Source organism: Ochlerotatus camptorhynchus, unplaced genomic scaffold (assembly GCF_037179485.1).
Source record: "Ochlerotatus camptorhynchus isolate MF236.1 unplaced genomic scaffold, CSIRO-AGI_Acam_v1.1 ptg000344l, whole genome shotgun sequence".
Taxonomy (NCBI): Eukaryota; Metazoa; Arthropoda; class Insecta; order Diptera; family Culicidae; genus Ochlerotatus; species Ochlerotatus camptorhynchus.
Window position 1 is genome coordinate 507,254 of NW_027040832.1, and position 144,179 is coordinate 651,432.

The window sequence follows — 144,179 nt, forward strand, 5'->3', positions numbered from 1 at the left end:
TGGAAGCCAACTTTTCCAGCGTTGTGCTGTAAAGTAGCTGAAAAGAAGCTGCAGATACAGCTACAAGCAAAAGCTAGCAAAATAGTTTTGGAGAGCGTTAACTCAACTTTCTCACAACCATTATTCAATTTGTCAGTCGCACTGAATAACATCAGCCAATAAACGCTAATGTCACTTCTCACGGAACCGAATTTTGTTCATTTAAATCAAAAATATAAATGTTCATTCTATAAACATATGATTAATTCAAAATAAATTAAAAACATGTTTGCAACAAAAATATATATGTTTGAATTAAAGTCAAAAGCATGTTTATTTCAACAATATAGAATTTGGGTAAACGATTTTTAGCGTGCCCTGCCTTTTTTTTCCTTCTTGTTTTCATTCGGAAAAAAATGCCCCAATCAACTGAAAACGGCCCGCAACAAAACCGAAATCATGGATTCGGAAACCCACCTAGGTAAGTGTCTTAATAAAGTTCCGGCTCGATAAAACCGGAGGAACCCCAGCGGTATCGACGTCGCTCTCTCGTTTCTGATGCCGATCCTTTATCATCCTCCTCCACAACTGATGTTGAAAGAAAAACGAAAATCCTAAATAGATTTTGAATCTATTCCGGATCCTCCAGTCCCCCCTCCTTGAACACCGAACGTAGAAAGAGGCCGGCATGAGGACCAGCGTTAGAAACGACAAAACGACGCTGATATCACAAAGTTTCACTGGTTTTACTGAACTGAAACTTCCGGACACTCACCCCGACGGCCCCCCGGATCCAAACATCCACAGACTTTCCATAATCGCAGGAATTTCCATTAATTTGCTATCCATTTTATTTTGATTTATTCAGCATTCAAATGCTAAAATAATTTCAAAATATGTTTGTTTATTTTAAACATGAAAAGCATGTTTAAAATAAACATATTAATTTTTGATTGCATATAGTTTTCAAATAAATCAAAAATATTCACGTTTATTTTCAACACGAATATTTTTAAAATAAACGTAACATTATTTTTGTTTTAAACATTATTATCAATGGATTCAAACGTAGAATACGTTTGAAATCAACCTAGTTTATGTTTGTGGCCAGAACAAACTGAATTTACGTTTAAATTTACCTCAAATATTTTTGTTTCGACGGTAATTTTTTCTGCGTGTAGAATGAACATTTATATTTTTGATTTAAATGAACAAAATTCGGTTCCGTGTATTTTATATTTTATTGCAATACCTTCGTGGACCTTTCATAGCATCGTAATGTTTGTTTACTTTGCACGATAGGTAGCCGGTTTGACTGTTCAATAGGTAGACTTGGCTTCACTCTTGGCGTGACTCATTATACACCGACTCTAGGTAGTCCCAGTTTCCCTCGAAAATGCGAACTTTGTAGTAATTATTGGGTATTTTGCGGTTACCGTGTATAAGCAATACGGACAAAAATCACGGTAAAATCACAAACGATTTTCGCAACACGCCTGTCCTCAACACAAACATCCTCGGGGCAAAAACATCGCCGTCAATTTTTTTGACATTTAGGTTGTTCCTCTTCTTTCTTCTTGGTCGGGGAGAAAAAGAGTTACTTCGCCAGCAGCGGAGGAAAAAGTCTCGCGGAAAAAACGCGACGAAATCTGTGCAAATTGTGTTAAAAAGTTCCAAATTCGGACTCAATTCGTTGAGCTTTGTATTGCGGAACATTAGTGAGTAGAAATAGTGATAAAAATCGCGGAAGCGTGAAAATCAACGTTTAGGAACAGCGTTAACTGGAAAGATGCAAAACGTGGAACTCGTAGTGGAGCGAAGGCTTCGGCCAATCTTTGGTGAGTGGGAAATCGGTGATAATAGTTTTTTTTTGTGAATGAGAACAGTGCAGGTTGGTCAAGTTTGAGGTCTAGAAATCCGGATAGGATAAGGTATTCCCGGAGTTTTTTTTTTTATTTCGGAAGGACCATTGAGTTTTCTGGTCTTTTTTTTTGCTAATTATCGTGCGATGATTTTTTGTTGGTCTGAAAAGTATTGGAAGAAGGGAAAGGGGATGCAAAATAGTGAGGTTATTGTTTTTCTCAATCACTCACCGGCGGCTTTTGGATGGGGAGCGAGAAAGAGAGAAAGGATTGAGATAGGGTTGTCAGCCTGATGATGGTTTGTTTTGTTTTAGAATCGATCGAGATCGGCAACTACAAAAAGGCCCTGCAGGATGTAGAGAAGGTGTTGAAGAAGAATCCAACCATCCAGTGTGGTCGGGCGCTGAAGGCCTGGGCCTTCATCCGACTAGGACGAGATGAAGAAAGTGCCTCCCTGATCCGGGCTCTAGAGCAGGAAACTCCAACGGAATCTACAACGCTGCATGTAATGACCCTGTGCTACAAAGAAACGGATCAGTTGGATAAGATTTGTCAGCTTTTTACCAGTGCCTCGAAGCAACTGCCAGGCAACGAGGAGTTGCTTTCGCAATTGTTTATCGCCCATATGAGAGTGAACGATTTTAAAGCGCAGCAAATGGTAGCCTTGCAGCTGTATAAGCTTAAACCTAGGAATCCGTTCTATTTCTGGGCTGTGATGAGTGTAGTTCTGCAGGCTTTGCGTGGACCCGATGCCAAGGATCAGCAGAAGTCCAGTCTTTTGCTGTCGTTAGCCCAGCGGATGGTCGATAAGTTGATTGCGGAAAATAAGCTCGAAGCTTCGCAGGAAGTACAGTTGTATTTGCAAATTTTGCAGCATCAGGAGAAGTATCAGGAGATGTTGACTTTCCTGGAGGGACCAGTGTGCACTAAGCTGTACCCTGGAGCACCGGCGTCGATTAAAATTGATCTGCTGAAAAAGCTGGGAAAATGGGCCGATTTGAATCAACTAATGAAGCAGTTGCTCGCGGAGGAGTAAGTAGCATTGATGGGATAATCGGAAAAATGACGCAAGAAATGAATTTGGAAACTATTTTGCAGCTTCGATCGGTGGGATTATTTCCAGGAATACATCCAATCAACAATGGAACTGATCAAGAGTAAGAATGAGTCACCGGATACGGATCATACGGTCGATTTGTGCCACGAGTTTATTGCTGGAGTATGATATTGATTTTTTATAATATCTGAACCCATTTTAATCTTTCTATTTCGAATGGCAGATTATTGAAACCCAGCCACGTAAGAATCGGGGTCCCTATTTGGCTCGGCTGGAGCTGTCTCGGCTGATGGTGGAACACAAATTCGAAAAAGAGCAGCTATTTGGTGAGCTGACAGATCTACTGTTGGATTATTTCCGCATGTTTGGGGATAAAACGTGTTGCGCCAACGATTTGAAACTATTTCTGGAATACGTGGAACCGGCGAAACGGCCCGGCTTTGCTGCCCAGTTAATGCAGGAATGTCGAATCAATCCCGTCACGCTGCCAAGTAGTGTAAGTTCTAATGGGATTTATATCGGATGAATTGGTGTTTAGGTAACTGTTCTCCGATTTCCAGAAAGAACATATGCAACGACACATTTGTTCGCTACAAATTGCGCGCTTCTGTGGAGCCCATGCGGCACTAAGCGAAGAACATTTGTCGGCTCTTTATACGGCATTAAGTTTGCACTACGAGCACGGTTATAACACGTTCGGACAAGGACTGCTTCCTACGGATATGGGGCCCTCAGATCCCTATGCTCTGTTGGCAGGTAGGCATAGTTTCCTTCAACTCAGATTGCTCTTTAGTGTTTCCTTATTTGCTTTTAGTCAACATCATGTACGACCGAGCCTGGAAGCTGCAGAGATCGGAACCGCTGGTTGAAGCTCTCTGCTTATTGAATCATCTGCTCTCGAACAGCATCAACAACTTCCACGGCAAACTGCTCAACCTTCAGCTGTATCATCGGTTAGGTTTGGTAGAGGCTGGCCACCGAGCGTACGAATCACTTGACGTCAAACACATTCAGTTGGATTCGCTCGGCTATCTACACTGCAGTCATCTTTGCAATGGAGGATTCCCCGTCTTGGCCAAGCAAATCTTCGATCAAACGCTCAACTTCTTCATCAACGATCACCAGAACAGTGTCGAGTTTCTGAAGACGTCGTACAACTTTGGTTCGTTCTCGAAGCTGATTGAGTTCCTCGACTTTAGGGATCGTCTCTCGAATAGCCTGCATTTCACGCTTATTTCCGTCGAGGCTTTGCTGTTGGAAATGGTATGCTTCAGTGGTACGTTGACCCAGAATCTCTCCGCCTACCGACTGATGCGGGTAAAACCGCACGAAGACCGGATCAAGTGGGACGAACTGAGTGACAATCGTGATTTGACGATATTTGTCCATTGGGATCCGGTGGTGGACTATTCGAAGGTGCTCCCGCCGGAAGGTGCCGAATCCGTACTGAAAAATAACGAGAACTATGCCATTGTGCTGGAGTCGAAAAGCGTTGAACAGCTGCGCCAGGAATGCCAAAAGGAGAGCTATGTGCAAGAGGTAGAACTACTGCAGCTGCGGTCTGGCATGTTGAGGCTGGTTTCCTCATTCGTTGAGCTGTTTACCAAGGGATCGGACGAAGAGTACCAAACGGCGGTGGATTTGTGCCGCCACTGGGAGGAGCTGTTCGCTACGGTACGCTCCAAGAACCGACTGCCTGCATGCGAAAGATTTCTAGTCAATTTACTACCGTCACGACTGCATTCAGTGCTGGAGATGCCGTACGAAAGCGTATTCGTGAACCTGGGTCGGTTCTTGCTGGCGCTGTGGAAGGGCGAAAAGCACGATCTAATACGGTCCGGAGCGGAAGAGTGCGTGAAAAACGTTAACGAACTGTTTGCGTTGATTGCGAGCTCCATCAAAAGCTACAACGGTTCCGACGATTTGCTGTGGAATCGAAAGAAAGTGCATGACACGGTTAATGCATGCATTGAGGTAACCATTGGTCCCCCCTCCCCAATTGAAACATTCTCTAAACTAACCGATCTTCCCGCAGACTGCCTCGCTGGTGCTATTCGTGTTGACTGTGTGCTACGATAAATACTCGCAAGCGCCGGCTCCGCAGCCAACGCGGAAGGCCAAAAAGAAGGACTCCGATTTGAACAATCACGAGCCGACGGTTGTTCTGATGGTGGATAAAAATCGACTCCTGCTGGTGACGGATGTGCTGCGGGCTCTCAAAACCAACCTGACGGAGTGTGAAGCTGTGCTTTGTAAGTATATGGTACTTGACCATGGTTTCTCGTTGGGAAATCATATCATTTGAAATGAGCTATTCTCTATCGAACGAGCGTTGGTCCGCATAAGTTTCTTATCTTACGCTTTCACGGAGTCAGATGATACGTTTCAGGTGCGAGCTGGTAAACGCAAGGCACTACAATTAACAGAAGTTCAAACATGTCAACCAGGAAAAGCTTTCTGTTGATCATAGACGTAAAGCTGGATATTCCCGCTTGCGAGTTGCTGCTAAAAAAAAGCGACTTTCTCAATTTTCAAAATGTCTCTATTGCAAATTTCACGAATGTGCAACTGTTGCTATGATAGTGTAAATTATCACAGATTGTATACGAAAAGCGCTTTCCCTAACACAGATTTCAAAATCGAATTCGGTCTCGCCGAGCCAGTTCAATCACCGCGTGTAGTGAGTGGTGATGTCCGGTTGTCATCAGCAGCAGCAGCAGCAGTGCTTTCGGCGCGTGGCGTTGTAAGTACACAACGAAAGGCTCCTCGCAAGCAGCGAGCTATCAAAGCTGCCCTCAAGAACTCTCGATTCACCGAAGAAGGAGGAAGAAGCCGCACCGCTACTGATCGGATTTAGTTGCTCGTCGTGAGCCGCTGTGGGCTATCTGTACCAAGCGTCTCACCCTCGTTCCAAACAATTTACAGCTCGCCAGACTTATCGGTGTTGAACACCCTAATAGCCACCGGTGGAAACTAACGATTTTAAATTGGCTCACTACTTAACTAGCCTATTGGTCCCAAGTACACCATTCTAGTCGAAATTCTAGCACTACACTATGTTTGTTTTGATTCGCTATGAAAGTTTAACCGATAAAATGAGGGGTTCGTGGATTTTTCTATGTTTCGAGGGGTGCATCGATTAGTTTGCGACCGAAGAGAGTACCAGAGCTGAGCCAAAAAGTTTAGCACGTTTCTTCGGGACCTTTTAGTCTTAGAGTTACCTCTATGGTACATCGTAGTACTATTGCAAGCTTGTACCTCAAATTGTATTAGCTACTCTTACTTGCTGCAAAAAAATTATTTCTCGAATACTTTTTCGAAGGGACGTATCTGCTTTTGTAAACAATGCATTTGATCGTCGATTTGGTGTAACTAGTTGCTCGCCCACGCTTACCCATACCTGATAGTGGTGTTAGTATGCGTGGGCAAGCATCTAGTTATGCCAAATCGATGATCAAATGCATTGTTTACAAAAGCAGATACGTCCCTTTGAAAAAGTAATCGAGATTTCTTTGTTTATCATCGACGATAATATAGACGTTGAAAACACCCAAAGTATCCTTGCTCAATGCTCATTTGTATGGATTAATTCTATGAGACACACAACATGTGTGTTCAACCGAGTAGCGTCGATGTTCGATTTCCACTTGACACGGAATATGCTTCGCCGAAGATTCTCTGCCGAAGGCGCTTGATACCCAACAGCTAAGTGTAAAATTTAAGACTTATAAATTTTTAGTAACTTGACAATGCTTTCCAAGTTATTTTCGTTTGTAACTGTAGTAACTGTAGTATATGTATGTCGTCTGTATGATCTGTACTTTTTTACAACACATCATTGGGACTATTTCTAGTCTGTTGATGCAACCATAACAAATAAACAAATAAACATAATACAAACGAGGCTACACAAAATAATGTTTCATAAACTGATTATGTATTGTAAACAAAATCGACTGAAAATCAAAACAACATTTCTCGGTAAAATTACTAAACTTCCTTTGTATGAGATGAATTATAAACTTGCATTTTATTTAATATACATCATTTCCGCATTCGCTCTATTCAGATAACACTTCTGAAATTTGTGAGTTTGACCAAGGAGTTTGACAGAACGACCAGCACCAAATTATCCGGGTACACTTGCAATATACACAGGCCTATTCTGCGCGGCGTGTGAGGTGAGGTGACACGCTCTCACTTGTGAAGTGACAATTGTCACCTCGGGTGAGGTGACTCTCCGTGCAAATCAAATGGAGAGTCACCTCACCCGAGGTGACAATTGTCACTTCACTGTCACTTCACCTCACACGCCGCGCAGAATAGCCCTGACAGGAGTTGTTAAGTTGCCCCCGGGTTGGTGAAACCGCATGGTTTTAAATCTGTGTTAGGAAAAGCCCTTTTCGTAGTCAATCGGTGATAATTGTCATTATTATAGCAACAGTTGCACATTCAATAGTGACCTTTTGAAAATTGATAAAGTGTTCATTTTAGCAGATTCGTAGATGATATTCCAATCGATTGGCTTGTTTAGAATAAATATCCATCCGCTATTCCCCCTATTCTGCGAGTCACGTGACTCTCTCTCACCGGTGAGGTGACAATAGTCACCTCGTGTGAGGTGACTCTCCATTTGATTTGCATGGAGAGTCACCTCACACGAGGTGACAATTGTCACCTCACCGGTGAGAGAGAGTCACGTGACTCGCAGAATAAGGGGGATTGATAGAGTTATAAGTGGTCAAAACCTGACCACTTTTCGTAACTTGGTCGATTTTGGTTTTTTTTTTTAATTGCACCCGCAATATGTTGCCGAAAGACGTAATCCTATAGGATACGTATACGTCAAAAATACTCTAAAGAGCGAAGAGACATCGAATAATTTCACCAAAAGAAAGTTAAAAGTATTCTGGAGGTTGCGCTAAGTTCTTTCTAAAAGGCGATTTGTTGTTTGCTTCTGTTCCGTGCCGGCAACTCTCTTATTTCTTCAGTCTGTTGTTATTTCCCCAACGCCAGCCGCTTGGCCTTCTCTTTTTTCTCAAATTATGTTGCATGCTCAGCTTTTTTTAAATTTCAACATAAATCTACATCTACCATTCACAGCGTCCTGGGAGCTTCCTCTGCTGTCGGATTCGCTTGCAGCCGCCCTCGAACAGATGTCGCTCGGTGCCAAGAGCGAAAGTGCCGTCCGGTTGAAACTGATGGACACCCACCTGGGTGAGATTAAGGAACTGAAAAAGTTGTTAAAAGACAAGTTGAAGTTGATCAATAAATCGATTTAATGGTAGTAAAACGACAACGGACAAACTAGTAAGCCAGTAACCAATAAATGACCAGGTAAGGGTAACAATTTACACAAGCCTAGAAGTGGACTGCTCAAGAGCCACCGGGAATGTTTTTCGTTCGATTGATTGATATTTGTGAGACTTCAGTCGTTGTAAGCGCAAAAGATAACGTCGACTGGTAGTTTAGAGTGTAAGAAGAGCTGTCCGTGTCCTGTGACAGTCAGTTTTCATCATCGCCACAGCTATTATTGCACTTTCTCCCATTGCAAACCCTCACACCGAAGATGGCCTCTGTAGAAACGCACTGCGTAGAGTTTAAGATCACAAGTTACAATGCGCATTTTCCTTTCGAGCAATGACTTATTTATTTTCCTTTGATTTTAAACGAAATCGCGCAAAAGTAGGATTGTTGTAAATTAGTTGATGGATGTTTTTTTTTACCGGAATAGCTAGATTTTGTTCACTAATCCCGAAGTATAATGGCGAGCATGCAGCAATCAAAACTGTTAAGCGCTTGAGATTTGAAATTGCATTTTTTGTACTACCCATAATCGCGTAACAGTCCCATATGAACACATGCAAAGATGGAACTGATATGCAATTATGGGCAATTTGGTTGTGTGACTTCCCCCGAAAAACCATTTAGTTACGCGGAATCAGTTTCGTTGATAGTTTTTTTTCCTCGAATCGACCGTTTCTCTGAATTGCAAAACATGTAAGAACGAGCAGCGACTTCAATTTTCTTTCGCTCGTGTTTTGTTATGAATAGTTCGATGAAACGTTCCATTCGGGGAAGAGTCGTACAGTCGTTTTTTTTTTGTTGTTGTTGCGGAACTCTCCTCCTCTGGTACACATCCCAGTGCAGTTGCAGTTTACCTATACCGTAAGAAAGACGTAAAAAAACCTACTAGAATTACGATCTACTATTATTATATGAACAGTTTTATATAAGTTGAACTATTTCTAAGAGGTGCAGCACATGTGAGAAAATCGATTTGCGTAAGAAACTCAAAAAGATTAAAATTAAACTTGTCCTCGAATGAAAATAAAAAGCGATGATTTTTATTCTTGATCAGTTTTGAAGAACCAAATCACTCATGGTTGAGTTGCTAGGTCGCTTGGATGGGTCAAGTTTGTCTGCTCTCGACTGCTCTTTCGATCAATATTAAGGTCCCAAATAACTGTGCCGAATTTGAACAAGTTTGCTTATGCTCTGAATTCCGCGGAATTTTAAAGTTAGTATGGGAAAATGTATGGGTAACTGGACGAAACTACTAAATTTTGACCAAACCTGAGATTTAAATTCGAAAAACTATACAGAACATTTTTCAGCAAATCGATCCGACTTCTGTGCATGAGCATGGATCGCACGCGATCGAGGTCATCCCGCCGTAGCAGAAGGGAATCAATATAATTAATAATAAATGTATTAGAATATTTTAACTACAACGAACTCTCCAAATCAATCAAAGAAAGATGTCCAATGATGCGGATTTATACACTATGAATTCAAACTACAGCATCTTTGAATTTCCAGAAATGAATAAAATAAAAACAATAATTTCTAACTCTTTAAACGCATCTCGAAACGAAAGACATTTTGTACGAACGCTTGTATGAAAAAGTTTTTCGTTTCATGATGCGCAATGTGGCCCCAGGCTGGCTTTGTGAACTTTGTGAAACATGTTCAAATGACCTGGAATCCACCCACTACAAAACATTTAGCTCAACAGGTTTTTTCTATTCATTCTGCCTTCAGCCAATCCGAACAACAGTACAATAGTTATGTTTATTTTATTTTTTTGCGGCAGGCGTTTTCATCATTAGCGCCCGGTCATTCACTCCAATCAGCCAAGTAATAAGCCATCGCATTGCGCTTTCCATCACGATCACACCATCATGTGTTTCATAAACGCACCACTGCCGTGCAAACAAAAGCCTGGCTCATCATCATCAAATGCGATTGATCGGATTGATAAACCAACACAAACCGGCGCTTACCAAAATACCAACTTTTGTGAAATGGGTATTCAAATTTTTCGAAAACCAGAGATCGAAAATATCAGTGAGAAGAGATTTTTTTTAACGTAGGACTTACGTCTTTAATTTCTATGCTGGGGGTCACATAAAAAAACCAAAATTCAGACATAGGGTAGAGCACTACTTCGTCGTAATCGCCCATTTTCGTTCTATCGACCAGAAAAGATCAATAATCTCAATGATTTCACCGTGAACAAATCAAAAATAGGTTTGTTCCGATGCGTTAGTTCATTAGCTACAACACTCGCTACAACATAAATCCTATTAGAGCGCATTGTATGAATATTTACGCTCATTGTTCTCAAAACAAAAGAAGCACTCCTAGCGAATCCCCTTTTTCTACGTTTATCCGTAGGACGAAGAAAATCTAATGGCGTTTCAATGCGTTAGGATGGAATTGAAACTCGTAAGACGAATTTAGAAGCAAGAAGCAGTGTTAATTTTAAACAATATCTCAACAATTTGTCACTCTTTATCAAATACAACGATACGTATGGAAAGGTGAATAAATTTAGAAGTCATCTTTGATAGAAATATTCCATTTTTTGTTCAAACCCGTTCAGAAAAGAGAGGTAAAGTGCGGGTTGTGCTTAGTAGGACGGAAATTAGATCAAAAACCCTATAACGAAAAATCCCAAATACGGAAGTAACAATAGAGTGCAAATCGAACACACGACACATTGTGCAGGCTCACATGAGAAAGCTCACCGCTCGGTTGACCGTTCACCATTTCACCAATGAATGGAAGGGAGGAGAAAGGCAGCGGTAGTAAAAATACTTGCCAAATCGTTTTCTTCGTCATTTACTTTCGAGCAACGGACGGATAATCGTCGGACACAACGTATGCACCCACATCGACAAAAAAAATACTCCAAAGGGAGTAGTTCGCTATTCTGCAAGTATAAAACAGACTGTAATTCAGTGAACGTGATCAGTTGCAATTCGAAATGAAGAGCATTACCAACGACAACATCCTTCGAACGTTACACAGCTGAGTTTGACTACAATGATCACCTGCGTAATGCTGCTGCCAGGAAATCCAATTGAGCACGCTGTCTCTGGAGATACCCAAGTACACCAGTTTGTTCGCTTCGATCCAAAATGGCAGTTTCATTTGCGACGGAGATGGTTTGGTAGGACCCTGAAGGTCGTGGACATCGGAGGCTCTCACTATCAGCCAGTGTTGGGAAAATATCAAAACATCAAATCTCACCAACGCCCAAGATCACGCTTGATTTTCGTAGACAAAAATCAACAAGCAAACTACTGCGGTTGATTTTGCAAGCTGTGATATCGCAGCTCGGAATATCAAGCTAACAAAACTCACCAACTGCAAATCTCACCAAACTGTGGTGAGATTGTGTTTAATGATTTTTGCTTTATACCCGAATGCAACCGAAACTTCCATAACGGCTTGCAGCAGTCCCTTCGCGTCTGCCATCGGTGAAGATTAAAAAGAGATAGCAAACTATGCTTTCTCTTTCTAAAAAAACGATGTGCAATGGAATCATTTTTGTGTCAAGTCAACTCTCAGCTTGATTTTTGCACATTGTGAATAGTCTCGCAATATCAAAGGAGCTTGTAAAATTAACATCAAGCATGATATTTTGTTCCAAAATCACGCGTGATATTGCGAGCGCATGAGAGCGGAAAAATATCAATTGATTTCTGATTTTGCCAACACTGCTATCAGCTTTGGGTCATTGAGTCTCTGTGAAAGAATAAACTTACGTAAATCATCCAGCTCTAAACCTTCTCGATGACGTCAATTGGTAGCACGCTTATGCATTTCGTGTTAGTTCTCCATCCATTGAAGCAAATACAACAGCAATATCAAACAAATAGCACCAAAAGGCAACAGCGATTAGTACCTATTCGTTCCAAGAACTTCCAACTCCAACAACGCTTTCGATGGACACCAGGAAAAAAACAGCAAACGGTCCTTTTCAGGGCCACCATTTGAAAAACAAAAGGCCCTGTTCAGGACAAACAACCAACAAACAAACGGCCACCAATTCAAATATAGGAGTTAAGATAATAGATTTTCAAATTATTAAAAGAATTAAGAACAAACACGTTTGTTCCGACCACTCACGGCCTTTGCGCTACATATTCCAGATCTTAGATGTGAAGTATTCATCACCTATTTCTCTTACCATCGGCCTATACTTACTGATATAGGTAAGTAGTAATATCATCCTTCAGAATTTAATGTCACAAACAAACTTTTAAAATTACAGGTATCATAATCACTATTTTTCATCAGCTAAACGGTAGCCGTCCCAAACGATCCAAGACACCAGAAAAAAAAAAACAAATAACGGCCCTTCTCACGGCCACCATTCGACAAACAACCGGCCCTTTTCAGGAAAGAATTAAAATAATAGATTATCGATCAATTAAAAGAACTAAAGGCTCAACATATTTGTTCCGTTCACTAGCGGTCCTACGTCAAGCTTCCGTTCGTGCCCCTAGGCACATACCATTGTACTTTTTTTCTTCCTTGATTTGTTTTCCGTGCTGAGCATCAATGCTACCAACGCCAGGGAGGCAGCTCCCACACCTTGACCCTACCTATCGACTCATCAACCCATGAACCAAGGACCAACGGCTTTACTTCCCTTGGAAGGAAGCGTGATCAGAGGCGCGGTGCCGATTGGGATTAAATCCAGGCCTGCTGGGGTGAGAGATTATCACGCTTACCACTACACCACCGGCGCCGCTGAATAGAAACTTTGTTCGAGGAAAGAAATTCTATTGAGAAAAGCTACCATGATAGTTGTCGGAATCCAAGCGACATATACAATACACAGCAAAAAAAAATGTAATATCGATCAATGTAATTCAAGCTGATGTATAAAATAATTATGTAATAGCAAAAAGCAGTTACAATATTACATCAATGGATGTAATTTTGTTTGCAAAATCGATGTACATCGTACAACGTTATATTACACAACCGATGGATTGACCTGGTTGCAGCAGTTTGGATGTAATATTCAACAACTTTTTTTCTGCGTAGCACTGCACTTGGGTGAAGGTGGAAGCAGCGCATAGAAATATGAGCAAATACACAAACCTTTCTTCTGAGGTTGTAATATTTGCTATCAAATTCGTTCGAAGCGTTTACTTTTGAGCAGACAATTGTTCCTGTCTCATAGCGATCGTATGAGAAAATGGAAAAGTTGCCAGTCTGCTTGATATGATGTCTTCGATTTTAGTCACTTGAAGGTGTCACCTGGGACGAGCTAAGATATAATTGTTGAAGCAAGATAGACCGTTAGGTATCGAATGAACGTTGAGCGACCAAATAGGTTCCTCATTATCAGTGGGCTATATTGGTTCCACTAGAATGCATACACGTTATCAGTCCCTTACGTTCTCACTATCGCACAGATGGAGTGACCGTGTGCGAATAGTCTTTTTTCTCCGATCGACTCCCGATAGATCAAATGGTCAACCATAAACAGAATCAGCTGTAGGAGATTAGAGTAAAATAAACCGTTGCGCTTTACACATTGTCAGAGCGCGTTTGATTATCCGCAATAAATTTTCGTTGTAGTGTTCGCGTTAGGAATAAAGTGTTTTATATTCTTATTAAAATACTGTGTTCTGTGTTGTAAATGCGAATTTAAGTGTTGTGTCCGAAAAGTCAGTTTTACGCGCGAACACATCTTAAGGATATAGGTCAAAGTCCCGTGTCCTTAGTTTAGTGCATGTCGTATTACTCCATCCCGCATAAACAATAACCATTAGAGGAGCCTAACCACCAATTCGGGATATCATCTCAACTTTATGTGGTATGGTCGTACCATCTATGACGTTGTTAGTGTATGGTACCCGTTTATTAGGGATCACTATTGAGGTTTTGATACAGTTGTCATTCTTGCCTTCATCGCAAGGAATCGATTCTAATTAAAAGGTCCCGCTATTTATACCCTTCGAAGAGTTAGAGCACCCTCCAAAGGCCCCTTTGTCAGTCAAAATTGGAATCTTTAACGACAAAATTAAGCAATGACACTGATAATGATCATGCATCAGAACCTTAGCCTTAACCATTTCAAACTAGGGAACAACAAATGGAAGATTAGGAATCACATAGATGAAGACTAACTAACTCATTTTTTCCTTCAAAATCATCCTCGGTGAACAAAGTCGAGTCTTGTCACTATCAACAAGGCATAAAAATTAACAAGGACTAAGATGTGTTTTTTTGATTACTGAAAAATCCTGTTCCCCTAGTTTGAAGTAGTCAGAACTAGGAATCGGTGGTAGATCTTAGATCCCGTAACGTACCCCGAAAAGGTGATCTGCCCACGCTACGGGGCAAAATGACAAGTTTAAAAGACACATCTCTGAATTTTTGGCAGCTGACTCAGCATACATTTATCAATTATTGTCTCAGTATTAGGCAAATTTGGTTGATTTTACAAAAAGTTAAAGTAATTTAAGGAGAACCCGTCGAAAAACCTTATTTTCTTGAAATAAAATGATCATAACTTCCTGAAATTTTGCTCATTTTTAGTCGCAGTAAGGATCATTCATATGCCACTAATTTTACTAAAATTCGTCCACATGGTAAAAAGTTGAAAATCGAGCGTTTTACTAAAATAAATCTATCTTCATACAGGCTCTTCCAATAAACATCAAAACTATAGGAATGAATCAATAAACATCTGTTCAACCCTCGGTTCAACCACCAGCCGCGAAAAAGTATGTCTATTCACCATGTATAAAAAAAAAATGTCCGCTAGAGTGTACGATCAGTTTTGAGATACAAAGTATATCATAACAATTAAGGCTGGTAAGTTACTGTAGTAGATGGAGCACCTAGGTAAAATTTAAATGTAATTTATTTTTAATTTGGAACAAATAATGTTTTCGGTCAACTTTACGTGGAATATATCGTGAATTGGTAATCATTAATTTACATGCCACCTATTCGCGATATACTCCACGTAACGTTGACCGACAATACAAAACCATCCATGGACCTTACTGACTACCGTAACCATTACCATTAAAATTCTCAAACCATAAGTAAAAAGGTTCTAATATAGATTCTTTCCGAAAATCTATGGAGAAAACAAGAATTTTGAATGGTAATGGTTCTTAACAACCCATTGTTTGTAGGGTTCACTTCTAAAACAACATAATACATAAGGTTAAAACTTTATCACACAAACGTTCATGTAAAGTTCCATAACCATTTCAGTTAAAGTTTAGCAGGGATTATAAACAATTTTTAACCATTTTCGGTAAGGTCAATTTATGGTTCGCGTTTATGCGGGCCACCAACTAGCTGCTGATAGCTTTCGCCATCCAGGACATAACGTAGCTGCTCAATTTTCACTAATTTTAGATTCACTGCGCAAAAGTCTTCAAAGTGCGCCTTGAACGTACCCAGTTTCTGGCAGATTCCACTCATCAGAGGAAAACCAGTTTACACATTCTTTGACAACTCCATATACAGCATGCAAAAATGTGCTATCTACCCAGTCACTGAGTAGCCTCAAAAAAGCGTAATAGCCGAAATTTCCCGAACTCAATATACCCCCCGGTTGTCGTAATCAGTCATAATCTGTCAGTCAGTCGCTCACCTCATCAAACGGAAACAAACACAATCAAAAACTGCACTCATTTTCTCACTTTTTTCCTCGGTCATCGATGTGCCTTGGTAGTAGAGTGCGTGTGAGTGACCTGTTTAAAGATCCGCGAAACTGATCCGTCGATGTTGAGCGAATCATTTTCAGTTCTTCGAGACGTTCGGTTCTATCCGGTAGTTCCTGGTGTGGTTAGCGATCGTTGTGCCGTGCCGTCGTGTGTTCTTTCCACGGGAAAAAGCAAAAAAAGTCATCCATCCTTCAGTAGCAGCAATTTTTGCTTCGTTCCGTGTAGAGGAGATTACTCAGCAGCCAAGCCAGCCAACTTCACAAAAATCTCGACGTCGTCCTTCGTTCTGTGTCGGGTCAGTCAGCAGTTCCGTGTGTCGTCGCGGCGGGTCAAGAAAATTTCTCCTTCAAATTTTCCAGCGTTTGCTCTATCTCGTCAAGCCGCGCGACGCCCATGTGCAATTTTTGGTGACCTTTTGCCAAACAGGAAAAATAAATAGCCCCGATTGCTTCAATTCGTGGCAATTTTGTCGTGGCGGGTGGCGTTAATTTAATATTGCGATAGTGCGACAAAGTAGCACTACTAACCAGAAAGAAGGAGGAATCCTGTGTGCGTGCGTGTGTCCACTGGTGCATTGATTGGGCAGAGAAGAGAGAAGCCTTGTGTAATCCTTTCCTGCTGATAATAGTGCGCTGGGTCGTTTGTGAAAGATCCGAATCGTTGGCAAGTGGGTCGACCTCGGAGGAAACAAATCAGTTTCGGTGACTCATTGCTGCTTGCGGTGTTCCAGTTCCGGTTTGGCAGCTAAGTCTACTGGCCAGCGAAAATGTTGATTAAGGAGTTGTAAGTAAATTGCTAACTTTTGTTTGTTTGTTGAAGGATATTTTGTCCGTGGGTCACTCATAAAATTGCTACTAAATTTCTGCAATCGTGTATTAGCATTGTTAATGGGTTTTAGCTGTAAAACTGATTTTCAGGAAATTTTGATGCTTGAGGTGCCCTGGTTGAAAGTGCAAAAAATTGATTTTTCATCCTCTTCTACCCTACCGAGAGAAAAATGCTAGCCAAATCGTTCTGAATGCTCGATTTGCCAGTGCTGCCAAACCAGCTGGTGCAGTTCCACTGCATGGAAATTCTGTCATTCGCATTACAATTTCATAGATTCAACGATGTTGGTTGATCGGTTATCTTCATTTAAGAGACTTTCAACTAAAGATTGGGTAATTCGTGCTTTGTCCGTGGATGAGATTTGAACTCGTGACTTTGGCGTGCATGCATGTTAACCCCTCCAAGAGAATTGTTATAAGATAGATCCAAAGGAATTATATGGAGATGATTATTTTTTTACTGCAGGGAAATCACGTCAGAGTTTCCTAGGTATGAGTTGAATTCCAAAATAGTCATAACTCAGAACTTCTGCGTAGAGTTCTATGGGGATTATTTAGTGGCCATGAACCCATCATCGGCTGAAAATCACTTTAATAAAGTTGAAAAAAAAATTTTTTATGGGGATTGTGAGGAGAATTCCAACATCATTTTGAGAGAAAAATCAGATTTAAAAAAAAAACAACGGAACTTCGAGCAGAATAATATTGAAACTCCTAAAAAAATTCAGATGATAATCCCATAATTTTGTGGACAATTTCAAGAGATTTTTGAGATATTAGCTTAGAATTTTTTAGAATATATCAATAAATTTCTAGAAGCAATCAGACGAAGTTTTGTGGAGAATTTCAAGGGATTTTTGGAAGAATACTTAGGGAAGGTACAGGAAAATTCTGAGAACAGTTTCAAGATAATTAGGAACAGAATTCTACACTGATAAAATTTCAGAGATTGTTTTTATGTGTCCCACACATGAACCTTTGAATTGTGATGAACAAATTATATTTATTAGCGGTGCCGGTGGTGTAGTGGTAAGCGTGATTACCTCTCACCCCAGCAGGCCTGGGTTCAATCCCAGTCGGCGCCGCCGGGAGGTTCTGAGGCATAACATCTCTGATCACGCCTTCCTTCGGAAGGGAAGTAAAGCCGTTGGTCCCGGGTTCATGAGTTGATGGGTCGATAAGTAGGATCCAGGTGTGGGAGCTGCCTTCCTGGCGTCGGTAGCATTGGTGCTCAGGAAGGGAAACCAGATCAAGGAAAAAAAAATTATATTTATGTGTCGGACACATACTTAATATGTGTACACATAAAAGCCATGTGCAACCACACATACTATTCATTTGACTCATAAATTTCATGTGTGCTTCTGGGTGGATTCTGTTTATGTGTAGCCACATGAAAATCATGTGGAATTTCACATGGAAATTCGTCAATAAAAATGTGTGGAATTTTATTAGTGTAAGATAATTTTGAGGATTATTATAAGAGATTATTAAAACGAATTATAAATCCAAGCCGAGTACTTGCGAGAATGATTAGCAATTGGAAGAGAGTTGTTCCTGTTGTTCCTGCAGCTCCCGGGCTGGCCAAAACCATGTGACACCTAGAAACATTAACAACTCCACAACAAGTTGAATGGTAGTCTGATCGAGTACATCAAAACATGTCCCAGGAAAGGCATCCAAGTCTCACTCAATTCTGGAAGCTCTTAAGGATGTGGCCACACTTGAACATGTGCCCTGTGATGAAGTGGTAATCTTCTTCTGGTGCCCTCGAGGAAGTGGTAATTTTCTTACTTGGGCCAATACTCATCATGTGACACGTCAATTCACATGACAATCAAAATAATCAAAATCATTGTATGTCCTGGATCATATTTGCTGTATCCGGACATGTCCAGTAGATTGTTCCACTTGTTCGCAATGTTCTCAGATGTTCGCTCCCTGTGAAAAAATGGGGTTGTCTTTGCTAATAATCAGCTCATTTTCTTGACGCAGGGCTTTTGTGAATAAATTGCTTTTTGGCACATTTTTCGCTTTAATCATTCGTAAATCATTCCGTATACACTACCGCAAACATATTTAACATAGCTTCCGTAGGATCTCAAAAATAAGTTCTCTTGAGGTACTACATGGCTATAATTCTTAAATTTACAAGCATGCACCAAAACTCACGTGCATTTTCCAGAGTGCACCCGCAGAAGTTTCTATTTACCCCCCCCCAGTTACATAAGAATTCAAGATGAAGATCAATTGAATTGCAAGATAGGTATCAAAATCATCGGTGATCAAATTGAGTATCATACTGGTTACAGCTGAAAATGCTTGAGTACCTCCGAAATATCCAGAATGTGATGTGAGCCAAAACAAAATTTCTCGATTTCCCTGGGCATAGACTATGGTTGTACTTGCCACACAATTATACATATGCAAAAATGGTACAGGCATCGAAAGCTCTCAATTAATAACCGTGGAAGTGCATCTAGAACACTAAGTTGAGAGCACGCAATAAGCTAATATGCGATAAGCAATAAGCTGCACGCAGAGAAATGATTTTTAAATTCAAATTGATATATTTTTGGCTCAGGGCCTAATATATGTTTGGTATTGATTCAAATATATTATTCGGTTTATTCAAAGAAAAATATTTTTGAATCAACAAACCGGTTGTAGAGTCAAAAATCTGTTTGTTGATTCTAAAAACCATTTTGTTGATTCTAAAATATGTTTTGTTGAAATAGTGGAACTATATGTTTGAATCAATAACAAAATACATTAGGCCCTGAAACAAAAATCCATTTTTCTGCGTGTGGAAATGCGAGGAAGAAGAAAGAAGAAGGATCCACGATTGGTTGTGTTGGTCACACTCGGACATTATACGGGGTCTCCTGAGTAGTAGGTAGAATATGGTAAGAAATTTAGCATGACATACCACATTGGCCAGACCACGGGTGCCCCGAGGATGGGCCAGACGCGGATGTATGATTGTACCCATCATGTTATCCATAAAATGATGAGAATTCTTGAACAAGGTGGTTACATCTGGTGCCCTCGGAGTAGTGGTCAGAATATGACGTGAGTAAAAGTAAATCATGTAACATATCAAATCAAATTCTTCACTATTGATTTAAGGATTCTGGAATTTAAATTCATAAGAAGGGTTGGATCTCACTATAGATGAATAAATCCAAGCTTTTTTTTTTTAAATTAAAAAAACAGATAATGATGCATGCCTTATGAAGTTGCGGATTAATCAACATTTATGTACACCCTATTTTTCTTCATCAAAAGTTATAACATACTAGCTGAGTGTGCCCGGCCTTGCTCGGGATTCAATATTAGCTTGAGTTTATGCGCCAATTAAAAAAAAAGAAGCATTCCCCCCCCCCTCTTCTTATCTAAGAGGCTACCCCCTATCACCTCAACATGCCAAATTTGGTTCCATTTGCTTGATTAGTACAGAGAGGGGAGGGGTCTCGAACCATCATAAGAACCTTTTCGTGCCCCAAAAACTCCTGCATACAAATTTTCACGCCGATCGGTTCAGTAGTTTCCAAGTCTATAAGGGTCAGACAGACAGACAGACAGAAATTCATTTTTTATATAGATACTAGCTGAGTGTGCCCGGTCTTGCTCGGGATTCAATATTAGCTTGAGTTTATGCGCCGATTTAAAAAAAAAAGCATGCTATATTGTACGTAGCCCCCCCCCCCCCCTATTATCTAAGGGGCTACCCCCTATGATTATTTCCTTATACCCCCCCACTCGCCCCCACATGCCTAATTTGGTTCCATTTGCTTGATTAGTTATGCAGAAATTTCTGTTTCATTTGTTTGGGAGCCCCCCCTTACAGAAGGGGGAGGGGTCTCGAACCATCATAAGAACCTTCCACGGCCCCAAAAACCCCTGTATACAAATTTTCACGCCAATCGGTTCAGTAGTTTCCGAGTCTATAAGGGTCAGACAGACAGACAGAAATTCATTTTTATATATATAGATATACTACCCATAATCGCATATCAGTCCCATCTTTGCTTGATTTCCTATCCATATGGGACTGATATGCGATTATGAGCAGTATAGATATAGCCTATCATGATAAAAATTTTCTTGTCGATAAATATTATAACATGTTATAACTCTGCCGTTTGAACTAGGTATGACATTCTTAAATCTTCAGTTGGAGGAAATTGTTAGCGCATTTTACATCGGGAAGTTTTGGCTCTTTAAAGTCGTAACCTATTTTTTAAGCACCCACATTAAAATCATTTTCTCGTGACTTCTGTTAAATCTAAACGATGTCGCATAATTGAAATTCGAATACTGTAGAACCCCGTTAGGTTGAAAAGCTAAAATTGCAAGCCGTTTAGCTCACTTAAATTTGTTTAACTGATACCCCTACACAGGTACGTAGTGTCATTGTCACCTATGTAATGGTACCAGATAAACAAATTATAAATGAGCGCCGTTTAAATGCAATTTTAGCTATTAGATTCCATTGGAATTATTATCCATGTTTCGTTGCAGTTCTCATCAGAATTTCTCTTTGATTAATCGATTGATGAATAATTAAGATATATTCAGCCGTAGGTGATCGTTAGGTGTAGTTTCAGTATTGCAGTCATAGGATAGAGCGCAGTTTTGTCGTAATCGCCCATTTCCGCCCATTTTCTATCAATCATCAATCAGAAACGATCAATAATGTCAATGCTTCACCGTGCTCAAATCAATAATAGGTTTATTCTGATGCGTTTGATCATTAGCTATAACATAAATCCTATTAGAGCGCATTGTATGAATATTTACGCTCATTGTTCTCAAAATAAAAGAAGCGCTCCTTGCGAATTTCCATTTTCTACGTTTATCCGTAGGACGAAGAAAATCTAATGGCGTTTCAATGCGTTAGGACGGAATTGAAACTCGCAGGACGTATTTAGAATCATGAAGCAGTATTAGGTTTTAAACAATATATCAACAATTTGTGATTCTTTATCAAATCCAACGGTACGTATCGAAAGGTGAATAAATTTAGAAGTCATCTTTGACAGATATTCCATTTTTTGTTCAAACCCGTTCAGAAAAGAAAGGTAAAGCGCGGGTTGTGCATAGTTGGACGAAAATTAGATCAAAAACCTTATCATCATTAAGTTTTCCTCATGGTTAATTCACTTTGCATGCTTTTTCGAATGCTTCTTGAAATTCCTTCCAATTTGTTTTTGAGTTCCTTTGAATACTACTAATAATATCCATAAAAGTCTCTTCAGATCTGAACGCCTGAAGTGTTTCAGTCAAATCAATGCTGAGTAGGGTTTCACTTTTTAATATTTAAAAAAAATACATTAACACTTCTTTATAAAATGGGTAAATGGTACTCAAAACTAAGAAAATGTTTATTTATTAAAATTTTACCTATTGTTTGAGAAAAATTAGCTCTACCAAAAATTTGAAAAATAATACTCTATTTTAATTTTAGTTTTTCTGACCCCACTAATATGTGTTCGTTTTCTTTGACTTCGATCTCAGATAAGTTTATCTCAAGTTGAGAATAAAAAAAAGTATTTCGCTTTTCGACACGAAGCTTAAATTAAATTTAAAGCTCGCTCCATGCACTAAGGCCATAGAGGTAACTCTAAGACCACTGGGTCCCGAAGAAAATCATTATTATTTTTGGCTCACTCAGTACCAGAACAACGGTCCCAAGCAGTCCCAAGCTATTTCACTCACCCCTGCATGTTCTGCATGAATCCACACACCCCTGATGTTATCTGTCAAACTTTCGTAGCGAATCAAAATAAACATAGTGTAGTAATAGAATTTCAACTAGAATAGGGTGCGTTAATCGTTTTCTTGGGACCAATAGGCTACTAAAGTGGTGAGCCCATTTAAAATCGTTAGTTTCGTATTGATTGTTGCTAAGGCCGCTAGCACAAGAAGCATAAGAAAGAATAATAATCCTTTTAAATCTTTTGTCAGCTTGGCTTCTCGCATTCAATGTGATGTAAATGAGATGTCGACGGAGTATGACGTCAAATTCCGTCATCAATTTAAACAACGGAGGAACGAAAGAGACGACAAATTCAGTGGGCCTAATTTCAATAATTTCATTTAACCGTAATTCCAAATCTTTCTCACTCATCTTTAAGATGGAAGTTTATGGTATACTTTGGTGCAATAAGACCATTGTAAAAGCGCATGGGTTTCGTAGAACATAAGCAAATATTTTCAAAAAGGGGACTGACAACGTTGGGTCATTTCTGTATAATATCATACGAGAAAGGCACTTATCATCTGTAGGTGGATTCATCACAGTTTATTTTCTATTTTTGTCCTGAATTTGCTCAACACGAATGATATTGACGATGAGATTACCAATACGATTATTGTCAGTTTATTGATTGAGCTACATATTGTAATAAAAAATATGATGCAGTTTGAATGCGTCCCAGCAAATTTGTAAATAATTCCTAATGTTTTGGCATCGCTGCAATGAGTTGATTCCGAGAAAAAAATGACATTACACGATGACGGCCGACCAGCTCACGCGATGACAGATCGCATGATTTTTCACCGTTTCTTCTTACTTTTTTTCTTATTTTCTGTCAACCGCGCCGCACCGCACCGATCCGGCCTTGAATTCAGCGAAGCAAATCGGAGCTGTCAAAGTCAAATTACACTCTCGGTAACTCGTGCATGTGTGTGAGTCTTCTGATGCGAGAGGATAGTCATTGTGTTTCGCGAATAGACGTGAGTCCCAGGACGTGAGTGACCCAGCCGTACGGGAGTGTTTGTACACCCGCGCTTGCATAACGGTAGTATGTGTGGCCGATGAATGAACACAAGTAAAGTTGTTGTGTGGGTAGGAATGGAAAGAACGTATCCGCCAAACCACTCGTATTCAAAGGATAACAGTGCGAAGCAAGGCAGCAAAAAAAAAAACATGAATGGAACGATCGCATGAGATTGCGAAAAGGATGAATATTATTTGATTGCGATGGAGCCGTTCTTGATTGGGAATCGCTGCCGTTGGTCATGTTGATGTAGGATTCGTATTGATGTCGGCAGTGTGCTTTGGGATTTTCTAAACCTGCTTCGTTTGCTCAGCGTGTTTTTGAGCTTCGCGAGATTTAAGGACTCAGCTTTACTCTAGCTTTCGAATAGAGCGAGAGCATAACTATTACATAATGCTGACTTTAGGATGTTGTAGGTGTTGGTGATTATTATAGGCAAAAAGAGATGCCCAAACGAGCAGATCGATTAGTATGTGGAACGCAGTAACGAAAACTATGCTTTTATGCAATTTGGAACGAATTCGGTAGCTGCCTGTTTTATTCAGTTTGTTCAGCACTGGACTTTATTTTTAGCGTGATTGAATGGATCTTGCTATTCAAAAACAGTTATAATTGCAATTGAAAAAAAAAAAAATAAAAAACAAATTTAATATCCCATCACTCAGCGTGATGTATCGGTCAAAAATTGGAATATGTACATATGCACATGCACAAAACCGTTTTTTCTCCTTTGGATGCAAATTGATTTTCGAAAGAAACAAAAATGCATTTCAGGGGACCGTGGTGTTGTCGACAAAGCGATCATAGTGGAAGGAGAATCACATCTATCTATGAATAACAGTGCATATGCAAGCCGTGTATTGCAATGGCATATGGAGGTAGATGCGGGGTACAATCAACCGAAAACATTAGCGAAAGGACAGGCGACAACGGAAACAAACAAAAAATATCCCCAAAGAAGCGCAAATGTTGACCTTGACCTGGAAATGTATGCATGTATTTTTTTTTTATAATTGATGTCAATTAATGTAACATGCCGTCTCCTGGGTTGCGGTTGCATGATTGAGAAATTAGTCGGAAATGATTTAGGGTGGAAAAAGTCTGTCGATCGGTTTTGATAGCAAATGCAAACCTTATCTGGGTCAATCGAAATCCGTTTAGTCAGCGAATTTTTGATGGTGGATGTACTGCATGGCAACAGAGAGCCGGTTAGGCAGCCGAGTTGTTGAATGAAGCTTCTGAACTCCACCCCGGTTGATGCCTATTAGATTAGATAATGTAGGTGGGCTTTCAGTGGTATAATACATCATTTACATTGCGTTGAACAATTCTCGCGTCACTTTTCAAATAGACCAATGTAACATATCCACCATTTTGAGAAAATTGAAGTTGAAGTTCGACAAATTATTATTTTAACTGTTTAGAAACAATACATTTTGCAATACCATTTTTAATGTAGTCAGTGAATAATAACGTTGAAAATTCATTAGAAACGGTAAAATCACAGTTTTACTTTGAATTTCATGCTACAATATAAAAAAAGCCACATAGGACGTTTTGACTAGTTAAGTTGCACATCGGACATGTTACATTGGACGATTTTTCTCAATGACATAATCAATTAGTGTTACATTGAACGATTTGTTCTACATGATACTAGATTCCCTTTCACAGATGTCAAAGTAGAGTACCTATCTTTAGATTGGCCCCGCCTTTAGAAAAGGAGCACCAATCATGTTAGGCAGTCCGAATGACCGAAGTAACAAACGTGTACCCATCATTTCGAACTGTACATTGGAAAATTTTTGACCTATGATTATCTTGAATAAATGAAAGTAAATTTGTATGGATCTTTTTGTATCACATACAATGCTAGAAGAGCAATAGTTTGTATCGCTTGACTCATTTTGTTTACATTTGTTACATTGGTCTATTTGAAAAGTGACGCGAGAATTAGTATGTGTACCTGAAAGAATGGGTGCGTTAGGTTAATTACTAAGCTGACCTTGACTGATGAGTTAATTTATTAGTTTGCTTGCACTAAATACCCAAGAGCTGATTGGATTTCGGCTCCGGTTCTATTGTGAACAAACGTAGGTTTGGCTGATCAATTTCTGGCTAGCGTTCTTGTGATACGCGTTGCAAGATAAGATGCTAACTTCCTCGTATTTATCGTGCTTTAAGGTATTTTTAAAATTTACCATCACGGGGATTTCATGAAAAAAAAGCTCGCAACGGCTTCCTCTATCCTGATATGGATCACTCTGTCATCCATTCCAATGCTTCGCTTCTTCTACACAATTACAGCTCAGCCACTCTTTCTCAAATCGATCATGTTATTAGCCAGAACAACCGCAGTTTGGACCTTTGTTTTGTAAGCGCCCAGGACATAGCTCCTTTCTTATGCGAGGCACCCACTCCTCTGGTGAGACTGGATCGAGTCGTAGTATCGCCGAGTTACTCTCCAGTTTAGATTGGGACGACTTATTGGACACCGTTGACATTGAGTCCGCCGCTCAAACTATTTCCAATGTCTTGGCATGTGTCATTGACAGACATGTTCCACCATGGCATACGAGCGAATTTCGTCGACTGAAATCCAGAAAGAGAGCCGCTCTTCACCATGCACCGCACGCTATCCCTTCAACGTCACTATGTCAGGATCAATCACGAATACAAACGAGTTGCGAAACGGTGCTTTCTTCAGTATTGACGTGGATTGCAGAGAAAGCTTAAATCCCGTCTCAAGCAGTTTTGAAAGTTTGTCAACGAAAAACGTCATGAAGCTGGTCTGCCGTCGGTTATGATACATAATGGTAACGTGGCCTCATCTACGCAAGATATTTGTCAGCTGTTCTCTGAAAAATTTGCTACTGTCTTCACGGACGGGAGACTGAGTGACGACCATGCCCGACTGGCTGCCAGTTACGTACCACTCTTTGGCCAAACCATGAGCAGAATTAACATCAATCCCGAGATGTTTTCCAGGGCTTCCTCGAAACTCAATTCGGGTCCTGACGGAATTCCATCGGTTCCACAAAACGCAGTTGGACAGCTTGTTGTCTCCACTGCTGCACGTTTATCAACGGTCCGTGGTTGTCGGCGTTTTGCTTTCCAGTTGAAAGCTAGCGCACATGTTTCCAGTACACAAGAAGTGCAAAAAACAGGACGTTGGCAATTACCGTGGCATCACTTCGCTTAGTGCTGTTGCTAAATTGTTCGAACTCGTTGTTTCATGTCTAATAGCTCCACTGCCACTAACTTGCTGTGCCTTACTTGCTACATATCCAATAGTATGTCGGATCGTGCTCAGACGGATGTCATTTATACTGACTGATCTGCTACCTTCGATAAAAAAAAAACCGCAAAACTGGACAGGCTTGGTATCCACGGCCGCCTTTTGCAATGGTTTCAGTCGTACCTCACCGATCGCTAACTTACTGTTGGTGATCACCAGTCCCGTAAGTTCGCTGCTACGTCCGGCATACCCCAGGGTAGTCACTTGGGACCGCTGATTTTCCTGATTTACTTCAACGGCGTGAATCTGGTAATTGAGGGACCTCGATTATCTTACGACGCAGATGACCTTAAACTCTTCCTTCTAATTCACTCAATTGAAGACTCAGCTGAATGCTTTTGCTGATTGGTGTATTCTGAATCATATGCTCGGTTATCTCTTTTTCGCGCAAGAGACTATTATGTTCAAGTTTATTTTGTTAGGCACTGACACAAGGGTTTATCTTCAGGATTGCCAAATGCTTCACGGATATCTACTGCCTTAAATCATTGTACTGCTCCTTGTCTCGCTCCATATTAGAAAACTGCTCGGTTGTCTGGACTCCCCACTACAACAACGGTATCGAAAGAGTTGAGCCTGCTCAGCGACGGTAACTGAGATATGCTCTAGGTAAACTGCCGTGGACGGATCTCTTCCGGTTGCCTAGCTACGAAAGTCGTTTGCAACTGATCCATCTGGAGCCCCTGACGGACCGAAGAGATACACCAAGGGCATTGCTAATTGTGGATATTTGGCAAGGACACACCGATTGCCCTGTTCTCCTCAAGCAAATTGACATCAATGTTCAATCCAGAGTCCTACGGAATAATTCAATGCTGCGCCTGCCCATACAGCGAACTAATTATAGCTAGTTCGGCGCAATCGGTGGTTTACAGAGACTCTTCAATAGGGCCTCCGCACTGTTTGACTTTGACCTGACTCGCCAGCTTCTTCGCCAGAGGTTTAGTTCGCTTTTTTTTCTCTAGACCAGTTTAGTTTGTCTAGTAATGTTTCTATTTTACGAGATGATATCTATGTACTTATTTATGTTTAGTTTTGGTACTTGGCTTGTTTAGTTAAGGTTACATCATTGGGGTCCATAACGCCTGTTGATGTTTAGTCATAAATAAATAAATAAATAAAATGACAAAAACCCACCAGTGTTTCCATTTCCTCGCCGTGTTTGGCTACTCAGAAATCGAGAAACAGCTAGCGGATCATCTTGGCAATTCTTGGGAATTGAGAAATACTTTTGTGTTTTATGTCACCAAAAAGGTCCACCAGAATGATATTTTTTAACTTTCTGAAGTTTATTTAATCTATCCTTAGACGTTTTTTAAAACTTTCCCGTGGAATTTTCTTCCACCTTAGTTCGTAAATTATTTTCCAATTATTCCCGGTAAGTTCTTTCGATTTTCCTCGGGAGCTTCTTCTGTCTTCGCTCGAAAGTTTTTTTTCGTCTTCTCCCGCCAGTTTTTTCCAACTTCTCCCGGAATATTGTGCTAACTTTCCCTTGAATATACTACCGATTTTCACCGGTAATTTCTTTCTTCCGGAATTTTTATCATAACTTCTCTTAGAAGTTTCTTTAGACTGTTCCGGAAACCTTCTAGCTTTCGCCGGAAGAAGCTTCCGACTTCCTTCAGAAGTTTTTATAAAACTTCCTCAAGGAGTTTTTTTTCCAGCGTCTCCAGGAAGTATCTTCCATCTTTTCCAGGAAATCCCTTTAAATTTCTACCGGAAGCATCATCGAATTCTCCCAGAAGTTTATGTCGTCTTCCGTTTCTCCATAAGCTTTTTCCGGAGGTTTTTTCCGACTTATGTTGGATGGTTTTTCCAAGCTTTCCCTGGAAATGGCCACTCCTGAAATTTTCATCCAATTTCCGAAACCTTTCTGGCTTCCTCTGGATATGGCATCCGATTTTTCAGAAAGTTTCTTTGAATTTTTCCGAGAAGTTTCTCATTATTTTTCTAGGAAGTTCCCCGGATATTCTTCCGACTTTTCTTAGAACTTTTCTTAAAATTCCTCCCGAAGAGCTTTTTTCTTCTTTCTCTGGAAGTGATTTCGGCTTCATTCAGAAGTTAATTCAAACATTCCACGGAAATTTCTTCCGATTTTCCTGGAAAGGTCGCTCTTTAAAAAAATCATTGTGTGCATTTGTGCATTTTTACTGAATATTTCAGCTGATTTCATGGTACTTATTAACCTTTCTACAGCAGCTTTTCCGATGATATATGGTACAATTACACTTCAAAATTGTGCAAAGCGGTGCATACTAAGGAGCATTTTCAAATGCTTAATGTACAGTTTTCTCTATTTTAGGGAGCGTACTTTAAATATTTAGTTACTGAGCATTTTAAGATTTTTAACGTATCTTGATCAATCATTTAAGGAGCAACCCGATCTATTTTAAGGAGATTTTTTTTACTTATTAAGGAACATCGTCATTGTTTAATGATTCATTTACCTTTTTACCATTATCATTTGTGTTACAGGTCATGATCATATGAAATAACGATAATCTCCGATCATCATCATCAACTGTCGTCACTGAAAATTCTCCATATAAGACAGGAAAAACAAATACCTTATAATATGGGAATTTTCGGAACGGGGATGACGTATAGAGATCGAAAATCGATATCCATCGACATTTGGAAATCCAAGATATGGCGGCCATCGATTTCAGAAAAACTGCCAAATACCTTACAATATTGATATTTTTAGAACTGGAATGACGTGGAGACGTTGAAAAATAAATTTCAGACTCCAAGATGGCGGCCATTGGTTTTTGAAAATACTGTACCTTACAATAATAGGTATTATTGGCACGGGGATGAAATGTAGACGTCGAAAATCGATGTCCGCTGCCATGTTGAAATTCAAGATGACAGCCTTGATGTCATAAAAACTGTCAATTACCCTACAATTTGGCTATGTATGGATCTGAAATGACGTGTAGATGTCGAAATCGATGTCCGCTACCATTTTACTCACTAGGGCAACAATCAAACATTTCGTCGTTGCCCACATCAATGTGATGAATATAGGGGTTAGGATGATTGCAACAGACTCTCGAACGAACTTCTCTTTCTAGCATTCACCACTGCGATGCAAGTGTGAAAGAGTTTGCTGTTTAGTTCTGTTGTACCTCCGTCCGTTTTACCGCTGTCAGTATGCCTAAAAGTGTAAAATTGTCCAAAAATGTCAAAATCATGTGACCTACAGTGCATCTATATGTAGTTGACAGTGATAGAGCCCCCTGCTTTGACATGTTTATTTGAGCTTTTTTTAAACCAATGGTTGCCATATTGGATTCCAAAATAGCGCCGGATATTGATTTTCGACATCTATATAGCAAAAAATAAATTTTAATATTACATCCAAGAAAATCTGAAGTGATGTTTATGGCCACAAACATAAACAAATGCAGTAAAAGCAGCGTAATGTCAGTTCATGCACTGTATTAACGTGAATTTTATCCTTTTTAGCAAGTTTTTCCACACCATATTTTCGACACGATTGAAGTGCATCCACTTTTTGAATTATTTTTTTTTGCTGTGTACACGTCATCCCGGTTCCATAAATACCCGTATTGTAGGGTATTTGACAGTTTTTTGTAACCAATGGCTGCCATATTAAATTTCGCAATAGCGCCGGACATTAATTTTCGACACCTACATGTCATCCCCGTTCCAAAAATATCCATATTGTAGGGTATTTGACCTCCAGAACAACTTTGCCGAAGACAGCAAGTTCCTAGTTTTCAAAATATATTACACAGTGATTGTCATCAGATGAGTGGATTATCGTTTTTCTTGCTGATCATGATGTGTAACACAAATGATAATCCATGATCTCAGGTGTACACTGACCACGATTCCGTTTACTAGTGTTCTTATCGTCGGTAAGCATCGAAAGATAGGATCTATTTTGATTGATTGATAGGATTGAATGACAATACGTCAGAACGATGGGTGACGCCGATAATCGCCCGACCACGAAGCCCATAGAATGGTATGGCATAGTTTTGGAATTGATCATCTGGTTCCGAAGCCGAAGCCCATAGAATGGTATGGAATAGTTTTGGAATTGATCATCTGGTTCCGGAGATATGGCCAGAATAAGATCAGAAAACACGGATTTTGGGAACTAAGTCTTGTTTCTCGGCAACCATTGAACCAAATTTGAACAACCTTCAAATGAAAGGTATCTTGGTCCCATAGATCGTTATTGTATAATTTTGGAATCGTTCATCCGGCTCCGCAGGTATGACCGGAATAAGTTCTGGTGAAGTACAGATTTTTGGAAATAAGTCGTGTTTCTCGGCGTCCACTTGGGTCCATTATTGGACGTTGGGTTAATTGGACGCAAAAATTATCAAATAATAGGTTCTATGGTCCCATATAGTTGGATGGCTTTGGACCCGGTCATCCGATTCCGGAGATATGGCCAAATATGTTCCGGGTTGTATATGCCCTGATATTTTTTTTTCTTTACATCTCAGAAACAGGGCATGTTACCTCATCATTTGACTCATTAAATTACATGAGAATTCAATAACTAGTTCAATGGTAGTCATTTGAAGTGCCCAGGACCACAATAGCCACATTCGGGTGACCGTTTTCTTTTTGGTTTTAAAGAGCACCCGTTCACTTTATTCGGACCACCACCATACTCTGTATCAGTAGCTGATTTTCGAGAAGCTGTTTCTGGTCCGCCACTTCAAGGTTTTCGCAAAGTTGCCAAAACGAATACACGTTCCAAACTGCTCGGTTTCTCCTTCACTAGGTGGTAATGTAGCAGCTGTTCCGGATGACCATAAAGTTGTAGCAGTTTTCCAATTTTTTCAACAAATCATAACTTGAAAACGTCACTTCCAATCGAAATGGAGTCTGACATAACGTTGTAGAAAAAATCATTACTTAAACTACAAATTTTGGATAAATTTGTGAACTTTTTAGGTTAATTAATTTATGTGAAATTTTGCCCACGAAACCCTGTTTTAGAATTTCAAAATCGTTTCCTGTGCAAAATCACAAAAAGAGTTTTTTTTAACAAAAAGTTTAAAAATTTGACCAAAATTTGTTATTGTATGATTTTTGTTAATATTTAACTGTCCAACAGGTAATATTCCACATGAAGTTTTTCATTAGCTCTTAATGAAAAATATTAAACTATATTGAAGAGGGTCCTTTTTATTATTTAAGTTAGCAGCTTACTTAAATGAAAAGCAATTATTTTTCTCAAAAACTTTGTGTCAGACGTTATGTCGATTGGAAGCGACGTTTTCGAGTTATAATTTGCTAAAAATATCGAATGCGCCATTTGAAGTTGCGTTTTTTGCGAGATTCAAAATGGGCGAATTTTAGCTCAATTATGCAAAGTTTCATACAAATCGGAGAAGGCCGAGTCTGAAATTATTTTTTTTTGCCATTTGGCCTGGAAATGCTTATAAGTACGATCATTTTGACATAACAACCTTTGTTTATTATTGCGTACCTGCATTCGGTTAGTCATGTCGGTTGTCTCATAATTTCGCGATAGTACATTCCCAATGTCGAAGTTGATCTAGTACCTGACGTCGAATGAGCTGTTGGGTGGGTGAAGTAACACCGTAACACAGTGACTCATATTTTTCTTCTAGTCAATCCCGAATCATTGCCGTTTCGACTATTACCTGTACTCTGTGCCTTCGGTCGCAAAGCAGACGATTGCATCATGAATGATTTTGCAACCGGGAAATATTGGCTTCGTTTTGGTTTGACCGAACTCGATTCAACAAGTTTTATTGCATGCACTTACTGCAGTATGATTATTGGAATGTATATTTTGTCACACAATCTATAATAAAAAGATAAAAGCAAAATAAGACGTGCCATATCGTCACAACTTCCACTTTGCACTACTGACGCTGCATTATAGAAATATTGCCTTTGTGGATTGTCGTTTTCTTTGGTGTCTTTGTCGAACTCAACATCTCTCATAATTAGATGGCACTTGTCGATGTTACTCATACCCATGACTGTTGATTACCTACCTAACCATGGAGTGCAGTAGCTGGCGAGATGGGGATTATTGCGGTTAGCCCAATCCGACAGCTCTATGATTTGACTTACATTTCAATGTTTGACAAACAATGCCAAGCATTGAAATGTAATCCGTGGTTGGTTTGGCAAACGTGAGATCCCAAGTAACAAAGCAAGTTTTATCAAGGTTTTAAAGCATTAAATGCTCATGTCATGTAATACTATGTTATACCACAGACAAACATGCTTAACTCTTAGAAGGAAATTCTTCAAAAAATATCGTCAAGCGCATTTTGCATGCAAACATTACTTTGCAACCGGAGCATCCCTCGTTCATGCATTTCTTTCACTAGTTGCTTTTCCCTCGTTCTGTCAACGCGTCAGCTGTGTTGAATAAAAACAAAACAGATGGAAGTGAGTGAAATTTTCCGTCGATCCACTATAGAATTGATTGAATTTTGCAGAAATACGGATCCGTTGAAGAAATTCACAGATGCTCAGTCTTTTTTAGGAATTTGTTTTGATTGTTTAGTGTGATTTTCCTTTTGCTGGTAACAAGTTTTTAAACGTAAAACAGCAAAAAAGGGTTACTTCCATTTAATTCCACTTAAATAATTTTGGTATCCATGACAGATATACGTATTTCGACTACAATGTGCAGTCTTCATCAGTGTCATTCCCACTAAAGACTTATCAAAAACCTAACCTAACCTAAGTCTTTAGTAGGAATGACACTGATGAAGACTGCACATTGTAGTCGAAATACGTGTCTGTCATGGATACCAAAATTATTTAAGTGGAATTAAATGGAAATAACCCTTTTTGCTGTTTTATTTAAGCATTCCGCTAACAACCCAATTTCATAACTTCATGTTTAAACGTGGTAATGCTTCACTAATGGGTGCCCTTTCTACCACCGCTCATCACTTTAATGTGTACATAGCAAACAATATGTATCAATCAATGTTATTCATGATGTATAGAACATAATTTCATAAAATCGTTATTCCAAATCATTCTAATGCATCTTCAAGAAAGAAATTCACTGGATAAGCGCATGCGTTTCGAAGAACATTAGAAAAAGATTTTCAAAAAGGGGGCTGACAAAATCGGGTCATTGCTGTATATGTCTCCAGTGGGATGCCTTGGTCCCCTTATCATTTTCAAGAGCTGACATCTACTAAATTGACCTAAAAACAACTGGCATCACTGATAAGTTCGAAATGTAGTGGCTTGCTTAACGCTTCAGTGGCGCCACCATGATAAATGCGAGCACATTCCCAATTAAAACCTTATTTGCGAAGAATGTGATTTTGAGTGTTATGCCTGTTTGTCTGTGGTAATACTATCAAGCAGGGCCCTAATGATAACAATAATTTAGCCTAAATTACACAAATCGTATGAATGCAGTCACCAATTTATCCTTCAACGTTTCACGAAAAAAAAACAGAAATCAAAAATACATGCTACTCTATTAAAAACTCACACAGATTTCATTAAGTGGCAGCTCAAAGCGATTGCGCCATGGTAGGTGACGCAGGGCCCAGCGAAGAAACCAGTGTTGAATGCTTTCTATCCTGTCGGATCCATTTTGGTAGAAAGGATTCCAAAACGCTGATCCATATTCCAGTTCCGATCACTCATTTGAGCTAACAGTCGTCCATGGCAACAGGTAAACCATGCCAATTGTCAGTGACGAACATGTACAGTAAAAAAGTTAAGATAAGTTAAATTTGAAACGAAATTAAATGACTTGGGCAAAACAATTGCATGTAACCGTTAAAGTGAACATGCATCTACGTCCTGAACTGCTTGAATAACAATAATGTGACTCGGAATGTACGAAATTACACTTTTTGTTACCAAGTGAATCTTTGTTATTGACAAAAAAAAAGGAATGAGATTTTTCTGAATTCTGTCAATGGCAATGACAATTCTCAGTACGGGTACACAGTATAGTAATTTCAAACAGTACACGTAACTTCTTCACGTCTTTAAACATCTAACACGTAACACGTCTTTAAAATCTTTGGCTACGCGGAAAAGCAGTCGTAGGTTTCTCGAAACTTTATCCGTTATATAAGAGACGTGTCTACTAAACGTCATTTTGGAACCCAAGATCACCAGGCTCTCTTTACTAATACGAACACCCGACAGATAATAGTCGTAGATATGTGGACTCTGGTTTCTTGTGAATGAAATTACAGCGCTCTTATTCGAGTTCAGCACCATTATGTTCAAGTCGAATATATGCAGCTGCTTTTGCAAGAAATTCATATCGTATGGTTTAGCTAGGGGAAATGTCGGCAATACCTTACCTTATTATCGTCAGCTGGTAAATAAAGTCCTAGAGCACTAAAATTTGGGCAATAGATGCTCTGAAACACAACGTATCAACATGCCAAAATTGAGCTCACAAGGACGAACGAATTACCCCCTGACGATAATAAAATAAGGGTTTCCCACATCAAATTGCATCACGGAAACAAACGCTGAAGAAAATTACCCATTGGTTATTTTCTCTTGAACATTTGGCTAGAAGTAGTTTAGAGTATATTGTTTACAATATATTTTTATCGCTGTCATTTTTTCGAAAGTTAGAAAAAATGGCGTCACCCGAAAAGCAACGTCGCGAATTGATTTTGCCCAAGAACCTGGAAAATCCACAACTCTCTCATTGTGACATCGAAAAACAACTCGGAATCGTGCAGTCAACGATGAGTCGTGTGATTAAACGTTACTATAAAACTCTGAGCATCAAACGGAAGGAGAAATGAGGTCAGAATGGATGTTCTATTAGTGAAAGCGTTCTTCACCGCCCAGCACAAGTTTGAGGTTCTGGAGGAAGTAAGGAAGCAGAAACTTTCAAAGTTTACCAAGAAATACATGATTGTAGTGCGCCGTTCGTGACTACCGGGACTGTAAACGGGGAGATCTACCTGTTGAAGCAACACAAGGGCCCTACGATCTACTTACCGGATCTAGCTTCGTGCCACTATTCAAATGTTGTCCTGGAGTGGTACGAAGCCAACGGGTCACTTTCGTACCCAACGCATCGGAACTAAGGCCCATCGAAAAATACTAGGCTATTATGAAGCAGACACTACGGAATAAGCATCCGAAGGAGGTCAAATCTGAGGAAGACGTGGAGAAAAAGTGAGTTTCCGTACATAAGAAGCTGTAGCCAGATGTTGTACAGAACCTAATGAGTGTAGCTAAGGATAAGGTGCGAGCGCACGGTTATGGTATTGAAGTTGAATGAAATAAATATGGCAAAAGCTTACTAATGGGTTATATTTAATTGGCTGAAAGTTTGAAAAAGATCGGTCAACTAGGTAATTTTCTACAACGTTTTTTTCCGTGATGCAATTTGATGTGGGAATTGCCGAAACCGTCATTTACCCTATTAAATTTTTTAAAATCGTCGATATATGGTAAACGAGGTCCTTCCAGTAAAATATTGATGTCATTCAGGTACAATAGGAAAACTAACGGGCCCAGATGGCTGCCTTGAGGAACTCCAGAAGAGGCAGAGAAGGCGTTAGAGAGGCAGCCTCCAATCTTGACGTTCAGTCGCCGACCGGTCAAGTAAGATTGAAACCAATCAAGAAGACAGCTGGTGAAACCAAACCTTTCGAAATAATAGCAACAGCAATTTCGTGGTTGATTTTGTCCAAAGCGAATGGCAAATCTGTGTAGATTGCGTTGGTCTGCGGTCCTTCAGACATTCCGTCATCAATGTAGGGTAGTGAAGCAGAGGAGATTCGTAGTAGTTGATTTTTTCGGCCTAAAACCATGCTGATCTTCGGAGATGAGCTGCTTGTCACATTTGTTGTGGACAGGGAACATATAAGCTGCCTTCCATATCGATGGAAAAATGCCGGTACGTAGTGTGAGTTGAAAGATGTGACGTACAAGTGTGAGTAAATTATCGATGAACTTCTTCACCATAATAGCAGGAATTCCATCATGCCACAAGTCTAAATCATGGTCCACAGAACCATCTTAAACCAAAAATTGTTACTTGGATAAGTCCTCCGGCAAGCTATATATCCTTAAAGTTCAACGATGATACATGCTTGTACTAGCATCTTCTTCCTATTTGGGTTTTATGTCTCAACTAGAAGTTGACGTGTTCTTTAAGTACTTCCACAGTTGTTAGTGGAAAGCTTTCTAAGTCTGTACCATTGCTGATTTCGAGTACAATTATGGTAGGACGTCTCAGGGAAGTCTATAAATTTCCTTTAACCAAACCGAGAATCGAACCCGCCTCCTCCGGCATGGTATGACATGTCTTTACTGAGAAGGTTATCTAGACGCTGAGTGATATTTCAACGTGCTTCCTTAGCACGTAAAATATCATTCAGCCAATTTCGTTGACCAACCGGAGCCGGATAGTTGAAACCAATTCGATCCTTTATGACCGTCAATTGTGCATATTCAAAGCTCTACTCTAGGGTCGATTATAATCTATACTGATAGATACCACACAGTCGTGCTACTACTAAACGAGAGGCTCATATCAAATGATGTCTGCTGTCAGAATGACCAGATGACCGACCAACCATCCGTTACAGTTGTAGTGTGAGCCTGTAGACGTATATGTTGATGGATTCTATCCTAGTAACGACATCACCAGGACCGCAGCACGAATGCGATGCCTTTTTGTGTGTGACGTGAAATTGTAATGGTTTGCCTTTTAGCTCACTCTCTTACATCATACCCATCTGCTACAGCATCCACGTGGATGCCTGCTGCTGAAGGATATTCTGTTTCTTTTTTTCTCAGAATTTTGCTATTACGTTAGGACCTGTTGCTACGGTTGTTAATTCGCTTATGTAAAGTTATTCCACTGCTGCCAGCTCAGTCTTTCTTCGTGCCGAGTACTTGCAAATCCCGTATGTCATTTCACATGACCGGGGGATCGTTAACTAGCGTTCGTTAAACTAAAAGTTTATCTGCTGAGGACTTTGCTCTATTACTGAATCATTTTTTCTGCATTAATATTGAGACGACAAGTATAAGAGTTGCTGTTTACGTAGTCACACTATTAGATAATCCAAGTATCACCCTCATTCGTTCGCCACTTAATGACACCAACTTTAGTTTTCCACTGTATGAGATGTTAGAGAGTCCTTATTTTCCGAACAACATGTCGAACCTCCTGCCATTCGGTCTGAAAGTAGGTCAGTGTTTGCATTGATTGCAGAAGTTCCCAATAGAATGACACCCATTTCCTGCACCCCGAGTCCGGTTTCAGTAGCAGTGTGTATCCTTTTTTCTCTTTCTTGCACTCCACGCAATGACACGAGACGGGACAGTGTCCCGTGGGGAGTAAAGCGGGATGCATGGGTGTGGATACACCATTTAGGAAGGCTTCGTTCCGTGCCAAGCTTGCTCTGCTACCGAATTCGCTGCCTAAAGTGGAGAGTAGTCTGTCAAGAAGGCGGTTTGCTGAGTGCTACCCGTCCCATAATAGTGTGTCATTCTGTCATTTATCATAAAACTATGCCAGAGTTGTGTTTTGCTGAAACCTTGAAGCTAAGAGGTTCGTGTGCCGCAAATCATCAATCCCATTTCAGAGAATTAATTGATACTGGCAAAAAAGATGTGCGATTTAATTAAACATGACACGAAAGAAGCTGTTGCATTAGAAAAAGGGTACGATACTGCTTTAAAGTTAATGTTTCTCTGCGTAACAAAAAATATAGGACACACTAAAACTACCGCTAATGCAAGCGATAGTCACCATTTGTGCAACCTTTTTTTTCAGGGAAGGAATTGCCGTTTTTAAATTTCACAAAATAGAACAAGCGGTATTTATTTCCGTTATGTTTTACTTTTGAGCTAATCCATGCCAACTGACGAATCGCTTTTATTTTACCCTCCGAATTCCATGAAACTTCAAATATCTGTTCATTAGGAGAAGTGAATCAATTTTTTTTTCTGGAATTTGGCCATTTTTGACCTGGTTAATTTTTTTTTTTTGAAAATGGCATATTCGATATATTTCAGGCTTTTTTACACAACATACAAAAAATCAGCGAGTATTTTCGTTTTTGAGTTATGGATATTTATAAGTTGTCAAATTTTGGGTTTTCGCTCAATACTCCTATGCGACTAGACAACCATTCGCCTGCAATGATTTATAGCGACTGTAACATGGTCACCACGCATGGTACACTGAAAAAAGTTTTTATATAGTTTCTATTAGGAACACACATAATATTTTTCCAATAATAAAACTAATGATTTTTATCTGAATATCACATAGCATAATAAATGCTATGTGAATAATCATATAGATTTCATTGGACACATAAGGTTCATGTGATTTAGTGGTGCAATTTTCAATTATGGGTTCAGTGGGATTTTCTGCTGGATATGTGATTTATTTTATGAGTGTAGTTTAGTCGTATAGGAGCACTGAACGAAAACCCAAACCCCAATAAATGTTTATTTAGACAAAATCCCAATTTTTATCATCACTATATTTTTCGTAAAAAAAAATATCTTTCATTTGATATTTTGATCTTGGTTCAAAAGTTATGAATTTTTAATTCGACAACAATTTAAGGATGAATTTTATCGTTTTTTTTTGTTGAATGGATCTGCATATCATTTCTAGACTGTTATAAATATTTTTTTTAGGGACTCCCAGAGAGATTCAATCTTATTTTAGAAGAATTCTGAAATTAACTCTGGGAAAAGATTCAAAAAGAAATGTTTTGAGTAAATTTTCAAGGTAGGTAAAATATAGAAAAATCTTTGAAGAATTCGAACACAGTTCCGAATTCGACCCAGGAAAAATGCTGATGTCTTGGTATTGACCCATTCAACCTAGTGATCCTTTTGGCTTTCGGTTTCATGCTTAATATGTATGCACACTAAGAATATTTCACAGATATCTGTGCATTTTTACCGAAATCTCAACAGCTGAACGTTTAGTGAACAGTTCTGTTATTTTTCACAGTTTTCACTGGTATTCGGTAAAATTTCACAGAAATCTGTAAAATAATCTAAGTGTGTGTATATCGCACAACCGGAAAAAAATTCTAAAATCACGGGAAAACATCGGAAAATAAACGGAGAAATTGCTAATCGGAATTCACTGAGGTCTAGAATCCTTTTAAAGGTCCAAAATCCCAGAATTAGGAGAAAGAAGTATCAAGGTACTTGAAAAATCACGTTTGCTTATCTTCTCCTTAATCTCCCGCTCCATGCCAGAATATTTAATTTTAAAGAATACATCCTGAACATTGAAGATTTTTCTAAATCCAGGATCATAATTTTCTAAGCATGAAATCTTACAAAATCTAAGCTTAAGATTTTTTTCCCTATTCCATGAATCTTGACATTTTTCTGTGTCCAATTGTGGAAAAATGGAATTCTCCATAATAATCTTGAATATCTTCCTCGTTATTAAAAATTCAAGAAATTTCTTGACAATTAGTATTCTCCTGAGCATGGGAGCATGGATTAAAGGGGGAGTCAATAAGTATTGCGACACTTTAGATTGATTGTTAAATCGGCTATTGTTATCGAAGTGAAACCAAATTTGTTACAGTAGTTCAGTATATGTATTTATTTCAGCTTACATACGTCGGTTAAATTTTAGGATGAGTTTTACTAAAATGCTCGACATTTGCCATCAGAATCTGTACAGTCGTTTTGGTAGAGTTTTCTCAGTTTTGTTCCACTTCCTCATCATTTCCTTTTAGTCCTTCGCATCTCTTTTGGTCTTCCAAAGTTCGCTAAATTTCTTACCTCTGAAATATTCCTATCCCCTTCTTCTTCCTCGCATTTCAAGCTTATTGCGTATGGCATATTAGCTTATTGCGTGCTCTCAACTTAGTGTTTTAGATGCACTTCCACAGTTATTAATTGAGAGCTTTCGATGCCTGTACCATTTTTGCATTAGTATAATTGTGTGGCAAGTACAATCATACTCTATGCCCAGGGAAGTCGAGGAATTTTCCAACCCGAAAAATTCCTAGACCGGACCGGGAATCGAACCCAGCCACCTCCAGCATGGTCTTGCTTTGTAGCTGTGCCTTTACCGACTGAACTAAGGGAGGTCCCAATATTCCTATCCCCGCAACTGCTTAAAATCCGCTTTGATGAACGTCTCACCATCATTGACGCAGCTCCGGTATTTCGTTAGAAGCTTCGTGTAGAGTTTTCAGGCGCTCGTTTTGGCAACACTTTGCTGGTGCTCGTCCCGATTTGAGAAGTTTTCCCTTTTATTTCTGCACAGAACTTCCATTAATTCTTTGGAATGCTCTTCGTAATTTCCTTAGAAATCTTTAATAAATTTTCTTAAAATTATCACAGGAGTATCCTTGGAATACTCTTCAGAATTCCTTAGAAATTTTCCTCAAAATTTAGTTTGAACTATCCTCGGAATTCAGAATTCAGTTTCCTTGGAATTTTCGTTGGAATTACCTTAAAATTTTCCTTAAATGTATTGCATGATAACGGGGTAGTGGTAATAATATAGATGGACAGGATCAAAGCAACTGATTTTTGGGTTTTGATAAATTGATATCGATTCAGCAAGTTCTATTCTATAAAATACAAGCCTAGTTTTTCAAAGATGGGAACCAACATTCAGTTCGGCAAAAGAAAAATCAATTATCTATGAAAATACCTACTTTTGTCAATTCTAACCAGGTTCGTCCTTCACGTATGGATTCGGCAAATTCTATTCTATAAAATCCAAGCACAAATTTCAGAACCGAAATCCAGCCTGGCTTCAAAAAAAAATCTACTATCACGTAGGAACTCACAAAGGTCTACTCTATAAAATCCAATCCTGTTTTTCAAAGGACTCAAAATCCAACTTGGCTGATCAAGAAACCAAAATTTCTATAAACAAAAGTAGAAAGGTCTGTGTCTAGGGGCACGAACGGAAGTTTGACGTAGGACCGCTAGTGGACGGAACAAATATGTTGAGCCTTTAGTTCTTTTAATTGATCGATAATCTATTATCTTAACTCTTTCCGTTTTTGAATTGGTGGCCCTGGAAAGGACCGGTTGTTTTTCAAATGGTAGCCCTGAGAAGGGCTGTTATTTGTTTTTTCTTGTGTCCTTTTGATCTTTTGGGACGGCAACCGTGTAGCTGATGAAAAAATAGTGATTATTGATACCTGTAATTTTAAAAGTTTGTGGTGACCATCTCCGTCGCAAATGAAACTGCCATTTAGGATCCAAGCGAACAAACTGGAGTACTTGGGTATCTCCAGTGACAGCGTGCTCAGTTGGCTTTCCTGGAAGCAGCATTACGCAGGTGATCAGTGTAGTCAAACTTAGCTGTGTAACGTTCGAAGGATGTCGTTGCCGTCGGTAATGCTTGTTATTCCGATGTCTGCGTCTACTTTCTGGGTCTTTCAAATTAGTTATGACAAGTGTCCCCACAACTAATGGAATTTCAACTGATCACGTTGGTGATATTGGTGAGATTGGTTTGTTTTGATTTGAAAAAAGGAGACTACTTACAACTACTATTTATAACTACAACTAACATACAACTTTAGGTGTATATTAATCTAGGTAATATATACAAATTGCTTATCAAAGCATGATGTATTACATTTCTGCACAAACCTAGTCTTCTGAAATTCTTGTGTCAATGGGACGATCAAGGATCATCCTAAGCACTCTGTTCTGAGCGACTTGGATTTTGTTTCTGTGAGTCTGTGCACATGATTCCCACACCGGAGCTGCGTAGAGGATCGCAGGTGCTATATATTTTTTTGTAGACAGCCAGTTTGTTCACCCTTGAGTGGCGGGATCTACGGCAAATCTGCGGATACAGACACCTAACCAAGGCGGAAAACTTTATTACGGTTTTCTCCACATAGGAGCTTTTCGTCAAACAACATCCCGAGATAGGTTACTTCGGCGGACCACTCAACCCTTGATCACGTTCACTGAATTACAGTCTGTTTTATACTTGCAAAATAGCTAACTAGGCCATTCCCTTTTGGAGTATTTTTCGTCAGAGCGTTCCTAGTTGCAAGAATATGGCAGCATTCACACCAGACCAAGACGTGCTCCGACCAGCATTGAATTGAATTGTTGTGAAAGAACAACTAGCGCTACTTGACTCTTTCACACCAGTGCAAGTCGATGCCGACCGGATGATGGCGGCCCAGTCATGCTGCCTATTGCGGGATGCCTTTTCTCCTGTCGATGTGGGTGCATTCGTCGTCGTATTCGTATTGGTGCGATGCGTGCTGTTCCACTCATACGTCGTGTCCGACGCTTATCAGTCCGTTGCTTGAAATTAAATGTCGAAGAAAACGATTTGGCAAGCATTTTTTCTTACCACTGCTTTTCTCCTCCATTCCATTCATTGGTGAAATGATGAGCGGTCAACCGAGCGGTGAGCTCGCTCATGCGCATTGTGTCGTGTGTTCGATTTGCCCTCTGTCGTTACGTCCGTGTTTGGGATTACATGTTTGAATTTTGATTTTTTTTAAATGTAACCCCCAGTATAGAAATTAAAGACGTAGGCCTACGTCAAAAAGTAAAGCCTTGACAATTTTAAAAAGGATTGAATAATTTTGATTCGAAAGATTGAACTCACTTCAAAAAAGTTCTGACTCAGTTTTGAATCTGCTCGTTAAAGTGTCACCTCAATTGAGAATTTCCCGAATCGTTTCTGATTTGGTCACATCAATGTTTAAACCAATTTTGAAAAGGTTGGATTTAGCTCGGAAATTGCTGAATCACTGTAGAAAATAATTGAATGATTAAGTAGCATTGTAGCAGGTTTGTAAGTTATGAAATTTAGATCGAATGAGAAAATCGGGCGACTATGGTGGGCTGGGCACATCGTAACAATGTCGGATAACAACCAATGAAAATGGTTTTTTTTTTGCTTATTAATTTATTTGATAAGGCTCAACCGAATTAACTTTACAGAGCCGAGGATTCTTGGTCACTATACAATACATCTTAAAACTATAGTCAAAAGGTACAACACAATAAACACTTTATCTTCCGCTATCCAAAAAGCCTCCTCCATCAGAACTGGAGCCGCTTCCAGTAGGTTCATTGTATGGCAAATTGTTGTACGCCAACGAGGGTCAAAGTGCGTCCATTGCAGCAATGGACGCAAAACGTGGTCAGCACTCACACACTCATCACGAAACGGTTGCTTTCCAAAGTCGACGACGCATCGACCGAAAGAACTGCTGATGAAGAACAATGAGGAGGACCACACAATGGTTGCTGCCGAGAAAACAGACGATCGCGTAGCACACATCGAGAGTGGCCTGCTTTTGTCGACAGCCGAGTGAACACTAATGAAAATGGTTCTTGGTAGCGACCTGACTGGAATAAGACGAAGATGTGCGCAGCGAACAAGGGGGATCGATCAGATTGAAGGCCAGGGTGGCCAGTAAACGGGAATTTGAAAAGTAACCCGGGAATTCGGCGAGAGAACCGGGAAAAATAAATTAAGCATACCATAGGAACAAATTGTTACACCAGAATTTTAGAATAAACCATTAAAACAGAGTGATGCTATACCAAATGAATGTCTTGCTCTATTTGCTGCATAATTTTCTTGAGTTTCCCGTCTTATTGTGTTTAGAATTTAATCAATCAGCAATTTTACAAATTTATTTTTGTCGTTTCAATTTTAGATGTAAAGTGCATGGTCCTTAAAAGAATATATTGAGGATGCTGGACTTTGAAAACAAATATTTGTAAAAACCGAAGCTGAATTATTCTTTTCCGGGGTTTTAATTTTTCGTTGTTCAAAATTCTCATGATATGAATTCCAGAATTAACTTGAAATTCGGCTCTGAATTATCTTGAAACTGTTCTGAAATAAACCAGAAAACACTCCGCGTAATAATTACCATTGAATTATTTTTGGAATTTCCTTGCAACCCCTTCTAAGAATTTAATTGGAATCCTTCTTAGAATTCCCTTGAGCCTATCCGGAGACTTTGATTCCTTTGATAATCTTTTCAAAAATTTATTTTAACTCTATTCAATACAGCAGAAATCTTTCGAAATTTTATTTAGAAACCCTCTGAAGTATTTGAAAGAATTTCTTCTACCAGCAAATTTTTTGCAATCAATTTTGTTGGAGTTCTGTGATGAATCTTTCTCCAGTAAAATCCTTTCAGCAAGTTCTTAAAAATGCGTTCAGTTTCGTTTCTTTTTTTTTTTTTTGTTGAATATTAATAATCGGGAATTTTTAAAGATTTGAACCGGGAAAACCGGGAAAAACCAGGAATTTCAAAATGAAAATTCACTGGCCACCCTGGAAAGCGGCCAAACAAGATTAGGAATGATGTTCGATGAAATCCGTTTTTAACAACTGAAACCGGTTGATCCGATTTCAAGGATCTGGCATGTCGTACCGGTCTAATACCAATTTATGTAAACATTCTGGAAAATAACAAGGTGATATTCTACAACATAATAAAATCTAGGAAATCGAGTATCCATACCCAAATGAATTAGTGATATTCAAGAACAAAGGAACGATCCTGTTCTTTTGATCATCTGATCCGTTTCCTAGACGTGTGTATCAATGGGAAGCCAAATCGGAACAGCTCTAGTGATGTTCCGTGATGTTGTCATACGACGCTTTTCGAACGCGAATATTGTTCTACGCGACTTGGTTACAAGTAAAAGTTTGTAAACAAAAACTTGAGATTAGTGCTGGCCTTATCTGTAGGGACTTTTTGTAGTTTTATAAAGAAATTTTGAGACATAATTTCATTCTTATTTATACATCTGTGAGGGAAAATGATTCTAAATTAAATGCGTTAGAATATTAAAATAAAATATTAACTACCTACTTCTTTTGTGAATAACTCAAATTTGTACCTCTTATGCATGATGAACCAGATGCGAACAGAAGCCACCATTGTTTTTCAGTGAATATAAATTACATTCAATGAAAAATTATAACAAGGTTTGTCCGCTCTGGTTCGTCGTGCACAAGAGATACGGACTTGAGTTAGTGACAAAAGTTTTGGCTAATATCAAAACCTACAAAAGTTTCATATATCATTTTACGGAATTCTGTGGATGGAAAAAGTTAGAGGCAAATGAATGTAAATGATTTCCCATGCCTACACTATACTACAAACATGTTCTAATCTCGTCGAGCTGGGGTGATTTGTATATGACACTCTTATCACGATATTTCCGGGTTAATCATATCGTTATGGAACTGATTTATACTAATTTGTTCATGCAATAACCTACAATACAATGAACGAGTTCCAGATCCTCCAACTTTCATTTGTGCTTCATGTTACGTGGGAAAATATTAAAAATAGTACAAATTATCATAACAACAGATTTCCCACCCGACATTCGTCGTCAAACACACCGGCTAAGCGAAACTTTCCAACCCGACCCAACGTTGATCTGGTTGATAGTGCGGTAAATACGCGCGGGTTCATCATCTACCATTATGCCAACTAGGTATAGGTATGTAAACAACGGGTGTAAAAAAAAGCAACACCTACCTAGAAGCACGCAGCAGACCGGCGGCCGCGTGCGAGGAAAGACCAAGAGTAATAGGTTTTTATTACATCATAACAGATTGGAGCAATCACACAAGTCAACGAGCAAGAGTCTCCTTTTATGTAGGGTAGATGTGCCCAATGTCATCATTTGAGTCCTTAATAAACAGCATGTCCTTTATACTTTCTAAACCGGCAAGTGTTTGCAGTCTGTTTTAGATAGGTCCAAGTTAGGAGCACTTGTGCCATAATTAGGAACCGTTCCCCCATGATTAGAACGTATTCGAAACCTGCCTGCGAAATTGATAACGTGGCATATGGAGGATGTATTCTGTTAGATCTATATGATAGCTGTTTACTGTATTTATAGTATCGTAAAGGGGCTATACTTTTGATGGAGGCAAAAGTAAAGTTCAGCTGTTGCAAATGTTTGTCTTTTGTGGTTTTGGAAATTTTAATCAACACTAAATGTTGCTAAGCCGCGCAAAAGCTTGCACAATCCTAAAAAACATAGGCCCCTCGAAAAAATGTGTACACGTGTATCAGTACTAGAAACATATCCGTGCAATTAGTTAAAAAAAAAACTCCTGAGATTGTGAGAACGGACAACAATTCACCCCCCTACTGCTGAGTTGGAGCTAGATATACTCACTTTGATGGCCAAGGTGGTTCGGCAGCCTACCAGCTGAGGTAGATTGTATGCAAAGCAGCACAAATTTCGTTGTGTCAGGTGGTGGCAGTTTTGTGAACCGCAAAACCATCACATAGAAGACGTACGCAGATTTGAAGCACTTGGTGAGACTGGTGGCTGCCGGGTGAGAATGATGAATAGCTTACATTTGCAACTGCTTACTTGGCACTATTTTGTCATTGACCTTCGGCTGTGCTGCTAGATATACGGACCGAGTCGATCCGCTGGAAATCTGGAGTCATCGTGTGACGCGCATGACTTTGAAGTAGCGAGGAACTACATTGAAGGTTGATGATGATCGCTCTGAAGTTTATGATCGTTAAACAAAAATCAGAAATAGCTGCTGTTAATTAGCTAACTCTCAAATGCAAGCATACCGGTGCTACCCAAACAATCTAATATTACTCGTATGACAAACAAAAGCAGTGTATCAATCCAATTGTAAACAGTATGATAACACCCGCATGTTAGTTCCAAGCTAAGGAAAGCATGCACTATATGAAATCGACGTTATCATTAGTTAAACGTTCGTTCTTTCTCTATGCCTGTTTCACACAGACTACAGTTTCCACAATCGGACATTTAGCCTTTGTGAACTACGACATAGGTATAGAGGTATTTTCCGGACAGGAGGGACAAAAGCTTCGTCGTTCAAGTGATTCCAATGTTCTTTCCTCGCTATTATTACCCTGATAATAATAGTAGCAATGGGGAGGTATACGTTTCGCTATTGCACCTCGTTCAACGGGATTTCAAAATAAATATTTCCGTCAACGCAATGCCCACCTTTTCCATTTTCCCTGCAGTAGTCCTAATACCTTTAACCCTTACTCGAATAGTAAAAACAAACGAAGAAATTTCTGTATCAGACAGGACAATCAGAGCACCCGACATCGACTATGTATACATTGTAATTAATTATTAAACTCTGGTAAAGTTTCTCAAACGATGTTTTTCTTTCTTTTCTCTCGTTGCAGTCGAGTAACGTTACCCCTGACGGTGGAAGAGGTAAGTTTTTGCGCGCCAAATGCGACCGCACGACTCTCTAGTTACAGAGCATGAACGTCGTATAGTGGGACACGGGTATACGACGTTCTACAAATATGCTTTCGGGCTGTCCATGAACTACGTAGATACTATTTGATGATATTAACGGCCTTCTCACACAGATAAAATTTCAAAAAGTGCACTGAAATTGATACGAAGAGTCAACTCCTAACCTCTAAAGTGACTACGTGATTGCTCTTTTCCTTATATGAGAACTACACAGCAACGTTGTTCATCGTTGCATTCACACTGCCGTAATAAACTGCATTTTAGTGTTAAGTTTCGTTGGATAGGATTGAGTTTTGCTTTGCAGCTAGTACAATTAATCAGCACAGTCAAGTTTTCATTTAAAACATAAAATTGAGTGCTTCGGGTGAACCTCCATGGTAAGCCCAACTGATGTGCAGAGCAAGCCGTATGACAAAAAGAACCTTAAGGTTCTACAAACGGTATTACTTCTTCTTTTTGAAATATTCTTCGATCAACATTTTCTAAATGTATTGGTAAAATTCATTGGAAGTGCATGTCACCCTCACCATGCCAAAACGGTCCATGTTTCATAAATACAGGGCTGTACCAACAGGCGCGGATTTCGCGATTTTCGCGGATTTGAACTTTCAGTCGCAAAAATCCCTTCGCGATTTTCAAGACATCATTTAATGTTTCCGCGATTTTCGCGACTGAAAGTTCAAATCCGTGAAATCCGCGCCTGTTGTGCTGTCACAAAAATTGTGGAATTAATTGTAACCTTTCCGTCCCGTATTATTTTGCTGTCATCAATTTTGTAGTTCATTTGTCTCTCAATTTTTACCGGTTCAAACCAAACACCCTGCAAATAATCGAGAAATTATCTCAATTCCATAAGTCACACCGGATTTACACGGAAATTCCCTGAGGTCTGTCCAATGTGAGACATTTTCATGTTTTTTTTATTTCCAATATGAACATAGCATTTTTCGTTGCCAAATCATAAACGAATCGTATATATGTGAGTAATTGTCATGTATATTCTAGGTTCTCCAAATCGTCCTGGAGTTCAGTTGGTTTGTTCTACTATATTAACCAAGACTGCAATAATGTCTGCACTATCGAAATATGTCCAAACAGATTCAAAGTGTGTATGTGGATCATGCATGATCTATTTCCGAGTAGTCCAGATGTTCAAGGTTCTTCAAATCGTCCTGCAGTTCTGATAAGTTGAAAATTTGGAAAACCTATAAAACGCACAAGATCCACAAAGTCACATATATACGATTCGGTTATGATTTGACCACAGCTTTCTAATATGCTAGGTTCATATTAGAAATAAAAAAAAATGTTATGAAAATGTCTCACCATTGGACAGACCCCGAGGAATATCCGTGTAAATACAGAACCGCGACTTGTTGGTCACGTCTGATAAATGTGACTGATGAAAATCTGGTAATTTCTCGATTATGTGCAGGGTGTTTGGTTTGAATCTGTAGAAAATTGAGAAAACTAGAGCCAAATTAACTAGAACATTTAGGACAGCAAAATATGTCAGAGAAGCAAAAGGTTAATTTTCAAGAAAATTTGCATTTCAAATTAAAATGCGAATGGAAGTAAATTAGACGCGTTTAAGTTTTTCCGGAAACGTAGAACACCCGAGCATTTTGAAGCGTACTCGGCTCTTGAACGCGAACTCAAGAGCCTCATCAAAGCCAAGAAACGCGGATACTGGCGGCAATTCGTGGACGGATTATCGCGCGAACCGTCGATGAATACGCTTTGGAACGCGGCGCGAAGGATGCGTAACTGGTCTTCGAACAACGAGAGCGAGGAGTACTCAGATCGTTGGATTCTCAAGTTCACGCGAAAAGTATGTCCTGATTCCGTGCCGGCACGGATGATTCCTCGCGAAACGACGAATTCGGTAGACGAGATCAGCCAGCCTTTTTCAATGCTGGAGCTCTCACTCGCACTCCTTTCGTGTGGCAATTCGGCTCCGGGGGCTGATAGAATCAAGTTCAACTTGTTGAAGAACCTCCCAGACGTCGCTAAGAGGCGCATGTTGAACTTGTTTTGTCAGTTCCTAGAGCTCAATATTGTTCCGGATGATTGGAGGCAAGTGAGAGTTATAGCCATTAAAAAGCCTGGAAAACCCGCGTCAAATCATAACTCGTATCGTCCCATCGCGATGTTATCGTGCATTCGAAAATTGTTGGAGAAAATTATCCTTTTTCGCTTGGACAAATGGGTTGAGACGAACCACCTACTCTCAGATACTCAATTTGGTTTCCGTAGGGGCAAGGGAACGAACGACTGTCTCGCGTTGCTTTCCACAGAAATTCAGTTGGCTTTTGCTAAAAAAGAGCAAATGACTTCTGTGTTCTTGGATATTAAGGGGGCTTTTGATTCAGTATCGGTTGAAGTCCTTTCAGACAAACCCCATTAATTAATAACTTTTTGTACAATTTGCTGTCAGAGAAACATATGAGCTTTTCTCATGGAAACTCTACAGCTTCTCGATTTAGTTACATGGGTCTCCCCCAGGGCTCATGTTTAAGCCCCCTTTTGTATAATTTCTACGTCAGAGAAATTGACAATTGTACAAGTGACAACTGCACGCTGAGACAACTTGCAAATGACGAAGTAGTGTCTATGACAGGGCCCAGAGAGGCCGACCTGCAAGGACCCTTACAGGATACCTTAGACAATTTGTCTACTTGGGCTATTCAGCTAGGTATCGAATTATCCACGGAGAAAACTGAGTTGATCGTTTTTTTCTAGGAAGCATAGCCCAGCACAACCGAAGCTTCAACTTTTGGGAAGGCCGATCACTCATTCCATGTCTTTCAAATATCTTGGGGTCTGGTTCGGATTCCAAATGCACCTGGAGATCCCACATTGAGTATCTGAGACGAAAATGCCAACAAAGGATCAATTTTCTTCGAACAATTACCGGAACGTGGTGGGGAGCAAGATCTTCTAACGTTGTACAGGACAACGATACGGTAGTTTTTGCTTCCAGTCGGCGGCTAAAACGCACATCATTAAACTGGAACGGATCCAGTATCGCTGTCTTCGTATCGCGTTAGGATGCATGCACTCGACTCATACGATGAGTCTCGAAGTGTTAGCGGGCATGTTGCCAATCTCTGATCGGTTTTCGGAATTATCCCTCAGGCTCCTCACCCGTTGTGAAATTATGAACCCACTGGTGATTGCAAACTTTGAGAAGCTTCTTGAGCTAAACCCTCAAACTCGTTTTATGACATTGTACTACGTGTACATAACACAGGATGTCAGCCCTTCACAGAATAATCCTCATCATGTATGCTTCTCCGACTTCGGCAATTCAGTTAGTTTTGATTTATCTATGACGCGGGAGATTCGTGGGATCCCAGAACATCATCGTTCCATGGTTGTTCCGTCAATTTACGCTGCAATTACCCAGTTGTGGTGTTTTATAAGTAAATTTAATTTTTTCGAAGGGACTTACCAGCGTTTGTAAGCTGCATTTGATCAACGGTTTGGCGTAACTGGTAGCTCGCCCACGCATACTAACTCCACTATCATGTAGGGGGAACCCATCTGATTGTAGTGTCAGCATGCGTGGGCGAGCTGCCAGTTACGCCAAATCGACGATCAAATGCATTGTTTACAAAAGCTGATACGTCCCTTCGAAAAAGTAATCGATAAGTGGTTCAATAATATGTATATCTAAAAAAAAAGACTAAAATATATACGTACCCTAATTAACAAAGCACAAGCAATAAAAAACCTCAAATTGGCCACTAATTACTACAGGGGTGCACCAATAAACAAAAAACAAGTTGCAATAGAAATGAAGAAAAAGACAATAAACAAATAAAAAGCTTCTTTTAATAATTTGAATGTGAGCGGTGAAAATGGCAAAAAGGGCAATAGTAAATAGAATACGCTCAATTAAATAAGGATGAATGTCCACTAAATTAGGAAATTTGAGCACTAAATAACTCACTTTCGTCACCTGCAGTTGAACATATTTTCCCATAAAAGTGGCAAAATGAGCAATGTCATATTGAATAACCGCAATAAATAAATCTAAAATGTCCCACACAAAGCGCACAGTTATCACTGTTTAAATCCAATTATGCTGTAAAATCGTGATTATTTTCCAAAAGAAAAAAAATGAAAATATCTTTTGAAAACTGCAAATGTTCCAGGAACCAGGAGATAAATGTATGCTTGAACATGAGGATGAGCCATCGTAAAATATGAATCGTTCTTAAAGAAAAGAAAATAATTCATGCTGGAAAGTAAAAATGAGCAATTAAAAACGAACACTGCGCAATATAAAATAAAACAAAATTCCAATGATATTCAGGAAATATTCCTTTAAATTGAGAGATTATGAGCCAATAACCCAGATCAATTTCCATATGGTATTTTCAAGACAGTGATAAGTAGTGATACTGTGTCTTGGCTAACAAAGTCAATGTCGATAAAGAAGATTAACGAATGTGGGTCTCATTGAAAAAGGTACCATTAAACAAAATCAAAAGAGCACTAAAAACAGCTGTTTGAGCAATATATACGTCACAAAAGAGCACTAGAAAATGCCATTTGAGCAATATAAAGGTAAAAAAAGACACAAAAGCACAGTGAATGTCTCAGGGAAAATTTCAAAAACGCTCAACAAAAAATAAGAAACGAGCAAGAAACGTATAAAATTAGCACCCTGAAAAATAAATTAAGCATTTTATAAAAAAAAATCAGATTGACCGCCCACGGTTGCTGCTCTGTTATTACCAGATCAGCTGCAATTACACAGAGAACCAACAGATGATGTTTGGGACTAACATTCATCCTCAATGTGTAAGAACTGGAGATCTAATATTTAGCAATACCAGCGCCGGCCGTGTCCGAATGCAGGTCAACTAGGGAATGGGAAGGAATGTGTTGACGTGGTACTCGCTGTGAAGGAAACCGAGAAATCCTCTGCGCTTCCACGAGAAATCACTGGGATGTTGGATGTGGGGAAAGGTTGCACGCACACGCAGGGATCGTTTTTGGTAGAGCGATTATAATATTTCCTGAATATCATTGGAATTTTGTTTTATTTTATATTGCGCAGTGTTCGTTTTTAATTGCTCATTTTTACTTTCCAGCATGAATTATTTTCTTTTCTTTAAGAACGATTCATATTTTACGATGGCTCATCCTCATGTTCAAGCAGACATTTATCTCCTGGTTCCTGGAACTTTTGCAGTTTTCAAAAGATATTTTCATTTTTTTTCTTTTGGGAAATAATCACGATTTTACAGCATAATTGGATTTAAACAGTGATAACTGTGCGCTTTTTGTGGGACATTTTAGATTTATTTATTGCGGTTATTCAATATGACATTGCTCATTTTGCCACTTTTATGGGAAAATATGTTCAACTGCTAGTGACGTAGGTGAGTTATTTAGTGCTCAAATTTCCTAGTTTAGTGGAGATTCATCCTTATTTAATTGAGCGTATTCTATTTACTATTGCCCTTTTTGCCATTTTCACCACTCACATTGAAATTATTAAAAGAAGCTTTTTATTTGTTTATTGCTTTTTTTTCCATTTCTATTGCAACTTTTGTTTTGTTTATTGGTGCACCCCTGTAGTATTTAGTGGCCAATTTGAGATTTTGTATTGCTCATTTCACTTTTTTTATTGATGATTAATTGTACTGCCAAAAAAAAAAACTGTACCATTATTATAAATATGTCATTCATATCGTCAATTTCGGCAATGTTCCAGTCCACCACTTTCTCACCATCAGTGCACCTGACCTACCCTGAAACCAATAGTTCTATCAATATTCTTCTGAAAGTCGACGATTAGCAAATGTTCCAATTGACGTAGCACACACCCAACATTAAAAATTCTTCCGATAATACGCGACAGACGTTCAAATCTCAAAGTTTTCCAGATTTGTTAACAAAAATGAAGGTTACGATCATCAAAACAACAACAATCATTACATGTTGTATGTGTCCCACTCAGTTTTGATGTCTCATCATCTAGTCACTCAGTCGGCACTCAGGTTCCGAATGTCAGATATGAACGTCACTCTTTCGAAGGATTGTCAGAAAACTCAACAAGTCAGTCGGCGTTGGGTGTGGTGAGCGTCAACGGTGAGATTCTTTTCATTATGTTTTGGTCTTTTCCTTTCAGTACGTACACTCTTTTGACAATCGTGAGATTTTACAACTCAGATTTCTATAACTAAAAAGTTTCAAAATATGAAAGCTCCAGGTGATGATGAAATTTAATTTAATAATCTTCCAAAAAATTGTAATTTTATATCAAAATGCAAAAATCGGAAAAACTTACATACTTCTGCTGATAGCCTTTATTATTCAAAATACACAATATTTTTCTAGTAAGCTTGTATTCAGTAGAGGCTTCAATCCTACTCATAATCATTGGTCCATTATTTCCTTTACCTGCCTTTCGAACCAGTGCGTACGAAGTTCTGAAGATGATTTTGAAGTTGCCTCCCTGGTACAGTACTACCAAGGTACATGGAATTTTGAAAAATTCAGAACCACTTTCCTACAAAATAATTTATAATTTCAGTCATAAATCATATAGTTAGATAAGATTTAGTTTTAGTTTTTAGTTTTAAGATGTCATTTGTTATACTGACATGCATGTTTAGAAAACCTGTTTAAAATACTGAATTGCCAAGGCAGGAACAATGTAAAAACGCTTAGTTTTATATCATAACAATAAATGCTACTTATTGTAGCTACTGGAGCACCTAGATTGAAATCAAATGTAATGTAATTTAAAACAAACGAAGACTAAAAAAACGTTGTAGGGTAATTTTTAAATAAGAAAAAGAGTACTTTGACTATATGTTTTAGTATTATTTCTACGTGAAGTCAACGATTTACATAGTTGAAGATGCTAATTTCAAATAACAGACTGTAGTGGTAATTTGTATACGATAGATGGAGTAGATGAAAGCATAGAGTTGATAGTTCCGTTAGAGTACGGCAGTGTGAAGATTGTATATAGATATTAGACAAGCGAGCTAGGACAACTTTTAAGGAAGGTACAAATCGGTTTTTTCATCTCTCTTTACCAAACTCCTCTTTTGGAGAGGGATGGTGAGGGGTGTCCCCCCCCCCCCCCGTGGTGGCGGGGAGTTTGGTAAAGAGAGATGAAAAAACCGATTTGTACCTTCCTTCAAAGTTGTCCTAGCTCTCTATTCTAATATCTATATGCAATCTTCACACTGCCGTACTCTAACGGAACAATCAACTCTATGCTTTCATCTACTCCATCTATCGTATAAAAATTACCACTACAGTCTGTTATTTAAAATTAGCATCTTCAACTAAGAAAAAGAGCCTTACATAAATCAAGTAGCCACTTCAGAGAATAGATATGTTTTTTAGATGTTCCGTATGAAGCGAACAATCACGCCTTTACATGCAGTGTATCTCAAAATTAAACATACAGCTGTCCGTACATTTCAGTACATTACATTTCAGAAACAGCAAAACGAGCACAACTTAAAAAGATAGATTTCTAAATTTGTGGCTGCTGGCTCATCAACCATTTATTGTTTATCGGTATAGTATTCGGCTTATTTGGATTTTTTTCCCTTGATTTGTTTTCCGTCGATCTTGTTTTCCGTGCTGAGCACCAATGCTACCGACGCCAGAGAGGCAGCACCCACACCTGGATCCTACCTATGAACCGGGGACCAACGGCTTTACTTCCCTTCCGAAGGAAGGCGTGATCAGAGATGTTATGCCTCAGAACATCCCGGCGGCACCGACTGAGATTGAACCCAGGACGCTTACCACTACACCACCGGCGCCGCTGGCTTATTTTGATGAGTGTATAAGAAGTTAGAGCTATTTTTTAAAAACTATATTTCTTGAAATACAATGAGCCAAACATATTGAAAGCTTGCTAATCTGTAGTCACAATAAAGATCTTTAAAATGCCACTAATTTTACTAAAATCCGCCTACTATGAAAATAGTTGAAAATCGACCGTTTTACTGAAATAACTCAAACTTCATACATACTCTGCCAATAAAGTCCAAAGCTTTCACCTTCCCTTTGGCTAGTTTTTTAACCTGGACGTTGGTGGGCGGGCCTAATCTTATGCTTCATAGTGGAGCGTTGGAGACGGTTGGTTTAGTTCCGGCATCGTTGGCTCAGGCCGTGACAGAATAGCGTCATGAACATGCGATGAGGATTACTGAGCTTCCCCTCTCTGATGAACCATTGCATAAGAGAACCAAAGTTCTAGCCTGAAGTGATAGTATCACATTTGTTACTCCTTTATTTAAAAGCCGCGTTGTAGTACGCTTACGTATAGGCACTGACGTTGGGTGCGATACTGGTGGGTTTTGCCGCAAATCACTCTTATTTTATTAATTTTTACGCAGATAGATTTATTGGGGTTTTGCAAGGGAATTATACTATTGAAATATTTTAGAAAGTGCCCAACAGTGCTCCTTCTACTTGCGTGACAAGCTTTCGTTGTTGTTTTCATTGAAGTATTACTCAGGAAACAATGTTAAACACCATTTTTGTACATGGTATTGCAACTAATGTTATATGAGCTTCATTTTGATTTGGGATAAGTGTTTGAACTATGGCTCGGGATTTCCACTGTGGCGTGCTTCTATTGTGACATAACCATACGTATTTTTGTGGTGCGACATAGTGGAAACGTGTGAGCGTAGTTGAAACATATACCCTATGTAATTTAAAATCAGCTAGGAAACTTACTTCAAAGTGAAGCATTTTAGTCACTTGAAGGTGTCACCTGGGACGAACTAATATATATAAATATAGGTCAAAGTCAAAAACAACTTCAAACACGTTAAATTTTAGATTACATTCACAAGTGCAGGTACTTAATAAAGCATGGTAGGTAGATTAAAGATTTCAATTATTTATTAAATTAGACTAGAGATATCATAATCATCAAACGAACTTAAATAAGAAAATTTAGACAGCCTAGTAGCATTCAGTGGATTAACAGAAGAGTTAGGATGCGGAGGGTCCGCTTAGGGAGGCAACTAGCCTTTAAAGCAACTGCCAACTAGCCTTTTCATGTATTGTCTGTTTATTTGGATTATTGCTTTAAGATATCAATTTGGTATATAGGGTAAATGTTGGCTTCGGCACCCATTGACTGTTTTCGGCAACCAAAATTTAAACGTTAATTTCACTATGTTTTCCCATCAACGCACTTCCCTGAATGTGTCCAAACGATTGTTTAGCCTTTCAGCTTCAATCTGTTTATATTTGAACGATCGAGCAATCCAGTAATGCTACATTTTTCTTCAAATAAAGCATACGCACTACAAAATGAGGTTGATTTCGAGTTGCCGATAATAGAACAGCTGGTTAACACGCAGTTCTAATGGGAAGGTTGCCGAAGAAAAAGAGACTGCCGACAATAGTCAAACTCACCTGAGAAGTTTGGAGCGTTGTAAAAACGCTTTCAAAACGTTTTGAAAAATTCTGTCGATTGGAATGGATAGAGAAGCAAGCAGCAGATGAATGTAAACAAACAAACACATCATATATGTGCGTGACGCTGAGAAAATGCTAGTAGAAGTGCAGACGCTGCTTAGATTGACGAGAATACGTAAATTCCCCTATGTGAAAGGATGAATCAGTGGGAGATGGATTTTCGGTTTCTTTACATTTAGCATCACTATGTGTCATTTCCTCAAAACCCCCCCAATAACCGGTCTCTTCAATCCCTTCCTTTTCCCATGGCGTTCAAGTGGTCCTCATAGACTATTCAGCCATTACCCGTCCTTTATCCTCGGCTTTGGATTGACTTGCGCTCCCATTGCCCCACCAAACGCTGCAAAATGAAAATGAAAATAAAGTCCAAAGCTTTCAAAAATCTATCTACTCACAGTCTTTCAAAAAAAATGCCCATTCAGGTGTACGCTCAATTTTGAGATACAGTGTATACAAGTTAGAAGTCTTATGGATCAAGTACAAATGAGTTGTAGGTCTTACTCGCATCTGGACCAATTTCAAAGGAATTTTAGAACAATTTCAGTGAATTTACATGTCAATTCTATAGGAATTCTGGACCAACCCAAGAAGTGGTGTACGAGCGGTGGTGGGTGAATTCCAGAGGACTTGTATTTAAAAGTAACTCTTTGCAAGTAATTACTTGCAGGTTTTAGCCCTGAAGATATATGAATCTACTCCAGTGAACTTGTGCTTCAACGAATACAAAACTGGTAGGGTTAACAACTGTGAAAGTGCTCAAAGAATTTTAAAGGTGCAAAGTTCCAGCTCGGACGTACTATCCAAAGAAGAAGTAGATTAGATCCTGATTTAAAAAATCGTGTGGAGCAAAATTGATAATTTGAACCATCGCACTGAGCACCTAGCGAAGACTTCAACCGCAAATAAAGCCAAATATTTATCATAAAGCTTATCGCACCTAATCTAATTTCATGAGAATTCAGCAGCTCGCAGTTTCTAAATTTGAAGATAAATGGATGTTCGTAATTGAACTACCAGTCTCTATATAGACCTAGTGATATAGGGGCTGTTCATAAACCACGTACACACTTTAGGGGGGGTTTGGCGGTTGTCTACAGTTCATACACATTTCCATTGTATGGACGCAGGGGAGGAAGGGACTAATTCTCTCATAAACGGTCTACGTAGTTTATGAACAGCCCCATAGTCACGTCAGTGCTTTTACCTATCAGTGTGTTGTCGAGTCGCGCGCGTTCGCTAATTGAAATATGCCTCGCCGGCGTACAGTTCCCGCTTGGAATTGAACTTCCTATGTATTCATATAATATTCCCACAGTGTGTCCTCCGATAGCATGCAAGCGGTTAGGGTCGTTCTAATTGGGACCGAAAAACCATTGTTCGAATCGATAAATTTCTGCTAGCGAGTGTGAATGAAATTATCGATTATTCAAATCGCAGCCGACAACAACTGGAACAACTTCAAGCAACGACATCTAATAAAATTCAGCCACAACATGCCCCCTGAGGGCATGAATTTCAATTATGTCATAATTAGGGTTATCGATAAAGCTATTCCTTATTGCGGGCAACTCTTAATACGAGGCTGATTGCTGACATGAGCTTATTCTGGTACACATCAGAGATTGCCACCGACCGCACAGATGACAAAGCGTCTGATATTCTAGACTAGCACCAGCAGCAAAGATAATAATCAACGGCGATGACTGTGTTTGCCGGTATGTATCTGTGACATCAGTATGGCCACCAACACCAACGCTGCCGGGACCATAATCGTGCGTTATCTTATCGAGCAAAAAATGTATCTTTTGAAACAGCAACGCACCTGGATCGCTTGAAGCAACATTGATGTAGAAGCTTGTCAATAATTAGGTTCTCTGATTGATTATCGCTTCGAATTTCGGCTTATCGCTGAGCAATTATAGGGTATTTCGGTTACATAATATGGCTACGGAAATGAGGGATGGGTTTTTGAGAAGTGGGAGCTTGTTGTGTCGCAATAATGGCATAACATTTTCCAGATCGTTTCCTCCTGCCTCCAGGATGGTGACCTGTCATTCAATTTCCCATTAATTCGAGTGTATTTTGGTCAGATGAATTACATCTGGGAAATATTATACAACCAACTTTTCCTAGCTGTACCAATGTAAGCATATCGAAAAACTAAATATCTGCTTTCATATCACACTGTCTAGATATTGCTGATCACATTTCTTTGTTGCAGCTAAGTTGCCAATGGAACTGCAAACCATGCTGGATTTCATAAACTTTGTACTTATTCATTTAAAGTTCACTGTTTGTCACTAGTTGTTCGCACGAGCATGAGCAATCCGATAAACGGTTACATGTAACGCAAGTCACGAGATATTTTCACATCATTTGGTAATTCATAATAAATCATCACCCATTACGACCTTGTGGGATGTGAGTCAACGGCTTCCGTAGAGCAGGACGTAGGACGAAGAATAAAGTAGATACCAACATAGAATCCGATAAGAAGAGATTTATGACTACATAACTCTTCAATCGTATTCCATTAGATTCCGCCTTGATCCACAAAAGCCGTTAATAAATTCTGTCAGCGTGAAAGCAGTCGTAACTATTCTTCGGATTTCGAGTCGACCCTGTAGCTTCTTGATTAATGTGTAGTGTGTAGAATATTTTCTGCTACGTACACGTCAATTGGATGTTACTTGGTTGGTGAATACAATATTATTTTTTAAATGTTAGTTAGGTAATGTTTAATGGAAAAAGGTGCAATTTTTGTATTAGAAAAGCAGTACATAACTACTCAATTTATGAGTAAAATGTTACGAGCGTGTACACTGTCAGCCAGTTAATTGTGGGCGGATATCCATGCTAAGGAGCGTGTATACACGGTAAGATTCAAATATCCATGTATGGGTACTGTTTTACCCACTTTCAGTAAAAAGAGATCTCATCATTACCCGATTAGAGGTAAATGGCAAAATGACAGCAAAATAATATATATCGTATTTTGTTATCATATCTGATTATGTTATTGATAATTGTTTAATAAATCAACTCAATATAAGGGGGTCAGAAGAAAAAGGGTGTAAGTGATAAACATGAATTTCAACTATTAAAATTCAATATGAGGCATATACACTTATCAGCACACCCTCCTCTTAACGTATCTACGCTATATATGTACAGTCCCTAATGTAAATAGCGTAAATAAAATGTTGTTGTTGTTACTGCTGTTTTTTTTTATTACCATCTTTACATCTGCTGATGCATTCGCTTCACTTTACATCTGCTGATGCATTCGTGTCTTTAAAAAAAGTTAGTGTATAGTGTGTTTTATTATGTGGTGTTAGTGTTAATTGTTAAGTTCACACTTAGCTTCTTTACTGCTCTGGTCCTGATTCCATCGCTTCTTTTCCTTGCTTCGTTCCACTACATATTCATTACTTCAGGTTCAATTGTTTGTACTTTTTGTTTTCTTCATTAATTTCTTCACCCTCATATTATCTTCAAGTTTCTTCCTCTCCGCCTGCTGCTAATTCCCTTCGTCATCTCATATTTCCTGCTTCTTGTATTCCCATCCGCTTCCATATTTTTTTCCTCTCCGACAGCTTCGGTTTCCCCTCCATCATATTTTCATTCCCTGCTTCTTGGATTTCCATCCGCTTCAATCTTCTTTTGATACCCGGTTTCACCTTTATCGCCATCTTCTTCATCCGTGTTTGCGCCTGTATTCACCTTTCCGTATTCTTTCACCCCTTTTCGTTTTGCTGCGCGCCCTACTTCTTCCTCTGCATAGCCATCTTCTTCTGTTTTCTTCGCATCATCTTCTGTCATCCTCACCAGCTTCCATGTTTGCCCTTAGGCAGCGGCAACTCTTCTCCTTCGTCTTCTTGATTTCCTTCGTTCTTCGCTTGATCTTCTGCCCCGCTTTCTTCATCTTGTTCTCCATTCATGTCTTCTTTTGCTCCCACTTTGTATGTTTCTTCTCCATCATCCTCTGTTTTCTTCTGTTGTCCTTAACGTCATCTGAATCCGCTTCTCTATTTTTCTCGTTTTTACAATGTTTGATAGATATTAGCTTCATGCAGGAACTTCAGTAACCGCTTTTCATTGTCACCATCGTTGCATAGTGCCGTGTGAAGACTAGTTGGATCGATGTCACTGACATCGTTCTGACTGCTTTAAATTTCCTGCAGCGTTCCACATCATTCGCATGTCGGTGGCGATGATTTATTTGATAGAAATTCGTGTGTCAGCCTGGTATGGCCGATGCGCAAACGATAGCAGAACTATTCTGTTCGATCCATTTTTTCGTGTCACGTTTTATCTCGTTCAGCTTGACTTCTATAAGTTGCGCCCATCGTGACTCCCACTGTTGACAGACGGCTTGGTTCATTGCATTAATGGCACCTTTTCCTGGAATACCGATATTGAGTGGCGGATTATTTCGTGCTACTCCGGCGAGTCGGTCCGCTTCTTTGTTGCCACGGATATCGGCGTGGCCGGGCACCCAACACAAGTGAATCGGATGGTTTCGAAGCAGACATTCAATTACTTGGATCCAGGGATGCTGCGATTTGCCACTCTCTATTGCTAAAAGACAGCTAGCCGAATCGGACAGAATAATCAGGTCATTTATTGTACTCGCCCCGTTGACAGCCGATTTGATCGCATAGGCCTCCGCCGAAAAAACACTACTTGCTCTCTGCACACTGCCGCTGAATACTCATGCTCCTACTCTGTCTCCACACCTAGAACCGTCGGTATAGATAGCCGTAGCACGGTGAAACCGGTTTGTCAGGAACTCCTGAATGATGGGACGCACTGTATCTGGGGTATCTCCCGGTTTCACCTGTCGTTTCAAGTCCCAAACAATGCGTGGCTTGGGAGCATGCCACACTCGATTGACGAAACGGGTCCGTACAGCGATGGTCGGACAATTTATATCAATCGCCGCCAGACGATCGGATACACGTTGGAAGACTGGTAGGTCAACATTTCTGTGATCCTTCTCCAGCAAGCGGATGGCAACTCGAGCTGTAGCTTGAAAAACCAGGAGATCGAACGGTAATGTGCCCGCTTCAGCCATGATCGCTGGAATCGGGCTGGTGGCGTACGCTCCCGAGGCGAATCGGACCATCCGGTTGTAGATGGGTGCGAGAGTTTGCACAACCGAATCCTTCGTTCTGCTGACAAGTCCGATGCCGTAAAGAACGCGTGACGTAACAATTGCTGATCCGATGCACAGAAAAGACTCGCGTTGCTCTTGTGAAAGTTTAGCCCCAATCATTTTAAGAATTCGCAGCCTTGAGTCGCATGTAGTTCTTACACTCTTACAATGCTGCTTGAAAGTCAGTGACCGGTCAAGGGTGACACCGATGAATTTCAAACAATTCGTCTTCGGTACAACTGCACGATCGATGCAGATATTGGTTCTAGGTTCTCGACGGGCGTTGGGACTGCCGTAGAATATGTTCGAATTCGTAGCTGATATTTTAAACCCAACGCTCTTCGCCCGCTTATCGACAGCTTTCCCCGCGGCTTGTAGATCGCGAAAGAGCGGTCGCTCCTTATTTTTCCGTATCACAGTATGTGGCACCGCTCTGAAGATTGGCAGAATCGCGACGAGGAACAACGTGACCGACAGCACCGACCCTTGGGGAACTCCGTTTTCCAATGGCATTCCACTCGATAAATGCTCTTCCACGTTCACTCGGAATGTTCTGTCGGCGAGGAAACTGTTCAACACAATGTTGATCAAAGTATCGAGAACTTCAATTTTCTCACGTCACGTGGATTGTCATTTTCAACTTTTTCCTTCTAACCCCCTCAATGTATTTTGTTTTGCATTTTGTCCTCGAAAATCAATTTTTTTTTTCTTAGATCTTTGTTAAGTGCTTGGTATACTGTCGCTCAAGTTGTTCTGGTTTGATTAAGTTTACAGAACTTTCTTTTATGTGGAAAACATGTTGTTTATTGATGACATACCGAGCAGCTTATTGTTTATAATTTTGGATTAAACTCAAAACATTTGCGTAGATAGAAGCTACTTTATTTTAAAATCTCAAAACATAAAAATAATAATATGGTTACAATATTAAAACAGGGATTTGGATGGTCAATTTTATAAAAATTTAAGCAATCATGGAGAACTTTAAATGCATAACTATTTCTCATCATAACCTGAATAACTGCGTAATGTGCTGTATCCTGCATAGATTAAAATGATTCATTCATTGATATGATGAAAAATTCTAACTGCGTTTGAAATTAATGGTCCGAAGAATGTAAAAACAATGTATTTTTAATCCAAAAATGTTATACATGTGGCCAGATTTCTAGGAAATAAAACTTCAGAATTTGACAAAATGAAAAGTGGTTCTCAAAACAAACGCTATTTAAAATTTTGGGATCTTATCAGCTTATAACCGAAATCTGTCTCTAATTGTTATTGCTAAAGAAAATAAACAGAACATTTATCCAAATTGAATCAATAACATTTGAAAAACATGTTTTACGACCGTCCATAAATGATGTAGCATATTTTCGACCAATTAAGACAAACCCCCTCCATCGTAGCATATTTTGCTAAAGCTTACACATGGAACATCACAACTTTGGGACACCCCCTCTCCTAAACCCTCAAACTGTCATTTATGGATATTCCCTTTAGAGACTGGTGAAAGGGGTGGAATGAAACTACATTCAATTACCCTATATAATTAATAAATTGCACCAGTAATACCATCCCAACAAACAATTTTAGCTGATTAAAGGCTGAATAAGCCATTTTTTAGCTGGAAAAGCATATTTTTAAGCTCTTATTCTGCTTCCAGTGTTTGTTGAGATACCATACCATACCATAAATACTCATATCTCGTACGCTGACAAGAATATCTTATCTATAGCAAAACGAGTTAATCTTGAGCAATTAGAAAAACACCCCTGCGTAAAGTTCATGTCAATGTCTGCTCTAGAGTATTTATTTTTATCGCTGAACTGTATGATCCTTGAAAATCGAAGAATCTGTTGATCCTTTGTCCTCCCTTTTTCAAAACGTTAATATGGGATAGTGGTCAACACTTGCGACAGTCACGCAGTCGCCTGGGTTCGAGACTCTTTGAATCCATGCTGATGCTTTTTTTTTTATTTTTTTTTTTTCTATAATAGCTTATTAGCAGTTCAAATCATTTTGTAATTGTTGGGGGCGAACTACGCCACTGTCGTCCGGCTTCACCCAACCCTGCGCATCGGAATAATATCACTTCTTGGTGAGCCTTTTGACAACCATTGATGGGTAGCTGTCATTACCATTTCCTATAGTTATTATCCAAAACCATCCTTTGTTAATCACAAAAAAGGCAGAGATTAGAATTTGTAGCTTATAAGGTACGAAATAGTATATTGCTGAATTTATACCGTCATCCTGACTGTGCTTTCTTGAATTAAAGGATTAGGAAACCAAATGTAGGTACATTGAATTCTTTATTGTCACTCGATTAATTAACTTTACGTGAATAAACTTACAGCTTTGAGCTCGCTATACGAACCTAACCTTGCGTGCTACAAAGGGAATCCGAATTTGTCTCAACAGTAATTATTTAGTTATGATTCCATAGGTTCTCAATTATCATTTTTGATATTTAAACTCTTATTTCAAACAAGCTAATAAAAAAATGAGATGTTCTGATATAATTTTTTTAATAATAAAACCAGCTACTCAGGTAATGGGTAATCAGTTACTCAATAATCGGTAAAATCAATTACCCATTAATGAGTAGATTTTTTATTGAAATTGGTGTAAACTTTATTCTTACCATGTACTGATCTTTCACTTTTATCTCGTGTGTGTTGAAAATTGAACCGAAGGCGTGAAAACCACGCAGAACACGTGGAGAAAGCACCGTGGTCCAAAATGGCAAAGTAGAACTTTATTCCTAGAACTTGTCCTTTTAATTTTAGTTATAAAGTGTCTTGAGAAGATTTTTTTTTTTGTATAAACATCCTCCACATTTCGAACGCAGACATAATAGTCATGCCTTATTATTATGATAAAAATCGAAAACTAACTTTTTTTATGATGTAGAAGAATCATGACTTCAGCAAAATTGAAAAAAAAAAAAGATAAAACAAGCAACTTTGGCGAAGAAGGAAACATTCTTTGTCCTGTATTTTCAGAGTTATGGAGCATTTTTTATGGCAATTCCCTTAAATTTAGCATTTTGATCATAATTTTTTATGGATACACGTTTTCAGCATACAATGCACAATGGTCCCAAAGCCGTATTTAGGAAGACTTTCAGGTAAATGGTGGCTTAGGGAAAGTTTCGTCATAGGTTTTGGCCGATATTTCTATGTTAGTGATATTAGGGTGGTCCATAAAATTGGTGCGTGTGTGTTTTTTTTTGCTGGTAGGAAACCTTCAAAAGGCCATCGTGCCACCGCTTGATGACTGGGCGCACAGTCGCGGTGACACGGTGTGTGGGATTCTTACCGCACTAAAACCTCCTTGGACGCCTTGCCTTTTTCCCCCGGAACCACTTGTATTATTTCGGAGGAGTGTGTGTGTGTGTGTATATTCCTTCTAACCCCCACTGGCCGGCAGTGTTATTATGGAAGGACTATCATCAATGCCGTATTTATGGTGATTGTAGACAGCATTAGTCCGGGAGTTAGAAGGTGATAGCTCTATTGCAGATCCAGCAACCCATTTAAGAATGTCTGGAGAGTCACGTCCATTCCGAAGTTACTTTCACTTACAATAAGCCCCGCATGTATTTGTTACCTCTATCAATTGGATATCAGTATTACATACACACTTCCAGGTTCGAAAATATTCTTTTCAAACCTAGCGCGTATTTAGTTTAATTTTGATGTTTAATTTATAAATATTAATTGGCTAGGTCTAACTATGTTCCGCTGGTCTGCCGCCATTGATGGCTTCTCTTGGAATAACTTGTACTTTTACTCTAACGCTTCGTATTTCATTCCGCACTTCACCGGCAATTTCCTTCCGTAGATCGTCCTTGGTCGGTTCAGACATGATTCCGTCTTATCCGGGTTTTTCTTGTTCCCCGAGGGAGATAAATCCGCACAAATTCCGTACCTGGTTCGATGTTTACTCTTCCTCGGTGGTTGGTGTGGTCGATCTCATGTCCACCATCTGTTACTGTATTGCCGTGGTCATATGGCATAAGGCTCGCGTCTTAAGTCGCTGGTCCACCGAGCACTCGGAATGAGTCATTGAATCAATGTAGAGATTAGTATGACATGGTATGCAAAGTGCGAAAAGAGGATTAATGGAATACGAAAGGGATTAGTTTCAAGAAATGATTGTTTCATCAGATTCCCCAACTAACCATACTGAAGCAAAGTAGATAAATACAAGCTATATTGCGACTAAATGGTTACTTGGGTACTCATATGGCCGTCAGAATGGTTCATCGGTTACGAAGTGAAGTATTCCTGAAAGTGATGCGTTATATTTCTCAATGTTTTGATTTTATCCTAACGTTACCTCAATGTTATATCACAGACAAACAGACACAACACATTGAACATTTATCAATTTAAACCCTACCATTATCTGTCGTATACACTGATGGGTATATATAGCTGTCGTGATGGGTAATACATACAACAGATGGCTGTAGTGTGTAAACGTCAAACGCAAGGAAATTTATTATGTGCGCCGCAAGTACCATCGGTACCATCAACAATTACCAAGTACCGCGGTACCATCAACTAAGAAGCATTTAAATTAACCGTTAAAAGCGATTTCGATGAACATCTTAAGCATGTTATATCTGCTTGTCTGTGATCATACCTTCACTATCGCAGCTCCGGGTAATCCGCGAAAATGCTTGCATTTTTCTCAGGCACTTTTGATCTAACTGCAATCACTCTCTCATACTACATACGACGCCCTATACGCTCTGTGACCAAAGCGCAATTGAAAATACAAACTATTTTTTTAATTTGAGATAGAGCAATGCAATGTTCTAAAAAGTTGTAAAACAATCAATTCGAAGCAACTTTGCTCAAGACACCAAATTTCTATCTCTTATGGTTCATGAGTTATGATTTTTTTGAACAAGTAGGTTTGGGTGGCCCCTAAAAAACACAGTTTTCATTGAATACCTTTTCGCAGTGGTGTTAGGTCCCGAACAGAGGAAAAAAAAACTTTCTAATCAGAAAAGATAGCAACCTGGTTGATTCAGCAAAAATATGCGTCATATAGTTCTAAAAGTGTCTAGAATCAAGTTTGTACGAAAAATGAACGTATGAAAAGATATTCAAAGAAAATCAATTTTTTATGGGCCACTCTAACCATAAAAGATAGAAATTTGCTGTCTTCAGCAAAGTTGCTTTAAACTAATTGTTCTTCAACCTTTTAAACATAAGGCTAAACCTTGACAACTTTATCGTTCTTGACCTAAAATTCAAGCCGATAGGTAGTTTGTGTGTTTCCATTTGCCCCATTTCCCCAATAAGCACATGAAGTTAACAAAAACGTGTGTTTTTGTGGTTCTGATAATGGCTAGAACATTGTATGTATGTTGAAAACATGTATCCCTAAAAAGTTATGTTCGAGAAGCGAAATTTAAAGGAGATGGCCTAAAAAATGCTCCGGAATTTTAAAAATACTGGACATAGTATTTTCCCTTCTTCGGCAAAATTGTTTGTTTTGTCATTTTCTACAACTTTGCTGAAGACATGATGCCTCTATATCTTAGTTAGTTTTTTATCATAGGAAGACTTAACTGAAGACTCTTGATGGCTTAAATGAAAAGGGCAAGCTTTAGGAATAAAGTTACACTTTTTGCCATCTTGGACCACAGTGGCAGGAGGAGGTCGGTCGTTGAAATAAATTTGATCGAAGCCATCGTCGTCATCATCATCATCATCATCGTCGTCGTCGTCGTCGTCGTCTTCGGATATCTTGCATGCCAGCTGAAATTCATCCTTATTAATTTTTAATTTTTCTTCTCCGAATTTATTTACAGTATCAAGTGGGACAGCTCTATTCGGTGGCGGAGGTGTCGAAAAATGAAACCGGAGGCGGCGAAGGAATAGAAGTGCTAAAAAATGAACCTTTCACCAACTACCCACTTCTCGGTGAGTTACGCTTTCTATTACTTGTGTGCGGGATATTTCGTTAAGCTAGTGCCAAATGATTAAAGGAGTCGGTTACTGAGTAGAATACATCCAGCATAGTGTACCTAATTGACTACACGCGCTGAGCATTTTATTGGGCGGCGCGAATATAGAATTCACATGAGTTCGCATACAGGAGCTGAATGCGTTTCGAGTCAAGCGATTATGGCCAAGTTACTTCTGCCCATGGATCGGTTAACCACAGCATAATCCGTTACGGGTAGTCGCTGCCAAGGTTATCGAAGTATGAATACTTGTTCATCGTGGATGGGGGGTAATTAAATGAGACATTAACCATTCGTCTCAGTTCTGTCAACGGTACGGTTATATACGAATAGTAAAGAACGAAGTGGGTTGCAACGCCGGTATCGTCTAACGCCAGTGTAAGAATGTTGAGCTGAACAAGCTGGTAATTGACCAGTTCATGGGACTCTTTTTCTTTTGCGGTTTATAGGTATAGGAAGATGAGGACGTCAGGACAAGCAGCTGGAATCAGAAATAGCTTCGATCACACGCGAGGCTTTAGTCACACAATGCCATCAGCATTCGTCAAATCTCGGTCACGATACGGCTCTGGTAGAGAAGGTCCACTTCATTATCAATAGTTAATACGCAATCGCTTTGGGACAACATTGCTGGGATGTTCAATTTGTTTGCATACCGGCATACCAGCATACTATTTATTTTTAACATCCATTATACACAGTGAAACATTTGCCATTTGATTGGTATTTTTTTAAAGGAAAGTTAAATTCAAGTTTCGAAAAGCTAGATTGATTACTTGAGCTTTGATGTCTGTGTTAGGTAAGTTTGTTTTCACGATCGACATTCCGCTTCTAAATCTAAAGTGCCACGCTTGCAACCTTCAATTTAGCTACTTGAAATAGGTCACCGTGTTAGGGAAACCATCATGTGGTTGGTATTCTCCAATATAACTTGGATCTCACTTCGACGCTTTTTGGAACTCGTTTCAATTCTATAAAAAAAAAAACAGTGAGTGTGGAAATCAAAATACCATATTCGAGGCAGTATTTTAATGAAGATTTCATTGACTGCAACCACAGAGGAAACTTATAATAAACATTTGTTTTTGAATTTCATCACACAGAGTCAGTAAAACATTATTTTCGAGATAGTATCGTGGGACCTTTGCATGAAACTTTGCATAATTGATTGTTTTTTTTCCTTGATTTGTTTTCCGTCGATCTTGTTTTCCGTGCTAAGCACCAATGCTACCGACGCCAGCGAGGTAGCTCCCACACCTGTACCCTACCTATCGATCCATCAACTAATGAACCGGGGACCATCGGCTTTACTTCCCGTGATCAGAGATGTTATGCCTCAGAACATCCCGGCGGCGCTGACTGGGATTGAACCCAGGCCTGCTGGGAAGAGAGGTAATCATGCTTACCACCTCACCACCGGTGCCGCTTACATAATTGTTTGTTATGGTATATCATTCACATTTGAGCTGGAATTCGACCATTTTGAATCTCCCAAAAAACTTCATCATGGCGTATTCAATATGTTTAAACAAATCATAATTCGAATCCGATATTTATTCAACTGATAATTGTTCAAGAACCGACGTGACGAAGTAATTGGTAATCTTGGTGAACCGCGCGGTTTCGTAAATCGCTCAACCGGTCTGGTTCACCACGTTTTTTTTCCGTCGGTCTTGTTTTCCGTACTGAGTACCAATGCTACCGACGCCAGGAAGGTAGCTCCCACACCTGAACCCTACCTTTCGATGCATCAATTCATGACACATCAATTCATGATGATGAATTTCATCATCAAGTTAGTTCAAGTTAGAACATTCATCTATCACGTTAACGTCGGATTCATGAATAAAATATTAATTTCAGTGAACCCTGACGAAATTTGTCGCGCAGTACTAGTCGTCGGTTCACTACCCTAGCCTGGATCCGGACTTTGAATATGCATTGAAACCATGCAATATGGATATTTTTGAAATGGGTTCAACTAGTAGAAGCTGATAATCAATGTCTGTCGTCATTTTGAATTTCAAGATGATGGCCTACGTATAGCAAATATGCATTTGAAAACATACAATATGGGTATTTTGGGAATGGGCTCGATCAGTAGAAGCTGAAAATCAATGTCTTCTTGTAATCCAAATTGACATCGGTCAACAATTTTTGATCTCTACACGTAGTCGTCGTCGTTTCGATAAAATACCCATATTGTAAAGAACCCAATACTTTACTTGGATTCCAAAACAACGTCGGATATCAATTTTGCACATCAATGGTTACCCGAGCAAAGTCGGTTAACAAAATGCAAGCAAATTGATATTAAAGTTTGCAGTTCCTATCATAATGAAGACTAATTTTGATTTCAACTGTTACGACAGAAGTCTGATATCATATTGTGCTTTCATTATGCAGCCAAGACTTTTTAAATGAAAGCAACTTAACTTCAAATTCTGCTGTTAACGTCTTGTTGAAAGTTTAATATAAATTCATCTGTCGTTGAACTAACAATTATTGTCAATTCGTTTTGTTCAACACATTTTAGGTCATTCGTGACTTGTCCGGGTGAGATTTTAACTCAAATCTTTTAGTGTGAGAAGCATGGATGCTAACAATTTAAACCAGACCCGTATTCAGTTAAATATTATGAATGCAAAATCAGTAATCTAATTGATTTCATTGAAAGCAGGATCAGTTTTCCGTTTGATTCAACAATGTAAAATTTTGCTCTCATTTTTGATGTGTTAACCGTTAAGTCAACCAAAATGAGATCAACTTAAGTATTCAAAATAAACTACATCATAACAGCACATTTTGATTTCAATTTGATCTCCAGCTTTGCTCGGGTAACCTCTTCGTCTCCATTCTTGAAATATGCATAGTACACAGCTAAAAAAAAGTAGTGTAAATTTACGTTACTATGATGCACATAAATGGAGCGTCATATATCATACAAGTTTAGATTATAGATCGTGTAAATTTATGAGACATGTCGTGCAATATTCCATATATTGTATGCAACTGGTCTCTTTTGTTTGCAACATTTCTTGCAAGCTGCTAGTTTACGTGAAACGGAAGTTTACATGTATGAATGTTTGCATGCATGGATGTTTACATCGCCAGTAAAATTCAGAATTTTTTGGTGTGTAGGGTAGAGATATACTTCGGCTTAATCGCCCATTTTGGTCATATCGAGCAAAAGCATCAAATATCCTTCTTAAGTAGATGTTGGACTAATTTTTCTTCTTATCCTCTGAGATTGTAAGAATGTGGCCAGGCGTATAATGCGATGATTGTTCTGCAAATTTTAATGTTTGGGAAAACCTTTAGTCTCAAGTGTTTTTTAACGGCAACACACGATATTTTCTGCAAGATGTATTGGTTGACCATTATAAAGGCCCCCACGATTTGTGCAATCGCATTTGCTTTGCTATGCTATCGAGCAGAAAACATCAAATAAAACCATGATTTCGGCGGTAACAAGTCAATAATGCGTTTAGTACGATACTTCTGTTCAAAATCTACACATTATTTTCAAAAACAAAAGACGCGCTCTGACCGAATCAATTTTTATCTTCATCCAATAGGCCGAAGTGAATTCAATTGCGTTTCTATGGCGCTTCAATACGTTAGGCCAAGTTTAGAATCCGTAAGCCATGTTTAGGGTCAAGAAGCAGTGTTAGATTTTTAACAATATCTCAACAATATGTTACTCTTTATCGAATCTTGCGATACGTACGGAAAGTTAAATAAATTTGGAAGGCATCTGCAGTGAGAACATTTCATTTTGTTAAAAATTCCGTTCGAAAAATAGACGAAACATGTGGGTTGTGCTTAGGAGGCCCAAAGATAGATCTAAACCCTATAGGATATAAAGATTTCGCCTGCGATCTTAGCAGAAAATTAGCAATGTCCTAGAGTCATTTTTTCTTTGATTGGTTTTCCGTCGATCTTATTTTCCGTAACTGTTGGAGCGGGATATGTCTTTATCAGGGAGAGAGTAATCATTTCCTACTTACTATCAGTTCAGCAATAGATATCAGTCTTGCTCTTAGAAGTTTTGAATTTGTCATACCTACGATATTTTGCAACTTGTTCGATGCTAATGCTAATGCTAATCTTGTTTTCCGTAATGAGCATAAATAATAAATGCCACCGACGCCAAGGAGGCAGCTCCCACACCTGCACACTTAGATTATTTTACCGAAATCTGTGAAATTTCACCGAAATCTCAACAGCTGAACGTTCGGTAAACAGTTCGGTAATTTTTCACAGATTTCCTGTAATTTTTCAACGAATATCTGCGAAAAATTGTTGAAAAACCCTCCTGGAAACTCCTTGAAATTCCCTCAACATTTTTATAATTCTCTTAGTAATTCTTTTGAAACTATCTTCAAACGGTTCCGGGTCATTTGGCCGAATGTTGATTGGTTGCAAATTAATAAGCGAAATCGAAATTGACCCTGGCCTGTACTGTGCAACGTCTTTACTGCTGGCACAGTGTGGAACTCTTAACCACTAAAAAACTCTAAGTCTCAATGAACTACACATGTTTAAATGAAGGAAGAATCTCTCAAATTCATTAAATTTTAATTTTTCTAAATTTGATGGCATGCTGCATTTGATGGACAAAAGCCCAAACATAACTAGAACATCAAAACTCCAAAGAACTGCTCATGTTTGAAAGGGTGTCCGGTTAGAAATCATACCTATTGCATAACTAAAATAGCAGCTCACGGTTATAAGAATAATGGATCTAACGAAAACATAAAAATTCTATTTTATACTATATAGCGGAAATGGATGTAATGTCGGCCTTAATGCCCCTAATTTGGGCCCATACATAAATTCAGCAATCGACTAAATTTTTAATAGCGACCAAAAACATCCTTTAGTACCGTCCCTAGATAAAATTGATAAATAGCAGATTTTTAGCGATGAGCCCAATCTTAGATCCATAGGCCAACATTAGAGTCATTTTCCTATCTCAAAATTTCAACGCTTTTAATTGAATTCTGATGACGCCAAAATATGCTGCGGATTTTTTATATAAGAATCACTCAACGAGAAAAAAAAACGTAATTTTCGTTAAACCTTTTTCTGTACCTCTAAAATAAAGCAAAGTTCATTGAAGAAATCCTTCACAATGGGTATTACATAAAATTCGAATTATGTCTCAACTAAGAGGCAGGCGCATCAAGGAGCACACATATGACGTGTTTGTTTGTTAACATTTATGTGCTGCTTGCTTCTCTATTCATTCCAATCGACAGAATTGTACAAAACTGTTAGAAAGCGTTTTTAAATCGCTTCAAACTACTCAGGTGTGTGTGACTACATATTTTCGGCAGTCGCTTTTTCTTCGACAACCATATGAACTACATGTTAACCAGCTGTTCTATTATGGGCAACTCGAAATCAGCCGCATTTTGTAAATCTAGTATAACAGGATTGCTCAGTCGTAAAAATGTTATCAGATTGATGCTTAAAGACTAAGGAATCGTTTAAATACGATCAGCGAAGTATTTTGATGGGAAAATACAGTGAAAGTAACGTTTAAATTTTGGTTGCCGGTAATAGTAAATGGGTGACAACGCCGACAATTTTGGTTAAAATCGGAAACGGTCAAAGCAACTAGTTCGGTCACATGAGATGGACTGAATGTCCAATATAAAAGTACTCAATCTTGATTGTTTTTTTATAAGATACATAACCGATAACCCTCGTGTAGACCTGAGTGTGTTTAAATATTGGTGGATTGCGTGTTCATTTAATTTCTAACCATCAAACGTTTGAAAACCAATCGGTAATCGAGCGAATATCGTACTTCACTAGAATTATTGTAATTATTTATCTTCAGTAGAGAGACTTTCACAACCTTCCTTAGCTCAGTCGGTAAAGGTGCAGCTATAAAGCAGGACCATACTGGAGGCGGCTGGGTTCGATTCCCGGTCTAATTTAGGAATTCTCGCATTGAAAAATATCTCGATTCTGGCTATAGAATCTGATTGTACTTGTTACCCTACACTAGTGTGGAGGCGAACCAGCCCAAGGCTGAAAGCCTCCCTAATAAAGATAAATTAATTAATTAATTACACTAGTGCAAAAATGATACAGGCTTAGAAAGCGCTAAATTAACAACTGTGGAAGTGCCCAAAGAGGCGTAAAGTCCCAGTAGAGACGTAATAAAACCAAAGAAGAAAAATAAGAAGAGATACTTTCAGCCTTTGCACCTCCCTAGAACAACTGCTCATTGTTCGACAGATTGAACTCAACCTCAATTTTGCTCTTTCTTTTCGCAGGAGGTAAATACTCATCCGGTCAGTATACCTACAAAATCTATCACCTGGCATCGAAGGTCCCAGCATTCATCCGGTTGCTAGCGCCCAAGGGATCCCTGGAAGTGCACGAAGAGGCTTGGAATGCATACCCCTACTGCCGGACAGTTATAACCGTATGTATATAGCGTAGTTGATCACATTCCCAGCGTGTTCTACCCATCAGCGAACAAGAGGGCCCTTGCTCCCGGAAGGATATACCAAACTTTCCTATAGAGGCAAAAAAACAAAAGACAAAATTTCCATCTCACCTCGGTTCCGATGACCCGGACTGAAAAACGTACAGAGAGAATCGGGACTCCCATATATCTACGACAGGGTTTGGGATACTTTGTACAACTATTGGATGGGAAGCGAAAGTGGGGGTGGGATGCTAGTCAACCAGCCACGCCAGGAGGGAGCTTTTTAAATTAGCAAATGATCTGGAAGTAATTTCCTGTCGTTTGCTATTGGTATAGCTTCCTAGGCTGATTCGGAGCTAGAGCGTTGCGTGTGTAATATTAAAGAGCTAGGTTTACAAGTGGTGAATGTGTAGATAGCGCATGCAGTGGAAAATATTAATGATCGTGAATGATGATGCGAAATTCCCTGAAATTTATTTTGTTTTTCTTTTTTCGAGAACTGGATGGAAATCAGTTGCTTCATCAGATGCGGTTTATTGTAGATTGAAACTGTTTTCTTTTGCCACCGTACATTTTTACACCCAGTATGGGTAAGAGGGGCATAGTGAACTGGTGGGGCATAATGAGCATTCCGCACTACAGTCCCAAACCTCTAATTAGGCCTAAACATACTCATTACAGCTAAAATACTACTTTTCGAAATTTTGAAACTATGAGATAGTATAATAATTATTTGTATATGTAAGATGCAAGAAGAGTCAATTTCGCTTTCAGAGGGTCATAATTAGCTATTTTAGCTGTAATGATTAATCGTCATGAGTGAGTACTATTCGTTTTAGCTAATCGCTAATTGTAACACTATGGAAGCGAAATTGACATACACAAACTTTACCTCCTCTTCTTGCATCTTATATATACAAATTATTATTATAATATCTCATAGTTTCATAATTTCGAAAATAAGTATTTTATCTGTAATGAGTATGTTCAGGCCTGCCTCTAATTGTTCGATACAAATTAAATGATAGTAGGTTCAATATCACCATTGTAATGATTAATGACCAATTAATTTATTTTGAATCATGAGAAATCCAACGCTAATGAACAGCGAGCTCACTATGCCCCTCCTTCGCTTAGACATGAATTTTAGTGATAAACATAAACTGATTAAAATATTACAAGTTATATTTTATGTACATCGAATCAAGTCCAAGCAAATGAAAGCTCATTTTCTCTGTACGTTTTTCTTTGAACTGTCCATTCGGGATCATTCCTTCAATCCTAAAAAAACCAGAAGAAAACTTATCATTCAACGTCAATGAACTGCTCATAATTAATCTCCGAGTCCCGCAAAAACCAATATAATACCAAACAATTAATCCCCAATTCAAATGTATACCGAAAGCGAAACTTATTAAAATCCTAAAACACACAGAATCCCAAATGGATGAAGGATAAGATGATGCTGATGGTGGAAACGCTGCATGCCGATGGAGACGAAAATACGGAAAACGTAAGTGATTCCGACTACGTGAAAAATCTAATCATTTGTTTTTCTTTTTTCTGCTCTGCTCTCTTTACATGCGAACAATATCAACCTCCATCCTAAAACATGATTTTCGAACCAACACCAAAAAAAAAATTCAACACATATACTCACTATCTGAACTCTCGCTGCTGCTATCTGGGTGGGGTGTGGATTTTGGTGTGTGATTTTTTTTCCAACTAACCCTAAACCCTAAACTGTGGATACCTGGTTCCGGAAACTGCAACGTCCTTCTTCTGCAATCGTGCGAAATAAATGCCCCCGTGGCTGTGTCCATTAATCACATCAACCTCCTGTCCCGGCGCTTGTGAATGTGTGATTTTGATTGGATGTGGGTGTTTGTGTGCATTTGTGTGTATGTGTGACTCGCTTTCCTTCCTTTTGAATGGAACCATGTGTGGAAAAATCCCGCGAAATGACGCGAATGGAAACGTCTTCTGTCTGGCCTCTGACTTCTGGCACATGGTACGTTGGCGGACGGTGTGGAATCTGAAATGCTACTAACCATCAATCAAGAATCCCGGCTACATGAAGGAAAATTTCATCATCTGTATCGAATCACTGCACGTCGCCGATGTCGGTGATCAGAACAATGTGAGTGATTGCAGTGTAGTGTTATGAAGCTTATGCACTCTCTGGTAGAACTCTGTAGCATGCAACCGTAGCTTGCCTTCCGTTAACTGCTCTAGAACCTACATACACATAACTAAAAGTCTACATAGTAATATTAACTATTAAAGCATTTCAGCTTGATTTCCGCAAACTTTTATTGCATTTTCTGTAATGAATTCAACTTTAACTCACAATTTCTTTGTATATGTTTATCTATGGCAATTTTCGGTTTTTAGTCTGTCTAACTGTAGTGTTCTTACGATAGTGTTCAGTAGGCTTTTGAAATCCGTAGAACAGAATATATAAAAATCTTTTAAAAATTCACTCATAATAATTCATCGCAAACTACTTTTGGGATGTCATTAGGAGATTTCGAGGAGTATTTTTTGTAGGTAAACTGATGCAGGAATTCCTAAGTCAATGTCGTCGCTAGAAACACTAGATACATTCCCACAAGATTCCTGGAAAATCATCGGAGGGAGTTATGGATTAATTTCGGATCACTTTTAACCATCGAATCCGGCAGATGCCGCACCGCCAGTGGTGGCTGAATCAGATTTACAGCATGGAGATTTTCGGTATTAGAATTTGGAAAATCGTCAATTTGCACTATTTTTTTGATAATACTCGATGAATGTAGGGTTACGGTATGTAATGTGGGTCTAGTCCTTTCATTCGGCCTATCACGCAAATAAATAATTAATTAAGGAATATTACACAAAAAATAAGGAAAATATTGATCACTGATGGTTGATAAATGTGTACCACACACAAATCAATTTATATCACAACATTTCAATACATTTTCAGCTCTCGTAAGTAATAAAACTGGTTGAGAATATCACAATGTTCGGAGTTTTTAGCCGCCATGACTTATAAGGTTAAGATGGGAAGGTTGACTGACGATCATCAAATGGCCTGATTATGGCATTTATTGATTGGAATTACCTGATAATACACACTAGACGTAAAACTTACAGTTGCTGTTTGAATATTTTATGTTTATTTTAATTGTTTAACAACGTTTTCACAAGTAAAACATGGACCCAACTTTAGGGACACATTTCTTTTCTATGTTCCTAACTATGGCCCATGAAATTCATTTGACAGCATATAGCAATAAGAGTAACGTCAACAATGTTGTTTTGCATTTGGATGATAAGGAACGAACAGGAAGGGAGATTTTTTCTGCCAAACCTGTATAATGAACATCACAATGTTCTGATTTAGATATTCTGCGGTCAAAAGACGATAAGCGAAATTTTTAATTTTTAATTTTTAAATTGAGTGATTTAATGTAGTTTTCGTAAAATTTTCTCTAAGAAATGTTTTGAGGAATGAAGAGCATTAAGTTAACAGTGATAGTGATAAAAAAAAATACATCAGAAAACGTTACCAAGAGCGTTTTTTTGAGGATCAAACAAGATAGGACGAAGTTGCATCCATAAATAGACCCAATTTGGGGACAATAGACCCATATTACATACATTTCCCTCGTGAGTTATTGTCTTAAAAAAAGTAAGTTTTTCAACTTTTCGTGGTTTCTGATAGCAAACGACATGATAAGCATATCTAAGCATACCATTTAGCAGTAGAATATCGTTTGCAGGTAAATTCATTGATGAGTTATGATTAAAAACGTAATCGATGGCTGCATATTAGACCGAGGTTAGGGACGTATACCCTATTAAAACATGCGTGAATCTCAAACAATTGAGTTCAAGAAATATGAAGCTTTGAATTAGAATATAATCAAAAATATCATAAACACAGAGGCGTCGCGTGCCTCATTTGTTTACCTGTGCACCAAACTTTGTTCGTTATAGTTTACCACCACATATTAGTTTTTGTTTTATTCTTCAATGCTCCATGAATTCGAGGTACATATTCTCAATTACTTTATTAATCACTACCTAACGTAACATTTGAAGGGTCTATCATCTTGTGTGGCCCCTTTTTTTTTTATTTACACCTGTGTCGTTTTATTGCACTCTATTCGAGGTTTTTGAGATCAATTTTATAAAACCGTCAATAAAATTAATAGCTCCATCACAACCTTTTGATAACCGCTATAAGATCATCTTCCAGCTTAGTGGACCACTCTTGATAAGGTTTATAAAGCATGTTTGAGAATCACAATAAAGCTGTCTTAAAATCTTTTGTAAGAAAGTCCCATACTCTACAAAAGGTTCTCATAGCCTCTTTAAGAGTAATATTGTATTCAAGCAGTTTTATTACGCTTTGTTGAAAATCAGTAAATCCAATTTAATTTTTATTGCTTCAAAGCAACCGCCATAAATTAGCTTGTTAACGGCGCCGGTGGTGTAGTGGTAAGCGTGATTTCTCTCACCCCAACAGGCCTGGGTTCAATCCCAGTCGCCCGCCGGGATGTTCTGAGGCATAACATCTCTGATCACGCCTTCCTTCGGATGGGAAGTAAAGCCGTTGGTCCCCGGTTCATGAGTTGATGGGCCGATAGGTAGGGTCCAGGTGTGGGAGCTGCCTTCCTGGCACGTCGGTAGCATTGGTGCTCAGCACGGAAAACAAGATCGACGGATAAAAACAAACCAAAGGAAAAAAAATAGCTTGTTGTTGTTCTGTTCTGCTGAAACTTTTTTTTTCATATGGAAATTTTCAATTGTAAAAATAGGTTTGAGTGTTGGTGTCAAGATCACCATGCAATCAAGTTTATTTCATGGCGACATTAGTGAAAATCTTAAAGAAAATATATGACTTTTTAGAATTTCCAAAACATATGCGCATGAAAATTTATCGTGTATATTGGGATTATATGAGCGTTAAAAAATGCGCCTCCAGAATAATTCAAGTTAACAAAAAAGATTGGTTCAGAAATCAAATGAATTTTATGGAATCATCTTAATTTTACAGAAAAAATAGGTCTCAATAAATAAATTCATATCAATGCACACTGGAAATCATTTCGGATCTCTAATTTAGCCATTATTTTATTGAAATTTCTTGGATTTTATTCCAAGGCTAATGGCATTTTCATAATGACAATATTGCGACAGGGGATTGACGAAAAGAAATTACAATGTTAGGAATGTTTTGCCACTTTGGTGCCAGTATTGTCCATTCACAAGTTTTATAAGGTCCACTGCTAGGGTAGTTTTAATCAATGGTCTAGGATTGCGTGACAGAATGCCCGATAAGCGAGCTGATTGTTGAATTGTTGTGACCATCCACGACTGTAAATCTGATAAGAGACGCAAGTTGGCGTAGGTATCATCCTCCGACTCCAGATAATTATATATTTCCTCTTCAGGAGTCATTTTTGGTGTAGCAATGTGTCCATTCGAAGTGAAGATGGTTCAGAATGGTGAGAAGGCACACTCTTTACAGATTCCTTTGTGACATCCGCAGAAAATGCAGTGGCAATCAGCTGAAGTCACTGTTAGGATCAACAAAAGATTCAATAAATGTCTTAGGGAAAGCCGGAGTCTATAAAATCTCTTGTCCAGATTGCAATAAAATCTACATTGGTCAGACGAAAAGGACTTTGGAAACAAGGTTTAAGGAACACATCGAAGAGGTAAAAAAGGCTAACAAAGAGATGGATAAAGGACTTAATTATGAATTTAAAACCAAGGTTGCAGAACATATCGTTACAAAGGGGCACAATTTGACAAAAGATAACATTAATATCCTGCGGACTGTATCTTCGCCTTGGAAACTAGACGTAGCTGAAAGTTTAGAAATATTTAAACATATTCCATCAACATTGCTTAGTAGAGATCAAGGCAACGGATGTTCGAGACTTTTTAGCATGTTACCTAAAACAACGCATCGTATCATGCCCCTACCTGTTGGAGACTGAATTTAGGTACCTGGTTAGGTAAATTGTGACATAGGAGTGGATGCCTGCTGATTTTTAGTACCTATTAATTGTGTTGAGTACTAGGCATTGATGAAGTCTGCAAGTAGTATACGAAATACGCGTATCTGTTAAAAGATAAGCAATTATAACGGAATTTAAAGGAAATAAACCAACCCACTCAAAGCTCTTCTTAAAAATCAGTGTCCTTAAAAAATATTTTTTATATGTTTTAGGGGATAAAATATGACATCTATTTCACTATAGGTCATGATGGAAAAAACAAGTTATGATTTTTTTGAAAAACTGAAGTTTTTGGAAAAATATTCAATTTTTCTTTCGACTTGATTTAATGAAAGAACATCAAATTTACAGCAAAAAATAAAGGTAATCTTCCATTTAATTCCACCTCATTAATTTTGGTATCTATTTATTTTTCCAGGCTCATTTGCTGTAGTTTTGCGGAGCCGATATTCATTGTTTAGATAACAAAATTACTTAAAACTAAAGTTAGTAAAGTGGGGGTCGATTACTCGCGGCTATTTCGAGGTTAGGGGTAACAAATTGTAACAAATGGATGGCAGAGTAGGGATTGAGTTTTTTTTTGTATCTATGACGGATACGTATTTCGACTACAATGTGCAGTCTTCATCAGTGTCATTTAGTGGGTAAAGACTAATCAAAAACCCAACCCCCTTACTCAGCCCCTAGGTAAAAAATTTCAAGATCATAGGTATAAAAATGAAACTACAATGTGTTAAATTGGAACCTACCTAACTAAAAACAAATCTTTGTCACAGTAGAAGACCGGAATCGATGCATGACGTCTTCGATTTCCAGCCTCTACGTTTCGTCTCCTCGCTTTCGCACTAGAAATACTCAGATTGTAAAATATCTATTTGTAAATTGTAAATTGAAAGTCGCCATTTTGGATTCAAAAAAGGTGTCAGGAATCGAATTCCAGCTTTTTCACAAACTGGAACTAGCCATCTTGGATCACAACATGATGTGAGACATCTAATTCCGGCTTCTTCATGTGCCTCCCGTTCTCAAATATACATATTGCAAGTTCTACTTAGTTTATATGTAAACCGGAAATAGCCACCTTGGATTCCAAACTAATCAAATTTTAAATACTTGACTCTACACGTTACCTCGTTCCAAAAATATTCATATTATACGATACATACAGCCTTTTCGCAAACCGGAGGCTGCCATCATAGATTCCCATATGGTATTAGACATCGATTGTCATCCCTGTTCTGAAAATAATTATATCAAATTCCTACAGAGCTTTGCCAGAGGCAGTAGCTTTCTACAAGTTTTTGACGTATGCGCAGTGCAGGACGATCACATACCACATCACATACACTAGCGCTGTGTAGTGAGAACATTTTGAACCCAAGTAACATTGCAAGCTTCATAGAGGTTTTATAGCATTCTACAAGTCTAAATCATGGTCTACAGAACCCTCATAAAACCAAAATTGTTACTTGGGAACGTACCACTATCCAGAACGGTTTGAGCTCCTGAACATCTTTGCCGAGGACGGAAACTTGCTAGATGTTCAGGCTCTCGAGATATACACGCAAACCAAATTTCTCTTACATCCAATGTAAGGTTGGATTTATTACGTCATCTGCATATGTTTCATACAACAAATGCATTGCAATGGACTTTCCAGAATGCATATTTTTTTCCAGAATGTATATTTTTTTTATAAAACCTACACGAGATGATTTTTTAGGCGCAATGCATTTAGGGAAACAAACTTTGTTCGAAAAATAAGCTAACATAAAAATTACAAAATAGTGTTGAAAACCTTTCGGTGACAAAATTATAGGTGTACATATCGCGAAACATTGCATATTCTGCATAAAGCTTGCTTCATTTAGAATTGGAACAAACTTTTGCTCATATTGTGGTGCTCCTGGTGGACGGATTTGGAAGTTCTTGGCGCCCACGTGTCGGGAATTTTGTCAGCTTCACGTATGTATTTTTGACATTCCGCAAATCGACTGTACTTTGTAAACAATCAACATGGAAGCCGAAAGAAGGGAAAAAATTGTGCACAGTTATTTGGAAAATCCATTGTGGTCTGCATCTAGGCTAGCGAAACAGCTGAAATTGCCCAGAAATACCGTATGGCGCGTTATCAAACGGTATAAGGAAACATTGACGACGATTCGGAAGCCTCAAGCCAATCGTCGGAGTAGAACTGTCGACCGGAAACTGCGTGGTAAGATTTTGAAGACGATTAAGAGGAATCCCAATCTGTCGGACCGTGATTTGGCCAGAAATTTCGGTGCTGCCCATAGTACCGTGAGGAGAACTCGACTCCGGGAAGGAATCAAGTCGTATCGAGCTAGCAAACAGCCAAATCGGACCATAAAACAGAATAGTGTGGCCAAAATCCGTACGCGGAAGCTATACGACCAGGTGCTGACCAAGTTCGACGGGTGTCTTCTGATGGACGATGAAACCTATGTCAAGGCTGACTTCGGGCAAATCCCAGGTCAAAAATTTTACTTGGCAACGGCTCGGGGGGATGTTCCAGCCAAATTTAAATTTGTTTTTGCCGTAATGTTTTGGCCAGATTTGGCAAGCTGTCATTACAGCAAAGTCGTTCAAGAATGGTATTCAGAGAAAGGGGTCCAGTTTGTTCCGAAAAACCTTAACCCACCCAACTGCCTATTGAGAAATACTGGGCAATCATGAAGAGGAGACTCAAGGCAAAGGGAAAGGTTGTCAAAGACATCAATCAGATGAAGACCTGGTGGAATAAGATAGCTAAAACGATGCACGAAGAAGGTGTGCGCCGCCTAATGAGCCGTGTTACAGGAAAAATTCGAGAATTACTTCGAAACCGTGACGAATAATTTTATCCGTATTTTTTAAAAGTATGAAGAAAACGCTACATTTGTATAAAAAAGATCTTGAATTCAATAATAAATAATTGAAATACAGGCAATTGTTTTTGTTCCAATTCTATCTGAAGCAAGCTTTACTTTTCATGCAAATCTGTAATAGAATCTTACATTTCCCGGTTGGGTGTAGCAACTAGAAAATAATATGCACTCTAGCGCTGCGTAGTGAGATAACTCTGAACTAATTTCTCCTTCAACCAGTAATTTCCTAGATGGTCAGCACATAATATATATATATACAGGAAGTTCACATGTTCACTAGCGCCAGTGGGAGAACTTTAAAGTTATTTATTCATCATCAGGGAGGCAGTTACAGTTTTGCTGCCAAACGTTGAACAGTGTTGTTAATGACGTTATTGCCGTTACGCTGACGTTGACGACAATAACGCCATCAACCCTGTGTTATCTGTCTTATCTCATTCAGCGTAACTTTATGAAAATATTTTCAACCAATATATTCTTTATATGACCTCCAGCGCCAGAGGCAACAATGGTAATGGAATAAACAAGTTGCTATTTACGTAAAAATCTAAAATAACTTAAAAGTATTTGATTTGAAATCATGTACAATTGAGTTCTTTAATTAAAAAAAAATCGGTTCAAAGAGCTCCATTTTCTGAGCACAACGATATTTTTTCCGAACGCATAGACTTTCATTTAGATATTTAAATCAAGATTCATTTAGTTTGACCCTAAACTAACTAACTGACAGTTCACTCCCATACAAATTCCCACCAAGGGGCGCTAAGTTGGTGATTTTTGCTAATGTAATCACATTAATTTAAAATAGTTCTAGTGTACCAAAATTGATTAAATTTTGGATTTCAATACCAATTTCAATGCAGATTACGAAAATGAATTTACCTCAATACCCTCAAAGAACCCAATTTAATGCATAGGAAAATGACGGCTTCGACACTTTTTACCTTTTTTTTTACTATTTTTTACCAATCCAATCAGGATACCCTACATACGAAACATTTTGTTGTTGTACAGATGTAATGGCGAGTGCTTAGCAAACCTTCTTTTCTGAATATATAAGTATTTTAGTGTAATATAAATATTAAAAACTTCATGCTCTTCCATCGCTCAATACCTTCCTCAATTTCCAACACATGTGTACAGTTCCATCGTTTCACGTCCAACAAATTCTGCATGCTTCTCTGAACATAAAAGTCGCACTTGAAAATTCACACTTCAATCGATACATTTAATCAATTTGCTTGCACGCTTACTAATCAAAATTTCTACACCTTTCACTAAAGCAAACATTGTTCATTAAGCATCCCTCTAGTTTCATTATATTCTACCAACCTTGTACCTATTTGGGTTGCGGTCGTTGCCACGGCCGCAGAACTTTTCTCGATAGTGAAATGATATTTAATCGTATTTCTTTTGTCTTTATTCCATCAACTTTGTGTGTTTCTCCCTATGCAAACGCAGGCTCATGAGTTGCCGCCAGAGAAGCTGAAACAGCGTGAGGTGCTGTACATTGACATTGCCAACGATCCCGTGACTCCCGCTGACTACCGAGAGACCGAAGATCCTACTAAGTACTGTGTCCTCACTGGAACTGATAAAAGTCAGCAGGACGAAATGTGTGATTAATCCCTTTTCTTTTACCCGTAGATTCAAATCGGTGAAAACTGGCCGAGGACCGCTGGTCGGTCCGGACTGGAAGAAAAAGGTTCAGCCGGTGATGACCTGCTACAAGCTCGTCACCTGCGAGTTCAAGTGGTTTGGGCTACAATCGAGAATAGAAAACTTCATCCAGAAATCAGAGCGAAGACTGTTCACGATTTTCCACCGGTAAGTTATGTTCTAGAACTAACGAGCTCATGTCTACTCCCAGCAAGTTGTTTTCTACACTGAACAGGAAATTGAACCCGTTGTCTCCGTATTGGAAATACAGTGTCTTAACCCTTCTGGGATTTATTTTACACAATTAAATTTGTTTTGTAGTTTTTATCAAAAATCACTTAAAAAAACCCAAATAACAGCAACATTTGTTTTGGGATGTTCTAGGTCATCCAAACTATTCTGGAGTGTTAATTCTTGACATTAAAAAATGTTCAAACATGTTCATAAAATCTAGATTTATCATTCAAGATTCGTTCGCATGACTTATGATTCTAAGCCTTCTAAATCGTTCAGATAATATGATCGATAAAATTACCCAGTGCTTGCGCCATGCCCTTAGCTAACAAAACATGCCCAAACAAAATCATATAGTCTCTAGCAGTGAAATGTTTCCAAGCCGGATTCTTGAGTATGAATATTCGCATCACTTACGATCGTTTTCCATGGATACAAGATATTCTAGCTCTAGGTACTCCAAATCGTCCTGGAGTTCAGATCGAACAATCTACTAAGCAAGAGGCCTCAATTTTTAATTTCATTCGATATACTACAGAAACTAAGACCATTTACTTTGAGGAATCAAGCATAAACTTATCAAAATCTGGTTGTTTTTGCCTAACACACCAGGTAGGGGAAGTTGGGGTTCACATCCGATCAAAATTTGAAGTAACATTTAAAACATCTTTTTTGTCTTCAAAATTTTCTGAGTTGGTTGGAAATGCTATCTATTATCAACATGAAGCTTTAGTGTGATAATTTATTAGCTAGAGAAAGTTCTGAAGAAGGTAGGTTGATAGTTCCACTAGAGTACGGCAGTATGAAAATAGAATATAAGTTGAAAATGAGCGAAGGGTCCTTCTATACACTGCCGTACTCTAGCGGAACTATCAACCTACCCTTCATGTTGATATTCAATAGCATTTTCAACCAACTCTGAAAATCGTAAACTTAACATATGAGGTAACAAAAAACACTTTGAATGCTTTAAAAAGTTCAAACAAGGAGAGTTTAATGAATAACATTCCAAAAAACGTGTAACGGCAATTTTGCAGTGACATAGCTTAGTCATTAGTTGATTAATATCAAATCTTGTGCTACTACTAGAATCCCTAGAGTCTGTAGATTATTTTGATTGCAAATAGATCCGAAATTGTAAAATCCATACACGTAGATTAAAAACTATAATGTTGATTAACTAGCACGCATGTTCATAATTAGCCAGAATATAGTCATGGTTCCAAAATATGGACACTGGGGACAACGAAATGGTTCTCCGGATTCGGAACATCCATGAAAATGGTTAATCCACGAAACTGATCCAAGAGCTCCGTGATTTTTTTTCCAAAACACTTGAAACACTTCATGTTCCGAATCATCCGGAGGATCGTCCCTTGCCCATCCGGGCCCATATCTATGTCACGACTCTAAATTCATTCACGGTTGTACGACATTTCGTGGCAATTCATTTCGCGGAAACACTCATTTGGCGGAAGTACAGCTCTTTAGAGATTTCCGTGCATTCTAAAATATGGGAAACTAGTGATCTTCTGACTTGGATGTAACAAAATGTGAATTCTAATTTTTATACTTTAGAAGAATTTTCCTTCCTTTAAACAAGAGTAGTTCCTTGGAGTTTTCATTTGCTTTTTGAAATATGGGAAACTGGTTTTTAAACTATAAGAGAATTTTCCTTCCTGTTTAAATGAGCAGTTCTTTATCCTGAATTCGTAATCTTTTTTTAAATTCATAAGACTAGTACTTCATTAAAATGCAATTCCAGATTTTCCGCGAAATGGGTTTCGGCAAAATGGACTATTCCTCGAAATGAGTTTCCGCGAACTGGGGCATTTCGTAAAATGGGGTATTCCGCGAAATTGGCTCCGCCAAATGGTATTCCTCCTCCTTCTATATTTGAATTGGTGGCCCTTAAAAAGGTCGTTTGTTTGTTGGTTGTTGGCTCTGAAAAGAGGGCCTTTTGTGTTTTCAAATGGTGGCCCTGAAAAGTGAAAAGGACCGTTTCCGGTTGTTGGAGTTGGAGGGTACGGAACGAATAGGTTCTGTTGCCTTTAGACGCTCCTTTTATTTTGGCGATATTTGTTGATATTGCTGTTGTATTTTGGATGGAGAACTATCACGAAATGCATAAACGTGCTACCAATTGACGTCTGCACGAAGGTTTAGAGCTGGATGATTTACGCAAGTTTATTCTCTCACGGGGACTCAATGACCCAAAGCTTATATTGAATTTCAGAACACTGCTATTGGCAGTGATTGATGATTCTTTGCTGTTATTTCTCTCTATGATTCAAAAATATTTAAATTTTGTGAATATGTTTTACCCACCATCTAGAGATCTTAAAAGAAATTCTATAGCGTAGAAATCGAGTAGCCCTGAAAAAGGCCATTTGGGATCCAAGAAATTTACATGCTGGTACTTTCGGGATGGCGTGCTTACACCAATGTTGTAGTCAGTCTAACGGAACGACTGCAGTGGAACGCCCTAAAGACGGTGAAGCTACTCAGAGAGTCTCCAACGTCCGCGTCCTTCAGGGTCCTACCAAATTTGTGGTAACCATCTCCGTCGCTAATTAAACTGCCATCTTGGATCGAAGCGAACAAACTAGTGTACTTTGGTATCTCCAGAGACAGCGTGCTCAGTTGGCTTTCCTGGCAGCAGCATTACGCAGGTGATCATTGTAGCTGTGTAACATTCGAAGGATGTTGTTGCCGATGGTAATACTTCTCATTCCGATGTCCCGTCCATTTTCTGGGTCTTTCAATTTAGTTGTGACGACAGTCCCCACAGCTAATGGAATTGCAACTGATCACGTTCACTGAATTAGAGTCTGTATAAAACTTGCAGAATAGCTAATTAGGCCCCTCCCTTTTGGAGTAGTAGTAGTAAAATTTACGTTTATTTTCTAGGTTTTTATGTTTCAACATTTGGTTTAACATTTCAATTGGTTAGCCTTTGGCTCTTCATCTTTGTTCTAGTTAATTGGTTATTCTAATGTGATGATTGCGTTTAGCGCTAATTTACAGGATACCCTTTGTGGGATTGTTTTGGTTTGAATTTAAAAAGTTGATAACCTACCTACTTGAACACCTAACTCCTTAAACTAGGTTGCCAAATCACGAATGATCTGGTGGTTTGATCGCAGACAGGCAACTCTGAACCTTTCCACCGTGGAAGTCTTTCGCTCCTCGAGTGTTTGAAGATTGGCCAGGTGGTGAATATCAGAATTACGAGTTCGCGGTGGACTGTTAAGGATCATTCTGAGGATCTTGTTTTGGATCCTCTGAAGCATTAAGTGGTGGCACTTAGCACAACTCTCCCAGATTGGCATACCATACTCAATAGCCGGCAGAATGATTTGCTTGTGGACAGCAAGCTTGTTTTTGAGGGACATGGTGGACTTCCTGTTTATGAGAGGGTAGAGCGACCTGATCAAGATGTTACACTTGGTGGATGTCTTGTCCACATGGGATCGGAATAGCAATTTGCTATCAAGGGTGAGACCAAGGTAGACTACTTCACTCGACCATTCAATGGGAGTGCTATCAAGATGGATCTTGACGTTAGCAGGCGGAACAAGCCGAGGTGAATACGAGTGTGGAAACAGAATGGTTTGTGTTTTAGCTGCATTGATACAAATCTTCCAGCTCTTAAAATAGTCGGACAAAACATCCAGGCCTGATTGTAGTTTACTCGCCAGAGCACGGATCACTCGACCCTTATAGATGATGGAGGTGTCATCTGCGAACATAGATAGACAGGATACCACCACCCGGCAGAGGAGGAACGACTGACGTGAAAATGTTGAATAGGATAGGCCCAAGCAGGCTACCCTGAGGGACCCCTGCATCAACGTTGAACGTATCAGAGGGGACATTGTTCAAGTAGACCTGGAATGATCTGCCCGACAAGTAGTTTTTGATGATCTTCACGAGGTAGATCGGAAAGTTGTATCGATGCAGCTTGTACACTAGACCATCATGCCAGACATTGTCGAACGCCTTCTCGACGTCCAACAATGCCATGGCAGATGTATTGGAAACGGACTTGTTCCGCTTGATGATGTTAGTAATCCGTGCGAGTTGGTGGATGGTAGAGTGGCCTTTCCTAAACCCGAATTGCTCTTTGAGCAGTGTTGGCAAAATCAGAAATCAATTGATATTTTTCCGCTCTCATGGGCTCGCAATATCACGCGTAATATTGGAACAAAATATCATGCTTGATATTGATTTTATAAGCTCATTTGATATTGCGAGACTATTCACAACGTGCAAACATCAAGCTGAGAGTTGACTGGACACAAAAATGATTCCATTGCACATCGTTTTCTTAGAAAGAGAAATCATAGTTTGCTATCTCTTTTTAATCTTCACCGATGGTAGACGCGAAGCGACTGCTGCAAGCCGTTATGGAAATTTTGGTTGTATTCGGGTGTAAAGCAAAAATCATTAAACTCAATCTCACCACAGTTTGGTGAAATTTGCAGTTGGTGAGTTTTGTTAGCTTGATATTCCAAGCTGCGCTATCACATTGCAAAATCAACCGCAGTTGTTTGCTTGTTGATTTTTGTCTACGAAAATCAAGCGTGATCTTGGGCGTTGGTGAGATTTGATTTTTTGATATTTTCCCAACACTGTCTTTGAGAAAGATGTTATTATCATTTGAAAACACCAGCAGACGGCTGAGTATCAATTTTTCGAATAGCTTCGAGATGGAGGATAAGAGACTGATGGGGCGATAGCTTTTGGCACTGGTAGGATCTTTGCCAGGCTTGTCTATTGGAATTACTTTGGCTAACTTCCAGCATGCAGGGAAGTAGCCAAGCTCCAAACATTTGTTGAAGATAACGCTAAAATGGTTGAAGAAGTCAATACTCAAGTTTTTCAACTCGAGGTTGACTACACCATCCATACCCGCAGCCGTCATGTTTTTAGTACTTCTAATAGAGCTGCTCTCACCTCATCAACCGATATTCTACTATGATCATGCACTACTACGGGGGTGTCAGCGACTCTAGTCATTGCCTCCAGTACGGCAGGCCCATGGGGGTTCACCACAAATCACAAAATGTTGACCAAGAGCATTGGCCTTTTCAACTGGGGTTATCAGTAGGGATGGGTCTAAGTGGTCAACAGAGGAAAGCAAAGGGATCGGTCTCGACTTATTTTTCAAAATTTTGATCATCTTCCAAAATGGTTTTGCACAATCTGGGAGAGAGCGAATCTTTTTGGTAAAATCGTTATTTCTGAGTTCCACCATCCTGGCCTGGATTATTTTTGGTTAGCCTATTGACATTGGTCCTCAAGTGGGGCAGCCCAGAACGCTGGAACTGCCTACGAATGGTGCTACGGAGCCTGATAAGATCTTTGGTTGGGCTGTCAAGGTTCAGAGTATGACTCACCTGTCTGGATGCTGGTATGTGCTGCTCCCTGGCACGGGATATCGCCTCTTCGATGGCTTGCAGACACTGATCGACTTCTTCGTACGACTCCGGTAGGACGTCGTAATCGATTGCTGTGTTCACACAGCGCTGATACTGCTGCCAGTTGACACGATGGTAATTTCGCCGGGAAACTTGAAACCTATTGGCCGAGGAACCTACTTCGGCCACCACCGGATAGTGGTCCGAGCTCAGTTCCTGATAGGCGATAGGTTGGGAGATGTTATCGCCAATGTTGCTGATGAAGATGTCGATGGTGGCATGAGCTCCGGATCGACTCAACCGGGTGGGAGTGTTCGGACACAGAATGTTGTAGTGGGCTTGCTGCAGATCGTTGTATAATATTGTGCCGTTCTGATTTCGCCGACTATTGCCCCAGGCGTTCAGGTCGCCAGCGATGACGAAATTTTGCCGCCGTCGTGTAAGCTTGATGATGTCTCTTGGGAGGTCTGTGGCCGAGCCGTCCCTAATGTTGGTTTGCTTGGGGCAGTAGACCGCGATGATGGTGATTGGACCAAGCGATGTGCTCACCTCAATTCCGATGGCTTCGATAATTTTCAGCTGGAAGCTTGGTAGTAGCCTGGCAGCTGATGTTCCGCCTCGCAGCGATGGCCACTCTCCCTCCCTTTTGGAGTATTTTTTGTCAGAGCCTTCCTAGTTGCAAGTATATGACAGCATTCACACCATACCAAGATGTGCTCCGACCAGCATTGAATTGGATTGTTGTGAAAGAACAACTAGCGCTACTTGACTTTTCATACCAGTGCAAGTCGATGCCGACCGGATGACGACGGCGCAGTCATGCTGCCTATTGTGCAGGGCTGGTAAAGGGTATGTGATGTAATAATAGTGTCTTTAGTGACTAAAATTACAAAAATAGTGACCAAATAGTGACTTTTAAAAAATAATTCCAATAATTCTTTATTCTGGTATTTTTCATGCTTTTTAAAAATAAAACAAATGATAAATTTGTTATCGAAACATAAGTACAGGGCTAATAGCAGATCACTTTTTAGTGACTTGGTCACTATTTTGAAGCCAGTCACTAAAAAGTCACTTTTTACACCAAAAAGTCACTAAAGTCACTATTTCTCTAAAAATAGTCACTAAAATCACTTTTTCACTACTAAAATAGAGTGAAATTTAGAAATATCAACAAAATGTTAAAATTGAGTACTTGGCACTAAGGAAGTCTACAGTAGTTTTAACAAAATATACATATCTGTTAAAAAATTGAAAATTTTAACTAGGGTGACCAGTGAACCGCAAAACTTTAGAGCACCAGGAAAACTATTAGGAAATGCCTTCAATTTCGATTGAAAATTGGGGAAAATATATCACCTTTCCCAGAAAATATACCTCCTTCCCCAGAAAATAATTTGTTAACCTTGGAAACTTTCCAAAGGGATTTATCTGTGATAGATTTTCAAAAGTCTTTCAAGGATGATTAAGAACTTTTAAAAATCCCAAGTAAATTTTAAGAGAATTTTAAAGGATTCTAGGGATGACACCAAGATATATCAGAGAAGAATACCAAAGTACAGACTACGAAAGTCTAATGTAAAATTTAGTGCTCTGAGAACCGATTTCTTCATCTCCGCTTAAATCTTAAGTCAGATTTACCTATATAGTTAAACTTGGCTTATCACATACGAGCGTCGCTTTTGGTTATTGTTTAAATTATTAGAGACGCAAAATTCAGCTCCGAAACAATTTTGAAAATAATATAATTGAGGGTGGATTTTAACGAAAGTTCTGAGAAGAATTCTATGATAATTGGGTGAGGATTCTAATAAGAATTTAAATAGGAATTCAACATTATTTCTGAAATATTGCTTAAGGGAACTTTGATGAAAATTCCATGAAAATCCAGTGAACTCCAAAAATGGTCTGTACGGATAGTTCTAAAAGAATTCTGGGGTTAATAGAATAGAATTCTAAAAAGTTCGAAATAAATTCCGAGAAAAAATCCAATGGAATCGAATTTTGAGGGTTCAATTTCAAAGGAATTCTGAGAAGAGTTTCAAAGTTATTCTGGGATGGATTTTTGTTCTGAGAATTCTGAGGAAATACTAAGGGAATTCTGAGGGGAATGAATGCCGGAGAGCAGTTCAAGGTTATTCTAACCAGAAATTGATTAAATTTCTGAAGTTAATTGCATGGAAATTCTAAGGAGCAGCGAGCAAGGACAATTTTGAGAAAGGTACGAAACGGGTAGTTGTTTACGTCAGATGGCTACTTGAGTGTGAAACAATCGATAGAACTGTTTTCGCACATCGGAGGTACATGAGCAAATCGGTGATCATTCCTTTTGCCAGTGGTGGCAGGGGGAAACACCCCTCACCATCCCTCATTAACGGATGAGCTTGCTAAAGGAGATTCTCTACTCGATTCGTACCTTCCTCAAAATTGTCCTTTATCGCTTACTACTTTCAATATACAAATTTCACACTGTCTTACTATAACGGAACTATCAACTCTTTATTTTCATCTCCTCATCATCAAATGTCCACTTTAATTCTGATATTTGATGTTAAGCATTTCCAACTACGAAAACAATCTATTTCCACGAATTTTGTTGATTGTTTGGCAATGAATTTCAAGAATGCAATATTATTTTTGTAAAAGCTTATTTGGAAAATTATTCTAAAAAAGTTCTCGAGAACATTCTGAAGAAATTCTGTGAAAAGTTCTTAGCGAATTATCAAAGTTATCAACCTAGATATATCAAAATTTTAAAGATTTCAAACGCAAAATCAAATTCAAGCTCATACAAAAAATGGGATTTACTATTTGCTAGGTATCATGTATAACGTAAGCAAAAGTAAACTATTCAAATCACTTCAAAAGCACTTCACAGGAGATTCCGTTGTGAGAAAAAAGTTTATTTCAATATCAAACCGTATTTCAATTTCTAAGTTACCATATAAATGGTTACTTATTAATTATTTACAAGTCACTATTTGGTCACTATTTCCGTAATTTTAGTCACTAAAGTCACTACTATTACACCGCATCAGCACTACCAGCCCTGTAAGTATGAATTGAATAAGCAAGAGTACGTTCCAATTCTAACTTCCATTTCCTCACTCTGCAGATCACAAATTTGTTATTAGATCGCAAAATAGAGGCACAGAGAAAAATGTTCAAAGTACCGATTTAAGACAGCAATATTAGAAGATATAGGATATATATGAAGCGATGCATTTAGCAACATAAAGAACTGCAGTCTAGAATTCAATGTACATAGATCTAAGTTAGCCATGAGTATATTAATAAAAGGTATTTCTGGTCGTATTTTTACTTTGCTCCATTCAGTGCTGCAAAATCTCGACAGTACACGGTGATATTGACAATTCTGCTTTGGTCACTCATTTTAGCTAACAGTCATAGTCAATGCAAACCATGTCAATTGTCAATGACAATGGTGTCAGTGACGAACATGTGCAGATTTGTTTATTAGCTAAATTTGTAACAAAATTAAATGACTTGAGCAAAACAACTACATGGATCCATTTAAGTGAACAAGTATCTACGTCCTGAGCTACTTGGATAACAATAATGTGACACAGAATGTACTAAATTACACTTTTTGTTACCAGGTGAATCTTTGTCATTGACGAAAAAATGAATGAGATTTTGACGAAGGTTTTTTTGAGGATCAAGTCTGTCAGTGACTATGTGACGAACAATTTTGTCAATATCGCGCGAAAGTCTGTCAATGACAATGACAAATCTCAGCACTGGCTCCATTCCTCTCAAGAATAGAATCTTCTGTAATTGAGGTGTTACAGAAGACATAGGAAAAGAATCATAACTCTGAGACAACTTTTCTAGATCGCAGTTTAAGAAAAAATATCATTATTATGGCATGAGGAAAATTTTCCCAGATGGAATGATCACGGACATAAAACAAAATTGCCAATAGCATGCCGGGCGAAGGAAAAAAAAAACACAGATTGAACAAGAACCAGCTGCAGCAGCAACCGTTCTCCTATGTACCTATCCACTAAATGATCACTACGGGGTACGCGTAGGATCAATTCTACCGTGGCACAAGCACAATTTCACACTTAATTAATCGAATATTTATCACAGCACTGCGAAATAAACTTTAACGTTTGTCATTATAAATACCACTATGAAGTTCGTTTTGCTTTTAATTGAATGGCAAACCCACCGGGAAATGAATTTATTCCGACCAACAGTACATTACGTTTTACTTTTCTTTGCAGACAAGTATTTTGCTGGATGGACAGCTGGCACGGGCTAACCATGGAGGACATTCGTGAGCTGGAGGACAAGACCAAAGAGGAACTGGACAAACAACGCCACGTTGGAGAGGTTCGCGGAATGCGCGCCGAAACGGACTAAACGTCTGCTAGCATGTTTTGGGGGGAGTCATACTAATTGGTTCTGGTTACTTGGCATAAAGGGAAGGAAATACAATGGATACCGGATATTATAAACATTGACAGTTGTCTTGGAGAAACAAAATAATAAAATCTAAATCGTGGTTGAATCGTAGGCGGAAAACAACAGTAATTATACAATAAAACAATTACAAATAGGTACACCACACATACACAGATAGACAGGCAGGAATCTACTTAGATACACAGACACTTACAAAACAAGAAACAAAAACACACGAAAAGCAACTAATTAGGCATCATTTAGAAAGCGTGGATGAAGTTTAGAACATATGCAAAGAAGTTATATTTAAGATAATGCAAAACAAGCACGTAGCGAGTAGCGGAGATGGATGCAAAACTTTAACAAACAAACAACAAAATATTTAAATCCTGCTGGTGATGAAGCAAAACAACAAAAGAAATCAGAAAACACCTATAAATAGAATATAACAGTCTATAGAATGGAAGGATCCAGTTTATTCCTTACTTATGCAGAGAGCACTATTTAAGTTGAATGAGAATGAAAACAGTCCATGCTGGATTTAGTCAAATTTGTTTTTAAAACGAAACTAATTTAATACAATCACGCCCATGATAAACGTTCCCTCGTGTTTTTATCCTGATATTTAGTTCACATGTCATACACAAACACGTGTACACCAATAAGTTTTGATTAGTTTTTTTTTTTTCTATCATGTTTTGATTTTAACGAAAACCTAATATTTAAAATAATAGCATACAAGACCGACTAATTCCCGGCAGCAAGGCGTGCGTGAGTAAATAAGCAAATGCACTGAAATAGGGAGAAGAAAGCGTGTGTGCGATGAGCTATTGTAGTCCAATCGTGTGATGGTTCCATCGGATGAGATGCGCGCGTTGTAGATTCAATTCTCTGTTAGGGCAAAGTTAACTAAGCAAACTCTTTCCATTAAAATTATGACGGTATAGCAGCCAAAAAAGAAAAAGAAATGGCAAATAAAGCAAAAACTAACGTAGGAAAGACGGCTGCGGCAGAAACGAAAAACGAAACCTTTAGAATAGTTACAGTCTGGCTGTATCGATTCGTTAGTTACTGTCTGTTTCCGTTTTGTATGATATGTTCTTTCCTCCCGGTATGCAACAGATTACATCTAGACAGAAGATTGGAGACAAAAGCATGAATTAGACTTTGTTCCAATAAACTTGGTCAATGTTATTGAATTAAAATTGGAATTCGAGTAAAAAGTTGTCGGTTGTGTTTGGCGTTTGTTTCGATTCATATCCATACTACTGTTCCTTTTGCTCGCGCATCACACACTCACAACAGGGGGTGGATACGTGCGCTTGGCGGCGTTTATACACGTAGTATTATTTTGATCACCGTTTTCACCTGATTTCTACACTGACAGCTTCATCGTTCTCATTCTGTTTGGTAAGTATTTGTTTTGGTTTTCCATATTTTTCTTTCTTTTTAGACGATAAAGAAACGAACAAATTCAACCAAATACTGTATACCACACTGTTCAGCATAAAAGCAAAGTTTTACAGATATATCTATGTAAATACTATTTACACACTCTAGTCGAAAGTATTACAGAATCAACAGTAATCAGCAAAAGGAAACAAAATAGTTCTCAGTGTTAACAGTCCGGTTGAGCAATGTTTCCTCACTACTCTGGGAAGTTGCACCAACATTAACCGACATCTATTTGTTCTTGATCATATATATATTATAACGAAAGTATAGCTGTGTGTTTTGAAGTGAATTCGCATATTAACAGATGGTTTGGCTTGTCTTCGCCGTACAGACGAGATGATACAGTTGTTACAGCAGTTAGCTTATATGTTTTGAACAAATCTAAATTGAGACAATATAGGATGAAAATCGAGAAAACCTGTTTCTTTTCGGATTTTTCCACTTCTGTTCTGTAGCATCTAGGTGATTGCCTGTGTCTGTAGTATGTGTAATGTCATTTCTTTGTATGTGCAATGTATGTGTGCTCTTCGATTGAAGTACATTGACCCGAATGTCCCATTTCCTTGAATTGAGTTCGCCTACTTGCGCTGTTGCTCATTATCAAAAGAAGACGAAACACATTTAGAGTACACGCTATTTCAAAACTATCCAAATTTGGGTATAATCCACCCAGATCGGTCAAAACTGAACCTACCCAAAATGGGTAAACTGTGTTGGGAGTGACAAGTTGACAAATGAACAACGTCGATCGGTTTCATGTCAATGTTGTGCATTTGTCAAGTTGTCACTCCCAACACAGTTTATCCATTTTTGGGTAGGTTCAGTTTTGACCGATCTGGGTGGATTCCACCCAAATTTGAGTAGTTTTGAAATAGCGTGTAGGGTAAGGATGGGTGTGGGGCAAGATGGGTCATCTACTTGATTTATTTATTGTTTTGATTATCAACATCAACAGGCTCAATGTAGCGCTCCACTGCTGGTTTGAAAAGCAAACCATCGTTATGATTACATTGAACCTGTCAAACAAATAAACTAATAAATACCCTTCCGATCGTAAGTTTGGGGTCACCCCTACAAAACATGCAAATACGTCCAATTTTCATTCTCCTGAGCTCGGTAGTATTGAATAAACCCGAAGACAACAAATCAAGAAGACTGGCAACTCTTCCATTTCCTCATACGAACGCTATGAGACAGGTACAATCGCGTCATCTGCCGCTCAAAGGTAAATGCTTCGAACGAATTTGATAGCAAAGATTACATCCTCAGACGAAGGGTTTGTGTATTTGCTCATTTTTCTATGCGTTGCTTCCACATTCACTCAAGCGCAGCGCTACTATATCTGTCGCTTGGATTCTGGCAAAGTTGCCAGCCTTCTTGATTTGTTGTCTTCGATAAAACGTACTTCGTACATAAATGGCTCAATTTATTAATCAGATTTCTTATACTAAAAGTTCGCCTGAAGATAAATACAACATTTTTCACTGAATAATCATGACTGATTTTCTCAGAATCGGGCCAAATATAAAGATGAAAGTGGTTCCCTGCGCTTTGGTCAGAGAGCGTATGGGGCGTCGTTGTGTCAATTTGGTCGTGACACATTTCGAGTATGATAGAGTGATTGCAGTTAGATCAAAAGTGCCTGAGAAAAATGCAAGTACTTACGCGGATTACCCGCAGTTACGATCCTTGCTGCGTGCTGTCAACAATGTCAATTGACGAAAGATAGTGGTTTAGCACTGAATTTCACTTCGGACACTAATATTCTTGGCAAGCATAATATCAGGAGGTACAGATTTGATATACAATCCATACACGTAGAAAAATGGATTTTTGTTTCAGGGCCTAATGTATTTTGTTATTGATTCAAACATATTGTATCACTATTTCAACAAAACATATTTTTGAATTAACCAAATGGTTTTTAGAATCAACAAACAGATTATTGACTCTACAACCGGTTTGTTGATTCAAAAATATTTTTCTTTAAATTAACCGAATAATGTATTTGAATCAATACCAAAAATATATTAGGCCCTGAGTCAAAAATATATCCATTTGAATTTAAAAATCATTTCTCTGCGTGTATGAGTATCACTAGGTAAAAGCTGAAATTCTTACTTTTATCTCAATAAATCAACTTTTCTGTATAACCGTTGCATTGTTTTAGTATTACTGATGAGTTTTCAGAAGATCGGTACTCGATTAGCTGGCGTATACAAGAAACATTTGAGGCAGAACTTTGAATATCAGTGGTCCCTTTACGATATCACTGTCATTTGCGCACTGACATTGAGGTGAATGATATTGATATTCTAAACGCCCACGCCCATTAGATCCGGATCGGACGCGTTGCGGCAAAGTAACAGCTAAATCTATTGTCTAACTGTCAAATTTACGTCAACGCAACGCAAACGGATCTCATGTGGGTGGCCCTTAACTGTGTGAACTGATACTGACATCAGGTGGCTCGTGAAATTCAGCATTTTGTACGTATTGATATTGATATTTTGCAGCACTGATTACGATAGTGAAGGTATTTATTTATTTAATTTATTTATTGTTTCAATGATTCATCTGACATATGGTTGTATTAATGAATTAAAAAAGTATAATTAAAACAAAAACAGGACACGTTCTAATTCAGGGGCAGTCTTCTAATAAAAACAGTTAACGGCACATTAAAGTCAAACAATGCATAGACGTCATTAAACGCATTAGCGACGGCACGGATAGGTTCGTTCAACCCATATTGTCGATTACGAACTGCGAGATGTACAAAATTACGCTGTCTAATCACTCTCTTAGGTGCGTAAAAGAAAAGCTGCCGAAGTAATTCGGGGGAATCAATCTCGCTTGTAATGATCTTAGCAGCAAACACAGCTTGAGCATTCCGTCTTCTTTGTTCCAAGGTGTCAATTCCAAGCAGACGACAGCGATCCAAGTAAGACGGCAAGTTAGCCGTGTCACGCCAAGGCAGATGTCGAAGCGCGTAGCGAACAAACTTTTTCTGCACACCCTCAAATCTGGCTATCCAGTATGCTTGGTATGGGCACCAGACACTATACTCTATACTCTAAGATTTAACGTAACAAACAATACAGCGCCCGCAGGCAAAGCGGATCGCGAAAGTCTTCAGATATTTTGAACATAAAGCCAAGCTGCCTGTTAGCTTTAGTCAGGGTGTCATTGTAGTGCGGTTTGAAGGTCAATTCGCTGTCGAGTGTTACTCCCAAATCTTTGAACTGGCTCATCCTCTCTAAGGTTTGCCCGGAAATGGAATAATCAAATATTATCAAATATTATTGCGGTGAAATAGTATCATATTGCACTTGTTGATGCTGAGGATTACGGGAGCACCAACTCTGCATACGATCCACAATCAGCTGCAACTCCTCATAATCAGCGATGCAATTGATAACCACAAAAATTTTGACATCGTAAGCGTATAATAGCCGGCATTCATGTGGCAGTAGACACGAAAGCTCGTGAAAAGCGAAAACAGAAGGGGTTCCAGATTACTTCCTTGGGGAACGCCGGAAACGTTCGTGAACACTTCAGAACGAGAAGCTCCAATCTTAACGCAAAGCGAACGGTTCGTAAGGTAAGATTGGAACCACAAGATGAAGGATCCAGACACTCCGAGTTTCTCAAGCTTGCTCAAAATAATGTTGAGGTCTACTCGCGCAAATGCAGCCTTGATATCAGTGTAAATCCGGTCAAATCGGTTGTAACTGACCGTTTTGGGTAGAAACCATGCTGAGCCGTGGAGATGTAATTTTTACAAGAGCTGAAGAGCGCCTCATAGATGATGATCTCGAATACTTTGGAGCAGCAACATAGTGATGTGATGCCTCTGTAGTTCTGGACATTCCTTTTATCGCCTTTCTTATGGACGGGGAACATAAACGAAAATTTCCACGCCTCAGGAAATTTACTCTCCTGTAGTGACAGATTAAATAACTACACCAAGGGAGTGAGCAACGACTCCGAACACAGCTTCAGAACGGATGCAGGAATGCCGTCTGGCCCGGAAGCAAAAGAGAGTTTCAACCTTTGAAGAGCTAGATTGACGGTATGGCCACTGATGTGAACCGGACGGAGCTCAAATGCATCTGTTGGAGAATCGCCTATAGCAATCGTAACTTGATTTGGTGAGGCTGAAGATTAATTGAACGAACTCATGAATGGTTGAGCAAAAAGGCGGCATTTTTTCGGTTCAGATTCAGCGGTTTGCTCACCGAGATGAACTGATATTAGCAAACCGACTTTGTTCTTCTTAGAGTTTACAAACGACCAGAAACGCTTAAGATTTCTGCGAAGAGATGATTGCGTACGGAAGACATATCGTCGATACAAGAATTTGTTGCATTTCCTATAGTCGTTACTTGTGCGGCTGAACTCCTGCTTCGTAATGTACGAACGACTTTGGCAGTATCTTCGTAGCGATTGAGCCCTATACCGTTTCAGTCGACGCAAGTGACCGTTAGACCACGGTGGCTTTGGTGCGGGGCGGGCAATAGGTACAAATTCAGCCATGATATCCCAAATCATTTGACTGAAATATTCAACAGCATCGTCAACACATCCAGCTAATTCTAATGGTCTCCAGTCAATACCGGAAATAGCAGCACTAATCGCAACATAGTCGGCTCGACGGAAATCCAGTGTACGACTATTTTCGAAACAACCCTCAAAAACGATTGGCGCTGGGAGGTTCATCAGGACGTCTAAAGCAAGGTGGTCTGCATCAAGAAAGATCAGAGGTTCTATGGCTTCCGAAACGGTGCATGTTAGAGTTGCAGCTTCGTTAGACAGAACAAGGTCCAGAAAGCGAGCGTTCTTATTCAATACACCATTGATCCATAGAGGTAACTCTAAGACTAGTAGGTCCCGAAGAAACGTGCTCAACTTTTTGGCTCAGCTCTGGTACTATCTTCGGTCCCAAGCTAATCGATTCACCCCTCGAAACATAGGAAAATCCACTAACCCCTCATTTTATCTGTCAAACTTTCATAGCGAATCAAAACAAACATTGTGTAGTACTAGAATTTCGACTAGAATGGGGTACATTAATCGATTTGCTTGGGACCAATAGGCTAGTCAAGTAGTGAGCCAATTTAAAATCGATAGTTTCGTATTGATTGTTGATTGATCTGCGTGAGGCCATGTAAAGCGGAACAGTCGATAATCGTTGAACTAGCAGCCGATAGAACCTATTGAGGCTCAACCTGGAAAGTTATAATGGTTATAATCTCCGAGCTGCAGAGCACAGTCATTGAATTCTAAATTGTAAACAATAGCACCGATAGAGTTCACATGGTCCTGAATACTAATGACATCGTTGCGACGATCAGGAGGTAAATAGATCACGTCTACACTAATAACTCGACTTGGTGTAGTGATTATAGCCCACCGCTGTTCTAGAGCATTGGAAACAGGTGTCGGATCGATATAACTGTTCCAACGAGATGAAACAGCGATTAGGACACCTCCACCACGGGTTTTTGCACTATTGGAGGCATTACGGTCTGTGCGATAAACCGAAAAGCCATTCCCGAACAGTTGAGCACTACAATGACATCATAATCGCGCTCGCTAACGGAAAAATAGAACGAATCTACCTTGGTTCGTAGTCCTCGACCATTCTGGTAGTATATGCGCAGGCGATGAGCTACATTTACAGCGCTTACTGCAACAGATGCGTTGTCGGCCGATGGATCCGTGGTGGAAGGTGAAGAGCTGCATACAATACCACTGGAATTCGAACAGACATCAGGAAGAGGCAATCCAACATTAACGTGGTACTTGCCTACTAGAGCAGGCTGGAAGACCCTCTCTCTACATCCAACAACGGGTCTGGGACAACTGTGAAGAGCGCAGGCAGCGGTATGCAGGACCGTGTCGGTGAGATCGAGGGCTTACAAAGTGCTTTCCACGACGCGTCCCGGGAATCCAGTATTTGAAGCATCCTCAGTGTGTTCAGAATGAAGTTCAATGTGACAGGTACAGTGCGCAGTGGCAGAACAAATAGTCCAACTGTGGGGTGAAACATCTTCAGGCAGGGAACACACATTATTACATTGATACTTGCCTTGATGAGCAAGCTGGAAGACCTCTTCTCGCACTCCAGACACAGAGCCAGGGCGACTTGGACTGCATTGATGAGGAAACGGCTCGACTGTGCTAGGTGGATTTAGAGACTTCCGTGTTGCTTTCTAACGTGCATCCCGGAGATTCACTTTCGATTGCTAGATCAGGATGACTGCAACTACCGAGGCAACTACATACAACACGAACCGGCGCGGCAGAGTTCAGTGGCATAGGGACCAGCGTGATAGTTTCTGAAATGCGTTCAGGTGCAACCAGAGCGACCACATTGGTTGGCGTAGAAGCACTGGTAAGGGAAATATCATCAGGAGAGACGTGGCTGAGTGAATTTTGCGAGTACTTGCCTAGTATTGAAGTCTGGATGATCACAGACAAGCAGATATAACACTCTTAAAATGTTCATCGAAATCACTTTTAATGGTAAATTTCAATGTTGGTAGTACCATATGTCGTATCCTTCCGAGCCGTCGTCCTCCATTTTCTTTCCATTCATTCACACTTCAGCAAAGAACATCTATCACGCACAAACTTAGCAAAGTGAATGGTGAACCGTTGCGCCATTTCCGCTTCGCAGTTTCCAGTGTCACAGTATTAGTAAGCTATCCTTTCTGCAAACGTTCTCACTCACAGACACACACTCACCAATCATTTTAGCACAGCAGGTCTGTGCTATATCGATATACACCTAAAACTAAACCTAAACAGGGATGAACGATAGGCAGACAAGGCTTATGTAAAAGATAATAAGGTTGTTTATTTTACTTTCATTTGATGAATCCAATGTAAACATATTTTATATTGAATTCATTATATCTGCTCTGATAGGTACTACATTGCCCTTCTAGTCCACTCTTAAACCGCGTGAAGGAATGTATCTATTTATTACTACCAAAGCTCAGAGCTGGTAAAGATTAAAACACTTATTGTTGTCTTAAATACGAAATCACATCGGTTGAAAAACGTTGTCTGTCAATATTAGCCCCAAAATGCTAATTTTCACAACAAAGTTATTTTCAGTGTAAGATTCGCTGAAATGAATCAGTTTGAGTCAATTTTGAGTTATATCAAGTAACCGTATATTTCGACCTCATGAACCGATCCCTTTTGCACGACGATGTCTTTGACAGTTCGCAAAAAAAGAAAAGAAAACAACAACAAGCACGGCTTGTCGCGTCTCGTTGGTGGAGGTCCGAAGTTTCGTCGCTTCGATTATTGTGTACCCGTTTTGATTTGCCTACTAACCATTCCGGATGTTACCGTTATTCCTCCAGACTATCGCAATCATAATCGAATACTACCGATACCGCTGTACTGTGTGTATTTTGTTTTGACTACCGGAGGTGACCTGTTCGAAGCAGTACTATTCGGAAGGTTCCAAATGAATGGTTCTTCGTCCAGCATCCCGATGCGAACAACTCATCCGCATTATTAGGCAGTTAGGCACAGGTGCTACGGTTCAAAGGTACACGGAGAAAAAATACTACCCAAAATTTGAGTTCTTTTTACTTAATATTGACTTCAGCCTCTCACTTGCACTCGTTATTGTTGTCAAAAAAGGAACGAGAGATTCGACCCAACGATATAGTTCAGCCCAATAAGTTACTTTTGAGTAAATTGCATATTCTCAAATTTACGTGAATTAAACTTAATTTTGGGTAGACTATACTTAAGAGTAGGTATTTTTTTTGCTGGTGTTAAATGGAAACTACTATATGCGATTTACTCAAATTTGGGTTATTGGGCTGAACCCCAGAATTGAGGGAAAAGTACTTAATTTTGGGTAGTTTTTCATCTCCGTGTAGTACCTACATAAAGCAAATCAGTTCGTCAAGAAGGGCGTGTCATACTGGACCTGGAGATTACACTTATCAAACCGGAGTAGTATTGAATTGCCCTGGAGCGGGTCGAGATGGCATGTGAAGTTATGCAGAGTGCTGACGGGGCTGCTGTAATCATGCAAGACGAACTAACTCAAGTGTGTTTCGCCAAAGCTAAAATGGCACGTCCAAAAAACACAAAAAGGAATGGAAAAATATCTACGATATGGTGATTCATGGCTTTTTTTTTGAATTTATGTTGTTTTATTTCCATTTAATAAATCCAAAGTAAAGATTCTTGTCATTTTACATATCATATCTTATGATAAGTACTCTCTTATAGTCCATTTCAACTGAAAATCATATAAACGAAGTGATCATCAAACCTTGCAGGTTTCTTAATGTTGCGTCTTTGTCGACGATTTATAGCTGCGTCAACATTCGGGCTAATATGGAGATTATCATCTGAATCACGATAGTCAAATGCATTTCCAAAACTTTGATCCGCAACATTACCGTTATCACCGTCCAGGTTTTCGCTGTCGTCCACTGTTGCACCATAGCTACTTCCGATTTCAGGAGCTTTCTTCACATCACTAACGTTACGGGTGTACTGAATTCCATTCTTGCTAACAATAACCACTTTAGCTCTATCTCTAACAACGACAGTGTATGGTTCCGCAGAAAAAGTGGGGTCGACCTTGCATTTTCTCTGCTGCATAAGTAAAACTTTATCGCCAATCATAATATCCGATTCTTTAGCGCCGCGTTTCTTATCCGCATGTCTCTTACTCAATAACTTGGCTTCAGCATCCCGCTCTCTAATATCAGCTCGGTCTAATTCGATATCACTGTTACTCCACAGGCTGGGAAATGTACCACGAAACTTCCATCCGACCATCAGTTCAAAAGGAGTTACGCGCAATCTCGAGTGGGGAATGAGAGTATTGTGGTTGTGCACATAACGCTGCAAGGCAAACCTCCAGTTTACACCATCAATTTTAGATGCCGCAACTGCTTTGATGATCCCTTGATTATGCCTTTCCACCAACCCATTGGTTTGTGGACAAAGCGGAATGGCTTTACGAATCCGCACTCCTTTGCTCTCCCAGAAATCGATAAAGGAAGAACTCTGAAAGGGTGGACCGTTATCGCTCTGGATAATTTTCGGACAACCCCAGGTCTTAAACACATCGCACAGAGCCGCATTAGTACTGTCAGCGTCGGTATGTCTCATCTGAATAACGAATAAGTATCGTGAATAAGTGTCCACTATGACCAGAAACTCTCCAGTACCAAATGAAGGGATTGATAGAAAATCAATTTGGAGTATTTCCCAAGGTCCCTCTGGTAATTCTCTGCTCGACAATGGAACTGGTGGGTTTTTCTTTGATAGCATGGCACACGTTTCGCAGCTCTTCATAAACTTTTCAACGTCTGAAGCCATACCCGGCCACCAGAAAAATTCGCGCATAATCCTCTTCATCGCTGTTTCTCCAACATGTCCACTATGTGCCAGATGCATCGCTTTCTGTCGTAACTTCAATGGAAGGATCGTTTTATCATTTTTGAAGACGAGTGATCCCAAAACGTGTATATTCTCCTTTTGAACTTCGTACCGGCGCAATCCTGAAGGCCAGTGTTTACAAGTAATCGCAGCGCGTACCATTCCTAGTTCATGGTCGTCTTCCGAAGCTTTCTCGATTTCATCCCAAGTCACGTCCATACATCCCGCATCTAACGCATAGAGGAAATGATTGTCGTCGTTTTCTTCAAATGGTGCTGCTGGTTGAGTTTCATGGATTAATCGCGATAGTGCATCGGCCACATTCAGATCGCCTGGAACTCTTTTCATAACGTAATCGTAAGGCTGCAACCGTAGGGCCCAAGCCTCCGCTCGTGAAACTGCTCTTTTCCCATACGGTGGCTTGAGTTGAAGATGTACTCATTAGCTTCAGCATCCGTACGAATTACAAACGATCTGCTCAGTAAGTAATATGAAAACCTTTCTACGCCCCAAACAACAGCAAGGGCTTCTTTGTGTGAATGGGGGTATTTTTGCTCTGTCGACGTAAGTGCTTTAGATGCACAAGCGATAATTCGTGGGATTCCTTGTCCGTCGTACTGAACTAAGACCGCCCCAAGCCCGATCGGTGATGCATCTACAAACAGGTCAGTTTTGTCTGTGGTGCTATAATATCCAAGCCTTTCGATAGTCTTCAACGCCGTGCTACGTAGATAATTGAATTCCTTGTCTTCTTCATGAGTCCAGTAAAACTTTTCCGCATTAGCTAAGCGACGAAGCCTCTCCGTTTTATCCGCTCGATGCATGATGAATCTGTCAGCAAAGGTCACTAAGCCCAGAAAACTCTTCACTTCTGAGCAGTTGCCTGGTTGTCTAAACTTCTCTACTGCACTTATTTTCTCTTCCTGAATTTTCCATCCATCAGAAGTTAAAACAAAGCCGAGAAACTTGACCGAACGGCTGCCGAACACACACTTGGACTCATTAAGTTTTACATTGTGTTGACGTAGACGAGCTAAGACAGCCTCAAGGTTAGCGTCATGTTCCTCCTTAGTGTGTCCATGAACAAGAACATCATCTAAGTAATTTTTCACTCCTTTACAGCCACCCAGTATCTGCCTTTGCAAAATTTCTTGGAACAGATCTGGCGCGTTACATAGACCGAATGGTAACCTTACGAACCGGAACATCCCGAACTCCGTAAAAAAATTGGTCAAATGACGTGAGTCCTTGTCCAGTTCGACATGGAAGAAAGCGTTAGATAGGTCGATGGTCGAGAACCAGGATGAGCCATCAAGCTCAGCCAAGATCTTTTCCAATGTTGGCATTGCAAATGGAGCTCTGTAGATATATCGGTTTGGTCCCCTCAAATCGATGACTAGCCTAATGTCATCTTTGCCTTTGGGCACCACGAGCATTGAAGAACAAAATGATGTATCCATCTCGTCGGTTACGCTTTCGATTATTTCTGCTTCAACCAGTTGTTGTAGTCGATCCTCGACTAAAGGCTTAACAGCTTGAGGAATATTCATAAAAACATTCCTACAGGGGGGCTCATCCCTATTATAGCTAATCTTGACTGGGGGTACATTAAACTTTGGAAAGGGGGCCTTCTTTACCAACGAAGCAATAGTGCTGGGATACACGTTCCACCTATCTGACAACTTATCCGATTTGACTGGTACCTTAAGACCAAGCATGAGAACACTATACCTATTAGCGGTGGCTCTGCTCAGTAAGGATCTTAGCTCCTTTACAACGTAAAATTTTTCGAGCAACATTGGTCTGTCCTCGGAAATGAATAAGTAAGCCTCGAAGGTTGCTGATACGGAAATATTACCGATTGATGCATATGCTCGCAAACGACAGTCTGATCCGTATTGCATGTTGTAAAGATTTTCTTTATACTTTTCATCGGCCATCAGCTGCTTGAACATACCCTCCGTGAACGTATTCACCTGAGCGCCTGAGTCGATCAAAAATTCACATCGCATACCGGCTACCTCACAGAGAATAATACGTTTCTTTTCTAAATATTCTAATGAGTTTACCATTATTATTTGTTTAACGTTTATTTTCCGTGTTTCATTTTAATTGCAATGTCAAACCGTGCGACAAGTACTTAACAAACTACTGCCCTTTTATGTTAAGATAGACAACTTGTTATGAGTGAGCTACTATGATACAACATAAATGATACTGCTTCACATCGAGCTTCACACCTGGCGATTTCTCTTTTGTTGATGACTCTCAGATTTTGACGTTTGGTTGATCTTTTAAGTAGTGCTAGTATTTAAGTGAAAATAAAGCAAAACTAAAACTTATTTGCTACTAGAAATCAGTGATAGGTTCTGTTTAGAATTATTGAACAAAAAATTAAGTAAAAAAAGTGTAATGGTAATTCATGAAAGATTAGAGAAAACGTGTCCTCTGTTCCTAAACATTAATTATGTTCACTCACATCCACAGATGGCAAATCGTTTCCCGGAAATTGAACTACAGCGATGTCCTTCGTTTCACTCGGTTCGACCTTCGACGTTGATGGCATGACACTTGCAATCCTGCATGCCCTTTCGAAGTGGCCTACATTGCCACAGTTCCTGCAGTTCTTGAATCTCGCTGGACAGTTCGAAGAATCGTGAAAGGAACTCAGGCATCTGTTACACTTGTCACGAGACGTAGCATTTGAATCGTACGGGCGACCCCGATTTGACATGAAGGAACTTCTGAACGGGCGTCTTAATCCCGGTCGGGTGAAGCCACGGCTCGAAACCTCTCGACGATTCAAGTATCCGCTGCGAGATCCACGTATCGGAAAAGATTGTCTTGGTGCTGTATTCTGTTGGTAAGCAGTGCTCACTTGAGCGATTGTCTGATGTTCTGTTTTTCCATGTTTCAGCAAATGAAATTCCTCATTCAGTCGAACAGCCTCAATCTCTCGGACTTTGTCAATGAGGTCGGTGAACGTTCCCGACCTATTGAGCATTTTGAGCGCTGCTACCCGTACTTCCTTGCTTCTAGCATGCTCTGCCACCGCTGCCACAATCTCTTCAAATTCTTTCCCGTTGCCGAAATCGCAGAGACGTGCTGTGGCTCCAACCCTAGTAATGAAGCTCAAATCCGTTTCTTCTGACTTTTGTGTCATAGTTGCCAGCTTTCGACGCTGCAGCATAACATCTGAACCAGAGCCGAAATACGATTTTAGTCTATGCAACGCATTAGAGAAAGGGAACACGTCTGCGTCGGGTGCATCTGGGCCAGATTTTGTGTTGCGAAAGATTTCTAGCAAACGGGCACCGGCCTTCACTTTGAACACAATAAATTTCGTGCTTTCGTCCAGTATTCCTGCCAAAGCCATGGAATCGACTAGCAGATCTTTCCACATTTCATATGTGTGTCTGTGGATTTCCTCTCCGTCTTCCAAGGGCTTACACTCAGGAACGGCGACAGAAGATACCGATAGCTGATTCATCGAGGATACAAATCGTGTGCATTCCAGAGTCGATAAATGTTCCGCACGACGCGTACTAGAGGGACAAACGACCTCATCGAAAGCTCCACATGCTTCCGATCCAGTGGCTACGCTTCCACCGTTTGCTTCCGATGAATCCCCTCGAACATCGCTTCGAACTCTTTCAAGATGCTCAGCCAATGACGAAGGATAGCGTGTTTTTTGTTTTCCCAAATCCTCCTCAATCCAACACAATTTGGATTGTTTCTTGACATGATCCGGTATGAGCAATCTTTTCTTAGCTTGTTTCTCAATCGACTTGTTTCCTTTCATTTTGCGCTTAATAGTTGATGACCTACAATGATGAAAATCAGATTTTGTAAATCTCAATCTCTCTCGATTCAATTCAGATTATGTTTAAACTGTTTCTTTGTTTAGCAGCATAATGCTTATGATTTTTTTTAACGCTCAAGAAAGGTAGTATTTTACATTTCGTATTTTACTCAATACCAATTGATAGCTTAGTGTCCTGTAACGGTAGCTCTCAGACAAAGTCTAAGCTGTTTCTTTATTCCACAGGATATGCTCATAATTTCATAACGTTCAAGAGAAGTAGTAATTTGCTTTTCATATTTTACACACACCTATTAATCAATGCTAACTAACAGTTTTCCGTCCTCTAACGGTAGGTCTTTCCGTCCGTTCGTCGGAAGTAACTTACTGTCCGTAACGGTAGCTGTTTACTCACAGACCATACGTCGGAGCTAGAATAGCTTACCGTCCGTAACGGTAGCTCATAACTTTCCACCCATTCGTCGGGAGTAGAATAGCTTACCGTTCTTAACAGCAGCTCTTTACTCTCCGCCCATTCGTCGGGAGTAGAATAGCTTACCGTCCGTAACGGTAGCTCTTTACTCTCCGCCCATTCGTCGGGAGTAGAATAGCTTGTCGTCCTTAACGGCAGCTCTTTACTCTCCGCCCATTCGTCGGGAGTAGAATAGCTTACCGTCCGTAACGGCAGCTCTTTACTCTCCGCCCATTCGTCGAGAGTAGAATAGCTTGTCGTCCTTAACGGCAGCTCTTTACTCTCCGCCCATTCGTCGGGAGTAGAATAGCTTACCGTCCGTAACGGTAGCTCTTTACTCTCCGCCCATTCGTCGGGAGTAGAATAGCTTGTCGTCCTTAACGGCAGCTCTTTACTCTCCGCCCATTCGTCGGGAGTGGAATAGCTTACCGTTCGTAACGGCAGCTCTTTACTCTCCGCCCATTCGTCGGGAGTAGAATAGCTTACTGTTCTTAACAGCAGCTTTTTACTCTCCGCCCATTCATCGGAAGTAGAATAGCTTACCCATTTGTAGGGAATAGTACAATTGTAATGCATGTATTTATAGCATAACCACGTATAACAATTGTCAAAAATACTTGAGTATCACCATCGAGAAAAACTAAAATTCTAATTGTAAAGCATATGTAAAAGAAGATGACAAAGACGGGATGAATCATAATTCTAATGGGAGTGTATTCGTCAAAGACGAAAATGGTGATAAAGAATGTAGATCAGTAATCATCCTCCCCTGGGGGTGCATTTCGAAACATGTCAATATTACCAATAGCCAAGGAAGAAGATGCTAATGGAAAAGAAAGTTGAGGCAAGTTGCTTTTCGGAAACCATGTTCTCTCCGAGCCGTCGTCCTCCATTTTGAAGAAATTTGAGGAATTTGTTATTAATGATTTCCATTTGATAAGTTGAGTCTGATTTTCCAAGTAAGCAGGGGATTATCGAACTCAATTCCTTATTCATTAGTCATTATTAGACAAGTGTTTGATTTCAATGGAAAAGCTAAACATTTGTAGGTTTATAGCTTTATAGGTTTTGAGTTAATAAAATCAAGCAAATTTACAGCCTTCAGCCATAATCTTCATTTTAAAATCTTTGGGCTAATAAAATTCAACAAATTTACCTGTCCGGAGCACCGACTGCGCCATTGTCGTATCCTTCCGAGCCGTCGTCCTCCATTTTCTTTCCATTCATTCACACTTCAGCAAAGAACATCTATCACGCACAAACTTAGCAAAGTGAATGGTGAACCGTTGCGCCATTTCCGCTTCGCAGTTTCCAGTGTCACAGTATTAGTAAGCTATCCTTTCTGCAAACGTTCTCACTCACAGACACACACTCACCAATCATTTTAGCACAGCAGGTCTGTGCTATATCGATATACACCTAAAACTAAACCTAAACAGGGATGAACGATAGGCAGACAAGGCTTATGTAAAAGATAATAAGGTTGTTTATTTTACTTTCATTTGATGAATCCAATGTAAACATATTTTATATTGAATTCATTATATCTGCTCTGATAGGTACTACACCATAGAGGTAACTCTAAGACTAGTAGCAACAATCAATACGAAACTAACGATTTTAAATTGGCTCACTACTTGACTAGCCTATTGGTCCCAACCAAATCGATTAACGTACCACATTCTAGTAAAAATTCCAGTACTACACTATGTTTGTTTTGATCCGCTATGAAAGTTTGACAGATAAAATGAAGGGGTCGTGGATTTTCCTATGATCAAATCAAATGGCGAAAAGAGCCCATATCCTTGTTCAATACTGCCAACTAGCACAACCAGCTCAACCAACTAGCACGAATTTCTGTTGCTTCGGAATTCTCATGCTGGTAGACGTTGACGATTTGACAGATAGAATGAAATTCTATCATCATATCATATCATATCATATGAAATTCTCGATTAATCAAAGTGAACTTAAGTGCTGATTAGACAAAATTGAATCGCAAATTGAGATTCATTGGATTCTGAGATGATTTTGAGCTTCACTGGTTTAGTTTTGTGTGAAAATAGCAAATAAAAAAAAATCAGTTCAGACATGAAAAAGTTTTTATAAGAAAAACTTTGTTTCCTTAAAAGTGCCCATCTCGCGATGTATGTATGGTTGGTAGTAAACATAATTACCTATCTTGAGGCAACGTTTCATCCAAATCAAACATGGCCATTTTTTTAAATCGACTTTAAATTTTAAAAATCAATTTTTTTCAGTGTAGGTCTCAAATGAAATTTTTTTCAGTATTTTTTTTCGATAACTTGGACAATTTCCTAAAAGTCATCCATACAACACATTTTTGTAGGGGTTGTCATTTTTCCATAATATTTTTTTGAAAAAAATCGGCAGAAAAAGTTTGGCCCTTCTCAAATGTTAGTCTAGATAAATTTTGGAAAAACTAAGTATACAAAGTGGCATATTTAGTCAAGGTCCACACATCCAGAAAGTTTCATTGAAATCTGAGAGGGTGCTGCCAGCTCCAAATACGATTTGGCGCGAAATGCGTCTATAGTCTCTTACAATGTCACCCTTGTCCCACATCTTCTACACTTCTCAGATCTATTTTGGCTTTTGCAGATCCTTCAGTTGCTTGGTGATTCGAAGGGTAACTTTCAGTGGAAAACTAACGACTAAACTTTGAATTTGCCTGTCTCCAACAACTTGTTAGCTGTTAACTGCAGCCGTCGAAAGTTGATAGTCGTGTGCGTTCCACCGTACGCCTTCCTCATCCGGATTGCCATCGTTACATCCCCAGATAGCATTATACCACAGATAAACAGACATAACACTCGCAAGTAGATTAAAAGTATCGTAGTTGGTAGTACCACCACCTGTGTTCCCTTGTTCCCTTGCGTATGACGTTAACACACTACCGCCATCTGTTCAGCGTACTACCCACCACAGTGTACTCAACAGATGGCGATAATGTTTTAGCGACGATTTTTTACAGTGAGAAATATTCAATGTGTTATGTCTGTTTGTCTGTGATTATACCTTCAGTGCACTTCTCAGCACGTCTTGTTATGATCTCATCCAGATCCCTACACTCGACCACTGTCCCCTGGGATAGAGCTCTTACGTCCGCCTGCTCACCTTGAGATTTTTGGACAAGCTCCTCAAAGGCTGAGCTCTTAATCGAAGGATCTTTATTCAACTTTAAGAGCATCTCACCTTTCTGCATGAGCCTAGTTTTCATCACGTTCCCTCAACTTCGGGTCCTCTCACTTTCCAGAAGAGTGCAGTGTACGTCGTTTCACCTTTCACCTCGACAATTAGAGCGCCGTCCTTACTTCTTTCTCTCTACGAAGCCTGGGTTTCTCTTTCATATTATTGTTTTCCTTCTCCTTCTGTTTCTTTCCTCTTCTTCTTCCACTGCCAACTTCATGTTTTCCTTGCTCCTTATTATTTTTCAGTTCTTGAGTTCTTCTTCCTCTTCCTTTGAGCAAAAGTGCTTGAAACCACGCTTACTCGCTTTGACAGAGCTGCTTTCGAATGTTGTAGTATTTTTTAGAAATTCAAGTAGTAAGAAAGTGAATATTCACTGTGAGAATTTTTGGGAAGCATTGTGCACAAGTACAAACTACTGGATTAAAAATAATCGCAGAGATTATTCACTTCCGCTAAGAGATACACCTTCAGTTTCAACTTCCTTGCGCATTTCAACTTTCCCCGGTGTACCTTAAATCTCTATAACGATCCCACTTTTCTCGGACATATATTGACCGTTTTGTACACAACCGGTTCCAATTTGTTTTGACGTAGGATTTGTGATTTCTATATCGGGGTACACTTTGTGAAAAACAAACATGGAACATGTAACAAAATAATGAAAGATTTTGAACGTTAATAAGTCAGCTGCCCCTGGGCCAATTTCAATAAATTTATCACCAATCGATCAGAAATATTCCTACGCATCTGTTAAAATTTAGAGCTTATCATTTTTCAAAATGTCGCTATCAAATGTGCACGAATGTGCAACTGTTGCTATGATAATTAAAATTATCACCGATTGCCTGCGAAAAACGATTTCCTTAACACAGATTTCAAAGTTGAATTCAATCCGATCTCACCAAACGGTGTTTATTCAATCACCGCGTGGTGAGTGGTGGTGTTCTCCAGTACATAACGAAAGGCTCCCCGCAAGCAGCAAGCTATGAACAAGGCTGCCCACAACCGCTGATCGGATTCAGTTCCAATCACCCTGTGTGGCGGTGTCCCTTCGTCGGCATCATCATCACCAGCAGCAGTGCTTTCGATGCGTGGCGTTGAACATTGTTCTCCAGTAAAAATGAAAGGCTGCCTGCCAGCTGCAGCCCATATGAGCATCAATAGAAGGAGAAAGAAGCCGGACCGCTATTGATCGGAATCAGTAGCTCTTCGTGAGTCGCTGTGGGTCATCTATGTCAAGCGCGTCATACTAAAGAGTATAAACAGAGAGAACCCCGCTCTAATTCCTATTCCTACACAAAACACAAGCTCCTGCTGCAGTTAACAAATTAAGTTTATTATATAAGTCACCATTGCGTACAACCCCATAGGGCTGTCCCTTGAGTTTCTTTTAAACTGATTTCCTTCTTCTTCTTTGGCTTAATTACGTCCCTACTGGGACTTTACGCCGATCCTCAACTTAGGGTCCTTTGAGCACTTCCATAGTGGTTAACTGATAGATTTTTAAGCCTGTACCATTTTTGCATTAGTATAATTGTGTGGCAAGTACAATCATATTCTATCCCAGGGAAGTCGAAGTCAGCCCGAAAAATTCCTAGACTGGACCGGGATTCGAACCCAGTCATCTCTAGACTGACAGAGCTAAGGGAGGCCCCATAGAATTATATTGAATTTTATCTCGATCGGACATTTATTTCAGAGCCAACATTTCATAGGGGTGTAATTGCCGTTGCAAACAATGGCTTTAGCTGCCGATTTCTCGCGAATAAAAGCCCATTCCTTAAATGCTAGCTAGTAGAGGAAACATTCCTCTACCTGCTGGTGTAATTGATTTTCATGAGTGAGCTTTTATTCCCCAAAAAAACGATGGCTAAAACCAAACCCTTTGAAATTTTGGCACTGCTTTGGTTCCGGAGATATTAGAATTTATAAGAATAGCTTTGGTATTTGTTTACTAGTCCCGTAGATATAGTTGGAGCAAGATACGTGTACAAAGAATTAGTGCTGCACCTATCTTCCATTATGCTGAAGATAGTGGAGAAAATAATAGATGAGTATATAAAGTCAAAGTATTTTTAGTTACAATTCCTTTTAATAAATATCAGTTTGCATATCAAACTGGTAAATCAACCGTAACAGCTCTTCATACGCTGGGTACAAAACTAGAAAAATCTTTTAAATCAAAAGACATTTCCCTAGCAGCGTTCATTGATAAAACATGAACATGAGTTCGATAAAAGCATAGTTAATTGGATTAACGAAATGCTTAGCAAAAGAGAAATCTCAGCAAACCTTGAAAGCTCATCCATAACAGTAAGAGCTGTAAAAGGGTGTCCTCAAGGAGGTGTTCTTTCACCTCTACTGTGGTCTTTAATAGTTGATGATCTTCTCAAAAACTTGGAAGCACAGGGCTTCGAGATTATTGGCTTCGCAGATGATATAGTCATATTAGTACGTGGAAAATATGACTATATCGTTTCAAGTAGAATGCAAATTGCTTTAAATTGGATTTCATTGTGGTGCACTAGCGAAGGATTGAATATTAATCCATCTAAAACAACTATTGTACCATTTACACGAAGAAAAAAATGTTCATAAATAGTATTAAACTGAAAGGAATAATTTTAGAACTTTCAAACACAGTCAAGTATCTGTGAGTTACTCTTGACAGCAAACTAAATTGGAATTCGCATCTAGAGCAAGTCATTAGTAAAGCAACAAATGCCCTTTGGATAAGTAAAAAAAACATTTGGTAGGAAATGGGGACTAAAACCTAAAATGATCCACTGGATTTATTTGACGATAAGATTGTAAGATCCAGAATAACCTATGCATCATTGGTTTGGTGGCCTAAAACCAATAAAAAATTAGCTCAGAAAAAGCTGGGGAGGCTGCAAAGACTAGCTACTCTCTCAATAACTGGTGCAATGAGTAGCACACCAAGTATGGCACTAGATGCTCTACTTTATCTGCTTCCGTTGCATCAATTTATTCAATTAGAAGCCTAAAGGAGTGCATTAAGGATCCGACGGTCACAGCACTTCCTTGAAGGTGATCTTAGAGGACATATGAGCATCCTAAAAATGTTCAATATTGATTCTATTGTATTACAAGATGAGGATTGGATGAAGAAAAAATCTAGATAGAGCTAGAATTAGGGCGAAACAGCTTTTGTAAACAATGACTTCTCTCGATGATTTCTAGAAAGCCTCGCTCACTCAAATCAACGTCGCCATCGGGTAGGGGAAGACTTCCCCTTCCCGTTGGCTATGTTGGTTTGCGTGGGCGTGCCTTGAGTTTCGAGAAATCATCTAGAGAAGTCATTGTTTACAAAGGCTGTTTCGCCCTAATTCCAGCTCTATCTAGAAATATCACTTCGATCGTCTTTACAATGTAGCAGATGCGGATCGCGATTTGTGGGACAATGGATGACCAAACATTCGTCCAGGATCAATTGTCTTTTATACAGACGGCTCTAGATTGGATAATCGTGTAGGAGCAGGGGTAACAGGTCCAGGTATAAATATCTCAACATCTATGGGCTACTAGCCTACCGTGTTACAAGCAGAAGTCCAAGCAATTCTTGAATGTTCTAAAATTTTCTTGCGTAGAAATTATAGACATTCGAATATCTGCATTATGTCTGATAGCCAAGCAGCACTAAATACTTTGAAATCACCAACATGTAATTCTAAACTTGTATGGGAATGTGCAATGTCACTTCAAAAATTGACCTGCCAAAACCAAGTGAACTTATTTTGGGTTCCTGGTCACTGTGGAATTCAAGGGAATGAGAAAGCCGACACACTAGCTAGGCTTGGATCATCTCAACAATTTATAGGGCCAGAACCATTCTGTGGAGTTCCTGCTTGCTCTCTTAGAATGGAGTTCAAGAAATGGGAAAAAAATGAAAGTGGAGACCAATTGGAACAACACTCTCATTGCTAGGCAGTCGAAACGGTTTATTAATCCGAGCATTTCAATGACTAGCAAAATTATTTTACTATCAAAGAAAGATCTCAGTATGGTTTAATAACAGGGCACTGTCCATGTAAATATCACTTGAAGCTAATAGGAAAACTTCAAGATGACATGTGTCGATTATGTGGCATAGAAAAAGAAGACTCTGAACACCTGCTATGCTCTTGTACAGCAATCTTCAATAAGAGGCGTATTTTTCTGGATAAGGGGCTGACAGAACCCTTTGATATTTGGAATTCAGTTCCCAGCCAAGTAGTGCAATTCATTCGAAATGTAATACCTGACTGGGAAAATGCTTTCGGTCAGTCTATGTCAGTTGCTTCATAAAATGGTGTTACGACATGCTGATAAAGCAATATTAAAACGGGGAATATAAGTATCACAATAGATTTAAGTACTGGTCGCAGTGATCAAATACCCAACACGAAAAAAAAACAAAATTCAACTCAATCGTTTTGTCGGCCACTCATTTATAAGAAAATTTCACAAGAAAACACCGAATACCTGTCCAAATAGCAGCTCTACGCTTTCTTATTTAAATCACGCTCTTCTAGTCACCAGCTGAGGCGGAATCGATGACTTGATTTCTGTTTCATATATTTTTGTGCACTGAAATAAAAGATAAAATTCGTCCAGTTACCTAAAGTTTTTTATTAAACCGGTTACAGACACTTTTAAGAGAGTACCGTGGACCCCAGGTAATCTGACCGTTTTTAATCTTTTTTTTAATTTGAACCCCGCTAATCTGCACGTCGTGCAAACTAAAAATTGCTCAAATGTCATTTAGCTAGTGGAATGGAGTGAAGCGAAATGGAACATTGTGAAACGGAACGCATAACAAAACAGCAAATAAGGTTACCAGAAACACGCTTTTCTGATGCTCATAGGCTTACTAGAAGTTCAAATTAAAAATGAACCCCGTTAATATGAATGAAGTGTCGTTTAGATTTGTGTGGGTCAACTGAAAAACTTACGGTTAAAATCATTTCACTTCGCTTTTGGTTTCGTCACAATGGAGTTTATCTCTGTTTCCGATTCCGTCCCATTAACTCTTACTAGTTTCTCTAAAAATAACTGACTAGCTAGGTTGATTTATTTACGTAATTAGTTGGCTATGTATGTAGTGTAAAATTCAACACTAATCAAATTATAAAACCGCTCGAATTCTCCACCAAAAAATATAAACGTCTTTGTATCATATCTTATCCTAACCGTTCATAAATAAGCTCTTTCTCGTTGATTATGGCTACCTTTTTCAATTGACATCACTAGCATTCTATTACATTAATAAAACAGATTAGACAACAATTTGTTATGTAAGTGCCCATTTAACAGTCCGCAACGACATCCTCGGGTAGCCAGAAGAAGTTTCGAATCTCATCGGCATCCGAGGGACGACAGTGGGGTGGAGTGGATCCCCCTCGTTCAATTAACTTCTGACGGATACTGTTCATGGTGTTTGCATTCCGTCTGCTAGCTTCCGCCAAATTAATCATCGGTGCTGGATAGTCTGTACCGACTATGCAACCAAATTCTCTCTGTACGTCCAGCGGTGCCTTCCATGGTTCGTGGCTGCAATGGAGAACACATTCGATTATTTTAACTGTAAATGGTGGACTAGTGAACTCAAACCTACACATATAACGTTGGTAGGTTCTTTAATTCGGGCAGATAGCGTCGGACGTACTCTCCTTTGGGGTCGAGGCGACGTGCCAAAGCGATCGGGGAAGTACACGAGGATGAATCCAACAGCTTTTCAAATGCAGACGATGAAACCCACATCCAGTTCCCAGCACATACCGACCAGTCCGCATCAAGCAGGTACTTGAGAAAATGCTGCACGCCAGCTTCCCAGCTGATCCATAGGGCGCCACGTGTCAGAAATCTGAGTAGAAAAAAAAAACTACGTTTACCGGAAATCTTTAATAGACCAATACGACGAACTCACGTGGCTGTGATGTTCCTGAGAATATGATGCAACCATCCTTCGGCCAACAACTGCCGCATAGCGGCATCTATCAACGGAAACCCAGTGCGACCTTCCTTCCAGCGATCGAGCGAATCGTCCCTAGGTTCGTACCAGGGAATATTTAAACATATCGGATTGGCTTCCATTTCGCTGTAATGGGGATTATGCACCGACATAGTGTAGAAATATTCCCGCCAAATCAACTGGCCAGTAATGTGATGTCCTCCAGGATATTTATACTCACTGTTGGCTTGAACCTTTTCGAACAGATCATGAAGGCACCAGTAGAACATACGCACAGACAGGCAACCGAAGCGTAGTGCAGCACTCATCGATGTGGGTGACCCCAGGAATTCCGGTCTGGCTTGGGTGGGCAGAAAGTATCCACCGAGGAATGCTTCCTCTTCCTGTTTCAGCCGGCGACCTAGACATTCGAGCGCTTTGGTTTCCCCTCCGATCCATTGTATGTGGGAGATGTCCGGATTACCGTCATAGTAAATGCCAAAATCCTCTGGAGTAAGATTGCGGGCTTGGAGCTTTAATTCCTGCGCAAGAATCGACGGTACTGTACCGAACTCTACGAATTCGAAACTAGGTGCGGCGACGGGTCGTGGTGGTTTGCCGATTATGTTGACGGTGTGCTGAAAAACAGGGGATTTTTCATTACGAATGGGAAAAAATAGCTTTTACTTTACGATTTTCACGATTGGCCAGTATTGATAAAAAAAAATTGTTGGTCCAATGAGGATTGCTAAAGTTCGTGAAAGTTGTAGCAGAATTTTTAGCGGTTGTAAAGTGGTGTTATATAATATATAGAATAGCAAGTGGATTTTGAAATAATGAAAGCTTCGACACCACCGACAATAATAAGCAAGGTTACGACAGCTATTAGTAAGCTGGAGAGCATTTTACGGCAGACTACAGTGGGTTGAACTAGAGTGCCTGTACTACTACAGGCACTCTAGTCCAACCCACTGTAGTCTGCCGTAAAATGCTCAGAAGAAAGATAGGAAAATCCACAAACAAAGCATTTCGGAGACTTGATGTCTTCAGCAATGTTTCTTATTATAATGAGGTCCATTTTATGATTTTATAACAGAAACAGATAGTTTGAAAACAGGGGTCTGGCAACCCTGTAAATATCTATAGCGTTTGACAGTATTCTACGCCAACATCTCGGACCATATTCCTTATTACGTGTTGTGGGCTTCCGCATAGATGGCGCCAATATCAAACTTTTCACTCTAACATTTTAGAGACTTGACATCTTGAGCAAAGATAATCATATTTACGAAATAAACAACTTTTCTGAAGACGTCAAAATTCCACAATTTTCTTTTTGATTTGTTTTGCGTCGGTTTGTTTTCCACAGGGGCCTAACTGGCGGCCATGTTTTTAATGCTCTCAGTCGCTCTTGTCCTTCGGCTTCTAACATGATTTTCCATCAATTTTTCCCCATATATGCGTCAGGCAAGTCGTATTTAAATAAGGCCCGCGGTTGCCTACTGTCAAACGTATAGAATAGATATAGGGATTCCAGTCCCCTGGTTTTCCGTACTGAGTACCAATGCTACCGACGCAAGGGTGACAGCTACCATCAGCATGGGAATGGGAATTGTGGGTTGCCGTAGCTTTTTTTAGCATACTTTCTTACACACACAAGTCTTGCCGATCATATGTGCTGTGCTTCTCAGTTTCGTCTATTTATTCCAAAGACTTAAAGTCGTCGTTTAACCGTAATACAAATTTTGACAAGAGATGAAATTATAGAGTTGATAGTTCCGTTAGAGTACGGCAGTGTGAAAATTGCATATAGAGAGAAGAAAGTGAGCAAAGACAACTTTGAGGAAGGTACAAATCGGGTTAATCATCTCTCTTTACCAAACTCCCCCGTTGGAGAGAGAGATGGTGAGGGGTATCCTCTCCTCATCTATCGTATAAAAATTACCACATTACATAACATACTAATTATTTGAAATTATCATCTTCAACTATGTAAATCGTCAACTTCACGCAGAAGTAATACAAACAAAATAGTTAAAATACATAACTCTAGATGGGAGCTTACCATCAATTAATGTCATTGGTTGAAAGGAACAGTAGCAGCACCGTGTCTCCTCGAGATCGTCAAATCGACGATAACAATAGCTGCAATTTCCAAACTTTCGACTTCGCTTCAGATAACTTGAGTGCGGTACAATCGATAGAACTGTTTCAAACATATCGTCGGTACATGAGCAAATCGGTGATCATCTCTTTTTGCCAGTGGTGGCGGGGGAATACCCCTCACCATCCCTCTCCAACTGGGGAGTTTGGTAAAGAGAGATGATCAACCCGATTCGTACCTTCCTCAAAATTGTCCTTGCTCGCTTTCTACTCTATATACATTGGCCTATTCTGCGTAGCGTGTGAGGTGAGGTGACACGCTGTCACTTGTGAAGTGACAATTTTCACATCGGGTGAGGTGACTCTCCGTGCAAATCATATGGTCATTTCACCATCACTTCACTGTCACCTCACCTCACACGCCGCGCAGAATAGGCCCAACAATTTTCACACTGCACTTTAGTCTGTTATTTGAAATTAACATCTTCAACTATGTATTTAATTCGTAAACTTCACGCAGAAGTAATACAAACAAAACAGTTAAATAAAAAATAAAAACTGTTTTGACGTACACACTTAAAACAGATTCGCGAGATCAGTAGAAAAAAATACTGAGCTGACACGGCAATTTTTAATTTTACTGATATTTCGGCAACAAAAATATTTTTCCCGAGATTGACCAAAAACATTTCCGAAATTCGCAAAGTAATTCGCTGAGCACATCCGTAAATAGAAATAATACCGACATCAGCAATCCCGTTTACTGAGATTTCGTTATTGGCCTCATCCATTGCCGAATTTCGGTAATACAGCTGTCACTTTTTTTCACCCGCCATTTTCAGTAGATCAGAAGTTAATTGTTGTCTGTGTCTTTTTGCATTGAAAACAACTTTAAAAAACCCAAAACGTGGACTAAAACGCTCGAGGAAGCAGGATCCGAACCTACGAAAGATGAACCCACTCCATGGTATAATCCAATGGATTAATGTGAGATCAAGATTGTTCTGTTTTGTTTGAGTGAAAATAATTATTGTTTGGTTTAAATTTTCAGTCCGACAAGAGTATGCCGACGTCAGCAATTCCCCAAATAATAGTTGTTGGGGAGGAGTTCAAGGTAGGGGAGTGCTACGTTATTTTGATAACGTGGTCGTCGGAACAGGTCCGGATGTATTGCAGGCGATCGTGCTGCTCTGTAAAGCGTTTACGGTTTACAGAGTAGCATGTTTGCCGTCTGATAAGCTATTTTTTGGCTTTTTTATCCATGTTGCATTAAAATTAACCAAATGAGCACTACCGGCAACAACTTCATCAACTTCATGTGATGCATTTTTATGGACTTTAATAGATTTACAAAATGATAATCCCATTGCAGTGTTTCTTATTTGCAACTATTTTCCACATGAAAATCTTATTATTTATTTGTGTTCTTATTCTTTAACGCAAGTAAACAAAATTGGAAAAAAATGCCGAGATTCAGTATGTTTTTTACCGTAGGTATGCTTTTGCCGAGCAATCAGTTGTTTTTTTACTGAGATTTTCGGCAAAAATTTAAAACCGTGAATTTTATGATTACCGAGATCCTCGGTAAATTTTCTGTTTGCCGAGATGGTTACGGAGCACTCAGTGGTGCCCATCTCGGCGAAAAAATCTAAGTGTGTAGGACTACGTCTGTGATTTCAATATGGGGGTACACTTTGTGAAAACCAATAATGGAACATGTTACACAATTATGAAAGATTTTGAACGTTAATAACTCAGGTGCCCCTGGTCCAATTTCAATAATTTTATCACCAATCGATCAGAAATATTTCAAAGCTTCTGTTAAATTTAAGACTTCATCATTTTTCAAAATGTCGCTATTGAAAATTACACGAATGTGCAACTGTTGCTATGATAATTAAAATTATCACCGATTGCCTACGAAAAGCGATTTCCCTAACACAGATTTCAAAGCTGAATTCCATCCGGTCTCACGGTTTATTCTATCACCTTGTGGTGAGTGGTGGTTAGCAGCTAGTTATCAAGGCTGCCCACAACAGTCCGCATCGTGCTCTCTTGCCGTGCGGATCTATTTGCTTTTTGCTTAAGGAAGTGTTACTACTACCTAAAGCTACAACAAATTTAAACAGCACTTTTCAGTGCTCAACCTGTAAAAATTTTCTACCTTGTTCAACTCCTCTTATTCCTCTTCGATCCTTGTTTGGACCCTACCCGAGGTAATCCTTCTTGGATATCGATTTGGAAAATTCCTCTTCGATCCTTCAGATTCTTATAGTAATCTGCTTGGAAGTCGATTTGGATAAAAAAATTACTGCCGCCATGGCGCCTAAACGCAAAAGAAAGGGGCAAACTCTTGACCCCCCTTCTGAAGAAATTAATTTGAGTAATCAATTTGATTTGCTCACGGATGATGAGAATGATCCATCATCCAAGAAAAATTCTAGTAAACTTTCCCGGCTTAATGCCAAGAAGGAAAAGATTCCCCCTATTGTGATAACCACTACCGATTTCCATGCTCTTCGCATGGAACTTTTGAATTTCGTAAAAGTTAAGTTTTCACTACAAATTGGACGTCGGGGTGAATGCCGTGTATTGGCTGAAACCTTGGACGGATTTAAATGTCTTCTCAAGTATTTTACTGAGAAGAAGCACATTTTTTTTACTTACGACACCAAAACTGAACGTGTGTTCAAGGTTGTCATGAAAGGACTGCCCAGTGGTGAATCCCTGGATCAGATCAAAGATGAACTGGCAAAATTACTTGGAGTTGTGCCACTCCAAGTAATCAAAATGAAAATGAAATCCCGTCCTGGCGATTCGCGCAACGGGATTTCTAATGATTTTTATTTAGTTCACTTCAAGTCTAGTGAACTAAACAACCTTAAGGCCTTAGAAAAAGCTAGCCTTATGCTCCATGTCCGAGTGAAGTGGGAACACTTCAGGAAGACTGGAGGAAATTTCCAAAACCTCACTCAGTGCCGTAAGTGCCAGGGGTGGGGTCACGGAACTAAAAATTGCTACATGCCAGCTAAATGCATGAATTGTGGTGATTCCTCTCACGCAAAGGACGACTGTCCTGTGAAGGAAGATCCTAAGAAATTTAAATGTTCAAATTGTGGTGAAAACCACAAATCCAATTTTTGGGAATGTAAGACTCGCAAAGCGATCCTACAATCTCGTTCTAACCGACAGGTAAAAAACGCTCCACGTTTCCGACCAGGTACAAATTCCTCTGCTGTTAACAACGGTCAGCGAGGAACAAATTCTACATTCGTACCCGTAGGTACAAATATCACCCCTGCTTCAAATGTTTCATCTGTACCTATTCCCCTCGCTGCTAACAATGTTCAGCGAGTTAATGGAGCTACCTATGCTGCTATTGCACCGGGTAGAAATCAAAATACTAACCAACGTTCTAACGGAAATTTTGACAATTTTGACTTAGGAAGCATTACTGTCCCTAAAATGGAATTTTTACAGAATTCATTAATTGACATGATTTCTGATATGCTTAAATCTAACTCCATGTTTGATGCTATTCAAACTGGAGTAAAATTTGCAAATAATATTGTCATGACTTTAAAATTCAGTAATGGATTTTAAAGCATTAAATATTGTAAATTGGAATGCTCGATCTCTTAAAGATAATGAAGACGAGCTATTTAATTTTTTGAGAGTTCATAACGTGCATATTGCCGTTATAACTGAAACGTTCCTTAAACCTGACCATAAGGTTAAGAAGGACGCAAATTACTTGATTTATAGAAATGATCGTCTTGATGGACCCTGTGGTGGCGTTGCCATCATTGTTCATAGACGAATAAAACATAAAATTCTTTCTTCATTTGAAACCAAAGTTTTTGAAACTTTGGGAGTTTCTGTTGAAACAAAATTTGGACAACTTACGTTTATAGCTGCCTATTTGCCATTCCAATGCGTAGGCCAGCAAAAGAATTTCCTCAAGGGTGACCTCCAGAAACTTACCCGTCATAGGTCTAAATTCTTCATTATTGGTGATTTTAATGCAAAACATCGCTCATGGAATAATGCTCAAAGCAATTCCAATGGTAATATTCTGTTTGATGATTGTTCTGCAGGTTATTACACTATTCAATATCCAAACAGCCCAACATGCTTTTCTTCTGCAAGAAATCCCTCCACTATTGATTTGGTCTTAACTGATTCATGTCAACTTTGTAGCCAATTGGTTACCCATGCTGACTTCGGTTCTGATCACCTTCCAGTAACTTTTGAAATATCCCAAGAAATAATTTGTAATCCCAACAGCTCTACTTTCAATTACCATAGAGCTGATTGGGAGCAGTATCGAACATTTATGGAATATAACTTCGATCCAAACATTCCTTTGCAAACCAAAGATGAAATTAATTATGCTCTTGAATCTCTGACTACTTCTATAGTTGAAGCAAGAGCTGCCTCAGTACCAAAATGCGAGGTTAAATTCGATTCAATTATAATAGACGATGATCTTCATCTCTTGATCCGTCTTAAAAATGTCCGTAGGAGACAATATCAAAGAACACGTGATCCTGCCATGAAAGTTATCTGGCGGGATTTACAAAAACAAATTAAAAAGCGATTCTCTGCCCTGAGGAACAAAACTTTTGAAAATAATATTTCTAAATTAGACCCGAGTTCCAAACCCTTTTGGAAACTCACAAAAATTTTGAAAAAACCTCAAAAGCCTATTCCAGCGCTTAAAGAAGGTGGTAAAATTTTGATCACAAATTTGGAAAAAGCTCAGAAACTTGCTAAGCAATTCGAGAGTTCCCATAATTTCAGTTTGGGTCTTACTAGTCCTATTGAGAATCGGGTTGCTCGGGATTTTCGGAATATTTTCTCTCGGGAAAATATTTTTGATGATTCCTGGGGGACTGATTTGGACGAAGTAAGGTCTATAACTAAAAAATTTCAAAATATGAAAGCTCCAGGTGATGATGGAATTTTCTATATCCTCATCAAAAAACTCCCAGAGAGTACCTTGTCTTTCCTGGTAAAATTATTTAACAGATGTTTCCATTTGGCATACTTTCCTGATAAATGGAAAAATGCAAAAGTTGTTCCAATTTTGAAGCCGGATAAAAATCCAGCTGAAGCTTCTAGCTACCGTCCAATAAGTTTGCTTTCTTCAATAAGTAAACTTTTTGAAAAAATAATTTTGAATAGAATGCTGCTTCACATCAATACGAATTCAATTTTTGCAGATGAGCAGTTTGGATTTCGCCATGGGCATTCAACTACTCATCAACTCTTAAGAGTTACCAATTTAATTCGTTCAAACAAATCGGAAGGCCACTCAACTGGAGTTGCTCTTCTAGACATAGAAAAAGCATTCGACAGTGTTTGGCATGAAGGTTTGATTGCTAAATTGAAAAAGTTTAATTTTCCACTTTACATTATGAAATTAGTTCAAAATTATTTAACTGACAGAACTCTGCAGGTAAATTATCAAAATTCCAAATCTAGTCGACTACCTGTTAGAGCAGGAGTTCCTCAGGGTAGCATTCTTGGGCCTATATTGTATAACATTTTCACTTCGGACCTCCCTGATTTGCCTCAGGGTTGCCACAAATCTTTGTTCGCTGATGACACAGGCATTTCCGCTAAAGGAAGAAGTCTTCGTGTTATTTGCAGCAGACTTCAGAAAAGTTTAGATATTTTCTCTTCTTATTTACAAAAATGGAAGATTTCTCCCAACGCTTCCAAAACTCAACTTATAATATTTCCACATAAGCCCAGGGCTTCCTTTTTGAAACCTAGTAGTAGTCACATAGTCACTATGAACGGAGATCCAATTTCCTGGTCAAACCAAGTGAAATATCTTGGATTAGTACTTGACCAAAAATTAACTTTTAAAGATCACATTGAGGGCATTCAAGCCAAATGTAACAAATATATAAAATGTTTGTATCCTCTTATTAACAGGAAATCCAAACTTTGCCTGACGAATAAACTTCTAATATTTAAACAAGTTTTTAGACCGGCCATGCTTTACGCTGTGCCAATATGGTCTAGTTGTTGCACGACCAGGAAAAAAGCACTTCAAAGGATTCAGAACAAAATTCTGAAGATGATTTTGAAGTTGCCTCCCTGGTACAGTACTACCGAAGTACATAGAATTTCGAATGTTGAGACTTTAGCACAAATGTCCAACAAAATAATTAATAATTTCCGGCAAAAATCGTTACAATCCTCAATTGCAACGATTAATTCCCTTTATACTTAGATAAGATTTAGTTTTAGTTATTTAGTTTTAAGCTATCAATTGTTATACTGACATGCAGGTTTAAAAAACCTGTTTAAAATACTGAATTGCCAAGACAGGAACAATGTAAAAACACTTAGATATATATCATAACAATTAAGGCTGGTAAGTTACTGTAGTAACTGGAGCACCTAGGTTAAAAATGAAATGTAATTTATTTTAAATTTGGAACAAATAAAAAGTTAAAAAAAAAAAAAAAAAAAAAAGGCTGCCCACAACTGCTGATCGGATTCAGTTTCAATCACCATGTGTGGTGGTGTCCGGTCGCCGGCCAGCAGCAGCAGCATCAGTGCTTTCGGCGTGTGGCGTTGAACATTGTTCTCCAGAAATCGAAAGGCTGCCTGCAAGCAGCAAGCTGCAACCCACGTGAGCATCCATAGAAGGAGAAGAAGCCGCACCGCTATTTATCGGAATCAGTAGCTCTTCATGAGTCGCTGTGGTCCATTTATGTCAAGCGTGTCATACTAAAGAGTATAAACAGAGAGAACCCCGTTCAAATTCATATTCCTACACAAAACACCAGCTCCTGCTGCAGTTAACAAATTAAATTTATTATATAAGACCACGTAGTCCTACGTCATCATTGCGTACAACCCGGTAGGGCTGTCCCTTGTTGTTTTTTGTCTTCAAATTGGCTAAAATGCATTTAGGTATAAAGTTTTTTAAATGAAATAGGGCTAAAATTTTCCGAGGAATCCAATTAATATATAAACCGGTTTAAATAGTTTAGTATAAGCAATTAAGTGAAAATGAGAGGTACGTTAAAAATGAATTATAGATTCGTAAAATACGCATTTGGTACATCACAGTTCCGTGGAAATCTGGCCGATCCACGCGGTCATTTCCAAAATCGTTTGTCTATCCAGCGGGACACGGGTTTTCTGGGAAGCTTTGAGGTACGTTCAAAATTCTTGAAGGTACGCTATTGGTATATTCCAAAACACGTATCAACTTTGAAATTCATTAAGTTTGTCCCGCTGGATAGATTGAAGTCGGTTTTTGTTCTGCATTCGAGTGCCAATCACCGAAAAGCATTGGTTGCCAATTGGTGATCAATCACCGACGGCAATCGAGTGCTAGGGATGTGACTTCCACACCTGGAACCTTTCGAATCCATCAACGGGACCAACGGCTTTACTCCCCAGCCGAAGGAAGACGCGACCAGGGATGTTTTCGCCTTAGAAAAATCCCAGAGATGTCGGCTAACATTGAACCCATACACACTTGTGCTAGAATGCAGTTACGGTTAACACTCAACCACTGTCAGCGCCCTTAAATGTGGAACTAAAATATAGTAATGACCCGATTTTGTCAACCCTCTTTTTGAAAATCTTTTCTAATGTGCTACGAAATTCAGTGATCTTATTGCACCAACATACACCTTAAACATCCATCTTGCAGATGAATAAAGGGCCTGTTCATAAACTACGTAGACAGTTTTTTTGGGATTCTTGACCCCCCCTCCCCCTGCGTAGACAATTGTCCATACAAATTTTTTTAAATTTGTATGGGCCGTGGATAATTGTCACCCCCCCTAAACTATCTACGTAGTTTATGGACAGCCCCAAACATGATTGAAACATAAAAGTCTGATGCGTGCAGGGGTAGACAAAATCGGGTCATTACTATGTATAATAAAAATTTCGTAACAAATGTTTGATAAATATTCCGCCTATAAATGTGCTATGAAATTCTTTCTTCAAATACAAGCAGTTTGATTTCAATTAGGCCGTCTTATGAATGCTTACGTGCTTTTGTGAAGACAGGTACGTGCATTTAAGGAATGCAGACTTTGCAATGATCCTCCGCATGAAAATATTTTGTAATATGGTCGTTGGAAGGTTTATTGTATAATTTTGTAATTTTGTTCTTAGCTAAGTTTTCGTCTAAAGGTTGTTTCCCCAAATGCACTGCGGCTAGAAAATCATCTGGTGGAGGTTTTATACGAAAATATTAGTTCTGAAAAAACTTGCTTGTATGCTACATTCCATTCCACACTTAAATTTGATGTTCATGTCATTTGTTCTGCGTGTATCAGAGGACTTAAGGCCACTTTAATTAATTTCAGGGAAATTACTTAAAAGAAATCCTGAAAAAAACATTCAGAGAAGTTCCGATAACTACAGAAAACCCCAGAACTCCACAGTTGAAGATTTTTAAGGGTAACTTCCGAGAATTTTAGGGCAGTTCTATTAACTTCAGGAAAATTCCAGAAACTTTTTAAGAACTTCAATAAACTTCAGGTACGTTCAAGGATCTTTTGGAAACGCCAAATAGCTTCGGAAAAGATCTGGCAACTTCAGGACACCGAAAATATCCGTAAAATTATGGGAACTTTAGGGAAGTTCCGAAAACTAAGGAACTTGAGAGTTTAAGAAGTTTTCTGGAAGTTATTCTTGGAACATCTGTAAATTTTTCGATAGGCCTAATTTAGTTCTGAAAAAAATGCAGAAACCTTACAGATGTTTCAAGATTAAATTCCAGAAAACATCAAAGGAGTTGTGGGTTCCATGAACGTCAGGAAACTTGCGGGAATTTTAATTACCGAAAATTTGGCGTAAATTTTGAAAACTTTATGATAGTTCCATTACCTTCAATAAGTTTTGAGAATTTCATGGAAATTTCAACAACTTAAAGGCAATTCCGAAAACTTAAGGATAGTTCTGAGAACTTCAGGAACCTCCAGAACTACGGGAAATTTTAAGATCATTTTGTAGGTAAAATTTCTAAAAATTCAGTGTAGATCAAAGAGTTTCAGGGTAGTTCCAGTAACTTCCAGTTCCAGGATTATTAGAAAGTTTGTGGGGAATTCAAGGAAATTTCGAGAACTTCTGGTAAATTTTGAGAACTTTAGGACAATTTCATTGAAAAACGAAACAAAGCAAAAACCTGGTAGGAGTTCCAAAAATTAAAGATAGTCTAGAGAATGTCACGGAAGTGTTAAGAACTTAAGAAATGTTTTGGAAACTTCACAGAAGTTAAGAGAAATTCACGGAAGTGCAGAAACCATCGAGAAGTTTAGAGATCTTTAGGGGGTTCTCAAAAATATTTGGGAAAATATTCGGAAAAAGGAATGAAAATACCGAGGATTTCGGGGAAGTTTCAATAGCGTTGAGGACATCAGGGTAACTCAGAGAACCGCAAGGAAGTTCAATTAACTTTAAGGAAATAGCAGGATCTTTACAGTAGTTCCAAGTTTTTGAAAACTTTCAGGGAAGTCTAGAGGAATTCAATCAATTTTACAGGCTTTTAGACTATTGTCAGGTATGTTTTTAGTATTTCGAGGAAGATCTGAGAACTTTAGAGCAGTTCCAATAATTAATTGCTGTAACTTCAGAGAAGTGCCGAAGAATTATTAAATATTCCGAGAATATCAGGAATATTCCCATTTTTTGTTTGAAAATTGCGGGAAGTTCCATGAGCATTATTTTTTTTTCTAAAGTAAGAGAATTTTCTATTAAATTTAACGGAACACATTTAGGGGAAGGACTGAACACTTCGGGCAAGTTTAGGGAGTTTTAGAGATATTAAGGGAAGTTTGATGAGCTTCAAGAAAGTATCAAAATCTTTAGGAAAACCGCGGGAGCTTCAGAATAGACCAAAGAATTTCAAGTTAGTTCAATTAACTTGGGAAAAATTACAGGAACTTTTAAAAATTATGAGAAATGCAGATACAACGGGGCTTATTACGGATGTCACTTCACGGTGAAAGCTTGTCACTTGTCGTCACGGTGAAGTGATTTCCATTTGATTTGTACGGCAATCATGGCTCTTATTCTGAGTATCACTTCCTTATCACCGTGTAGTGTCACCCGTAATAAGGCCCAACTTTATTGAAGAAGAAGAATAGATCTTTAGAACAGTACCAAAATCATGAGAAAGTGTAGACTTTCGGGAAAGAATTAGTAATTTTGTTTCAACTTTTCAGTCTTCTAGAAAAAGTGCTGAATACAGTTTTATCATCGTCATCTGTTCGATTCTGGAGATGACAGTCTTCATCGGGTTAATTTTAGATTAAGATTTTTGCTGAGATGGGCACCACAGAGCAGCTCAACATTTTATTTTGGTGGTTCTCAGTGAAAAACTTGCTGAGATTCATCAAAACTTATGTTTGTTAGCTGAGATCTCGGCAAAATTCCCGTTTGTTTGCTGAATCTTGGCAAGTTTTTCACTGATATCTGGCAAACTAAAAGGCCGAGCTGCTCAGTGGTGCCCATCTCGGCAAAAAAAAAAAATCTAAATATGTACACTGAACGAAAGATAACATAACTGTATGTCCCCTAAAGAATAAGCCTAATACAAAAATCTTAACGTTGAATGCAGTTCTATGAAAGTTACATTAGTAAATTTTCCTAACACAGACATCAAAAGTTATGTCGTGAGTCAAGATCATTCCAATCGCAGCTGGTAATTAATAACGATTCAGGAGATCAACAAATAGATATCATGTATACGAGAACGGTTCGAAACAATCAATATATACTCACCAAAAACATCTGGTACGTTAGCGGTGGAATTCCGCCATTGGTTCGAATGACCTGCTCCGGGTCCCACAGCGTATGCGATACCTTCTCGACGCACTTCACATCCATCGTTTTACAGAGATTCACAATTCCATCGTCCCGTTCCTTCCAGATGGGTTCACAGTCCTGCTCGTAGCACAGTTTTCGAATATTCAGTTCCTCAAACAATCTCCGCATCACGTTAGTCGCATTGCCCCTAAATATATACAACTGGCCGCCAATTTCACGCAACTGACGGTCAAGATCAGCTAACGATTCGAGCAAAAACTTCATCCGATTGTAGCCGACCACTTTCGTTCCTGTCAAAAAAGGTACAAATGATATTACTTCTTATTATCAGTCACAGTTTGCTTTCCTTGGTACGATTATAATTAACGATTATAATTAACAACACACAGTAACTTCGCAAGACAGCTTTGATAATTGGTTGTGTCTAAATAGATCATAAAATACCACTCACCAGCACTTTCTCCGTCGAAGATGAAAATTGGATACAACCGAACCGATTCCGATGTGCTGCCATCGTTGCGTAGCGCCTCAAGTAGGCTTGGGTTGTCATGTAACCTGAGACCATGGCGAAACCAGAGAATGTTGTTCACCGTCATCCTGGTGCTGATTATGGCAATGACTGAAAGCTGCCTCTATGCTGCACTCAGTTGCTTTTACCTGTTGCGTAGGTCTGTTTGAAGCTCACTGTGTCATATTCTCTGCCAACAAGAACCAGAATCATGGAATGTAAAAAAATTAAATCGAAATCGACTTAAATTTTGGATGTGAAACTCGCTTTGAAATGTTTATAATCAGGCGATTCTGCTGCTGCCTTCGCGAAATTATGTAGCGATGTTTTCGCAGTGAGTACTCTATCGAGACTGTGAGTCTGACAGTTCGCTCAAATGCAGAAACATATACTCTCTGTCGGAAAGTGGTGCACTATAAAGAAGTAGGTACCTATATAAATATATCATCAACACGTGAAAACGAGGCACGAGTAGCAAAAGCAGCTTATACGCATACAATACTGCTACTGGCTCGGGAGGTAGGGAGGCGTGATCTGTTTCGATTTGAATTTGCCCCAGTAGGTATAACAGCAATAACATTCCGCCTGTCTTCAGTTACCCTTTTGCGGTTAGATAGACCGTATCGATTTTAAATAATAGACTGTATTCGAATTCTCATTGATTTTATTCCTAGATCCAAACACAAGCACGAGATGAGATTCATTAAGCTGAAAACTCTTACACACTTAGTTTTTTCTACCGAGCTCGGCTGTGCAAATCTCGGCAAAAAAAATTTCACTGAGATCTCAGCAAAAGTGACATTTGATTGCTGAGTCTCGGATAATGCTTAGCTGAATCTCAGCAAACAAATGAAATGTTTGCTGAGATCTCAGTAAAACTTTTGTTGCCGAGATTTGCACAGCCGAGCTCGGTAGAAAAAACTAAGTGTGTAGATAACTGAAAGTACGTCTAGATGGCTATGGGTTTGGTTGACTAATGATTATTTATTGCAGAACATAATTCAAGGCTTACTGTGTGCCAATATCCCCTCTTAAACTTGTTGCAGTTGTATTGATTTCAGCTCCACTTGTTCTCTTACACGGCGAATGAGAACGACCCAAATTTGAATTTAGTTCACTCATAATCGCCAAAAGTGCAGGAACTCAGCGATGAGTAAATTTGTCTCATGGTTTCCTGTGGAAAACCTAAAAAATCTGCCGAAAAAAGAGGAAATTGACGAAAATTTTATTCAGTCTCGGAGTAGTACCAATAGACTGAGTGAATCCAATCTTTACTTTACTCAAATTGGAAAATCCTGGAAAAACCTGGGGAAACATGAGACAAATTTTACTCATCGCTGAGTTCCTACACTTTTGGCTCAGCTCTGGTACTCTCTTCGGTCCTAAGCTAATCGATGCACCCCACGAAACATACGAAAATCCATGAACCCCTCATTTTATCTGTCAAACTTTCATAGTGAATCAAAACAAACATTGTGTAGTACTACAATTTTGACTAGAATGGGGTACGACAAGCACATCAAGAAACGGTTCGGTGAATAAGTTATTAACGAAAGAGAAAGTCGACGAAGGGAATCGATCAGTGTTACTTAGGACCTAATGAAAAGTTCAGCTTGAATTGCTCTTGTTAAAAGAAAATAGTTCTCGTAATAAAATCATGCATTATGCTTTTCTATTCTGCATTCATCCTATGCACACTGGGCCAGGAATGCAACCTAGTGGAGCAATATTAATAAATCCGAAACGAAGCATTTCTGCGACTTTGTCTTCGGCAAAATTTCCCATCATAATAAGGATTTGACATTAAAAAATAGTTCAAAACTCTTCCGCAAAGATGGTGCCACAATCTAACTTCTTTCTCTGACGTTTTGGAAACTTGATGTCTTCGGCAAAGTTGTTTATTTTGACAAAATAAACAGCTCTTTCAAATACGTAAAATTTCCACAGTCTACTGGTTCCAAGTTATATGGAGTTAAAGAAAAAATGTCGAAAATATGGTTTTCTCTTTCTGTTTCGTTAATTTTTGCTTACAACCATATAATGTTATATTTTTCTCTTATGCAAATGCATTAAATAAATAACTTTTGTTAAGAAACATCGCACCATCTTTGCGGAAGAGTTTTGAACTATTTGTTTATGTTAATAGATGGTCCTTATTATGATGAGAAATTTTGCCAAAGACACCAAGCCGCGGAAATGCTTCGTTTCGGAGTTATTAATTTTGCTCCGCTAGGATGCATTCCTGACCCACTGTGCAATGTAAGCATTAGACATTTTAAGAAATTGCACTTGGTGTTTTTCTTGCCTGCTGTCCTATGTCGCCATTTTGTCATTATGAAAATGCCATTAGCCTTGGAATAAAATCCAAGAAATTTCAATAAAATAATGGCTAAATAAAAGATCCGAAATGATTTTCAGTGTGCATTGGTATGCATTTATGTATTGAGATCTATTTTCTGTAAAATTAAGGCGATTCCATCAAGTTCATTTGATTTCTGAAACAATATTTTTTGTTAACTTGAATTATTTTGGAGGCGCCTTTATTTAACGCTCATATTATCCCAATATACACGATAACATTTCAAGCGCATATGTTTTGGAACTTCTAAAAAGTCATATATTTTCTTTAAGATTTTCACTAATGTCGCCATGAAACAAAATTGATTGCATGGTGATCTTGACACCAACACTCAAACCTATTTTTACCGCTAAAGATTTTCATTTGGAAAAAAAAGTTTCAGCAGAACAGAACAACAACAAGCTAATTTATGGCGGTTGCTTTGATGCAATAAAAATTAAATTGGATTTATAACTGATTTTCACCAAAGCGTAATGAAGCTGCTTGGATACAATATTGCTCTTAAAGAGCCTATGAGAACCTTTTGTAGAGTATGAGGCTTTATGACAAAAGGTTTTAAGACAGCATTATTATGATTCTCAAACATGCTTTATAAACCTTATCAAGAGTGGTCCACTAAGCTGGAAGACGATCTTATAGCGGTTATCAAAAGGTTGTGCTGGAGCTATTAATTTTATTGACGGTTTTATAAAATTGATCTCAATAACCAATAGAGTGCAATAAAACAAGAAATGCTACTTGGGAATGGTTGTGAAAGAGTTGAGTAAACACTTGCCAACACTATTTTGCTAGCTTCTGCTTGTAGCTGTATCTGCAGCTACAACTACTTTACAGCACAACGCTGGATTCAAAATTGTTATTAGTTAATCCTTCAAATCTCTTTTGAGTTCTGCTCAAACCCTTTAGTATGATCCCAAAAAATCCGCTAAATGCTCATTAGATTTTTTAACGCTTCTGCCTGCATTGAAATTGTCGTTGCAATTGCATTGGGATTCTATTCGACCGACCCACCCCTCCTTTTAAATTTCCTTCAAGTTCTCTTCATAAAACATAATGGGCTAATAACTAGCCGTGGAATTTACCATGTATTCGAAAAAAAGGAAGTGCATATCATTTACCCCCCACCACCTTTATTTTGTACTGAAACACAATTATGTATCTCGTAATAAAACGTTCAGTGCACTCGTTAGCAATCACTCAATCCAATCCACGTGACCTGACGGAAACAAACCATATTATGTACGTTGTTGGTTGTTTCCATAAGATTATTTCATGTAGTATCCGGTGCCAGAGTGGAAAAATAACTGAATCGAAATTAGGTCTGGGCAAACAACCGAGAAAAGGATACAAACAAAGACTGTGGCAACAGGGACTTGTTAGGTTTCATTTTACCTTCAAGTTTGCTTTGTAGTTCAATGGAAATCACTTGTCCAATTAAAGTTTCCATATTCCTTCTTTCCCTTACAGCACATCTATTATTCTAATGTAGCCAATGGTGATTGTTTTAGATTGTTATTGTTACCGTTGGCTTCAAAAATTTAAATCTCTCAACCTATCGTGTTATGACTAAATATCAGTGATGCATCGCAATTCATGGAAACCCCAACCCATTGAATCGACGTAGCTTCATCGTCTGAATTTCTTCACCATACATGTCCGCTTCCTTGAAGGAGTTCGCTTAATAGGGTAAGAGTGTCATTTATTTATTTATGACTAAACATAAAGTAATAAAACTACACATCAATAAGTTCATAGATAGCCATCTCGTAAAAAAAGGAATATTACTAGACAAACTAAACTGATTTAGAAAAAAACGAACTTAACCTCCGGCGAAGCAGCTGGCGAGTCAGGTCAAAGTTAAATAGGGCGGAGACTCTAATGAAAAGTCTACCATCGATTGCGCCGATCATGCTATAATTAGTTCACTGTATGGGCAGGTGCAGCATTGAATTATTCCGTGAGGCTCGGGGTTGAACATTGATGTCAACTCGCTCAAGGAGAACAACTTGCAAAATATCCGCAATTAGCAATGCCCTTGCTGTATCTCTTCGAACCGACAGGGGCTCCAGATGGATCAGTTGTAAACGACTTTCGTGGCAAGGCAATCGGAAGGGATCCGTACACGGCAGTTCACGTAGCGCATATCTCAGGAATCGTCGCTGAACAGACTCAACTCTTTCGACACCGTTGTTGTAGTGAGGAGTCCAGACAACCGAGCAGTATTCTAATATGGAGCGAGACAAGGAGCAGTACAACCAACCGGTGGAAACTAACGATTTTAACCCTAGAATTCTGGAAGCTTTGTCGACGGCATACGAGATGTGCTGATTGAAAGAGAGTTGTGTATCCAGAATCACAACTAGGTCCTTAAATTGGCCGACACGCTCAATTTCAGTCCCTAACAAAGCATACTTTTTTATCATTGATTTGTTTTCCGTGCTGAGCACCAATGCTACCGACGCCAGGGAGGCAGCTCCCACACATGGACCCTACCATAGACCCATCAACTCATGAACCGGGGACCAACGGCTTTACTTCCCTTCCGAAAGAAGGCGTGATCATAGATGTTATGCCTAAGAACATCCCGGCGGCGCCGACTGGGTTTACACCACCGGCGCCGGTACCAGTTCAAAGTGTTGGTGTAGGTTAGTTGGTAGTGTCAAGGTTTGCCAAATGCGGTAAGCTCGAGTTCGATTTCAGGTTCCGGGGAAGTATAAATAATGTGGTGGTGTGCTTATAACTAATTTCGATTAATTTGATTCACAGTAAAATAAACTTGAAAAAATTCCTCCAACAATATTAATAGCGTAAATAATATTTAGCCCGGCTTCAAGAGTGAAAGCTGTGTAGTGATTATTGGATGACCGGTAAAAGGTTGAATAAGCGCCATTCAAGTTCACACACAACTAAACAGCAGAATAACAACCGTCCCAACAGCCATAACTAACTGACTAAGTTCGCCAGAATTGCTTGTACAAAGTAGTTTTTTAATTTGATTTGAACTCGTGGGTCGCCCCCTGAGTAAAGGTTTTCTCAAATCGTATAACATTTGAATACAGCTTGAGGCTGTATAAATGTAATGAGTAAAGCGATTACATTGCGAATATTGTTAGTTGTGGGTAGTGAGTTTTCTAGAGGTCATTTAAAAATATCCAGTAGCAAAACTTCCCGAAAACTTAAATACAGTGTGTGGCCTTTTGCCCCACTGTTGAATCGAACTTTTGCCCCACCTTACCCTTGTAGAAACGATCAACTTACGATATCTTCATTTATAAGCGGAACGATGTAAAACAATTTGCTGTGCCATCAAGCACTAAATTAGTCGATTTTTCAATATACATATCCCGAATTCGTGAAACTTCTTCAAAGTTCTTTATACAGAAATAAAGATTTATGTCGGTAATTGGGTACTTTAAGGGTATTGAGGTAAATGCATATTCGTAATCTGCATTAAAAATGAAACCCAAACCCAAAATTTCATCAATTTTGGTACACTGGAACTATTTTTAATAAGTACGATTACATTTGTAAAAATCAACTTATTAGCGCCCCTCGGAGTCACTTTGTATGGGAGCGAGCTGTCAGTTTGTTAGTTCAGTGTCAAACAGTGATGTTGTTATTTTGCTTTAAATCTTGATTTAAAAATCGAGATGAAAGTGTGTGGGTTCGAAAAAAATATCGCTGTGCTCAGAAAACGAAGCTCTTTCAGATGATGCATAAAAAAACTATACATTTTTCAAAATTAAAGAACCCAATTCTTTACTTTAAATGTGCTTTGATTTCGATGTACACATTTAAAAATCTTTATTGATCGATACTTACATTTAAGATTATTTCTTCATCGGTCATATGATAGTTATCTATAAAGGTGCCATACTAAATTTCTTTTAATTTCGATGTGTCACATGGACTTTAGTATTTTTTACAAATATTCATCAATAAATATTTAAATACTGATATCATCGTAACTTTGAACTTTGACAAAGAACAACAAAGATTGCCATCGATGCACATTTATAATCTCATTGTTATCGATTTGCATCGCTGATTAAAGAGAGTTCGAGACACACCAGGTGACAGATGGCAATGTTTATATTATTTATCGACATATTCGGCATTTCATCGGAAGAAGCAATCTGCCGGTAAATGAACGAGAAGACCGATGGCCGTCGACGCGGCAAATGTTTACCATTGTAAGCTCTTCAAGTTTACGTCTATATATTTAATAACCCGTGATAGCATGCGTGGTGGGATTCTCGGCATTTGGAACCCAATGAGAAAAATTGATACCTTTTTGACTTCTATTACACCTACATGGCTGACTGGTTGATGGTTATGACAGATAAATATTGAATTCATGTATGAAAAGATTTACAGAAATTTCAATACACCACATACTAGAGTGTGTTTGCCTGTCGTTGATAAGCTCATCAACAGCAGCCGTGGACCCGAGGATTAGCAACCATCAACGAAATCAGTACACCCAGATGGCATGGGATCGAAACTAGAAATTATGCAGATAAAAATCACAAATAAAATCAGCAAGTTGTGTATCGATATTTTGATTTTACAACAGAAATCGATATTTTGATCTAGCAACACAATCGATATTTTAACATTGGTAACGATTGGTAGCAATATTTTTAGAAAGATCTTTATAAACGATTCACAATTAGACTTTTAGCATCTTTACAATTATTTATGAAATGGTGACGATCGCTATCGATTTTTCTTATGAATGGCTTTGAAGATCGATGTATAGAAAATTAAAGAAAATTAACGAAATGGTTGGTCTGGATGCGACAGCATCCACCAATAAAGTTTGAGTTTGTAATGTTACCTGGAAAACTGCAGGTTCTCAAAGTTATCCGGTTCAACAGATGAGCGTCTTTGAAGATTTTAATGCAGCTCTGTTCCGAATACACAACTTCCCTTTTTATTCACCACGCGATGCACTTTCACCACGAATATGTGTATGTCAGTTCGAAGAGCGTAAACTTTCAGCTTCAAATAAACACGTTGTTTTCCCGTGACGCATCAACAAGAAATAGTGAAGGATCTACAAGTGGTAGCAAATATAATCGAAAAAAAAAACGCCTCCAGTGAACAGAGGGAAACCGGTCAACGCGACGCATGCGTATCATTTGTTTACAATAGTTATGCGATTGGATTGAATTCATGCAACTGACATGATTAGTTAATACAGTAGTGCTCCGTTTTTAGCACTTTCCATTTTTTTTAACACCAAAAAAATAATTTAGAAAATGTGAGAATAACTCCAGCAGTATTGTATGAATAACCTACGAAACATTCAGGAAGACTTCAGAGGGCTATACATATATAGAAAGAATGGCGAACGGCTTGTCGTCTCGTATCATCGGTAGTCATCTGGCCGTCTGAAGGGCTGTTAAAATAAGCGCGGATTTAGCGATTTTCGCGGATTTGAACTTTCAGTCGCGAAAATCGCGGAAACATTAAATAATGTCGGGCAAATCGCGAAAGGACTGATGTACTGTTCCAAAAATTGTGGAATTAATTGTAACCTTTCCGTCCCGGACTATTTTACTGTCATCAATTATGTTGTTCATTCGGCTCTCAATTTTTTACCGCGTCAAACCAAACACCCTGCAAATAATCGAGAAATGACCTCAATTCCATAAATCACACCGGATTTACACGGAAATTCTCTGAGGTCTGTCCAATGTGAGACATTTTCCTTTTTTCCAATGTGAACATAGCATTTTCCGTTGTCAAATCATAAACGAATCGTATATATGCGAGTAATTGCCATGTATACCGGAAATTCTAGGTTCTCCAAATCGTACTGAAGTTCAGTTGATTTGTTCAATACTCCAATAATGTCTGTAGTATCGACAGATTGAAAGTGCCTATGTGGATCGTGTCCCACCTATTGCTACGTATACAAGATGTTATAGGTTCTGAAATCATTCTGGAGATCACATTATTTTTCTACTACATCACCCAAGACTAATTCAATATCTGTAGTATCGAAATATACCCAAACAAATTTGCAGTGTCTTTGTGGATCATGCCAACCTTTTTCCGTGTATGCCAAATGTTCTAGGATTTTCAAATCGATATTTGGATACTACAGATATTATCGTAATCTTTGTTGATCTAGTAAAACAAATCATCTGAACTGCAGGACGATTTGGAGAACTTAAAACATCTGGTATACATGACAATAGTTCATGCATGATCCACATAGACACTGTGCATTAGAATGATGCAAAATTTGAAATTTTCGCTCCACAGTGCTTAAACGGTTCCAAATTGGGTCCTACTTAGCCTCCCAAAATTTGAACTACTTTAGTAAGAAACTGACTTGGCACAAACCATTTCAAGTTTATATGGGAATTACTATGGGAAAACTTATGTTTTTGTTCATATCTATCTAACAATTCACCACATCACTATGCTTTTGAAAAGGATAGCAGAGATTGTAGACAATTTTCTCAGCTACAACTTTGTTGAAAACCACTTTTCAATCAAATATAAGGAACAAAAGTTATTAATGATTCGTGTCACTGATGTCTTATGATTATGCTCATTCAACTGTTCAGTAGGCAACATTGGTGTTTCTGGTGCGAAGAATAGAGCAAAAATATCATGGCTACTATGTCGCACTGCAGAATACAGTGTTGCGAACAGAACAGCTGCTTGATCATGCCATAAGATTACCAATCTCTTAAACAATTAATAACAATTTAATTTGACATTTGGCTGAAAAACGATATTCCGCAAAGTTGTAGCTAAGAATTTTTCCCGCAAGAATAGTTATAGAAATTTTCGAAAATTTTAGAAACGACTTCTTGACGATTTTATTCAACAGCATGCTTAAAAATACTTGTTCTATTTTGAATAATAACTTCTGTTCAGGCTTTGTTCACACAAATCTGGAGAATTTATTCAACCACAACATTGAAATATTCGGTCTTGATATAAGGTATGTCGAGAAGCTTTTATTCGACTCACAAGAGTTGTGACAGAGCTTATTCGATCAAATTTTTGTTTATTCAGCGTTTATTAGACATCATTACTTCCTTATTACTTTAAATAGACGCTTGGTTCTCATGTGAAATAATGTTTAATTAAACACTATTATGCATTTATTAAACGATTATTCAACTACGATATAATTAGTACGAAAATAAGAACGGGACACAGAGCAGGGTGTTCTCGTTAGTGATTGTTGTGTCATTATTTCTGTCGAAGCACGCACCCACCACACAGATACTAGAAAATTGATTACATATATACATACACACATGTCGTTAGTTAGATGGGATTCGAACCATGACCTTGCGATCACCAGCCGCTTGCCTTGCCATCTGAGCTATCCTAGAATACATCATATGGGCAGCTTAATAAGTAATAAAAGCTTTAATCTGAATACCTATCAGCACTGCCAGCCGTAACTCTGGCTAGTTCAAGGAGATGTGAGAATGCTTCATTCATTCATAGTTGTTTTACATGAGACTAATGTTACCTCTCCATCTCTTTAATTTCGATAGATAGGATGCTGGGCTATTCTTTTCGATAGATCGATGAATTGGTTGTCGTGAGTGATACGATCTATGATTACGATTTAAATTAATTAAGCGTAGAAAATAAATAAATAAAGGGTTGAGGTTGGGATTGAACTTGCGACCTTCTAGTTGGAAAGTGGAAGCGGTAACCACTATGCTACCAATTTTTTTTGTTGGCCTGAAACAGTGTTGTGGAATAATGAATGAATACGCCGTTTGCAAAACATTTACAAAGCATGCAATTAAAACATGGACGCATAGTGGTATAAGCGCTATTATACTGACTGTATTCACCTTTATTCAGCAATATTGTTAAACAATGCAATGGAATCTAATAATGGAGCTAGAAAACAATTATTAGACGTATAATAAAGTTAGAGATGAACTAGCCTAATACCAACACTAATACCCTGGACAGACTACGGCTTATATCATGTAATATAGGCTGTCTTGCAATGAGCACTCATACATAGGATTTCCAGTGAAAACTAGATGTATGAGTGCTCATTGCAAGACAGCCTATATTACATGATATAAGCCATAGTATGTCCAGGGTATAAGGCTAAAAATCTCTTTAATAAAGCTTGAAAAAAAAAGTATAATAAAGCATGTTATTAAATCCAGTGAAAACAGTCGAATTAAAGCGTCAATGTATGTGCAAATTACACTTATTCACACTGTAACTGGCAAGTACCCATTAATGGGTGA

At 39.0% G+C, this 144,179-nt stretch overlaps 3 protein-coding genes across 4 annotated transcripts; 2 read left to right on the forward strand and 1 right to left on the reverse strand.

The window, feature by feature from the left end:
* Positions 1-1,556: 1,556 nt before the first annotated feature.
* On the forward strand, positions 1,557-8,191 carry psidin (phagocyte signaling impaired). The gene is made up of 8 exons (XM_065231179.1): positions 1,557-1,817; positions 2,156-2,873; positions 2,940-3,060; positions 3,122-3,394; positions 3,459-3,654; positions 3,713-4,872; positions 4,934-5,150; positions 8,002-8,191. Exons 1-8 carry the CDS (start codon positions 1,769-1,771, stop codon positions 8,178-8,180), a joined length of 2,913 nt encoding a protein of 970 aa, XP_065087251.1. The 5' UTR covers positions 1,557-1,768; the 3' UTR covers positions 8,181-8,191.
* Positions 8,192-15,956: 7,765 nt separating this feature from the next.
* Positions 15,957-96,405, forward strand: vib (phosphatidylinositol transfer protein vib). Of its 2 annotated transcripts, none has more exons than XM_065231206.1 (8): positions 15,957-16,679; positions 47,986-48,016; positions 68,545-68,656; positions 74,994-75,145; positions 77,214-77,291; positions 85,515-85,624; positions 85,701-85,880; positions 95,623-96,405. In XM_065231206.1, exons 1-8 carry the CDS (start codon positions 16,663-16,665, stop codon positions 95,759-95,761), a joined length of 819 nt encoding a protein of 272 aa, XP_065087278.1. In that variant the 5' UTR covers positions 15,957-16,662; the 3' UTR covers positions 95,762-96,405. The 2 variants fall into 2 exon arrangements, with proteins under 2 accessions (XP_065087278.1, XP_065087277.1); XM_065231205.1 differs by lacking the exon at positions 77,214-77,291 and adding an exon at positions 76,587-76,664 and having other exon boundaries at positions 15,958-16,679.
* Positions 96,406-119,265: 22,860 nt separating this feature from the next.
* cry (cryptochrome) lies at positions 119,266-133,918 on the reverse strand. The gene is made up of 5 exons (XM_065231182.1): positions 133,506-133,918; positions 133,010-133,344; positions 120,110-120,771; positions 119,798-120,046; positions 119,266-119,733 (listed from the first exon to the last, which is right to left on the reverse strand). Exons 1-5 carry the CDS (start codon positions 133,648-133,650, stop codon positions 119,490-119,492), a joined length of 1,635 nt encoding a protein of 544 aa, XP_065087254.1. The 5' UTR covers positions 133,651-133,918; the 3' UTR covers positions 119,266-119,489.
* Between the last annotated feature and the right edge of the window lie 10,261 nt (positions 133,919-144,179).

What these genes read in the sequence shown, in the direction of transcription:
- psidin (XM_065231179.1), top strand. Translation starts at nt 1,769, where the DNA reads ATGCAAAACGTGGAACTCGTAGTGGAGCGAAGGCTTCGGCCAATCTTT. An exon ending in AAGCAGTTGCTCGCGGAGGA is followed by an intron (nt 2,874 to 2,939) that starts GTAAGTAGCATT and finishes ACTATTTTGCAG; the next exon opens with CTTCGATCGGTGGGATTATT. An exon ending in TCCCTATGCTCTGTTGGCAG is followed by an intron (nt 3,655 to 3,712) that starts GTAGGCATAGTT and finishes ATTTGCTTTTAG; the next exon opens with TCAACATCATGTACGACCGA.
- vib (XM_065231206.1), top strand. An exon ending in GAGACCGAAGATCCTACTAA is followed by an intron (nt 85,625 to 85,700) that starts GTACTGTGTCCT and finishes TTTTACCCGTAG; the next exon opens with ATTCAAATCGGTGAAAACTG. An exon ending in CTGTTCACGATTTTCCACCG is followed by an intron (nt 85,881 to 95,622) that starts GTAAGTTATGTT and finishes TTTTCTTTGCAG; the next exon opens with ACAAGTATTTTGCTGGATGG.
- cry (XM_065231182.1), bottom strand. Translation starts at nt 133,650, where the DNA reads ATGACGGTGAACAACATTCTCTGGTTTCGCCATGGTCTCAGGTTACAT. An exon ending in CTTCGACGGAGAAAGTGCTG is followed by an intron (nt 133,345 to 133,505) that starts GTGAGTGGTATT and finishes CTTTTTTGACAG; the next exon opens with GAACGAAAGTGGTCGGCTAC. An exon ending in AACCTACCAACGTTATATGT is followed by an intron (nt 119,734 to 119,797) that starts GTAGGTTTGAGT and finishes TCTCCATTGCAG; the next exon opens with CCACGAACCATGGAAGGCAC.